This window comes from Podarcis filfolensis (genome assembly GCF_964270895.1).
Source record: "Podarcis filfolensis genome assembly, chromosome: 1".
Taxonomy (NCBI): Eukaryota; Metazoa; Chordata; class Lepidosauria; order Squamata; family Lacertidae; genus Podarcis; species Podarcis filfolensis.
The window spans coordinates 131419306-131563484 of NC_139604.1; the positions used below are offsets into that span (position 1 = coordinate 131419306).

Consider the following 144179-nt stretch of genomic DNA (forward strand, 5'->3'; position numbering starts at 1 on the left):
AGAGACAAGGACCCTGCTTTGCACATAGAACCACAGGTATACAGAGCTGGAAGGGACACAAAGCACCATTTGGTCCAACCCCTTGCAATGTAAGAATCATATGACTGGGGAAGGGTAAGCCATCCCATCTACTTAGGTATGGTCCCAGTAGACCTGAAGGAGCGTCTCCACCTCCATCGTTCTACCCGGACACTGAGGTCCAGCTCCAAGGGCCTTCTGGCGGTTCCCTCCCTGCGAGAAGCCAAGTTACAGGGAACCAGGCAGAGGGCCTTCTCGGTGGTGGCACCCGCCCTGTGGAACACTGTCCCATCCGATGTCAAGGAGATAAAGAACTGCAAAAATTTTAGAAGACATTTGAAGGCAGCCCTGTTTAGGGAAGTTTTTGTGCTTAATGTTTTATTGTTTATTATTATTATTATTATTATTATTATTATTATTATTATTCTATTGGGAGCTGCCCAGAGTGGCTGGGGAAACCCAGCCAGATAGGAGGGGTATAAATAATATATTATTATTATTATTATTATTATTATTATTATTATTATTATTATTACAGACTCCAGAACAAGGGTGTGGTGTTGTGTGTGATTAATCTCTTTTATATTTTCATTCTTAGCAGGTACAGCAAATTCCCACCGCCTCCCCAGACATCTGTATGTGTTGCAAGGCACTAGGATTTGATGCATTTTTTTTTTTAAAAAAACAGGACAATGTTTCGTTTGCAAAAAAATAAAAAATAGCCAGGAAATGGGAACCATTAAAAAAAAAGTATTACTTTTTTAAAAAGAAAAGAAAGCAAGGCAAATGTTTCTTTTTAGAAATGGTGACTTGCTTTTAGAAAGGGTCAAGGACCAGGTGGGAAGAGAACGTCCTGTGTCTCCCGCAAAAATGCTCCCTCTCTGCGTGAACCTCCTGGACGTTGGTTGTTGCTGGCTCTCGGGCGAAGGGGGTGCCGGGCTGGGAAACCGGGTTTCTCTCCCAAATGTCCTTTTGGCAGGCAAGAGGCCCTCCGTCCCAGCCGGCTCCAAGACCACCGCAAGAGACAGCCGTGTGGCCTCAGGTGCCAGCAGGAAGCTCTCAGGGGCCAGATGTTCTTCCGGGGGGGAGAAAGAGCAGGAGGCTGTGGCATCTGGAAGCGTCAGCTGCCAAGAAGGGGCTCCTCATCTGCCGCTCGCAGGTGCTGCCGTTGCTGCTGGCACGCGAGGAGAGCAGAGCGAACCTGACACCCCAAGAGGATGTGTTTTCGGCTTAGCACAGAACAGGCCGCCCTTCGGTCCAGGGTCTGCTGAATGCATTAGGGCTGTGGAAATGCACCAGTCTCTCTCTCTGCGTCTCTCTCTCTCTCTCTCTCTCTCTCTCTCTCTCTCTCTCTCTCTCTCTCGCACAGGGGCTCTCAAGATCTCTTTACCTCTCAGATCTTTTGTAGACAGGGCCAGATTTAGGTTTGATGAGGCCCTAGTCTCCTGAAGGTCATGGGGCCCTTGATATGTCCAGCTGTCCTTTGTCAACAACAAATTGTTGCTGCTTTTTGTGTTGAATATATGCAATATGGTAAAACCTAAAGGTAAAGGTAAAGGAACCCCTGACCATTAGGTCCAGCCTTGGCCGACTTTAGGGTTGCGTTGCTCATCTCGCTTTACTGGCCGAGGGAGCTGACGTACAGCTTCCAGGTCATGTGGCCAGCATGACTAAGCCGCTTCTGGCGAACCAGAGCAGCGCACGGAAACGCCGTTTACCTTCCCGCTGGAGTGGTACCTATTTATCTACTTGCACTCTGATGTGCTTTCAAACTGCTAGGTTGGCAGGAGCAGGGACCGAGCAACGGGAGCTCACCCCGTCGCGGGGATTCGAACCGCCGACCTTCTGATTAGCAAGTCCTACGCTCTGTGGTTTAACCCACAGTGCCACCCGCGTCCCTTTAGATACCTATTAGGTAAAACCTAATAGGTATCTAAAGCCAATTGCACATGTTGCCATGCAACCAGTCGATGCAGAATGTAGGCACCCTATATATAGAAGGCTTCATAGGTCAAAACCAGCACTTTGAATTGGACCTGGGAGCTAACTGGTAGCCAGTGCAATCGGACCAGGATCAGTGTAATATGCTCAAACCGTCCTGCTCCAACGAGCAATCTGGCCACTGATTTCTGCTCTATCTATCATCTGTCTGTCTGTCTGTCTGTCTGTCTGTCTGTCTATCTGACCAGAGTGGCTGAGGCAACCCAGTCAGATAGAATCATAGAATCATAGAATCATAGAATCATAGAATCATAGAGTTGGAAGAGACCACAAGGGCCATCGAGTCCAACCCCCTGCCAAGCAGGAAACACCATCAGAGCACTCCTGACATATGGTTGTCAAGCCTCTGCTTAAAGACCTCCAAAGAAGGAGACTCCACCACACTCCTTGGCAGCAAATTCCACTGTCGAACAGCTCTTACTGTCAGGAAGTTCTTCCTAATGTTTAGGTGGAATCTTCTTTCTTGTAGTTTGGATCCATTGCTCCGTGTCCGCTTCTCTGGAGCAGCAGAAAACAACCTTTCTCCCTCCTCTATGTGACATCCTTTTATATATTTGAACATGGCTATCATATCACCCCTTAACCTCCTCTTCTCCAGGCTAAACATGCCCAGCTCCCTTAGCCGTTCCTCATAAGGCATCGTTTCCAGGCCTTTGACCATTTTGGTTGCCCTCCTCTGGACACGTTCCAGTTTGTCAGTGTCCTTCTTGAACTGTGGTGCCCAGAACTGGACACAGTACTCCAGGTGAGGTCTGACCAGAGCAGAATACAGTGGCACTATTACTTCCCTTGATCTAGATGCTATACTGATGGGAGGGGTATTATTATTATTATTATTATTACCGTATTTTTCGCTCTATAAGACGCACCAGACCACAAGACGCACCTAATTTTTGGAGGAAGAAAACAAGAAAAAAAAAAATCTGAATCTCAGAAGCCAGAACAGCAAGAGGGATCGTTGCGCAGTGAAAGCAGCAATCCCTCTTGCTGTTCTGGCTTCTGGGATAGCTGCACAGCCTGCATTCGCTCCATAAGACGCACGCACATTTCCCCTTACTTTTTAGGAGGGAAAAAGTGAGTCTTATAGAGCAAAAAATACGGTACTTCCCCACCAGTCATCTGGCTGGGTTATCCCAGCCACACGACAGGGACTCAAGGCAACTTGCAGCCAAATTTTAATTTCATTCCGTTTATCTGTGGAAGGCGCTGCGCACGATCCCTTCCCTTGCACGTTTTTCCTTTATAGCCATTCTGTGAGGCAGGATCAGTGGAAAGGTTGCCATTGGCTCAAGGTGACAGGTGTTGACGTGTACATAATGTCAATGTGCTGCGAGATCCAACGAGGGAGAAGCTTCGTGATGTAGAACAGGATGACCCTTTTTAATCAGAGAAATAATGGAGGGTTTGGAATGCTGTCTGCACAGGCCTCGATGCCCATTAGGGCAAAGGGGCTGCAACCTATAGCCCTGGGATGGGCAACCCTCTGGATCTGCCAGGCTTGGTGCAAATGGTAAGCGAATCGCCTCCTTCGGCTCACACAATTCTGGACTCCCAGGGGTGCCCTGATGAACATTCAGAGGGTGCAGCCTTCGAGTCTAGATTACAGTACAGCTGGCACAGCCCTGGCACAGCCTGGCCATGTCATACATGCATGTAAGTGTTTTCTGTGTTTTCTGTGACGTGGACCCAAAATTCTGCCATTCTTCTGCCATCCGGAAAGCAAATTTGCTATGAGTATTGAAAGCCAACAGCTCCCCCTGCTGGCTATTTTCAATATTATTGAATATTACTCTATTTGTGATAGGTAAAGGTAAAGGGACCCCTGACCATTAGGTCCAGTCATGACCGACTCAGGGGTTGCGGCGCTCATCTCGCTTTATTGGTCAAGGGAGCCGGCGTACAGCTTCCGGGTCACCATGACTAAGCCGCTTCTGGCAAACCAGAGCAGCGCATGGAAACTCCGTTTGCCTTCCCGCCGGAGCGGTACCTATTTATCTACTTGCATTTTGATGTGCTTTCGAACTGCTAGGTTGGCAGGAGCAGGGACCGAGGAACAGGAGCTCACCCTGTCGCAGGGATTCGAACCGCCGACCTTCTGATCGGCAAGTCCTAGGCGCTGTGGTTTAACCCACAGCACCACCCGCGTCCCCTATTTGTGATAAGTTGTCTATTTTCAAGTTATGTGTTTATGATGACATGTTCGTATTGGATCAGGTTGTTATAAGGTTTACGGTCTTCATTGTTTCTGCAGCTTGTAAACCGCCCTGTTTATGGTAACATAGAAAGGCAACGTACAAATTAAAAGTGAAATGAAATGAAGAGGAATCACAATTACTCTATGATTCTATCAAAGTTTAGTATTCCTCCCCCGCACAGATTTTTAATGGTCCGCCTTGCACTCACCCAGCTAATTTAGACCAATGGTCCCAGTTTCTTAACAGCATACTTGCATTCCAAAGGGACTGAGCAGATCACCCAGCAAAGAGCGTTTCTTTACGGAATTGCAATATTTGTGGATGAACCCGCTTCCTCCAACATCCTTCGTCCTCTAGCTTACAGGAAGAGGAAAGCGCACGATGCGGGTGATGCAAGACGGGTCGACCGGCCGCTCATCTCCGAAGACCGAGGAAATCCCCATGTCTAAACATGGATCGTTAAACTGTAACATCTGGAAGGCAGGCGAGCTGTCCGCTGCAGAAGATCTCATCAAAGGACCTCGGATAACGTGCAAATGCGTCCCTGAGGGCCCTCTGGCCTTCCAGATCCTGCGCCACGAGACGCGTGATTTGGAGAGACGATAGCGCAGCCTCCCTCCATCTGCGGGGCTGACAAGGAGGCCTAGGGAGAGTATTACCGCAGAATTAACACACAGAGGCAAATGCAAAGTGAAGGGTTTGTCTTGGCCAGTGCGTGTGAGGCCGGTGATGTATCAGTTTGGGAAGTTACGATCCAAGTGGGGCCATGCATCAAATCCTGGGAACAATTTAACACAGTGTTTCTCAAACCCGGGTCTCCAGCTGTTTTTGGACTACAACTCCCATCATCCCTCGCTAGCAAGTCCTGTGGTCAGGGGTGATAGGAATTGTAGTCCCAAAACAGCTGGAGACCCAAGTTTGGGAAAACCCATGCAGTTTCAATGTAATGCATCCATTCTTCCTCCTCTCTAAAGTAGACCCATTCAAATTGATGGCCAGCTTAGGTCCACTAATTTCAGTTTTGATGCTTTTGAATTATGGTGCTGGAGGAGACTCTGAAGAGTCCCATGGACTGCAAGAAGTTGAAACCTATCCATTTTGAAGGAAATCAGCCCTGAGTGCTGACTGGAAGGACAGATCCTGAAGCTGAGGCTCCAAGACTTTGGCCACCTCATGAGAAGAGAAGACTCCCTGGAAAAGACCCCGATGTTGGGAAAGATGGAGGGCACAAGGAGAAGGGGACGACAGAGGACGAGATGGTTGGACACTGTTCTCGAAGCTACCAGCATGAGTTTGACCAAACTGTGGGAGGCAGTGGAAGACAGGAGTGCCTAGTGTGCTCTGGTCCATGGGGTCACGAAGAGTTGGACATGACTAAACGACTAAACAACAACAATTTCAATGGGTCTACCTTAAGGACAAACATAGTACTCTGAATACAACCCACTAAATATGCATTGACAAATAGCAATGACTGATGTCTGACACTGGCATTTTCCGTGGAGGGCACTGACTGTTACAAAATGTGTGGCTACAGAGCAAAATGGTTGTCTGGTTGCTCCTCAATGATAAACATTTGAATTTGGGCTGCAGAAAGGGTGCCTTTCAATAAGTTCAAATCTCCCGCTTCTATTTGAAATCCACATATTGGCATAAACCCTAAGAAATTGTCTTCTGTTTCTGGTGCCTTTGCAAAAGACAATAGAATTCCTCCACTCCCCCCCCCCCCCATTTTTTTTTGTTATAAATCTGTTAAATAAAGAAAATAAAAGCACACAAGGCTGGGTCCCGTTCAATCAGGAATCACATGGTGACTGGTATGATGTCACAATGTGACATGCTGATGTCACAAGAGGTCAGGGAATAGAAGTGTGCGAGTCAACACAAGTGACCAGATACTGGACTCAGCTACGCTAGTGAAGAAAAAGCGTTTTATATGCGTTATAACAATGTGACACCAGAGGGTGCTGTGGAGTTCCATCTTACGCCAACAGGATTTCCCACTGAGGTTTATAACACGTTTTCCTGAAACGCTTTTTTGATGTGTCTGGATCCAGCCTTGACTGAGGATGCTGTCGTCGAAGGCAACCGAGGGCATGTTAAAAGAATAACAATCTTTTTTCCTTGAGTGCACAAAAAGGAACCTACTAAGAGTTTTCCTGGATCAGGCCATTGGCCCATCTAGTCCAACATTCTGTTCTCACAGTGGCCAACCAGATGCCTGGGGGAAAACCACAAGCAGGTTTCGAACACAAGAGCATCTCTCCCCTTCTGTGGTTTCCAGCATTTGGTATTCAGAAGCCAACCGTGGAGGCAGAGGATAGCAGTCGTGGCTGGTAGCCATCAATAGCCCCCTCCTCCATGACTTTTTCTAATCCTTTAAAGACATCTAAGCTGGTGGCTGTCACTGCCATGTCCTCCAACATTTCTCAGTAGAAAAGTGGGATTTGTGTCAGCCTCCTCTGCTGCTGCCCCTTCCTGGAGGCTGCCCACTCTCTTCCAGTGCTGGATTTACGTATAAGCTAAAAAAGCTATATTATTATTATTATTATTATTATTATTATTATTATTATTATTTATTCCCCGCCCACTCTGGGCGGCTTCCAACAAAAATTAAAAACACATTAAAATGTCACACATTAAAAACTTCCCTAATCAGGGCTTCCTTCAGATGTCTTCTAAAAGTCTGGTAGTTGTTTTTCTCTTTGACATCAGTAGCTTAGGGCCCCACTCTCTTGGGGGCCCCCAAAAAAATTAAAGGAAAAAAAACCTGGATGTACATTTCCAAAATATAAGATAAAAAACAAATAAAATAAAACCTACATTCAGCAACAGTGTTTTGTCCTGTGTAGGCTCCTATGATGTCAGTCATGGGCCCCATTTGCTAGCCTGCTCCCTCAAATATCACTGGTTTGCTCCTTTCTATATATAGGGTGCCTATATTCTGCATGGACTGGTCGCATGGCAACATGTGCAAATGGCTTGAGATACCTATTAGGTCCATAAATCACCATATAGCATATATTCAACACAGAAAACTGCAACAATTTGTTGTTGACAGCTGGACATATAAAGGGCCCTATGACCTTCAGGAGCCTTAGGGCCTCATCAAACCTAAATCCGGCCCTGGCTCTCTTCCCTCCTCGCACCCTTCCTTCGCCTACGACACACCTCATGCCGCCAAGACAGCGGTGGCGGCTTTGGTGGCATAGCTGTCAACTTTCAGATTTGAAAATAAGGGATCAGCAGCCTCACCTGTCCCAGGGACAGTCTACGGAATATCTAACAATCCGGGATAGCAGCGGGAAGCAGTGGGAAACGGCGCTGGAATAAGGGAATTTCCCGCAAAAAAAAGGGAAGGTTGATAGCTGTGTTTGGTGGTGGCTGAGAGGGGCGGCAAGAGCGTTACTCATGTCCGCTGCCCTGCTCACAAATGCCTTCCCTGCGCATAAGAGTTCTGCTTTGCGCAAGCGCTGGCTCATCCTCCTCCCGTGTTTGGCGGCGCCGGCACCAGAGGGGGAGAACAGGACATTCCCGGATGAAATCAGAATCCGGGGGAAGCTTGTCTTGCAGTTGTATGTCAGTTTCTCCAATTCTGCATAGTTCATCAATTTCTCTTGCCACTGTTATTTTGTCGCGGTTTCCTCATTCTTCCATCCTTGTGCCATTAAGACTCTTGCCGCCGTTGTCGCATACATAAATAGATTCTTTATTTTCCTTGGCAGGTCTTTTCCTACGATCCCTAACAAAAATGCTTCTGGTTTTTTTTTTAACCAATGTTAATTTAAACATTTTCTTCAACTCATTATATATCATTTCCCAAAATTTTTAATTTCTCTACATTCCCACCACATATGGTAAAAAGTCCCTTCTTTTTCTTTACACTTCCAGCATACATTTGACCCGGTTTTGTACATTCTTGCAATCTGTACTGGTGTTATATATGTTATATACCATCTATACATCATTTTCATATAATTTTCTTGCAAAAGAGAACAGTCTGTAAATTTTAAATCTATTCTCCACAATTTCCCCCAGTCTTCAAATTGTATATTATGTCCTGAATTGGACTCCTTGGCAGGTTTTGAATAGACATACACAAATTTATTGTTTGTTAACATAATAGGCAGATAATTTAAGGATCTGTACAATTTTACAATAGGCAGAGAATAACATGTGTTGGAAAACCAGTGAGAGGAGCTGAAGGAAGTCTTGGAGGAGGGAGGGAGGGGGAGGGGAAAATGGGTGTGTGTGAAGGTGATAGTTTTTGATAATTTTTTATGTTGAAATTCTTAATGTTGTTGTTGTTGTTTAGTCGTTTAGTCGTGTCCGACTCTTCGTGACCTCCTGGACCAGAGCACACCAGGCCCTCCTGTCTTCCACTGCCTCCCACAGTTTGCTCAAACTCATGCTGGTAGCTTCGATGACACTGTCCAACCATCTCATCCTCCGTCATCCCCTTCTCCTTGTGCCCTCCATCTTTCCCAACATCAGGGTCTTTTCCAGGGAGTCTTCTCTTCTCCTGAGGTGGCCAAAGTCTTGGAGCCTCAGCTTCAGGATCTGTCCTTCCAGTGAGCACTCAGGGCTGATTTCTTTAAGAATGGAGAGTTTGGATTTTCTTGCTGTCCATGGGACTCTCATTCTTAATAAAATAATAAAATAATTCTTAATAAAAACTATTTTTTTTAAAAAAAAAGAAGAAGCCAGGGAAAGCTTCTGTAATTCCACAAATGTCCCGGGAAAACAGGGACACTTGACGGCTATGCACTGCCTCCTGGAAGAGCAAGGTGTTTTCAGGCCCTGTCAGAGAAGCTCACAGGAATCATCCCGTTAATTCCGCCTCCCTCCTGGCGCTTAAGAGAACTCCCTACCCTGAAGACGCAACCTCTGCGTCTTATTTGCGTCTCTCCATCTGCTTTCTCTCTCTTTGTGTGTGAGTGCACGTTCAGCGGCCCCCCAACTGCGCTCTTGAACCTTGGCGACCGGCCAGCGCAGGGCCCCCCCGCCCACTTTTTCACGTCTCGCTTCCAATTTCCATCTTATTAAAGACATGTCCTAACTTCAATGTGTGTAACATAAACAGTATCGCAAAGAGGAAGAATTAAAGCAGGCTGTCCCTGAGTGTAGCTGCGAGGGCTGGCGGAGGACGGGGGAGAGAGAGGAATTTCACCGCATGCTTATTTCATCTTGAGGGGGCGAGGGAAGGGGGGCTGCTTGATGCTCAGGCACAAGGTGAACCCCATGTTGCTTTTTCCACAACGCATTTTGGACCCCTTGGCTCGAGCCCCTCAGGAGTTTCCGACCGTGTTGTTCTTCTCGCCGAGTTTGTGATACCGTACCCCACTCCCGTCTATCTCCCGTAATCCTCTATGCCAAGCCCACCGCGTCCATCACGAGAGAAATTTGGAGCACTGCTGTGGCGGACATCTGGAGAAGGTTCGTTTGCTTGAAACCGTGAGCCTCTCTCTCTCCTTAATGCACCCCTGAGAAAGGGCCTGACGGGCCGCATACTTCTGCAAACCGTTCCCAGAAAGACCTAATTTCCTGGCGTCCCATGTGGTGTCAATAACAGAGCCCTGAGATGGAGCAGGCACTTATGAAATATTAAATCTCCGTTCGGGCTTTGCCCAAATTCAGACCACCTGTGAGCAAGTGGCCCGCTGCAAGGAGGACTCCAAACGTCGGAAACTTGGGGCATATGTGACCGATAAGGCATAATCAATATCTTTCGGAGAGTTTGGCACAAGAAAGGTCTTGACAGTAGTGTGTCAGGAATCTGGGGTAGGGGAGTGGCTGTGGAGTCCACGATTTGGTAGGGGGATGTTTCAGACACATTGCTCCATTATTATAAATCTTTTAAGGATTCAAACAGTATCGGGTCACGGAGATTATTAAATTTACTGTCCTTGGCTGCGAAGAGGTCTTTATTATTCATCCATCCGTCAAGGAGGGGACCAGGCATGGCTGACGTTTCGTGACATTTGAATTAGATCATGTTGGCCCACGCCAATGAAAACAGCCTCTCAGTGTTTTAATGTCATGATTTAATTCCTGCATTGATACTGGGAGGCAAAGGCGAGGAACCCAGTGGAAAGGCTTCAGTCAGGGCTGGGGGTGGGTACCTTAAATCACTCAGCTGCACACCCACCCTCACCCCGTCGGAGGGCAATATTACAGGACCGTCACATCTCAAGTAGGGGGGTTCTACATGCAGCAATGCTTTTACGTTGCCAGATCTCCCGTTTTTCTTTCTTTCTTTTAATGAAGTACGATAAATTTGGGAGCCTGCCTAAGCAAACAGAGAAACATCTGGGATCTTTTCTGCCGGCAAATGCTGGTGGACGCTTGACCTCAGAGTGGATTCCAAGATCCGAGTGTTAATTAGCAGCGCTGTTTTACGGCTTGCCAATGTTTGGACATCTGGGGTAGGGCACTTCCTGGAAGGTGGAGGAGTTGATGCCGCAGTTGGGGAAAAGCTTAAGTACCTGAGAAACGTTAGAGTGGAACTCTGCTTAGCTGCAAAGCTCACAAACGATTAAGGGACGTTGTTTCCCAGCCAGCTTTGCCACAAAAGGGATCAGACCAAGCTCAGATCAGCGTTCTGTCTCCGCCAGCATTCCGGTGTGCCTTTCTTTTAATATGCCATATTTTTCGCCCCATAAGACGCACTTTTTTCCTCCTATAAAGTAAGGGGAAATGTCTGTGTGTCTTATGGAGTGAATGCATGGTCCCTGGAGCCAAATTGCCCAGGGGCGAAAAGCAAATAATGCTTTTTTATATTTAGAAAGAGGGAAGGGGGTGTTGATACGAAGCTGCTGAGCAGCTGATTGGCAAGCGATCGGGAGGGAGATAAGGGACGCTAGCGATAAAGGAGGCTGCCTGGGAGGGGGGAGGTAAAGACAGCGAGGAGAGGAGAGGAGACAGGGATACTAAAACAAGCAATGAGGAGAGAAATTAGAAGGAGCAAAAAACTGCTCCAGCGAAGGAAAAGACGCTATTTTTGCAAACATGTTCCCTAACCTAATGCATTTTTCATGTTGTGTTCATGCTGTTGTTGTTTAGTCATTTAGTAGTGTCTGACCCTTCGTGACCCCCTGGACCAGAGCACGCCAGGCACTCCTGTCTTCCACTGCCTCCCGCAGTTGGGTCAAACTCATGCTGGTAGCTTCGAGAACACTGTCCAACCATCTCGTCCTCTGTCGTCCCCTTCTCCTTGTGCCCTCCATCTTTCCCAACATCAGGGTCTTTTCCAGGGAGGCTTCTCCGTGCGAACCAGGAAGTGACCTCTCTGGACAACGGAACAGCTCTTCTTTATCTTATATCTGCTGCTGAGATCTCCTGGGTGTTGTGGATGCCATTAGGCAGTTGAATGCGCATGTGTACTCTGTTTATTTGTTTCCCTCCCACCTCCCCTCTGTTTAGCCCTGGGTGCTGGCAACCCATGCTATGTCACTGGTTCATGCTGCAAAATTACTTTATACTTGTTTTTGCACACATCTTTGAGTTGGAGGAAGTATCATGAAATCTGGGAACGATGTTCCCGCTGTCAACGTGGGGCAAATTTGCGTCAAGCCCACCCTGAACCCCTCCACCAACCCCACTTGAACTGGGAAGACACTCAAGGGGCAAGGGAACCCTGTTTGTCATAATCCCAAATATTCCTGGTTTTGTTTTTGCACAGCTTTGTTGCACTGTAGTGCTGGAGTTCCCCTCCAGGTGGCAGTAACATGGTGGTGTTAGGGAAGAACAGCATCCCCAACATCACCATGCAGCAGAACAACATGTGTGGACTCTCCAGTAGAAATCCATCACCTGTTCATTATTACAGTGGTACCTCGGGTTACATACGCTTCAAGTTACAGACTCCGCTAACCTAGAAATAGTACCTCGGGTTAATAACTTTGCTTCAGGATGAGAACAGAAATCGTGCTCCGGTGGCACGGCAGCAGCAGGAGGCCCCATTAGCTAAAGTGGTGCTTCAGGTTAAGAACAGTTTCAGGTTAAGTACGGACCTCCGGAACGAATTAAGTACTTAACCCGAGGTACCACTGTATTACAGGGACGTGGGTGGCACTGTGGTCTAAACCACAGAGCCTAGGACTTGCTGATCAGAAGGTCGGTGGTTTGACGACGGGGTGAGCTCCCGTTGCTCGGTCCCAGCTCCTGCCAACCTAGCAGTTCCAAAGCATGTCAAAGTGCAAGTAGATAAATAGGTACCACTCCAGCGGGAAGGTAAACGGCATTTCCGTGCGCTGCTCTGGTTTGCCAGAAGTGGCTTAGTCATGCTGGCCACATGACCCAGAAGCTGTACACCGGTTCCCTTGGCCAATAAAGCGAGATGAGCGCCGCAACCCCAGAGTCGTCCGCGACTGGACCTAATGGTCGGCGTCTCTTTACCTTTACCTTTACCACTGTATTGCACTCAGTGACATGTTGCAGAAGATGCCTGCAGAAAAAACCACCCATCTGAAAACTTTTTCTGTTATTCAGTTAACACCATATAATTAACAAATTGTCCGTAAAACAATTACAATCTATAAAACACTGTTACTAAGCCGGCGACAAGAAACAACAACAATCACAGGCTAAACATCTCAGTTGCAGCATAAGGCATGATTAACAAATCATCAATAAAACATTTATAATCTAGAAAACAATATGAACAGAATAGCAGCTGAAAAATAAGCTGAACACTGTTTTGGTGTTCATATACTCTCTCTCTCTCCTCCCTTTTTGTAAAGGGAAATGTGAGGGCATTGGTATAAGCCACGTATGGGGAATCAGTGGCCTTCCGGGTGCTGGTAAACTACAACTCCCATCATCCCAGACCATCGGGAATGCTGGCTAGGGCTGATGGGGTTCAAGATATGGAATGTCAGAACTAATAATAATAATAATAATAATAATAATTTTATTATTTATACCCCACCCATGTGGCTGGGCTTCCCCAGCCACTCTGGGCGGCTTCCAAAAAAATATTAAAATACTGTAATACATCAAACATTAAAAGCTTCCCTAAACAGGGCTGCCTTCAGATGTCTTCTAAAAGTCTGCTAGTTGTTCTCTTTGACCTCTGGTGGGAGGGTGTTCCTCAGGGAGGGCGCCACTACCAAGAAGGCCCTCTGCCTGGTTCCCTGTAACTTGACTTCTCGCAGTGAGGGAACCGCCAGAAGGCCCTCGGAGCTGGACCTCAGCGTCCGGGCAGAACGATGGGGGTGGAGACACTCCTTCAGGAATACTGGGCTGAGGCTGTTTAGGGCTTTAAAGTTCAGCATTAACACCTTGAATTGTGCTCGGAAACATACTGGGAGCCAATGCAGGTCTTTCAAGACCGGTGTTATATGGTCTCGGCAGCCGCTCCCAGTCACCAGTCTAGCTGCCACATTCTGGATTAGTTGTAGTTTCCGGGTCACCTTCAAAGGTAGCCCCACATAGAGCGCATTGTAGTAGTCCAAGCGGGAGATAACCAGAGCATGCACCACTCTGGCGAGACAGTCTGTGGGCAGATAGGGTCTCAGCCTGTGTACCGGATGGAACTGATAAACAGCTGCCCTGGACACAGAATTGACCTGCGCCTGCGGTGGAGACGCTGCTTCAGATATACTGGACCAAGGCCGTTTAGGGCTTTAAAGGTCAACATCAACACTTTACCAGAGCTTGTAAACAGCTGCCCTGGACACAGAATTGACCTGCGCCTCCATGGACAGCTGTGAGTCCAAAATGACTCCCAGGCTGCGCATCTGGTCCTTCAGGGGCACAGTTACCCCATTCAGGACCAGGGAATCCTCCACACCTGCCCGCCTCCTGTCCCCCCAAAACAGTACTTCTGTCTTGTCAGGATTCAACCTCAATCTGTTAGCCGCCATCCATAACTTCGCCATAACTTTCCTGCTAGAGACACTGGTGTGTATATCCAAGGACACAGGGCTGATGTGCAGGTCTGAGGCAATAATCTCCAGGTCTTAATGGTGTCAACAATCCCCCATCGATTCCAGGACCGTCATTGGTCAGGTTGCTTTAGTAAAGTATGACACCATCACCACCCATATCACAATGGAATCCCCAGCTGTGTTTGCTTTCCACTCGGGCTGCAGTCCTGTGCACGTTTACTTGGGAGTAAGCCCCCTTCAACTCAGTGGGACTTACTTCCGAGTAAACATGCACGGGCTTGCCCTGTTACTTGGCTCCGAGTTCCTGGAAAAGCTGTGAGGCAGCCCTTTGGCCTGTGAACTGGTGTGATAGTTGACTGACGGCTTCTGTCATGGATGTATCTGGTGACTTAAAGACAATGAGAGGTAGGTGAGGCAGTCATTCTGAATTGATGTTGTTGTTGTTGTTTAGTCATTTAGTCGTGTCCAACTCTTTGTGACCCCCTGGACCAGAGCATGCCAGGCACTCCTGTCTTCCACTGCCTCCCGCAGTTTGGTCAAACTCATGTTTGTAGCTTCGAGAACACTGTCCCACCATCTCGTCCTCTGCCGTCCCCTTCTCCTTGTGCCCTCCATCTTTCCCAACATCAGGGTCTTTTCCAGGGAGTCTTCTCTTCTCATGAGGTGGCCAAAGTATTGGAGCCTCAGCTTCAGGATCTGTCCTTCCAGTGAGCACTCAGGGCCGATTTCCTTCAGAACAGATAGGTTTGATCTTCTTGCAGTCCATGGGACTCTCCAGAGTCTCCTCCAGCACCAGAATTCAAAAGCATCAATTCTTCTGCGATCCGCCTTCTTTATGGTCCAGCTATCACTTCCATACATCACTACTGGGAAAACCATAGCTTTTACTATACGGACCTTTGTTGGCAAGGTGATGTCTCTACTTTTGAATTAGCCTCCCCCAATTGGCCTACAATTCCCATCATTCCTACTTAGCACATCTTGATCCTTGAGGAATAGCAATATCCATTTTATAATAAATAATAATAATAATAATAATAATAATAATAATATATTATTTGTACCCTGCTCATCTGGCTGGGTTTCCCCAGCCACTCTGGGCGGCTTCCAACAAAGATGAAAAATACACTAAAATGACACTAAAATGTCACATATTAAAAACTTCCCTGAACAGGGCTGCCTTCAGATGTCTTCTGAATGTCAGGTAGTTGTTTATCGCTTTGACATCTGATGGGAGGGCGTTCCACAGGGCGGGCGCCACTACCGAGAAGGCCCTCTGCCTGGTTCCCTGTAACTTGGCCTCTCGCAGTGAGGGAACCGCCAGAAGGCCCTCGGAGCTGGACCTCAGTGTCCGGGCAGAACGATGGGGGAGGAGACGCTCCTTCAGGTATACTGGACCGAGGCCGTTTAGGGCTTTAAAGGTCAGCACCAACACTTTGAATTGTGCTCGGAAGCGTACTGGGAGCCAATGTAGGTCTTTCAAGACCGGTGTTATATGGTCTCGGCGGCCGCTCCCAGTCACCAGTCTAGCTGCCGCATTCTGGATTAGTTGTAGTTTCCGGGTCACCTTCAAAGGTAGCCCCACGTAGAGCGCATTGCAGTAGTCCAAGCGGGAGATAACCAGAGCATGCACCACTCTGGCGAGACAGTCCGCAGGCAGATAGGGTCTCAGCCTACGTACCAGATGGAGCTGGTAAACAGCTGCGCTGGATACAGATTTGACCTGTGCCTCCATGGACAGCTGTGAGTCCAAAATGACTCCCAGGCTGCGCACCTGGTCCTTCAGGGGCACAGTTACCCCATTTAGGACCAGGGAATCCTCCACACCTGCCCGCCTCCTGTCCCCCCAAAACAGTACTTCTGTCTTGTCAGGATTCAACCTCAATCTGTTAGCCGCTATCCATCCTCCAACCGCCTCCAGGCACTCACACAGGACCTTCACCGCCTTCACTGGTTCTGATTTAAAAGAGAGGTTTTGACAATCAGAATTATTTTCTTTTTTTAAAAAAAACACACCACACTTTACTTAATTCTTGCAAGAACAAAACAAGCAAGAACTTGTTATCACCGTAGAGCTTTCACCTGGAGAATGGCCCAGATTGTTACCTACTCACCATTTTACAATCCTTCCCCGACAAGAACTTTTAAACTACAAGTATCTGAGAAGGAAGGAGACATGTGGGGAGAGAGGAGGAATGAGCGAAACTGTCCGTTTCAATTTCACTCAGTTCCTCATTTCCCCTGTCTTCAGTTCTCTGCATTGCTGTCTCAGTTTGCAATTTATAAAGACCTTGTGAAACTGAATAGCTCAGCTGGTTAGAGTGAGGTGCTGAAAATGACAAGGTTGCAAGTTTGACAGCTGCATATCCCTGCATTGCTGGTGGTTGAATGATATGATCCTGAGTATCCCTCCTAACCCTACAATTCTATGATTCTATGAAAGCTCATCGTTTGTTTGTTGTTGTTGCAAATTTCTCCTAACATGCGCATTTTGCGTGCAATTTTGCAAAGCAATTTCCCCTAATATAATGCAATTTTTGATGTTATTTTTTAAAATTATTTTTTAAAAGATATTTATTGAAGTTTTACAAAAACGTAAGTTTACAAAAGATACAAAAAAAAGAACATAGAAAAATACATGAAAAAGAAAAAAGAGGAATAAAAATACAAAATACAAAAGACAAATAGCTAAAAAAGAATTAAAAACAAATCCGTTTTTTGTAACTTTGAACTCATTAGCTTATTTCCTTGGCCTCCTCACACCTCCCCTTTTTGTATTCCCATTTAAATAATCAAATCAGCAAATCCTTACCCTCTTTAGTTTATCTTAACTCTGTATCTTAACATATTATAACTCTATATTTTCATCCATTATCAATTCATTTTTGCATATTCTTATTAACTTTGTTGCTAATGCCACTTATTTTCAATCCAACATCATTTTAACATTCATTAATTTTACAGTATTTCTGAAGATAGTCTTTAAATTTCTTCCAGTCTTCTTCCACCAACTCTTCTCCCAGGTCTCGGATTCTGCCAGTCATTTCCGCCAATTCCATATAATCTGTCACCTTCATCTGCCACTCTTCCAGGGTGGGTAGCTCTTGTGTCTCAATTTTTGATGTTATTTTAAGTCATACTTCTGTGGAGACACTTTACCGTAGAATAATATTACCATACATGTTTCTTGTTTGGAGAACTCCACTGCGGATTTCGGAGAAGTGCAAATTCTGCAGAACGGTTGTGCATTGGTTCACATATAGTTTTGAACAAGTGAAAATTTGGTAGCTTCGTCTTTAAATGCAAAATAAATAGAACATTTCCCCCACTCCCAGGAGAGGACTGAAGACTGGGTATGCAGGATGACGTCAAACTAAATGTAACACTTGCAAACAGCTACATCTTGTTACAGCTTGGAGGGGGCATATTATTGTTTGGAGAGAGAAGAGTTTTTCATTCTCATAATGCTGACAGGCTTATTGGGAAATGATATAGAATGAAATGAAAAGGATGTTTAAAATAACGTTCGTAAAAAAAACCCCCAGAAGCTTTTCTCTTGAGAATTATAGGGACAGAACGACCTAAACTGTATAGAAACTTATTCATGTATGCTCCTACAGTGGCAAGAATGCTACTTGCCCAAAAATGGAAAGAAGCAGAAGTCCCAGCAAAGGAAGAATGGATACAAAAACTTATGGAATATGCAGAAATGGCAAAACTTACCAGAAGAATAAGAAACCAAGATAACAAACTTTTTATACAAGAATGGAAATGGTTTATTGAATATTTACAGATAAATTGTAAACAGATAACAACTTTGGCAGGATTATTGTAATAACCTGCAGTTTCACAAGAGCATATATTTAAAGAAGATGAATAAATGAGCAAATTAAGTTAATTAGGACAAAAAGGAGCAGTGGCGTAGCAAGGTCAGGTGGTACCCCATGAGGAAAATTTCTTGTCCCCCCCCCATTGAATATTTTTATTTTTGCCTGCAAAAATGGTTTGACTTTATTTCATATTTTTGGGGAGGGGAGCCAGAGTTGGTGAGCTTTATTGAGCTTATTTTGCAGTGATTGCATGCCTTGCGACAAGGAGTCTGCCTGCTGCCCTACAGCTAAGGTTGAGCCAACAGGTGGACTGTTTTGGAAGCCTGCGCTGTTAGTTTCTGCTCTTATCACTGTGCAGCTGCGTGGAGTCACAGGAGTCTGTTTACATTCCTGGGATTCCATACCATTGGAGTCTCATGGGAAAGGAGACGGGATGTGACGTTAGTGGTTTCCTGTTTCCTTTGTTCCTTTGTTCAGTTGCTCTCTGCTTTCATAGAGAGAGGATGTCTTTTCTGTTCTGCGTAGTTTAGAAATAAAACTCTTTACAGTGTAGCCAAACCTCTCGTCTCTTCCCTGTGCTGGGAACCCTGCTGGATAGAATGTGCTTGAGGCCTTATGAAAGGCTCAGGCCATTAAAAATGTTGGAGGCGATTTCAAAGGATCAGCTCAGAGGACGATGAGGCCTTATCGGCTTGGCCGAGCAGAGATTCCAAAGCATCTCTCACAGGCGTTGAGTGCCACACAGCATTTTGTCACCCCCCTCAGAGGTGACACCTGGGGCGAACCACACCCACCTTGCTTTGCCCTCAAAGCTTGAGGAAGAGGCACTTGTTGCATTCGTGGTTCTTCATAACCAGCAGATCAGATACGCACACCCATCAGTGACAACCAGTACAATGACCCGTGTTGCCTTTCAGAAATTTACAACTACATCTGCTGCAGTGCTGAGCAAAATGCTGACCTGACTGCCCAAAGTCTCATCCAATGGGCCGGACCACCGAACATTGATGCCGCCATTCATGTGTTGGTGGAGATGCTGAAGGAGGTAGGAATAGAATTGACATCATGTTTGGGTTGTATCAAAGCACTACTCAGAGCAGATGGACCAAAGGTAGCAGGGCGTGTCGAATTTTTAAACTTTCAAATTCCAAAAATGAGTGGTGCTTATAACACGGCATGGGAATTCAAAATATATTTTTGGTTGCATTAATATAATTTAGTTTTGCTTGGTAAGTAAAAGGTGTAAAATTGCATAGCATCATTTAAATGATTGCCAAGTACTTGCAGTTATTATTGATATTATTGTTTAGCATAACCTGACATTATTATTTAGCATATTATTATTTAGCATAACCTTCCAGTAGGCAAAATTAAAATTCTTTGGTTTTCCAAAAGCAGTTTTTTCTTCTTCATCAAAGTAGACGCACCAAGCTAAATATTGTCCAGGCACAAAAATAACAGCAGATTTGAATTCCTCACGCACACAAAATTATTTTTAAGGCCCCTCACTTTGCAAAAATTATGTTTCGCCGCCTTAAATGACATGCTCTACTAATGCAGTCAATTCCATTTATGTCAATGAGAACATTTGGAGTAGGATGAATGTTGACTGTAACTCTTTAATCTGAATATCCCCACAAGAATTTTCAGGGACCTTTCTGGTTAGTTAAGAGTGACTGTTGTACAAAATCCTGTTTCTTAGAGTAGGACTGCACATCTCAAAGAAGAGAAAATGGCAGCCTTGTGTCTGACTCCCTATCCCATCTAGTTAGGGCTACATTTGAGACCTTTTAGATTCTTCTTCTTCTTCTTTGGCGATCCCTCATAGCCAAGTAAGATTGTCTTCCATGAACACGGTCTTAGCAGTGTGTCCGTAAGTGACTGTAGAGGCCAATTCTGGATCCACACGTCCTTCCACAGTGGGGACATTGGTTTCCGGGCAGGAGTTGATCATGGTGTGGATTTCCCAGGCATGCCTTCCACTTAGCACATTTCTCCCTTGCGTCCTGAGTTCGAGTGTCTTCAAAGCCCATGACACCTTTCATAAAGGCTGTTCTCCAACTGGAGCGCTCGCAGGCCAGTGTTTCCCAATTGTCGGCGTTTATACTACATGAGAGAGCCTTTGAACCTCTTTGGTTGACCACCAGCACTACACTTTCCATTCTTAAGTTTGCAATAGAGTAGTTGCTTTGGAAGACGATCATCAGGCATCCACAAAACATGACCAGTCCAACGAAGTTGATGTTGAAGAATCCTTGCTTCAACACTGGTGATCTTTGCTTCTTCCAGTACACTGGTATTAGTTCGCCTGTCTTCCCAAGTGATGTGTAAAAATTTTCAGGGACACCGTTGATGGAATCTTTCAAGAAAAGGCGACTAAGGCGGGGTAGGAAAGGCCAGTCATGACTTAGTTGCAGTTCTTCAAACCTAGATTGTTCTTTGGGGATGTTGAAGAAAAAAATTAAGTGGCCAGCTCAGGTCATTGTCTTACACAGAAGCTTGTCTGAGAAGTTCAACAAGCTCCCCCATTAGATCCCAACCCTCACTGGGACAGAAGGCCAAGAACTGGGCAGCATAATCTAGACAGACCACCACAACCCACAAGACTTTCTGCTTCCTTAGAAAGATGCGTCTGGGAGAATCGTCCAGCAAGCCAATGATGTCCTCCTATCTCTGGCAAGCTCTCTTTTCAATGATGTGATGTACAGACTTCAAAAGAATGTCAAGACTGGGATCCTCCCTCACCACATGGTCTTCAGGACCCTGGGGAACCTGGCCTCCCGCTACGGTAGGGCTCCCTCCAGTTCTTCACTGTTGCATGTTCTCCCATTGAAGGGGAAAAGGGCTTGAATCCCATCTGAGATAGGATGCAAATTACATATGGGGTGTGGGGGGAAACACTGAGGACTAGTGATTTATTTATTTTTTTGTAATAATATTACAATACAATATAATATTGTAATAATCTTCTTTCCGTATAGTAAATTGCATTTGTTACTCAACAATTATATTTCAATTCAACAGAACTAGTGACTTCCCACTTGCCTGTCATCGCTGTTTATAACTCAAAATACATACAATTGCATTTTAGGGTTCCGTCTTAATTTTTTTCTTCTGTTTTCTTACACTTTAAACTCTGCTGCGGTCTTCGCATATGGGAAATAACTTTTTATACAGACAAGAAAAGAGTTTCCAGTCTTCTTTAAAAAGATTCTAAATTTGATAATACAAAAACCAAAAAATATAACCCAGAAACAATGGAAATGTTTAAATGATTATTTATGTAGACAAAGATTAAATGTGAGGTATTGGTTGTGTTTAGAATAAATTTATGAAAGATTTAGAAAACTTATTGATTAGAATATTTGTGTGAGATAGTATGGGAAAAATACGGAATAACAGATACAATCTTGTATATAGGAAGTGCAGTGTAAGCGATGGAAGTGAATCAATAAATTTTATTATTATTTTCATATTGAGATATTTGTAGAATAAATTTGGAAGAAATTCTTCCAACTTTACTTCTTCTTTTCTCTTTATTTTTTCTTCTTCTTTTTTCTTTTCTTCTTTTCTTCTTTTGTTCTTTTCTTCTTTTTTATATATGTGTGTGCTTATCCGAAATATGTATGTATGTATTTGCAATATTTTGAGTATATTTTGTAATAATTATGTTAAATAAATTAAATTAAAAAATAATAAATAAATTTGTATCTTCTATCAGCGCCGTCTATTTCACCCTCTCTGCATCTTCCAAGATTTCCATCAACCATTCTTCCTTTGGAAAGAGGGTTTTTCTCTCCCCCTTCCATAGGTGCTGGTTTCCTGGGCCCCCAGGTTCCCGAGCACCCACAAAATTCCCCATTAAGGAGCCAGGCACCTTCAAATTTCAGCGTAAAGACCGTTGAGGAAAAGTCACTTTAAATATGTTCTAAATTTTCTAAATTGTCAAAAGGATTTTTTTTTTTACTGAGGACTAGTGACTTGACAAAGCTGGTTCTGTTTAATTTCACCCAGGCCACGCTAGGGGATCTAACCTCAGGAAGGGCCACACTGCAACAGAAGATTGTGTGTTTGCATACCAAAACCAGCTGAAGTTCAGTCCCATATAGAAGCATCTGCCCAGAGTTCGTGATCCTAAATTGTAATAAATCATTACCACCCTCTAATGAAAGGTTGCTTGTGTCTCTTCACTCAGCACTCAGGTGTATCCCGTTTTTGTCACTGACCTGTGTGTATTTAAGGGTGATGATTAAGTGGCCCATGACTAGTCACATGAAAGAAGCAATATGTTACGGTGAGTTTCTTTTTCTTTTTTGGGCGGGGGGGGGAATGGAATATCATCATCTTCCTTCCATTCCAGTATAGCCCCTACAACTGCTAACTGTTCCTTAAAGACCATCATCTGTGCCATTCTCTGTGCGCCCCTTCCAAGAGAAGTTTGGAAGGCAATGAGACAACAGGGCCTATTTGGTGGTGGCCCCCTGATTGTAGAATGCTCTTTACAGGGCGGTTCGCCTGGCACCATTGTTGTGCTCCTTCCAGTGCCAGACTGTGGGGAAAATTCCCCTTCGTTCAAGACAGAAGCACTGTTTTTTGGGGAAAGGAGGCGAGTGGGTGTGGAGGACTCCCTGGTCCTGAATGGGGTAGCTGTGCCCCTGAAGGACCAGGTGCGTAGCCTGGGAGTCATTTTGGACTCACAGCTGTCCATGGAGGCGCAGGTCAATTCTGTGTCCAGGGCAGCTGTTTATCAGTTCCATCCGGTACACAGGCTGAGGCCCTATCTGCCCACAGACTGTCTCGCCAGAGTGGTGCATGCTCTGGTTATCTCCCGCTTGGACTACTACAATGCACTCTACGTGGGGCTACCTTTGAAGGTGACCCGGAAACTGCAACTAATCCAGAATGCGGCAGCTAGACTGGTGACTGGGAGCGGCCGCCGGGACCACATAACACCGGTCTTGAAAGACCTGCATTGGCTCCCAGTACGTTTCCGAGCACAATTCAAAGTGTTGGTGCTGACCTTTAAAGCCCTAAACGGCCTCGGTCCAGTATATCTGAAGGAGCGTCTCCACCCCCATCGTTCAGCCCAGACACTGAGGTCCAGCACTGAGGGCCTTCTGGCAGTTCCCTCACTGCAAGAAGCCAAGTTACCAGGCAGAGGGCCTTCTCAGTGGTGGCGCCCGCCCTGTGGAACGCCCTCCCACCAGATGTCAAAGAGAACAACAACTACCAGACTTTTAGAAGACATCTGAAGGCAGCCCTGTTCAGGGAAGCTTTTAATGTTTGATGCATTACTGTATTTTAATATTTGTTGGTATCTGCCCAGAGTGGGCGGGGTATAGATAATAAATTGTTGTTGTTCTTGTTTGCCCTCTCCCCAACCACCTTTGGCCAGCCCAGCACGTCACCATTTTTCATCCAACTACAGCCCATGAAATACAACTGACTCAACACCTTTTTCTTTTTGCTGTACATGTCAGAGTTGCTTTTCACTGTAACTGAAATATACTCAGAGTCGCACAGTGATTTCATGCTCTTTATTCAGCTCATAGTGGTGAGGAGGAATGAATGAAAGTCCCCTCAAAGTATCTGCTTTATATACATTATTTACACAATGGGCTGCACATGATTGGCTAATTCCGGAATTCTACTGTAAGCCAATCAAGTTGTGGATTCACTTCTATCTGGAGCATGATTGGGTGGTTCCTGCCAACCAATCATACTGCTGCATTGTTCTAGGACCAATCAGACTGCTGCATTCTGAATCCTATTGTTCTAGGGCCAATCAGACTGCTGCAGTTTGGATCCTATTCAACTCAGTACATAACAGTAACAGTCAGCCATTAGTTTCCCATTTGACTGGTTCTTGCCAATCTTGTGATCAGGTCCCATTGTTATGCCGGTGACACGGGTCTGCGTAATAACAGGCCTAACAGTATTTCCGCCTCAAGACAAATACAGTGGTACCTCAGGTTACATACGCTTCAGGTTACATACGCTTCAGGTTACAGACTCCGCTAACCCAGAAATAGTGCTTCAGGTTAAGAACTTTGCTTCAGGATAAGAACAGAAATTGTGCTCCAGCAGTGTGGCAGCAGCAGGAGGCCCCCATTAGCTAAAGTGGTGCTTCAGGTTAAGAACAGTTTCAGGTTAAGAACGGACCTCCGGAACGAATTAAGTACTTAACCCGAGGCACCACTGTATTTTTTTAACCCCACTCCTAGGAATTGGGATAGAGCGAAGGGTCAGTCTTCCATTGTGGCCAAGTGCGGACCCACAACCTCCGACTTTCGATTGTTTCAGTGCCAAGCAATCGCTTCTCAGACGCTTTCTCTCTCTTTCTCACTCATTCAGTTATGGAACATTTCTGTGCGGCAATAAACTATTACTACAAAAACTGGAGAGTGTGTTCATTCCCAAGAGAGACAGAAGCTCAGCTTTGCAGCCCCGTCATTCCCATCTATCAACGCTTGGCTGGCGATTGGCTGAATGACGAGGAACCGAAGGTGAGAACCAGGAAAGTTTCATCTTATCACAGCCGCGCCCAAAGCAGGGAGTAGCTCCCCTTCCGGGCCGATGGGATTAGCTTGGGGGGGGGGGCGCTAAGCAGCTAGGGGGCAGCAGGGGGCGCTGGAGGTATAAATGAACTGTCAGACTTTGCAAAGCTGGTACCCCTGGCTCAAGTTCATCAATTCTGTTGAATTAATTGTTTTTAATACTCGATTGGGAGCCGCCCAGAGTGGCTGTGGAAACTCAGCCAGATGGGCACAGTATAAATAATAAAAAAGGTAAAGGGAAAGGGACCCCTACCATTAGGTCCAGTCGTGACCGACTCTGGGGTTGCGGCGCTCATCTCGCTTTATTGGCCGAGGGAGCCGGCGTACAGCTTCCGGGTCATGTGGCCAGCATGACTAGTCACTTCTGGCGAACCAGAGCAGCGCACGGAAATGCCGTTTACCTTCCCGCCAGAGTGGTACCTATTTATCTACTTACACTTTGACGTGCTTTCGAACTGCTAGGTTGGCAGGAGCAGGGACCGAGCAACAGGAGCTCACCCCATCGCAGGGATTCAAACCGCCGACCTTCTGATCAGCAAGTCCTAGGCTCTGTGGTTTAACCCACAGCGCCACCCGTGTCCCGCATACATAAATTATTATTATTAATTAAACTAAATCGTCGCCATTGGGTTTTGAATAAATGTGTACATCGCCCTTCATGCATGGATCTCAGGGCGGTTCGCAACATTGCAATACAAGACAGCTGCTCCAGACAGACCCTGTGGTCAATGGTTATCAAAAGCCACTGAGAAGTCAAGGAGAATTAACAGGGACACATTGCCCCTATGTCTCTCCTGGAAAAGGTTGTCATACACAGTGAAAGCAGTTTCTGTGCCAAAAATCGGGCCCAAACCCCCACATGATATGGATCTAGAAAATCAGTTTCCTCCAAGAGCACCTTGATCTGGTCTGTGACCACCCACTGGAGAACCTTTGCACTGGTTTGAAAGCAACACTCAGGTCCACGGAAAACCTTTCCATGTGTGTCTTTTTGCAGGTGAAGGAAGCCTTGATGAAAGCTCAGTGGCCCATGCTAGGAGCTCTGGTCCGCTGCAGAACGAAGCAAGATGAGATCATCAGGAAGATCCCACAAGTCCTCCGAGATAGCAAGATTTTGGATTCTTTCCTCATTGCCAAAGTAAAGGGATATTTATATATATAAAGAAAACACAACCAATTTTATAAGTTGTGCGTCTTTGCTTTTCAATTTGTGTTATTTTATGCACTGTGACTTACTGTTATTTTTATCAGTTACATTTTAGGAATTATTTATTGTAATCGCTAAGAGTGAATTTCTGTTTAAGTATTATTATTTGCTGATATGTAATTTTATTGCGCACTATTGTATCCTAATGGATTATTGAGTATTACATTATTTGATATAAGTCGTTTTTTAAAAAGTTATGTTTTTATTATGACATGTTTGAATTGGATCAGATTGTTATAAAGTGTGTGATCTTTTTTGTTTCTTCAGCTTGTATTTTTTTTAAATAATTGTTTTCCGGTTTTACATAAAGGTTGTACACAACAAACATAACAATTCTAAAAATGAATAAGGTTCCTTCGAATCTTCAGACCTCCTTCCCTCCCTCCATGGATTCCATTTCTTAAAAAAAATAAAATCTGCATCTTATACGGTAATCTATCTATTATATAATCATAGTATCCAAAATTCATGTTACGTTGTGTCCTTGTATTCCTGCCAATGATTTCAACAGTGGTCTCTCAAATATGTTAAAAATTTATTCCAGTCTTTTAAAAAATACTTTTTCCCCCAAAATTTTTTATTAGTTTTCACAATACTATAAACAAACAAACAAACAAACAAGACAAACAAACATAAATCATAGCCTTCTTGAAAATTACAGTTATTAGCTTTGTTAGGTGACTTCCTCGCTTCCCTTCGGTTGAATTTAATTGCATGTCCTTTTAACGGTTTTCCAAATCCCAATTTTTATAAAATTTAACTTAAGCATTAACATCCTTAGATCTTCACCTTATGGAATTAAACATATTAATTCATCACTTAACATAAATAAAATCCTTAGCCCATTAGATATCTGCAAGCTATTTTCAGTCAGTTTAACTTAACAAATTTAACTAAATAATCATTCAATTTATTCCACTCTTCCTGACACTCCTCCTCCTCCTGGTAGTGGACTCTTCCGGTCAGGTCGGCTAGCTCCGAAAAATCCATCGTCTTCATCTGTCATTCTTCTATTGTTGGTAATTCTTGGATTTTCCACTTTTTAGCTAACAAAATACGAGCAGCAGTTGTGGCATACAAAAATAATTTAACATCTTTCTTGGGCAATTCCAAACCTAGTCTTTTAAAAAAATACTTGGTGTTCCTGGTTTCTGATCTTTCCCGTCAATCTCGCCATTTCTGCATATTCCACCAGCTTGGTCTGCCCCTCTTCTCTTTCGTACTTCTTTTTCCCATCTCTGAGCTAGAAGCATCCTTGCTGCTGCAATTGCATACATAAGCAGTCTTTTGTTTTCTTTTGGTAGTTCAGCGCCTATAATACCTAACAAAAAAGCCTCTGGGGTTTTTTTTTAAAACAAAAGCTATCTTAAACATTGTTTTCCTAACCCACTTTAATAATAATAATAATAATAATAATAATAATAATAATAATAATAATACATTTTTATTTATACCCCGCCCTCCCTGGCCAGAGCCGGGCCCAGGGTGGCTATCACCAGTAAAATTACAATAAAAACATAATGGGGGGGTGTGTGGAACAAATTTAAAACACAGGTTAAAATGCAATTTAAAATGCAGCTTCATTTTAATAATAGCCCATAGATCAAAACCATAAGGGGAGGGAAACATAAGGGTCAGACTGAGTCCAAACCAAAGGCCAGGTGGAACAGCTCTGTCTTGCAGGCCCTGCGGAAAGATGTCAAGTCCCGCAGGACCCTGGTCTCTTGTGACAGAGCGTTCCACCAATTTTACTGGTGTTAGCCGCCCTGAAGATGGCTGCGTGACTCGGCTCTTTTATGGGGTGAGCCAGAGTCATGCCCATCTTCCTGGTCACAAGCAGGAGGAGGATGCTCCAGACCAGTGGAAGAGGAAGTTATACTGGCTGGAGTAACATCTCCCTGCCTGTGTCCAATTTAAGAAAACAAGGAATGTTGTATTTGACTGCGCCAATGGATAGGTAAAGGTAAAGGGACCCCTGACCATTATGTCCAGTAGTGACCGACTCTGGGGTTGCGGCACTCATCTCGCTTTATTGGCCGAGGGAGCCGGCGTACAGCTTCTGGGTCATGTGGCCATCATGACTGAGCCGCTTCTGGCAAACCAGAGCAGCACACGGAAACGCCGTTTACCTTCCCGCTGGAGAGGTACCTATTTATCTACTTGCAATTTGACGTGCTTTCGAACTGCTAGGTTGGCAGGAGCAGGGACCGAGCAACGGGAGCTCACTCCGTTGTGGGGATTCGAACCGCCAACCTTTGATCGGCAAGCCCTAGGCACTGAGGTTTAACCCACAACGCCACCCACTTCCGCGCCACAATTACAAATGTGGCCATGCCACAGATGTTTATAAGGGCATGAACTGATTCTTTTTCTTTTTCTTTTTTAGAGGCTTAATATTTTTTTGGATGTCTGCGAGGAGTACAAACCCCCAATCCCAAAGAAGATATCCCAGGCAGTTTGTGACTTTGTATTCAAGCAGGTAAGACATCAGGGAAGCTGGTGGTTTTTCGGATCCAAGTGACCTTTGTAAACGTTAGCGCCGCAGGCCCAGGTCAAGGGAGACGTCGTCAATCGTGTCACCTTTGGAAATGACCTGGGTGCGCTGTACACTTGTCGTTTGTGCAAAGGGCAGCTCCTGGGTGGTGTGAGCCAATTTTACCCCTACCAGAGAGACCTCAGAAGAGTCAACATGGCCTCCAGTTCCATGGGTTGACAGCCCAAGAACTGCCTCTACTGGGAACCTCTCAGCCAACATGGTAAAATTAGCACCAGAGTCCAATAAAGCGAGATGAGCGCCGCAACCCCAGAGTCAGCCACGACTGGACCTAATGGTTAGGGGTCCCTTTACCTTTACCTTTACCTTTAGGGACGCGGGTGACGCTGCGAGTTAAACCACAGAGCCTAGGACTTGCCAATCAGAAGGTTGGCGGTTCGAATCCCCGCAATGGAGTGAGCTCCTGTTGCTCAGTCCCTGCTCCTGCCAACCTAGCAGTTCGAAAGCACGTCAAAGTGCAAGTAGATCAATAGGTACCACTCCGGCGGGAAGGTAAACGGCGTTTCCGTGCGCTGCTCTGGTTTGCCAGAAGCGGCTTAGTCCTGCTGGCCACATGACCCGGAAGCTGTACGCAGGCTCCCTTGGCCAATAAAGCGAGATGAGCGCCACAACCACAGAGTCGGCCATGACTGGACCTAATGGTCAGGGGTCCCTTTACCTTTACCGTGCTGGCAATGCGAGCTGGGGATGGTTTCAAAGCAACCTAGGTACCGACGTTTCTTGATCTCTTCCAGGTTGTCCCTCGCAGTACTTCAGGGCAACAAAAGATAATGGAAAGGTTCAAGCACCAACGGTTCACAGTGGAAAGACAGAGCCAAGAAGGGGAATCATTCCCGTGTCATCTGGTAGCTTTCATAAGAATCTGCTTTATCCTGAGTTAGCTCACTGGTCCATCTAGCTCAGTATTAGCTGATGGCAGGTCTCCAGGGTTTCAGATAGGGCTCCCCCAATTTGTCTTTACTTTCTTTGCTTTTCTTCAATTCTACCTGAAGGTGCTGAGGACTGCAGTGGAGCTGTCCTTGAAACTGACCTAGAAAGTCCAGCGGGTGCAGAATGCCGCAGCGAGACTCCTTACTGGGTCTTCGCTGCAAGATCACATTCATCCGGTGCTATACCAACTGCACTGGCTCCCAGTAGAGTACAGGATCAGGTTCAAGGTGCTGGTTTTAACCTTTAAAGCCCTATACGGCCTAGGACCCTCGTACCTACGGGACCGCCTCTCCTGGTATGCCCCGCAGAGGACCTTACAGTCTTCAAATAAAAACATCTTGGAGGTCCCGGGCCACAGGGAGGTTAGGCTGGCCTCAACCAGAGCCAGGACTTTTTCGGCTGTGGCCCCGACTTGGTGGAATGCTCTGTCACAAGAGATTAGGGCCCTGCGGGAATTGACATCTTTCCACAGGGCCTGCAAGACGGAGCTGTTCCACCAGGCCTTTGGCCAAGGCACAGTCTGACTCCCTCTCTTCTTCTGTAATCCTCATAGAACTCTAGCCCAATGGTTGCCATTAATTTGACTCTGAATTGATTTTAGAATGAATTGATTTTAGACTGTATTTCAATTAATTGATTGTGATTTTATGTAAACTGTGTTATTTTTACTGTTGTTAGCCGCTGTGAGCTCAGCTTTGGCTGGGAGGGCGGCATATAAATAAATAATAATAATAATAATAATAATAATAATAATAATAATAATTATTATTATTATTATTATTATTATGATGTGAGGGCCTTCCTTTGTATGCACAGCAGATGCTCTGCCACTGAATTTTGGCCCTCCCCCTATTTTGTTGCTATTTATTTATTTTATTAATTAATGGGCTTTTAGACCTTTTTTTAAAAAAAAGTCATGCATATTGAAAGGAGCTTTTGCAGGAGATACAAAAGCGATTCAACACTGTAAGAACACACACACACACACAACACATTTAAATAAAACAGCAACAGCGCAGTAACCAAAGGTAACAGGAACTAATGCTAGTGATCAGCTTGAATGATAAGTTTTTAGAAGCACCCCATTGTTGGTGCCTGTCTGATTTCAACATCCCACGTGGCAGGTGCCACAGCCAAGAAGGCCCTGCTCCATATCTCCACCAAACAGAGCTCTGCACAAATTCTTATTCTTATTATTTTTATACCCCACCCATCTGGGTGGCTTTGCCCAGCTACTCTGGGCAGCTTACAGCACATTAAAAAACATAGTAAAAGGTCAAACATTGAAAAAACTTCCTGATGCAGGGCTGCCTTCTGATGTCTTCTAGATAGTGATAGTAACAATAGCTGCAGCTGCCAAACCAAACCTAAGGGCATGGGTAGGCAAACTAAGGCCCGGGGGCCAGATCCGGCCCAATTGCCTTCTAAATCCGGCCAGCGGACGGTCCGGGAATCAGCGTATTTTTACATGAGTAGAATGTGTCTAATAATAATAATAATCATAATCATAATAATTTATTATTTATACCCTGCCCATCTGGCTGGGTTTCCTCAGCCACTCTGGGCGGCTTCCAACAGAAAACTAAAATACAATAACCTATTAAACATTAACAGCTTCCCTAAAGAGGGCTGCCTTCAGATGTCTTCTAAAAGTATGGTAGTTGTTGTTCTCTTTGACATCTGAAGGGAGGGTGTTCCACAGGGCGGGCACCACTACCAAGAAGGCCCTCTGCCTGGTTCCCTGTAACTTGGCTTCTCACAGCGAGGGAACTGCCAGAAGGCCCTCAGAGATGGACCTCAGTGTCCGGGCAGAACGATGGGGGAGGAGACGCTCCTTCAGGTATACTGGACCGAGGCCATTTAGGGCTTTCAAGGTCAGCACCAGCACTTTGAATTGTGCTCAGAAACATACTGGGAGCCAATGCAGATCTCTCAGGACCAGTGTTATGTGATCTCTGCGGCCGCTCCCAGTCACCAGTCTAGCTGCCGCATTCTGGATTACTTGTAGTTTCCGGGTCACCTTCAAAGGTAGCCCCACATAGAGCGCATTGCAGTAGTCCAAGCGGGAGATAACCACAGCATGCACCACACTGGCGAGACAATTTGCTGGCAGGGAGGATCTCATCCTGCGTACCAGATGGAGCTGGTAGACAGCTGCCCTGGACACAGATTTGACCTGCGCCTCCATTGACAGCTGTGAGTCCAAAATGACTCCCAGGCTGCGCACCTGGTCCTTCAGGGGCACAATTACCCCATTCAGGATCAGGGAGTCCTCCACCCCCGCCCACCCCCTATCCCCCAAGAACAGTACTTCTATCTTGTCAGGATTCAACCTCAATCCATTAGCCGCCATCCATCCTCCAACCAGGCTGGGGGCCTTCTTCCATGGCTGGCCCTTTCCTGATCTGAAAAGATGGTTTCTTCAAGCCAGCAGCCTTTTTCTTCTTTCTTCTTACAGTCTTCTTCTGAACACCGGGAGCTCTGCATGGATCACCGGAATGTCCTTATGGAAGCCTTTGCACACCTGGGTAAGAGCCGGAGCAGGAATAGAGAACCTGTGCCCAGCCCCCACAAATGCACCCACCAAGTGTTGCCTGACTCCAGCTCCCATCACCCCTAAATATCTTTCCTTCCTTCCTTCCTTCCTTCCTTCCTTTCATTTGTATGCCTTTGTTTCACAGTTGAAGCCATGTTCAACGAAGCTTGCAGCATGGGGAAAAAATACATTGCAACAAAACAATAAATAAAACATTAAAAAATACACAACCAAACTGAGCGATTTCCACATGAAGCACACAAGGTGTAAAATAAAGATACAAAAAGACAACAGCAAACCCAGATATTCACTAGGTCAATAGACAACAAGAGAGGGTGCCGGCTGCTCCATCCCCAGACCAGAGACCTCAAAATATCATTTCCTTCTTGGTTTTCATCAGAAATGTCAGGTCTTAGGTCTTGGATGAATCTGTCAGTTGTAGTTTCTGTCAGTTTCTCATTTTCCAGTCTTCATTTCTCCACATTTCCACATCAGACCTATCTATCATCTATCTATCTATCTATCTATCTATCTATCTATCTATCTATCTATCTATCCATCTATTCTAGTGCTCACAAAAATCCACCATTTCAGTTCAAATTTCTCCTAATGGACACATTTTTGCATTCACAATTTGACCTAATAACGCACCTTGACAAAGCTATGTCCCCAAATACATTTGTGTATCCAATTTTCATCAAAATAATAATAATAATAATAATAATAATAATAATAATAATAATTTATTTCTACCCTGCCCATCTGGCTGGGTTTCCCCAGCCACTCTGGGCAGCTTCCAACAAAATATTAAAATGCACAAATGTGTGCGTTTTGAAGCACACTTCCCTGCGGTAGATGCATTTTTGTACACACTGCTTGGCCAGAGAACTGCATCGCAAAATTCAGAGAAGGGCGAAGGGCAAAAGATTGCTATGTGTTGGTGTTCTCATCTTGTTTTGGAAACGGTGAATTAGGTTGGCTAGCTTTTAAACGTGAGCTGACTCAAACACACACATTTGCAAAATCATGATAATGATGGTCTGTAAGATGATGGGATGATGGGAAATCTGACTTGCCCAAATTTGCTATTCCTTTCCTTGCAGTCGGCTGCTGTCCCGTCGATGCTTTGGACTTTTTGCAGGCTCAGATGAAGGAGGACTCTGAATATATCCGTGTGGGGTTCTTAATGCATCTGAAAATGATTGTTGGCAACGACGGCCGTAAGTAGCAGCGTCCATGATCCATATAACCGGCTTAGGTGCATAGAAGAGTAACATGAGCATTTATACTCGGCCCAGTATACCTGAAGGAGCGTCTCCACCCCCATCGTTCTGCCTGGACACTGAGATCCAGCACCGAGGGTCTTCTGGTGGTTCCCTCATTGCGAGAAGCAAAGCTACAGGGAACCAGGCAGAGGGCCTTCTCGGTAGTGGCGCCCTCCCTGTGGAACGCCCTCCCACCAGATGTCAAAGAGATAAACAACTATCTGACATTTAGAAGACATCTGAAGGCAGCCCTGTTCAGGGAAGTTTTAAATGTGTGACATTTTAATGTTTTTTTAATCTTTGTTGGAAGCCGCCCAGAGTGGCTGGGGAAACCCAGCCAGATGGGTGGGGTACAAATAAATTATTATTATTATTATTATTATTATTATTAATTTATTTATTATTATTAAGCGTTTTCAGGTAGGGTTGGTCAGGCTTCAGTTTTGTGTGATTTGCTTTGTGGTTTTTTAACCAGAACCCCGAAAGTCCCCCTGTCAGTGCAAAAACGTGGCTGAGAAAGGCACATATAGCTCATGTTCATCCACAACTTAACACTTTCACTAGGCATTTTCTAGGCAGAACCCACAACCCCACCTAGCAAGGATACTGTAAGTAGTCCATAGCCTGAACCAGGAAGAGGTCGGGTACCCCTTGAGATGCCTTCAAACTTGATGATCCAATGCTCCTAGCTCCAGTTCAGCATGTGGTTTGGGACCATTGGGATGGGCAGATAGAGCTGGGAATGGGCTGGGCGGGTTTTGCAAGGAAGGGCGCATCATTTTTTACAACATTTTTTGCAAGGAAAGGCGCATCTTGAAAGACCTACATTGGCTCCCAGTACGTTTCCAAGCACAACTCAAAGTGTTGGTGCTGACTTTGAAAGCCCTAAACGGCCTCAAAGGTCCAGTATATCTGAAGGAGCATCTCCACCCCCATCGTTCAGCGCAGACATTGAGGTCCAGCGCAGTGGGCCTTCTGGCGGTTCCCTCACTGCGAGAAGCCAAGTTACAGGGAACCAGGCAGAGGGCCTTCTCGGTAGTGGCACCCACCCTGTGGAACACCCTCCCACCAGATATCAAAGAGAACAACTACCAGACTTTTAGAAGACATCTGAAGGCATCTCTGTTTAGGGAAGCTTTTAATGTTTGACGCATTACTATATTTTAATATTTTGTTGAAAACAAGCCAGAGTGGCTGAGGAAGCCTAGCCAGATGGGCGGGGTATAAATAATTATTATTATTATTAATAATAATAATAATAATAATAATAATAATAATAATAATAATTATTTCACGGATGCTTGTATGAGATGCAGATGACAAATGTCCATGTTGGAGCCCCACTGAAATCCGCTCTGCATCTCCTGCCTCTTCTAGCGTGTGAAAGCAGAAATAAGAAACAGCCAATTGTGGAAGCCGTGAAATGTCTTCTGGACGACCACCGTGAAGGGGTAAGACCAGGGATGGGGCTCTTTTTGAGTTGTTGAAATGCTGGAAGATTCGGGACAGATAAATTCTACAGCTTTCTTCTCCCTTCACTGCTTGAGGTAGAATTTATCTGAATACCAGTTGCTGTGGTTTCCAGCAACTGGTGTTCAGGAGTATTGCTGCCTCCAACTGTGGAAGCAAAGCCTAGTCATGATGGCTGTTGTTGTTGTTGTTTAGTCCTTTAGTCATATCCAACTCTTTGTGACCCCCTGGACCAGAGCACACCAGGCACTTCTGTCTTCCACTGCCTCCCGCAGTTTGGTCAAACTCATGCTGGTAGCTTCGAGAACACTGTCCCACCATCTTGTCCTCTGTCGTCCCCTTCTCCTTGGGCCCTCCATCTTTCCCAACATCAGGGTCTTTTCCAGGGAGTCTTCTCTTCTCATGAGGTGGCCAAAGTCTTGGAGCCTCAGCTTCAGGATCTGTCCTTCCAGTGAGCACTCGGGGCTGATTTCCTTCAGAATGGATAGGTTTGTTCTTCTTGCAGTCCATGGGACTCTCAAGAGTCTCCTCCAGCACCAGAATTCAAAAGCATCAATTCTTCGGCGATCAGCCTTCTTTATGGTCCAGCTCTCACTTCCATACATCACTACTGGGAAAGCCAGAGCTTTAACTATACGGACCTTTGTTGGCTAGTAGCCATCAATAGCACCCTCCTCCATAAAACTACATGGACCACTCTGTTGCGCCCCTTTGGGAGAGGATAAACTTAAACATGATGCAGAGTTCCCCAAAAATAGACCAGAAGCAATTGTACTTCACCCAGCACAGCTTTACTACTGCTACCGAAGGCAAATGAGCTTAATGGTCACAAATCCAACACACTCAGGATCGGCACATGCCACACCCAGTTGCGACACTGACAATAAAACTTACAAGTCTTATAATAAGACTTAAACCTCACACTAGGCATACAGAACACCACACCAGAACAAAGGAGATAGAAAGAGAAAGTAAGTAAGAGTCAGGCTCCTCCTGGACTTACGATTATAGCCAGCAGGATGTTAAAAGAATCATAGAATAGAATCATAGAATCATAGAATCATAGAGTTGGAAGAGACCACAAGGGCCATCGAGTCCAACCCCCTGCCAAGCAGGAAACACCATCAGAGCACTCCTGACATATGGTTGTCAAGCCTCTGCTTAAAGACCTCCAAAGAAGGAGACTCCACCACACTCCTTGCAGCAAATTCCACTGTCGAACAGCTCTTACTGTCAGGAAGTTCTTCCTAATGTTTAGGTGGAATCTTCTTTCTTGTAGTTTGGATCCATTGCTCCGTGTCCGCTTCTTTGGAGCAGCAGAAAACAACCTTTCTCTCTCCTGTATGTGACATCCTTTTATATATTTGAACATGGCTATCATATCACCCCTTAACCTCCTCTTCTCCAGGCTAAACATGCCCAGCTCCCTTAGCCGTTCCTCATAAGGCATCGTTTCCAGGCCTTTGACCATTTTGGTTGCCCTCCTCTGGACATGTTCCAGTTTGTCAGTGTCCTTCTTGAACTGTGGTGCCCAGAACTGGACACAGTACTCCAGGTGAGGTCTGACCAGAGCAGAATACAGTGGCACTATTACTTCCCTTGATCTAGATGCTATACTCCTATTGATGCAGCCCAGAATTGCATTGGCTTTTTTAGCTGCCGCGTCACACTGTTGGCTCATGTCAAGTTTGTGGTCAACCAAGACTCCTAGATCCTTTTCACATGTACTGCTCTCAAGCCAGGTGTCACCCATCTTGTATTGAGAAGGCTGGAAGGAAAAAGGGCTCGAGAATGCGGCTGAGAGCCCCAGCCCCTCACCTGGCCAGGCTGGTCAAGAGGGACGCATGACACTTCCGTCGCCCAGCTTATGCAGAGGGGTGAAACGCAAGGAGGGGAGGAGGAGGGGAGGGGTGTTGAAGTTCTTATGTTGGGGGAGAAGCCGGAAGGGGCCACTCCCGGATTCTGCAAGTGACTAAGACGGACATGAACTTTGTGTACCTGCACTGTAAATAGTTTGCACAATAAAACCTGTAAAAGACAGGTCGGAGTCCTGCCTGGTTACTCACGAGCAACCACCACCCAGCATCTGACCGAACGAGTTTAAATCAGCTGTACTCAGCTTCCCAGAAGGACTAACCCAAACAAGAACCTTCTGCCTGTTTCTTTCACATAGAAAGAAAACTGTCTAGAACGCTCAGGGCCGGATTTAGGTTTGATGAGGCCCTCAGCTACTGAAAGGTAACGGGGCCCTTTCTATGTCCAGCTGTCCTTTGCCAACAACAAATTGTCGCTGTCTTTTGCGTTGAATATATGCTATATGGTAATTTATGGACTTTATAGGTATCTAAAGCCATTTGCATACTGTATAACAAAATATGTATTTTATCAAAGTAATTGTTGGACTGAAATACAATAATAGTGAAATACAATTAAGAAGTATATTAATAGTGAAATAATAAGCTCTAACTTAAATTAATTGCTGTATGTAGGTTTTATTTTATTTGCTTTTTATCTTATATTTTGGAAATGTACATCCCCTTTAAATTTGGGGGGGGGGGGCAAGAGATTGGGGCCCTAAGCTGTAGCTTGTTTAGCTTATATGTAAATCTGGCACTGAGAACACTCCTGAACCGAGTAGAATAGGGAATATCTCTACACATCAGATCAATACAGTGGTACCTCGGGTTTAGTACTTAATTCGTTCTGGAGGTCCGTTCTTAACCTGAAACTGTTCTTAACCTGAAGCACCACTTTAGCTAATGGGGCCTCCTGCTGCCGCTGCGCTGCCGGAGCACGATTTCTGTTCTCATCCTGAAGCAAAGTTCTTAACCTGAAGCACTATTTCTGGGTTAGCGGAGTGTGTAACCTGAAGCGTATGTAACCTAAAGCATATGTAACCCGAGGTACAACTGTACTTTCTGTACTTAGAAATGCAAACTGACACACTCAACCTGTCAACCAACCAACTAATGAGTCATCTAGATGACCAACAAGGCCATCAATGCCTCATGAGGAAGTGAGTTCCATAAGTTAACTCTCTGCTGCTTGAAGAAGCTCTTTCTATTACCTTTCCTGAATTTTCGATCATTCCATTTCATTGCATGTCCACAAAGAGAGAGGAAGAAAAACTTTCCTCTACCCTCATTCTCCATGCGTAATCTTACAAACTTCCCTCATGTCTCCTTTTACATGCCTTTTCACTAAAACATCCCAAACACTGCAATCTTTCGTCCCCTTGATCATTTTGGCGGCCGTTTTCTTAACCTTTTCCAACTCCTTTGGGAGCTCAGGCGACCAGAACCATACACACAGGATTCCAAATGCCATCGCGCCCTAGATTTGTAGAATGGTATTGCGGTATCGCCTTTCGAAAGGTGAGATGACTTTGCTTTCTCCACTGCCACAGGTGAGAAAAGCACTCCTGCATTTCATCAAAGAGCTTCTTTGCTCTCAAAACGTCGAGGGCTGTCCCGTGTGGGAGATGGTTGTCTACATCTTCAGCCAGTTCACTGTGCACATCAGCCATCAAGTAAGTCAGGAAACATGCCGCTAAAATGCTCTGACAATATAGGAGACTAAGGATGTCAGATTATCCTCCACCAGGGCCAGGGCCTTTTCAGTGATGGCTCCGACCTGGTGGAATGCTCTGTCCCAGGAGACCAGGGCCCTGCAGGATTTAATTTCCTTCCGCAGCGCCTGTAAGAAAGAGCAATTCAACCTGGCTTTCAATTTGAACTTAGCCTGATCTTTTATTCCCCTTCCTTCCTTCCCTCCCCCTCCCCTTTTTATGAAGATTACCTGCTCTGGGATCCCACAGCTAATTCTCCCCTGGTCTCCTCGCTGGCCCAAATAGGACTAACTTAGCCAGCTAGCCCTGGGGATCATCAAATGTTTATTGGACGGATTTCCCCCCTAAATTGATTTTTTAATTCTGAATTTATTGTTATTCACGTTTTATACTGTATTTTATACTGTTTTTTGTTGTATCAATTAAGTGTTTTAAATTTGTTGTTAGCCGCCCTGAGCCCAGTTTTCTGAACTGGGAAGGGCGGGGTATAAATAAAAATTTATTATGTGCCAAGGCAAAGTTCACAAACCAACACACCTCCTTCCAGGTTTGCAGCGTTCTTAATCCAAGTTGTTCATAAACTAAGCTGTTCTTAAACCAAGGTACCACTGTATTTGCCTCTCTTGCCAAAGCACGGGAAAGACCCCGCAGTCGAGCAGAAGGAGAAAGAAGAATGGATTCAGGAACTCTGCATCGACGTATTGGAGAATTTGAACACCTCTGCGGAAGGGATGAGCAAAGTGAGTGATTCGTATGAGTTTTTCATGGGAGAAGAGTCCTCCTTGGTCACAGCACCGGTCTGTGAGAGCTCCTTGCCACATACCGCAGAGGAGAGATTCAGTTCAGTTTGCATGTAAAGGCTAACCTATGGGTAGGCAAACTAAGGCCCGGTGGCTGGATCCGGCCCAATTGCCTTCTAAATCCAGCCCGCGGACGGTCTGGGAATCAGCGTGTTTTTACATGAGTAGCATGTGTCCTTTTATTTAAAATGCATCTCTGGGTTATTTGGGGGCACAGGAATTTGTTCATTTTTCCCTCCAAAATATAGTCCGGCCCCCACAAGGTCTGGGGGACAGTTGACCGGCCCACTGCTGAAAAAGTTTGCTGACCCCTGGGCTAACCGATCAAATTAGCTCTTTCTGTTGCAATGTGCAAACCGAAACTCACATATCCTTTGAAAACACTCGTGTTAGGGGGAAGTTTGCCAAAGGACAGTTAGGTGGTAGTGAAAATAACATTTAAAAATGCATTGTGTTCAGGGAAATTGCTTGCAAAGATGAGCACGTTTGTCAAAACTGCATACGAAATGTGTTCATTAGGAGAAATTCGCACCCAAACGCTGATGAATTTTCATGAGGTCTTTAAAAGAAATTGCAAAATATGGAGAACTGAATTCAAGACTGGAAAAAACGGGAAACCCCTCCGGTGTTTCTATTTAGATTAGTTTCTTTTATCTTTGATTTTAAAAATGGTATTGGATACTTAAAATCAACCTTTGCATATTTTCTTTCAAACTTAAATAAAATCTATTGAAAAAATAAGGGAACAATGAGAAATGGAGAAAAAAGAAATTGACAGATGCAGTCTGAGAGCCAGATGCCCTTACGAGGATCCTACGGGGGGCCGCACGTCAGTGGTGGGCGGGGCCCAAGGCATAAGTGGGTGGAGCATTGCACAGAGGCATCTATGAACCCCCAACACATCTCTCCATCCTCTTTCGTTGCGAGCAAGAGGCAAAAATCACTCCAGGAGGCTGTGGCTTCTGGGAAGCTGTGGGGTTTGAGCCCCAAGGCCTGAACTTCTTCACCCCAACAGAGGCAGACTTTGGTAATATGATGTCCTGAGCAAGGACAAAATTTGCCCTCGCCCGCCAAAAAATATTTCTTATTTTCACAATAATTCATTTTGGTACTCACTGGGCCTAATTTTGAGTAGCTACCCGCATAAATATCGGTACAGTGGAACCTCAGTTTTCAAGCATCTCGGAAGCCAAATGATTCGGAACCCGAACGCCGAAAACCTGGAAGTAATTGTTTCCATTTGTGAACAGTCGAACAGCTTCCAAGGTGCGTTTTTCTCCCCCCCTCCTCCCCATTGACTTTGCAGCCAGCCTGTCAGGGAACTGCCATCAGTGCCGGAGGGAGAGCAAAAGCCAGAGCGATTCCAGAGAGCGTCCTGGGATTGGGAGAGGCAGCCCATCTTCTGGGGAAGAGAATCAGCGTAGCACCAGTGGAGAAGGGGGGCAGATGGGGGAAGCGGCAAGGCGGTCCCATGACTCCTTGCCGGGGACCAGCGGGGAGAGTAGGGCTCCTCCGCTGCCTACGCCCTCCTTGCGCGGAAGGCTTTTGCGCAGAGAGAGTAGGAGGAGACTAGGCGTCAAAGAGCTTCTTTGCTGGAAGAAGTTTAAGAAACGCCCACTGACGGATTCTGCCAACGATTGTTGTTTTTTTTATAGAATATTTATTGAAGTTTTCAAAAAATTTAAAGAAAAACAAAACACAAAGAAAAAAAGAAAAGAACCAAAAACAAACATATACCTTTCAATGACATTTTTCCTTGACTTCCCCTTCTTGTATTCCAATTCAGTTTTTAATTCAACAAGTTCCTATCCCCAAATTTTACCTTATTATATTTAAATCCTTTTTGTTTAACCAATTTTAACATAAATCTCAATCTTCATACATCAAATCTTATTCTTAATACCTTTTTCTAAAGTCAACCCCAATTCCATTTCACGATTTCCCCATTTTAATCTAGAATAGCAGAACAAATTATTTACAGGGGGAAAAAAGAATATATTTGTACCGCCTTTGGATACCCAAAACCCCACTCCCCGCTTTTCCCGGTCTCAATCTCCAACCAATGTCCATCAATCCATCTGGTATCAGCCTGGTGACCTCACATCCGAGGCCCTTAAGTCTCTCTCCTTTCCTCTCTGCCGGTTTTTTTGATAGTCCTTTATGTTAAACGCCAAATCTCGGAGAAGCTCTGTCCCCATAAGATCCATACTTCTTCCTGCCAGGCCTCCATATTTAAAATTGTAATCCAAATCTTGTTTTTTACTTCTTTTAAGTCCAAATGTCCCAAAGACTCCTGCTTCCACTTTAATCAGATTTGTCTTTTCCTTTATATCCATCTTTACAGGCCTTTGGCCTGCCAGGTCTCCATATTTATGATTGTAATCCAAATCTTGTTTTTTGCTTCTTTCTTTAATCCTCTGCTGCATTATAGCTCCTCCTTCCTTTCCCTCTAAATTGTCATGTGTAGCTTCTTCAAATTTCTCAAATTTCTTTTCTTGTTCAACTGCAAGAGTTTTTAGTTCAAAAGCACAGTCTTTTTGTTCTGGTACAAAGACTTGAGTCAAGTCCCTTCCAATTTCCGCAGGTTTGTTTGCTTTTTCATTCAATATTGTAACATTTCTAGCCAAAACAATGCTTTGTTCTTGAAGTTTTCCCAGGCTACAAAAGATCTTCTCAAGTGCAGTCTGTATTTTTCCACTTACAGCCATTCTGTAATGTCCCAGAGCCCCCTCTAGGGGAGTACTGGTTACTTAGTGTTCCTTCCAGTTGTAAATCCAAAAGTCCTTTGTTTTCCTTAATTTTCGACAATTTGTTACCTAAATGTAACAAATATGACCAGCCGAGGCAATAGAAACAAAGTTCTCTCTCTTTTTTTTCCCTCTCAGCTTTGACAGCTAGTTTGACAGCTGTCAAAGTCTTTTAAATCTCTCCAACAGGCTCCCTCGCGGATCGCTCCCGGGTCCTGGGGGAGGGGTAGCAATTCCACTTTCAAAATTAACTCTTATCCTCCATCACATTCACTTATACTGCCAAAACGTGAAATTAGTTACTTTTAACTTCTCACAAAAAAGATGTTCTTTTCAACCTTAGTTATCTAGTCCTTGCTTTAAAATGTTTACAAGAGGGGGAGACGGACTTCCTCTTTGCGCCTTCCCCGCTCGTGCCGAATCAAAAAAGGGGATTTTTAATATCCAATTTCCGTAATACTCACGGGTTGTTACTTTTAGTCCAAATTTCAAAGGAAGAAGTCAGCGCTCTCCAACCATGGCATGCGGCTTCGCTTCGCGGAGACGGGTAAACAGCTCTCAGCTCCGCGCCACTCACCTCCGGTATGTTCCGGAGCCTTTAAAAAGGCTCCTTTGCAGCGGGGGGGGGGACGCAAATGGAGCCCGCCGAGCCTTCAGTTCACAGGCTTCCCCGCCTGTGATTTTTTTCGGGTCCCCGCTTCGCCGTAGCGGTAGAACCCTAGCTCCACGAAGCAGATTTCCTCAGGAGATCGGAGGAAATCCGCCATTACCGTTGCTGGCGCTGACCGGAAGTTGGATTCTGCCAGCGATTGAGGCAGCCACGGGTGAGTGGCTGTCCGGACAGAAAAGGTTCACTCAGGCAACCCAGCCAGGTGTTTGCTTACGCATGAGCAACCCCTAGAACCATTACACAGCCCACTGATACTCGGTTTTTGAACATTTCGGAAGTCGAACGGTCTTCTGAGACAGATTACTTTTGAAAACCAAGGTTCCACTGTATTATTGTTGTTGTTGTTGTGTTGTTGTTGTTTAGTCGTGTCCGACTCTTCGTGACCCCACGGACCAGAGCACGCCAGGCACTCCTGTCTTCCACTGCCACCCGCAGTTTGGTCAGACTCATGCTGGTAGCTTCGGAAACACTATCCAACCATCTCGTCCTGTTGTCCCCTTCTCCTTGTGCCCTCCATCTTTCCCAACATCAGGGTCTTTCCCAGGGAGTCTTCTCTTCCCATGAGGTGGCCAAAGGATTGGAGCCTCAGCTTCAGGATCTGTCCTTCCAGTGAGCACTCAGGGCTGATTTCCTTAAGAATGGATAGGTTTGAACTTCTTGCAATCCATGGGACTCTCAAGAGTCTCCCCCAGCACCACAATTCAAAAGCATCCATTCTTTGGCCATCAGCCTTCTTTATGGCCCAGCTCTCACTTCCATACATAACTACTGGGAAAACCATAGCTTTAACTATACGGACCTTTGTTGGCAAGGTGATGTCTCTGCTTTTTAAGATGATCCCTTCATGGATCACTGCCTTGCCATGGCGAAGTGGCTTGAATAACTCAGAGAAGCTATGAGCTATGCCATGCAGGGCCACCCAAGTTGGACAGGTCATAGTGGAGAGTTTTGACCAAACGTGATCCACCTGGAGCAGGAACCGGCAAGCCGCTCCAGTATCCCTGCCAAGAAAACTCCATGGACAAAGACAACAGGCATATTATTATTATTATTATTATTATTATTATTATTATTATGTGCCTCCTCTGCCTGGCACCCTGTGTAGGGGAACCACCCGAAATCTGCCGTTGACCCCAGCTGCTGAATATTGATCTCAGCCCTAGCTAAGCCTATCATCACAGTGGTTCCAGTAAAACAGAACCCAGCGCCAATTGGAGCAAAAAATCAAATTGCATCTCCCTCCTCTTTGCAGGCTCTGTGGCCACGGCTCCTTTTCTTCGTTGTACCAGCTCCATACACCCCGACGCTGACCCCGCTCTGTAGATGCCTGAAAGAAATGGCCCTTGGCCGAGAGGACGACATGACACTATTCCTTGGCTCTTGCAAAGGAGGTTTGTGGAAGGAGGTTGTCAATGTTAGGATATTTTCGTTCTACCTTAAAAGGGAACAGGCTGCTGCGTGTCACATGCCTGTTTACTTCCTGCTCACTGGGAGTTTCTGTTTTGCATATAGCTTTTGTTCCTGCTGTTTTTCCTGGACATGGATGCAAGCAGTCATGTTTTTCCTTTGTTCTGATCTATGTTGAATAAAGCTGTAAATATGCTCTCCTAGCTGAATCTTCCGTTGTGGAAACTCTGCAGAAAGGGTGTGCACGAGTCTTGGAATGTGTCTGAGGCTTGTGTCGCTAATTGACTGATGCTGTTCTACGGGAGACCGGAGATCGTCCGGAGACGTCATTGAGGTCTGCCTGATGCCTCCGTCTCCCTGGCAGCATCCCAACAGTCAAAGTCCGGTCCATGTGCTTGAATGAGAGCAATGCGCTGAGACGCACCCTCCACTTTCTTCCCACCAGTGGGCCAGTGTGGGAACTATATATGAAGCCAACAGCAGAAAACCACACCGGCCTTCCAAGCCCGGCGTACTGAATTTTCTTCTTGTTTTTCTTTTTAGTTGGCCTTCCAAGCGCCCACGGATTGGTAGCGAGGCTTCTGGTGAGGAATGAGTAAAAAAATCAGGGTCTTTTCCCCTTGAAAAATGAAATAAGCAAGTGTGATGCATTTCAATATATCAGATCCCCTTCCCCTGGGTATTTATTGACCACCAATATAGAAACTTCAATTTAAGTATACTGCCAGGGCCGGATTTAGGTTTGATGAGGCCCTAAGCTACTGGGACGCGGGTGGCGCTGTCGGTTAAACCACAGAGCCTAGGACTTGCTGATCAGAAGGTCAGCGGTTCGAATCCCCACGACGGGGTGAGCTCCCGTTGCTCGGTCCCTGCTCCTGCCAACCTAGCAGTTCAAAAGCATGTCAAAGTGCAAGTAGATAAATAGATACTGCTCTGGCGGGAAGGTAAACGGCATTTCCGTGCACTGCTCTGGTTTGCCAGAAGCGGATTAGTCATGCTGGCCACATGACCCGGAAGCTGTACGCCGGCTCCCTCAGCCAGTAAAGCGAGATGAGCGCCACAACCCCAGAGTCGGCCACGACTGGACCTAATGGTCAAGGGTCCCTTTACCTTTAAGCTACAAATAAACCAGTGATAGGCAACCTAAGGCCCATGGGCCACAAGCGGCCCACGGGGGTCGTTTAACTGACCTACGAGCTACCCTCGAACCGAGCCGCCCGCTTGGCAAGTCCCCACGCGGGCTGCGCTAAACCAGTGTTGCACGGCACTGGGACTCGCTTCCGTGGTGCCAGAAATCACGTCTGCACAGACGCAGATGCTGGAATTTGCAGCCCAAGGAGGGATCTCTGCTGGAGTGAACTGGCCCAGGAGAGGTAAAGCTTGCCGACCCTGAAATAAAACCATATTCCAGCAGCAACCTACCTTATTTTCGGGCATTCTAGCCACAAGCTTGTTCTAGCCCGGAGCACAAGCAAGTCTGGGCTGCCTGGAGTTGTCTAGCAGTTGCAGCATTGTGGGAAAAACAACATCCTCATTCCTCACGCTCTCCTGCCGACAGGTTTTGGCATCCAATCCGAACCAAAGAGGGAGCTGGGCGCTGCAACTCTTACACGCCCTGCACTGCAACATCCACACGGCCATCACCAAGCTGTGGGCCAAACAAATCCCATTCCTTTGGGAATCCTTCCTAAGCAAGGCGATGATGCAAACAGGTAAGACTCCTTTGCGCATGGCCACCCAGAAACACTTTCGCCCTGGCCAGATAGACAGAACCACAACCACCAGTGGTGGAGCTTCATGCTCCGGCACCGGGGGGCAGAGGGGGCAGAGAGCAGGTGGGGGCAGGGCTGGCGCATGTCCTGGGGGCACAGCCAGGGGACCAGCCATGGTGGCACCCCACTGGGACCGTACTGCCGGGGGCGGTGAACTTCCCCTGCCCTCCTCTTCCTCCGCCAGTAACAACCACCCTTTTCTTTTTTACCTGGGAGTAAAATTGAATATCTGGCTGTCAGGTGGCCATATTTGACTGTCTAATGTGATTATAGAGACGCGGGTGGCAGTGTGGTCTAAATCACTGAGCCTAGGGCTTGCTGATCAGAAGGTCGGCGGTTCGAATCCCCACGACGGGGTGAGCTCCCGTTGTTCGGTCCCTGCTCCTGCCAACCTAGCAGTTTGAAAGCACATCAAAGTGCAAGTAGATAAATAGGTACCGCTCTGCCAGGAAGGTAAACGACGTTTCCATGTGCTGCCCTGGTTCGCCAGAAGCGGCTTAGTCTTGCTGGCCACATGACCTGGAAGCTGTCTGCGGACAAATGCCGGCTCCCTCTGCCTGTAGAGTGAGATGAGCGTGCAACCCCAGAGTCGTCCGTGACTGGACCTAAAGGTCAGGGGTACCCTTACCTTTACTTTAGTGTGTTTATATACCACCTTCTTCTCAAGGTGGTGTACATGGTTCTCTGCTCCCCATTTTACCCTCTCAACAGCCCTGTGAGGTAGGTTTGGCTGAGAGGCAGTGACTGGCCCAAGGTCACCCAGTGACTTGTAACATCAAGTCCTTACAATAGCGGAATGCGTATTACTTGGCACTTGCAACAGATGCTGGTATTAACCTTTGAAGCCTGAAATGGCCTGGAATGTTGAGACCCAAAGGACGTTTTAGAAAACAGATTGCCATGTTCTTATTATGATGTTATTTTGCTATTAATTAGGTGGTTTCATGTTTCAGCTAAAGTGGCACACTTTCCTCCCCTTTTTCTCATAGAAAGCACTGAGATCAGGAGCCAGGAATGGGAGAAACAGCTGCTGCAGGTAAGGAAGTGCTGAGATTTCACCTGCAACAGGTGGGGATGTGGTAGGGCAGGTCTGAAGATTTAACAGGCCTGGATACTAGCTGGTTATCCCTTCATTTAAGCCAGTGATGGCCAGACTTGGCCCTCCAGCTGTTGTTGGACTACAGTTCCCATCATCCCTGACCACTGGTCCTGTTAGCTAGGGATCATGGGAGTTGTAGTCCCAAAACAGCTGGAGGGACAAGTTTGGCCATCATTGATTTAAGCTCTTGAGTCAAAGCATTGGTCCAATGAGCTCAGTTTGTTGCTGGGCTCCCAGCTCCCAGCAGTTCGAGCAAGCGTGGCCAATGTTAGGTAATGATGGGATGTATAGTCCTAAAGACTTGGAAGGTGAGGTAGAAATTCTGCAGAATCCATTTGCAAGGACACAGCCTTCACTACAAAACCTATATAATTTGGGTTGAGTAACTGTAACTCTCCTAAGGCTCCAATACTTTGGCCACCTCATGAGAAGAGAAGACTCCCTGGAAAAGACCCTGATGTTGGGAAAGATGGAGGGCACAAGGAGAAGGGGACGACAGAGGACGAGATGGTGGGACAGTGTTCTCGAAGCTACCAGCATGAGTTTAACCAAACTGCGGGAGGCAGTGGAAGACAGGAGTGCCTGGCGTGCTCTGGTCCATGGGGTCACGAAGAGTCGGACATGACTAAACGACTAAACAATAACAACAACATGTAAAGAAAAGAGGGAACATTTTATCACATGTGGTGGGAATGTAAAAAGGTGAAATGCTTCTGGGAGATGATATATAATGAGTTGAAAAAAAATGTTGAAATATACATTTATAAAGAAACCAGAAGCATTTCTATTGGGCATTGTTGGGAGTGATATAAATAGAAAGGAATGTAAGCTCTTTTTATATGCAATAACAGCAGCAAGAATATTATTGGCCCAAAAATGGAAGCAAGAAGAGTTACCGACGATTGAAGAATGGAGGATGAAGTTAATGGACTATGCAGAATTAGATAAACTAACAGGAAGGATTCGAAACCAGCGGGACCAGAAATTCGCGGAAGACTGGAGTAAATTTACAGACTATTTGAAAAGTAATTGTGAAGAACAGACGACGTTTGTAGGGTAGCAAGAAGTTTTGTGAGGAGAATTATTAGAAGTATTGTAAAAATGGAGAAGGGGGAGGATGATTTGTTACGAGATGTAAAGGCAATATAAAGTTAAGAAATGCATAAGAAGTGGTTAAAACGGTGGATCATCAGAAGGGCTGATGGAAGTCTAAAAAGATTGTATAAGTGATAAGTTTTGTGGTACATTTTATAATTTATATGTTAAAATTAATAAAAAATATTATGAAGAGAGGGTCAAAAAAAACAAAACAACAACAACTGTTTTCAAGGACTATGGTTGGAGGAAGAGAAGGTGAAGTGCTGGAGAGGCAGAAGGTGGTTGTTTGGAGAATAAACAGACAAATGATGTGTTTTTCCTACATAAGGTGGTTTGCATTCCTGAATTAAAAGCCTGACTAATCTGGTGTGCACCCCCAAATATTGAACCCCCAAAGGGAATTTTCTCCCACAAGGGTCTGGGGTCCCTCATCCCTGTTTTTCAAAAGGGCATCTCCCTTCTTTGCAAATGTACGGTTACCATTCCGGACAGGAAAAGGTTGTTGAGCTTTTTTTGCAAAAAGAAAATGGATGTTTTAGAGCTATTTTTGAGTAAAATGGGCCAAAACGGCACTGCCTACATCAGTTGCCATACATTCAGATTTCCCTGGACATTTGGGAAGTGATGGTAGACAACATATTTTGTTCCTGCTTTTGTTTTTTGTCCATAGTTCCTGAGAAGGACCTTGGAAACCATTGATGACAACACTTGGACCCAGAATCTGAGCAGAGAACTGGAAAGTCAGATGACGAGCTACGCCCAGCAGTCTCCCGAAAGGGTGTGTATCTCTCCAAAGGCATTTGTCCTCGTTCCTTTGCAAATTACGGGTAATTAACAAAAGGCATGAAGTCTGGATAGGGTGGGGCAATATCCGGTTTTCAGCATCATGATATATCACCAACTAAACATCATTATATATCATAACGTCTGAAATATGGATGGAGTTATTTAGAGACATTGACAGGCTTCACAATTTCCCCCAAATTGTGACTTTTGATGGCACCAGGCTGGAGGATTGCTGAGCCAGCAGAATTAGCAGGGGCTGCATGAATCGAGAGAAACATTGACTGGTTTCACTGGCTTCACATCATGATTTGTGATGTATTATCAGGTCAAAAATTAGGAAACTGATATCACAATATGGACTTCAAACCGGTTTTGGAAGATAGATTGATATATCGCCCAACTTTAGGAGAGTCCTCCTTAGCCAGGACAAAGCTGCATACAAAATATATATTAGGACAAATTCACACTAAAATATTGAGAAATTTTCACGAGGATTTCTTTTTTTTTTAATGCAAACTGATGTGGAAATGCCAAGAGCTGAAGCTAAGATTGGAAACATGTCATCCCTAGTGGGGAAGATAAGGGTTCTCATATGGTCCTCTCTCTACCTCCACTTCACAGCATCTCCAGTTAGGACTGAGAGAGCACCCACTCTGACACCTTGGAGAGCCTCTGCCAGTCAGTGTAGCATAGGCACCAACTCCCCAGGGCCCTGGGTACCTGAGCACCCACAAAATTCCCCATGAAGGGGCCAAGCACTCACAAATTTCAGTGCGAGGGCCATGCACACTGCATGGCACCGACGGTCCCGGGCACCCACAGTCACTGGGCCAAGTTGGCACTCCTGCAATGCAGACAATACTAAGCTAGATGGACTCCAACAGAGATCCCTCTGTGGGCCGGATCGCATGTGCTCCCATGATTTCTGGCGTCTGCACATGTGCAGCTGCTATTTCCAGCACTGCAGAAGTGAGTCCCCGCACCATGCTGTGCTGGTTTAGCACAGCGCGCAGGGACTCGCTGAGCGGGTGTGTGATGGCCTGGGATTCAGACACGGAGGCTGAACCTGAGGGATCCCAGCCTGCACAGGAGTCCCTGTTTCCAGAACCACCTGAGCCGAGGCTGGGGCTTGAACCTGAAGGGCCCTCACCTGTGCTGGATCCTCAGGTGCAGGCACCAGCTGAGTCTGCTCTGGCTCCTGAGGTGATGGAGGACCCCTTGCCTGCAGGTGCTCCACTCTCAGCCCCGTCAGAGGAAGCTGAGGTTGCCTCTGGGTCCGGTAACCCTCCAGCCTCTCCTGAGCTGCAGAGGCTCAGGGCAGAGAGGCGGAGGGGACTAAGTTCCCGCAGGAGGAGTGCTCGCCTCCAGGCCAGGAGAGGCGAGTCACCTGTGGATCAGGGCCACCCTATGCCTCGGGGCAGATAAATGCCAACCAGCCCCAGTCCCAAATTGCAGGAGCAACTTTTGTTGGTAGCCAGTTCCTGCCTGCACCCTGCCCTGCTCTTCTGCCAGAGTTCCTGACCTCACCCGACTCCCTGCCTTGGACCCAGCTTCAGCTTTGATGGACTGCCTCCATACTGCACCCTCGACCACGGACTGGACTCGGACCTCGCCTCACGGTTAACCCATGGGACCAGCACAGAGTGGCTCAGTTGGGGGCGGCTCGTGGGCCAGTTTAACGACCCCCGTGGGCCACTTCTGGCCCATGGGCCCTAGGTTGCCGACCCCTGACCTAGCCTGTCCTTTCCTTATTCTTCCTTTCCAGAGGTTCCTCTATAAATCTCTGGGAATTGCCCTGACCTGTTGTGAAGACCCAGCCTTTGTTCAGAGTCGGATGAAGCACTTGATAGAAAACGCGAACTATATGGAACAGCTTGAGAGAGAGGTGCGATGCTGGTGGGACCACTTCTGAACCCTTGAAATGTGATTTCTTTGCTTTGTCTCTTTGCTACATTCCCTGCTTCTCAGACCAGAATGGGCTCCTTAAACCGTCTGCCATTAACATCCACACAAAAGTACAATATTACTAGTGGCAGTTTCTTCCAACGCCCCCTCCCACCAAAAATGCCATGGGTGGTATAATACAAGGTCCAGGCTGTCCGTTTGCATTTCTTAGTGCAGAAAGTATTGCTCTAATATGTGTAGAGATCTTTCCTATTCGAATTCATTCAAGAGGGTTCTGGAAGCTTCTCTGTGTGAAAGAAACAAGCAGAAGGTTCGCGATGTTTGGGTTATTTCTTACGAGAAGCTGAGTACAGCTGGCTTAAACTGGTTCTCTTATTTCTTCTTTCAAGGCCATGAAAGTAAGGCTAGAAGGAGCCTGGGTTTCACTTTCTGTCTCTCTTTCTTTCTGGTGTGGTGTTCTGTATATAGTGTTAAGGTTTATAGACTTACTATAAGTTATTGTAAGTTTAAATTAAGTCTGCTGCAACTGGATTTCTTATGGACAGCGCCAACCCTGAATGTATTGGATTTGTGACCATTATGCTCATTTGCCTTCGGTAGCAGTAGCAAACTCTGCTGGATGAAATACAATTGCCTCTGGTCTATTTTTTGGGAATCCTGCAACATTTTTAATCACTGAGTTGAATTTCATGACCCAGGCAACTCCCATTTTTGGCGCAACCGACATGTGCGTGATCATGCACAGACACACAGCGTCAAACCAGGAAGTGATCTGGAAAAGCCATAAAGACATCATCAAAATGTTTGACCTCAAACTCATGGCATCCATTTTTGTCTCTGGGATTAGTATGTATTTCTTTTTTTAAAAATTTCAGATATTTCTGTATTCTCTTCCTCACCCAAGCTCCTCAGCAGGATACATAACAATTGCAAAAAATAAAATAAAAATTACAGTGTATAAAAATCACGTAAAACATAAAGGTAAAGGTAAAGGGACCCCTGACCATTAGGTCCAGTCATGACTGACTCTGGGGTTGCGGTGCTCATCTCGCTTTACTGGCCAAGGGAGCCAGCGTACAGCTTCCGGGTCATGTGCCCAGCATGACTAAGCCGCTTCTGGCGAACCAGAGCAGCGCACGGAAATGCTGTTTACCTTCCCGCCAGAGCAGTACCTACTTATCTACTTGCACTTTGACGTGCTTTCAAACTGCTAGGTTGGCAGGAGCAGGGACCAAGCAACGGGAGCTCACCCCACTGCGGGGATTCGAACCGCTGACCTTCTGATTGGCAGTCCTAGGCTCTGTGGTTTAACCCACAGCGCCACTCGCGTCCCAAACATAACTAAACAGAAAAACAGAAAGCACTGAGACCTGACAAGGCTGGCCAGCTGATTCTTTTCTATTTCTATTCCACTTTACAGAAGATCATCCAGATCCTTTCTTTCTCAGCCGTGGGACATTTAGATCTGACCTTAGCCACGTTGCAGGAATTTGGAGCTGGGATGGGTCTGAAAATTAAGATGTCCTCTATCATCAGCCGCTACAAGGTAATGGAAGAGAGACTCCTCTTCTGGGTTAAACGTTGTGGGTTTAAGAACTGCCTTACAAGAAAGGAGATTCCGGTTAAACACCAGGAAGAACTTTCTGATAGTAATTGCGGTTCAGTAGGGGAACGGTCTCCCTTGGGAGATGGTGGACTCCCCTTCCTTGGAGGTTTTTAAGCACAGGTTGGATGGCCATCTGTCAGGGATGCTTTCGCTGAGATTCCTGCATTGCAAGGGGTTCAACTAGATTAGGCAAACTCGGCCCTCCAGATGTTTTGGGACTACAACTCCCATCATCCTTGACCACTGGTCCTGTTAGCTAGGGATAATACAGTGGTACCTCGGGTTAAGTACTTAATTTGTTCCAGAGGTCTGTTCTAAACCTGAAACTGTTCTTAACCTGAAGCACCACTTTAGCTAATGGAGCCTCCTGCTGCCGCTGCGCCACCGGAGCACGATTTCTGTTCTTATCCTGAAGCAAAGTTCTTAACTCGAGGTACTATTTCTGGGTTAGCGGAGTCTGTAACCTGAGGCGTATGTAACCCGAGGTACCACTGTAATAATAAAATTTTATTTATATCCTGCCCTCCCCAGCCGAAGCCGGGCTCAGAGCGGCTGACAACAAGAAAAGTAACACAGTTTACATAAAATCACAATCAATTGAAATGCATTCTAAAATCAATTCATTCTAAAATCAATTCAAAATCAAATTAATGGCAACCATTGGACTAGAGTTCTATGAGGATTGCCAAAGGAGAGGGTCAGACTGTGCCTTGGCCAAAGGCCTGGTGGAACAGCTCCATCTTGCAAGCCCTGCGGAAAGATGTCAAGTCCCCTAGGGCCCTAGTCTCTTGGGACAGCGCGTTCCACCGGATCGGGGCCGCAGCCGAAAAAGCCCTGGCTCTGGTTGAGGCCAGCCTAACCTCCCTGTGGCCTGGGACCTCCAAGATGTTTTTGTCTGAAGACCATAAGGTTCTCCGTGGGACATACCAGGAGAGGTGGTCCCGTAGGTACGAGGGTCCTAGGCCGTATAGGGCTTTAAAGGTTAAAACCAGCACCTTAAACTTGACCCTGTACTCCACCGGGAGCCAGTGCAGCTGGTATAGCACCGTTGCGAATGTGATCCCGCAACGACGACCGCCTAAGGAGCCTTGCCGCGGCATTCTGCACCTGCTGGAGTTTCTGGGTCAGTCTCAAGGGCAGCTCCACGAAGTTGTAGTCCCAAAACATCTGGAGGGCCGAGTTTGCCTATGCCTGGACTAGATGAGCCTTGGTTGTCCCTTCTCTTCTATGATTCTGACTCCAATCTCTCTATTTCTTGTTCCTTTACTATTATTCTAGGTTTGAGGGCTTTCCCTGCTCTCCAAATCCATTTTCTCATCTGACATTTCTTTCCGGGCTGCCTTAGAAGGCACCACCTTTCTATCTCTGTTCCCTTAAACTGCTTACTCTGCAAGCAGAGTGGAACGCCTCCCAAGAACTCCTCTCTCCCCTGCTGCTTCTTTCAGCTTTCCTCCTTTTAATTCCTCCTCAAGCCCATGGCCTCCCTGTCAGCGTTTCTGCTTTATCTCTGCACAGCGCCAGGAGAGACATGAGCTCCCGCTAGCCCAGACCTGGTTTGCTGCCAGTGGAGCATCCAGCATGGACTTACAGCGGCACAACACCCTCTCTGTTTCCTCCACACACTTGCTCCTTAAAAAAACTCCTTTGGGGTGTCATTTGGGACTTGCTGAGGGAGAGGATAAAGTTGCTGCGATGTGTTTACATTTTTTTAAAAAAGATATTTATTGAAGTTTTACAAAAACATAAATTTACAAAATGAAAAAAGGTCATATAAAAAGAAAAAGATACAAAAAAACATAGAAAAATACATGAAAAAGAGAAAAGAAGAATAAAAATACAAAATACAAAAAACAAATAGCTGAAAAATAATTAAAAACAAATCCATTTTTTGTAACTTTAAACTCATTATCTTATTTCCTTGGCCTCCTCACACCTCCCCTTTTTGTATTCCCATTTAAATAATCAAATCAGCAAATCCTTACCCTCTTTCGTTTATCTTAACTCTGTATCTTAACATATTATAACTATATTTTCATCCATTATCAATTCATTTTTGCATATTCTTGTTAACTTTGTTGCTAATGCCACTTATTTTCAATCCAACATCATTTTAACATTCATTAATTTTACAGTATTTCTGAAGATAGTCTTTAAATTTCTTCCAGTCTTCTTCCGTGATGTGTTTACAAGCTCATTTTAGTGAAGGACGTTGCAGGTTTTGCAGAGATTCATGAGGTCCTTTACCCCTCCCAAATTCAGATGAGTGAGCTTGTGGAAATAATCCTTAAAATAAATTTGTGGGGTTTTTTTAAGAAAAGAGGAGATCAGTTATTGTGTGTGTGAGAGAGAGAGAGAGAGAGAGAGAGAGAGAGAGAGAGAGAGAGAACAGGCAATAAGCAATTAAAGGGTAATTAAAGGATAAAGTGGCTCTTTGTCAGTATTGCTGCTGCTGTGCCGAACAGGAAGCAATAGGATCTGTAAGGAGCAAGCTACTAATTAAAGGTACGATAGCACTGGAAAGGGACGCAGGTGGCGCTGTGGGTTAAACCACAGAGCTAGGACTTGCTAATCAGAAGGTTGGCGGTTCGAATCCCCGCGACGGGGTGAGCTCCCGTTGCTCAGTCCCTGCTCCTGCCAACCTAGCAGTTCAAAAGCACGTCAAAGTGCAAGTAGATAAATAGGTACCGCTCCGGCGGGAAGGTAAACGGTGTTTCCGTGCACTGCTCTGGTTCGCCAGAGGCGGCTTAGCCATGCTGGCCACATGACCCGGAAGCTATACGCCGGCTCCCTCGGCCAATAAAGCGAGATGAGCGCCGCAACCCCAGAGTCGGCCACGACTGGACCTAATGGTCAGGGGTCCCTTTACCTTTACCTAGCACTGAAAAACCATAAAAAGCATTTGCCAGTTTGCATTGAGCAAGCTGGTGCTTCAGCTCTTTGTCGGCCGGAAAAACAATAGCCTCAAATCAGGTTGGCAAAAAAATAAAGGAGGACAAGGTTGAAAACACTGGGTAGCAAGAATCTGGCAACGGTGTGGTCTAGATTCTCTGCAAAAAGTGAAAACAAGGCTGGTGGTTTCAGATTTAAAGTTAAACAGCTCATGCAGAGGCTGCCAAAATGGAACAAGAAGCACCCATGCCCAGTAACTTTTTCTGTTGCTCAGGACTACCAGCAGGGCAGACGGGGTCACGTCCACCAAACGCTGATGCTCACCTACGGCAAGGTCGCTCTCCAAGCCCCCAAGGAGCTCCTCCTGCCCAGGGTGGAGGCCGACATAATGAAGAATGTCCTCTGCTATTACCGGAAGAGCTGCCAGGCAAGTGCTTTAAAGGAGAGGGTGGTCTTTGCCACAAAGCTGGTTCCAGAGGGTGGCAAAGTTCAATGGGCCTTAGTCATAGAATCATAAATCATAGAATCAAAGATTTGGAAGAGACCACAAGGGCCATCGAGTCCAACCCCCTGCCAAGCAGGAAACACCATCAGAGCACTCCTGACATATGGTTGTCAAGCCTCTGCTTAAAGACCTCCAAAGAAGGAGACTCCACCACACTCCTTGGCAGCAAACTCCACTGTCGAACAGCTCTTACTGTCAGGAAGTTTTTCCTAATGTTTAGGTGGAATCTTCTTTCTTGTAGTTTGGATCCATTGCTCCGTGTCCGCTTCTCTGGAGCAGCAGAAAGCAACCTTTCTCCCTCCTCTATGTGACATCCTTTTATATATTTGAACATGGCTATCATATCACCCCTTAACCTCCTCTTCTCCAGGCTAAACATGCCCAGCTCCCTTAGCCGTTCCTCATAAGGCATCGTTTCCAGGCCTTTGACCATTTTGGTTGCCCTCCTCTGGACACGTTCCAGTTTGTCAAGGACCCATCATCCCTGCCAGCACTAAGAGGTCCTTTGAAAACCTTCGTTGTAGGTCCTTGTGGAGGGAAGGATGGAAAGCTCACCCAAAAACCTATGTCCTTTTAAATGTGTTTGTGAGAAGGGGTTTATTGGTTTATTTGTGTATATTATTGTTTTCGTTGTGTATTTTGGCTTCTCATTTTGTATGTTTATGTTGTGAACTGCCCTGTGAACTTCAGGTGAAGGACGGTATACACATTTTAATAATAGTAATAGTAACAGTGATAATAGAAGAAGATGATAATGGGCTTACTGTTGTGCTGTGTTTGTTATTTGGCAATTTGTCCATTTCATTTGTCCAGGTTTTGGGCGTCAGCATTGAGAACAAGGTGAGCAAGGAATTATCTGACTTGGAGTCTTGAACAGGTAAAGGGCCCCGGACAGTTAAGTCCAGTCAAAGGCGACTATGGGGTTGCGGCGCTCATCTCGCTTTCAGGCCGAGGGAGCTGGCATTTGTCCATAGACAGCTTTCCGGGTCATGTGGCCAGCAGGACTAAACTGCTTCTGGTGCAATGGAACACCATGACGGAAACCAGAACGCATGGAAGCACTGTTTCCCTTCCCACCACATTGGTACCTATTTATCTACTTGCACTGGCGTGCTTTCGAACTGCTAGGTTGGCAAGAGCTGGGACAGAGCAACGGGAGCTCAGCCTGTCACAGGGATTCGAACTGCCAACCTTCTGATCAGCAAGCCCAAGAGGCGTAATGTATTTTTGTCGGTGTTAGTCCTTTGGTGCTATGGCTTGTCGGCTACGCAAATAAAGTCTATTCATTCATTCAAGCCCAAGAGGCTCGGTGCTTTAGACCACAGCGCCGCCCACGCCATCTAGCCCAACACCCCGTTCTCACTGTGGCCAACCAGCTGCCCCCAATGGAAAACTTAAAAGCAGCACTAGAGCTCTCTCCCCTTTGTGCAAATTCACCCAAATTTTATTGAGAATTCCTCCATATATAAACATTTTTGCATACTATATCCGTTTCTGCGGACCAATGTTTCCTAATATAATAGTTTGAGGGGGGGGTTGCATGTTTTCTTTTGGCAACGCAGGACTCCAATCTCAAGCTGGCCTTTGTTGAGAGCACCACAGATATCTGCCAGGCTATATGCGAGACCCAGGACTTCCAGAACTTCACCTTAACTTGCAAAAAGGAGCTCTTGGACATCTTGCTGGTGAGGAACCTGACATTCTGCCTGAGGCTATGGCAGCCCCGATCACTCAGAGAGGCCTTTGCGTGAAACTTTTTAACAAAGGTGCAGAACCTCTCCTAGGATTGTAAGGGGGTAGGTTTCCTGATGACATCATGGGCTCCCAGCCAATCGGCACTGTGCAGAGCCAGCTCCTGCTCCATATTTGCAGAACGGTGTTATTTTCCCAGAGGTCAGCCCTGTAGTGCAAATGTACTTTTGTGGCTAAATGCAGCGGCGGCCATTCAAGATCCACCTTGGTGCTCCTAAAATGTCGCCTCTGTATCCTTCCCTCATGGATTGATTGTCCCTTAGCCTTTCAGGTAAGTTACCGTATTTTTCGCTCCGTAAGACACACTTTTTTCCTCCTAAAAAGTAAGGGGAAATGTCTGTGTCTCTTATGGAGCGAATGCGTGGTCCCTGGAGCTGAATTGCCCAGGGGCAAAAAGCAGATCGTGCAATTTTTTTTTTTAGAAAGAGGGAAGGGGGTGTTGAAACAAAGCAGCTGATCAGCGAGCGATCAGGAGGAAGACAAGGGACGCTAACGATAAAGGAGGCTGCCTGGGAGGGAGGAGGTAAAGACAGCAAACTTGCAAGGAGAGGAGACAGGAATACTAAAACAAGAAATGAGGAGAGAAATTAGAAGAAAAGGAGAAGAAAAGGGAGGGAGATCATGGAACTTTGAAGTGTCAGGCATAGCTCTAATGGCTTTAGCCCAAACGTAGCAGAGTTTTCCTGCACAGCGAAGAAGCTAGTTGAGGTGGAAATGACTAGTCAGCTAGACTCAGAATAACTATTTACAGGATTTATTAAAAGGAAAAAATAAAACCAGCAGAATTTCTGCATACAAAACAAAGCAAAATAAATCCTTTCTTTCTCTCTCTCTCTTAACCATACACAGCACTTCTACTCCTAACACACCCAACACCAAACTGTGCTAGCATTCCTAGATAACAGAGTTGAGTGCTGGTCGTTAACCAATCAGAGTAAGTAGTTTCTAGGTCAAGCAGACCTTGGCTTTCTGCCAAGAGTAAATTGACACTGCCTTGATTTAATTGTGTGAAGCCAGAATCTGTAAGTTTTCATGAGAATCAATTAACAGAAACTGAACACCCCCTCACAGATTCTGCTGGACAATTAACATCAAATAACACCTATGTAGGAGATTATTTTTCCAGCAAACCTAAACCCTTGCACATTTGCTTGTTCTTTATCTTTGCCAATGGTTTAGTTAATACATCTGCTACATTTTCTTCACTTGATACATAAGTACATGTGATTATATTGTCTTGTACACAGCAACGTACATTTTGGTATTTTACAGAGATATGTTTGGAACGTGATTTGAAACCCTCTGTTTTACTTAAGGTTATACAAGCCTGATTATCAATGTAAACTCGTACTGGTTCTCCACAATTTACATTTAAATCTGCTAACAAATGCTTGAAATAAATCACCTCATTGCACAATTCACTCAATGCGGCGTACTCGGATTCCGTTGATGACACACTTACAACGTCTTGCTTGCGTGACCGCCAGCTGATTAAAGCTCCACCGACCATTATGACTAGTCCTGTGACAGATTTTCTATCTGGCAAATTTCCCCAGTCACTATCACAGTAGCAACTCAACATTTCATCCTCTGAAGAATTTAATTGTAACATATAGCCAATTGTCTGTTTGAGGTATCTCAGAACTTGTTTTACTCCTTTCCAGGCATTTAGTGTGGGTTTTGAGACCAATCTACTTAATATGCCTACTGCGTAGCTAATATCAGGTCTGGACCACTGTGCTAGATACAATAAACTTCCAATTACAGAATGATATACATCAGGATGTTCAAATTCAGGACTCTCATCTATATGAAGTGTTTTTATGAAACCTGGATCCATAGGCACCACTGTCCCTTTGCAATCCTGCATCCCGTATGCAGTTAGTAGTTGTTTAACTTTGTTCTGCTGACTAATTAGGCAGCTGCCATCTTGGGCCCAGCACACTTCCAACCCTAGATATGTCCTAACCGGGCCTAAGTCCTTCATTTTGAACTTACTGGACAATTGCTTGGCAAACCTTTTAGTTTGTTTATCTGTTTTGCAAGCATACAATACATCATCTACATAAATCAGACAAAACTCTTGATCACTGCCTGTACCACGTACATAAACACAATTGTCAGCTGTACTCTGCTTGAAACCAAATGACACTAAGGCCTCATGGAAACATTTGTTCCAAGATCTTGCAGCCTGTTTGAGACCATATAGAGCTTTGTTTAATTTCAACACTCTATTGGAACCTGTCTCATAACCAGGCGGTTCGGTTAGATACAGGTCTTCTGATATTGATGCATGTAAATATGCAGTCTGGATATCAAAATGGTTTAACAGGAGTTTTCTCTTTGCTCCAAGCGTTAGAATCAGCCTTACACTGTCCCCCTTAGCAGTAGGGGAAAAAATCTCGTCATAATCTTTTCCAGGCCTCTGAGAGTATCCTTGAGCCACTAAACAAGCTTTGTATTTGTACTTTCCTGTCACCAGAGGTTTAAGTTTGTACACCCACCTGCAGCCTACAATCTTTGCCCCCTCAGGCGCTGCTACTGGTGTAAAGACCTTGTGCTCATTCAGAGAGGACATCTCTTCCTCCATTGCCTGTTTCCAGAGCTCTGCCTCCTCTTTTGGTAACTTTAACACCTCCTGAAAACTCTTGGGCTCTGCAATTACACTAAACACATTTGCAGTATCTGGAGAAAAACGCACCGGAGGCACTCCTTTGTTTTGTCTTTTAGATCTTCTGGGAGAAAATTTTTCTTCTGACCCACTTTCCTCCTCAGAACTACGACCTCTCTTTTGTTGCTTAGCAACTGGTCTCTGGCTAATTCCACTTTCTTGAGAGCTCTTATCTGAACTTTCCTCCCCCTCAGACTCTGATTCTCTATGTTTACCTTCAGAGTCATGAAGCTCCTGGGAAGGTTCAAATCAAACCTCAGTATTGGCATGTAGTCTCTCCCAGCCACTATGTTCACAAAAACTGGCATTCCTGGAGATCACAATGCCATTTCTCCCTTCAGCAAAACGGAAACCTTTTCCCAGCTCCTGGTAACCCACAAACACTAACTGTTTGGTCTTAGGATCTCCCTTCTTTCTCATTTGTTTTGGAATTAATACCCAGGCTTTTGATCCAAACACATGCAAATGGTCAATTTTGGGTTTTTTCTGAAACAATTTAAAGTACGGAGTTGTACCTATTGTTTGATGAAAGAGCCTATTTTGGAGATAACACGCGGTGAGCATGCTCTCCCCCCAATAAGACATGGGCAAATCAGCATCATCAAGCATGGCAAACATCATATTTTGTAAAGATCTGTGTTTTTGCTCTGCAACGCCATTCTCCTCTGGGGAAAAAGCGTTCGTTTTTCTATGCCCAATGCCATGCTTTTGTAACCAATCTCTAAAAGCATTTGACATAAATTCGCCACCTCTGTCCGTCTGAATCCTTCTGAGTTTAATGGACAGAAATCTTTCCACAGATGCCACCCAGCTTTTAAACTTAGTGAACACGTCACCCTTATTCTTCATGGGATAAACCCAAGAGTAACGCGTGGCGTCATCCACAATTGTTAATGAAAAACGCGATCCACCCCTGCTTACAGCAAATGGACCAATTACGTCCATGTGAACCAGCTGTAGCGGTGACTCACTAACTCTGTCACTTCTGGGGTAAGAGACTCTGTGGGTTTTAACCTTTTTACAAACATTACAATCAAGGTACTTGTTACAACTCTTTAAATTACCCCCATCGGCCAATTCAGACATTTTTAGTACACTTTTCCAGCAAGCATGCCCCATTTTCCTATGCAATAAGTGCACACAGTTGTCATGTATAGCTTTGTTATTCACTGCAGGCTGAGATTTACTGACTACTGCTGCAACTTGAGATCCTGCTTTAAGCCAAAACAAGCCTCCCTCTGACTTAGCAGTGCCTAAAGTCTCACCAGCCTTCTTAATAATGCAACTGTCTCCTTCAAAATATACTTTAAACCCAGCTTTTAGCAAACAATCTACAGACATCAGATTGCTCCTTAATGAAGGCACACAAAGTACATTTTGCAGGCATTCACGAAGACAAGGAACAAAAACTGCACCCCCCGAAATCACTTCGGAAGTACTTCCGTCTGCTAGAGCCACCTGGCTGCACTGTGCTGAGTTCTTGGAAACAAACAATTCATCTGAATTTACGATGTGCCTGAGAAGCTCCCGAATCGACCACCCAGACAGCTTGTTTCTCATCAGCAATCTTGACCTCGGCGGTCACCAGCTGAGCCGACTGTTTTCGTTTGAAGAATTTCCTTTTACACTGCTGCTGCTGCTGATCTCGTCTCTGCTCCTGCACCGGCCACTGAGACTTGACCAACTCCGGACATTGTCGTTTTAGATGCGCTGAAGACCCACATCGGAAACAACGCCTAACAGCAAACACTGACTCCTCATCGGTATGCTGCTTTTGCTTCACCTCTGGCACGGCATGAGAACTCCTTCCAAACCGCCCGCCTGTAGAAGCCTCTGCAGCAAACGACCTTTCTTGCCTCTTCTGCCATTCTTCAATCAAACGCCCAGTAACTTAACTGACTGATAAATCACACTCCTGTATGCCTTCTAGAGACAAAACTAAATTATCCCAGCTTTCCAGGAGAGAACTCAAAATAATAGCCACCTTCTCCTGCTGGTCTAACGCACAGTCTCTTTCCTGTAGCGCAGCAAACTTTAACTGTAAACTGTGTAGGTGTTCCTGCATTGTAACCCCAGGCTGTAACATTGCCTTGTACAATGCCTTGTGAATGAACAGCTTGGAAACCGCTGTCTCACGCACATGGAGTTCTTTAAGTGCTTGCCACACACCTCTAGCTGTCTTGATTCCCCTCACATACGGCAACTGGGAATCTTCCAGCCCCAAGACAATTGTGGCCCTTGCTCTTTGGTCTTTATCGAGGTCTTCATCATCAGGCTTCGCAGGAAACTTACTCACCACTTGCCAGAGACGATCCCTCTGCAGCACTGCCTGCATGCGTTCCGACCACAGCAAGTAATTGGAGTCATTCAGACGCTCAAAAGCCATCTGAACTGGTTGTGAGGCCATCTTGAGAGCGATGTCCCTGGAACCCGGAACCAGCTACTCACGACCACCGAGAGAGGAAACAGGAACCACAGCACCCAGCACTCACACGCTGCAGCTGTTGTCCTTGTGTCCACTGCGTCACCAGCTCACAACAGTCAGGAACCAGCCAATGTCCATCTGCTGCACCAAACGGGAACAACAACTTCTGGAACTACTGGAACCAACACCGTTGATGCTGACACCACCACAACTCAGGCTTGCAGCACAATACCCATAACCTCATGGAACTTTGAAGTGTCAGGCATAGCTCTAATGGCTTTAGCCCAAACGTAGCAGAGTTTTCCTGCACAGCGAAGAAGCTAGTTGAGGTGGAAATGACTAGTCAGCTAGACTCAGAATAACTATTTACAGGATTTATTAAAAGGAAAAAATAAAACCAGCAGAATTTCTGCATACAAAACAAAGCAAAATAAATCCTTTCTTTCTCTCTCTCTCTTAACCATACACAGCACTTCTACTCCTAACACACCCAACACCAAACTGTGCTAGCATTCCTAGATAACAGAGTTGAGTGCTGGTCGTTAACCAATCAGAGTAAGTAGTTTCTAGGTCAAGCAGACCTTGGCTTTCTGCCAAGAGTAAATTGACACTGCCTTGAGTTAATTGTGTGAAGCCAGAATCTGTAAGTTTTCATGAGAATCAATTAACAGAAACTGAACAGGAGATAAGGGAATATAGCAATAAAGGAGGCTGTGGCCACAGCATGAACCACAAAAATCATACATCCACTGTTTCATTCAGAATATTTTTTTTCTTGTTTTCCTCCTCTAAAAACTAGGTGCGTCTTATGGTCAGGTGCATCTTATGGAGCGAAAAATACGGTAATCACTGGCTTAGCAAAGAGTGCTTGATCCCTTCTTGGTATCCTTTGGAAATCATAGAGGCCATGGCATGTCAATGGAGGAAGTTTCTCTGCCCCTCAAGGGTTTTCCCCCACCCTCAATTCCTTTTGCCCTTTGCCCGTCTTGTGTTCACAGGATTTTATCAAGGAGGAACCACTGGACACTCTGAATACTGCACTTCGTCCCCATGCCATCACTGCCCTGGCATTCCTGAGGTAGGTGTGTTTCTTAGCAGTTTTCCACATAATTTCTTTTCACAGAATCATAAAGGGACCACAAGGGTCCTCTAGTCCAACCCCTTGCAATGCAGGAATCTTTTGCTCAGTGTGAGACTCGAACCCATGACCCATGAGATTAAAGAGTCTCACGTTCTATCAGATGAGCTATTCCTCTTTGGATTCTGTCTGGGTCGTTTAAGAGACTTTGGCAACAGCCATCGCTACCTCTTGTGGGAGCAAATGTTCCACAACCAACCTGAGGTCCAGCCTACTATTCTTCAGATGTCCACAAGTCTCTCCACCTTCCTCCTGCCAGCAAACTGAAGCCATGTTTGGCCATGGAGGAAATTCGCAATCTCCTCGATCAGAGCATCAAAAGTTTGTTTCCTCTTCCTTCCCTGGAGCAGCTGAAAGAGACGGCGGGGGATGCTCTAAAGATCGAGGTAGGTGGCAAAAGTTTATTTCCAGATCCTCTTTTCTCATCCACATGGGGGTTTCCTGGATGCATCTGATTGGCCACTGCCCGGATCATACCAAAGAGCGGGACCAGGGCCAGATTTAGGTTTGATGAGGCCCTAAGCTACTGAAAAGGGACATGGGTGGTGCTGTGGGTTAAACCACAGAGCCTAGGGCTTGCCGATCAGAAGGTCGGTGGTTCGAATCCCTGCGACGGGGTGAGCTCCCGTTGCTCGGTCCCTGCTCCTGCCAACCTAGCAGTTCGAAAGCACGCCAGTGCAAGTAGATAAATAGGTACTGCTCCGGCGGGAAGGTAAACAGTGTTTCTGTGCGCAGCTCTGGTTCGCCAGAAGCGGCTTAGTCATGCTGGCCACATGACCCGGAAGCTGTACGCTGGCTCTCTTGGCCAATAAAGCGAGATGAGTGCCACAACCCCAGAGTTGGCCACGACTGGACCTAATGGTCAGGGGTCCCTTTACCTACTGAAGGTAATGGGGCCCTTGATATGTCCGGCTGTCCTTTGTCCGCAACAAATTGTTGCTGTTTTTTGTGTTGAATATATGCTATATGGTAGTTGATGGACCTAATAGATATCTAAAGCCACTTGCCCATGTTGCCATGCAACCAGTCCATGCAGAATGTAGGCACACTTTATATAAAAAGGAGCAAACCAGTTATATTTTAGGGAGCAGGTTAGCAGGCGGAGCCCATGACTTACATCATAGGAGCCTACACAACACAAAACACTGTTGCTGTATGTAGGTTTTATTTTATTTGTTGTTTTTTTATCTTATGGAAATGTACATCCAGTGTTTTTTCCTTTAATTTTTTTGGGGGGGCCCAAAAGACTGGGGCTTTGAGCTATGGCTTGTTTAGCTTATATGTAAATCCGGCACTGGGTGGGAGTTCAATTTAGCTCACCTTTTAATACAAGCTTCCCCCAGAGAGAGAGAGAAAGAGTCATTTTCACCTCTCCAAATTTCATGGTGCAGTTATTCAACCGAGAATTCACACAAAAATTCGCATACTGTGTATACTGAATGTGGGAAAATGCATTAGTTGCTGGAAGCCACAGGATACGGAAAATGTTAGGATATTTCCGTTCCACCTTAAAAAGGGAGCAGGCAGTTGTGTGTCACAAGCCTGCGTACTTCCGGCTCACAGGAAGTTTGTTTTGTATATAGCTTTTGTTTTCGCTCTGTTGCCTCGACACTAAGTCAGGCAGTCATGTTTTTCCTTTGTTCTGACCACCGCTGAATAAAGCTGTAAATATGCTGCTCTCCTGGGTGAATCTTCCGTTGTGGAAGCTCTGCGAAAAGGGCGTGCATGAGTCCTGGAATGTGGACAGCTATTTCTGAGGCTCGTGTTGCTAATTGACTGATACTGTTCTACGGGAGACCAGGAGACGACGTGGAGGCATGACGGCCTTTGTCTCCCTGGCAGTATCCCAACAGAAAATCCTCTTCTGCTCGTGTCCTGCTTGCAGACTTCCAAGAGGCATCTAGCTGGCCACTATGAGAACAGAATGCTGGACTAAATCAGCTCCCTTTGGCCTGATCCAGCAGCCACATGATCCAGTTTCAATCTCTAGCACCTCCAAGTAGGAATGCAGACCTAGGCTGGATCTACACTGATTGTACAAACGCTGTAAAAACACACACATAATAATAGCTGACAATGCAATTTCCCATTGACGACGGATCGCTGCCCTACAACACCCTCTGGTGTCACATTTTTATAACGCATTACTAACGTTAGAACTGACCAGTGTAGACCTACCTCTACTTGAGATCGCACAACTTTGGGACATGATGTTGATGGGCAACTGACAACCCCTGTCCACAACAGCCAAACAGACAAGAAAATCACTGCTTTTCAATCAACCTGGCATAGTTATATTACGTATGTAACATTGCTAGAACATGGTTATAGGCAGTGATCTTTTCCTGGCCCACAGCACAATTTGGAGCACATGAAGCACATATTTTAAATATTATTATTTCCTCCTCCCCAGTTCTGCTTTTGTATAAACCTTGCAGACCAGCACTGCTGCAGATATAATACATCTTTTGAGCTGTGGACAACAGTTCAAGCAATGGAGATTGTTATGTCTTATTTTTGTGTTTGTTAAGTTTGTGATGATATTAGCATATCCACTTTGAGTATTCGGAGATGATTCTTTGACTGTGTGCAATCGTTTTATCTTTGATAGTTTTTTTAATTAAAAATTAAAAAATAAAAGTGTGCCACTTACTGTACCAACTTCATGGTGAGTACCGGCAACATTTTTCCCTTTAACAAACCCCCAAAAAACACTGGTTATAGGCCTCCAAGGACTTATGGAATGATAAAACTGAAATGACTTAAACGTTAAACGAAATTATATAGCCATTTGGCGCTTCTGCTGGGGTGGGTGGGATTGTTGAAGACTGATGGTTGCTTCTTGCAGAAATAAGTGAAAACAATAAAATATTTCGGGGAAAAGAATGGCTCCTGTCTGAAACCTTGGGGAGCTGCTATCAGTTGAACAATACTGAGATAAATGGACCCAGTATCTGAGGCAGTGCAAGGCAGTGTCCTATGTCCCGACTGGACCTCTGCAGCTGCTTATTAGAGCATTTTTAAAAAACCGCTGCCAATCCAGCATGGATCTCCAGGCGTCCCATCTAGCTTGGCCCTCCAAGCTCCCTACTTGCATTGTAGGGATGGATGGCGGCTAACAGATTGAGGTTGAATCCTGACAAGACTAAAGTACTGTTTTGGGGGGACAGAGGGCAGGCGGGTGTGGGGGACTCCCTGGTCCTGAATGGGGTAACTGTGCCCCTGAAGGACCAGGTGCGCAGCCTGGGAGTCCTTTTGGACTCACAGCTCTCCATGGGGGCGCAGGTTAATTCTGTGTCCAGGGCAGCTGTCTACCAGCTCCATCTGGTACGCAGGATGAGACCTTCCCTGCCCGCAGTCTGTCTCACCAGAGTGGTGCATGCTCTGGTTATCTCTCGCTTGGACTACTGCAATGCGCTCTACATGGGGCTACCTTTGAAGGTGACCCGGAAACTGCAATTAATCCAGAATGCAGCGGCTAGACTGGTGACTGGGAGCGGCCACCGGGACCACATTAACACCGGTCTTGAAAGACCTACATTGTCTCCCAGTACGTTTCCGAGCACAATTCAAAGTGTTGGTGCTGACCTTGAAAGCCCTAAACGGCCTCGGTCCAGTATACCTGAAGGAGTGTCTCCACCCCCATCGTTCTGCCCGGGCGCTGAGATCCAGCGCTGAGGGCCTTCTGGCGGTTCCCTCATTGCAAGAAGTAAGGTTACAGGGAACCAGGCAGAGGGCCTTCTCAGTAGTGGTGCCCGCCCTGTGGAACACCCTCCCTTCAGATGTGAAGGAAATAAGCAGCTATCTTCTTTTTAAAAGACATCTGAAGGCAGCCCTGTTTAGGGAAGTTTTTAATATTTAATGCTGTATTGTTTTTAACACTTGATTGGAAGCCGCCCAGAGTGGCTGGGGAGACTCAGCCAGATGGGCGGGGTATAAATAAATTATTATTATTATTATTATTATTATTATTATTATTATTATTATTATGCTTCCAGTCCCTGTACTCTTGCTCCATGGACGCCCTCAGGAAACTCGTGACGAGCATCGTAGAGGACCACCCAACACCTGAGCTGATGGTTGAGATGTTCCAGGTGAGCAGCAGGAGAAACTCTCTCTCTTTTTTTTATAATAATTTTTATTAATTTTAACCTATAAATTATGATACTGTCAGAGCTACCCTAGGTCCCAGCTCACAAAGGACCAACGCTGCTTCGTTGTTAAGTACAAAAGTCTTTATTGAAGTTCAGTTTCACTTCCAGAGTCGCAGCGCGCAGCTCTACGTCTCAACTGTCAGACCGCTGATGCTCCGTCTGAGTCTCCTCCCCCTTGACACCAATTTAAGATTCTAGCCTTGCTCCACCTTTTCCGCTGCTCTTTCCTCCTCTGGGTCCGCCTGCCCGCCGGGGTCTCGCCCTTTCTAGCCTCCTCTGACGCTGAGTCCCCTGAGCCTTCTCCCTCCCTCCGGCGGGCTTTAGGAGCTGGTTCCCCATCCGGGTCTCCTGCTGTCCCCCGCGCCTGCACATTTGAACTTGGCGCGCGCGCCCAGCCAGCAGCTTTCCTCCTGACCGTTCCACTGCTGCTGTCACTGCTTCCCCTTTCGGGGGGGCTAGCTGCAACTGACCTTCCCTCCGTTCCCCCACTCTCCGATGGAGGCGTGGTCAGCCCTGACTCATCTTCTCTCCCCGCTGGAGGAGATGCTGGTCCTGACACATGTGACTCTTCCCCCCCACTACGCTCTGGTGGGGAAACTGGTCCTGATCCTCCACTGCTGTTTTGGGGTTCCCCTCTGGCTCCTTGTTTCTGGTGCGTCCCCCCTGGGACCCCCCTTGCCCTGACCATCGGCGCCCCCTTCTGGGAATCTTCTGATTCGCTGGAGAAGCTCATGGAATCTCTCGGGTCACTGTCATACTCCCCTACGCTGCCCTCGGATTCTTCCCCTTCGCTCTCCAATTCCTCTCTCCCCATTGCTCCTGCTCCTGATTCCCTGACAGATACATACCACACAACTTCATCATTTATACAATCTTTTTTTGGACTTCCCTCGGCACCTCTGATGATCCGCCGTTTTAACCACTTCTTATGCATTTCTTAAATTCTTATTACCTTTAATTGTCATAGCTAATCCTCCTCCCCCTTATCCATTTTTGCAATAATTCCAATAATACTCCTCACAAAACACGCCTACAAACGTAGTCTGGTTGTCACAAATACTTTTCAAATAATCTGTAAATTTACTCCAGTCTTCTGTGAATTTCTGGTCCCGCCGATTTCAAATCCTTCCTGTTAGTTTGTCCAGTTCTGCATATTCCATTAATTTCATCCTCCATTCTTCTTTCGTCGGTAGTTCTTCTTGCTTCCATTTTTGGGCCAATAACATTCTTGCTGCCATTGTTGCATATAAGAACAGCTTACATTCCTTTCTATTTATATCACTCCCAACAATGCCCAATAAGAATGCTTCTGGTTTCTTTATAAATGTATATTTCAACATTTTTTCATCTCATTATAAACAGGAGAAACTCTCTTTATTGGCGTTCAATAGTTTCGATTAGGCAACCAATTTAGAGACCTTTTCAGGCAGCTGGAGGTGCTTCAAATGCCTCCCCCACGATTGGGATCACTGCCTTCAGAGGTGCCCCTGCTCTGCTAAATCACTCAGGAATGAATTGCCTTTTTTATTTTAGCTTCCAGACTGTCTTCCAGGGGAGACTCACACAGAGAACATTGCAGTCGTCTTTCTGCTAGGTTACCAACGCATACATCTGTCAGTTTGCATTTCTTAGTGCAGAAAGTCTTGATCTGATGTGTAGAGATCTTTCCTATTCTGCTTAATTCAAGAGGGTTCTGGAAGCTTCTCTGTGTGAAAGAAACGTCATGATGTTTGGGTTATTTCTTCAGAGAAGCTGAGTACAGCTGGTTTAAACTGGTTCACTTATCTCTTTCTGTCAAGGTCATGCTGACTATAAAAGTCAGGCCAGAAGGAGCCTGGGTTTCACTTTCACTTTCTATCTCTTTTCCTTCTAGTGTGGTGTTCTGTACATACTATGTTTAGCGTTAAGGTTTTAGACTTACAGTGGTACGTCGTGTTACGGACGCGATCTGTTCCAGAGGCCCGTCCGTCATGTGAAATGCCCACAACTTAAAACACTGCATCTGCGCAGGCGTGCGGTGCGATTCGGTGCTCCTGTGCATGCGGGAAGCGCGATTTAGCACTTCTGCGCATGCGCGAGTGGCAAAACCTGGAAGTAACCCGTTCCAGTAGTTCCAGGTTGCCACGGGAAGTAACGCGAAAAGACGCAACATGAAGCGGACACAACACGAGGTATGACTGTATTATACATTATTGTAAGTTTAAATTAAGTCTGCTGCAACTGGATTTCTTATGGACAGCACCAATCCTGGATGTACTGGATTTGTGACCTTTAGGCTCATTTGCCTTCAGTAGCAGTAAAGCTCTGCTGGTAAAGGTAAAGGTAAAGGGACCCCTGACCATTAGGTCCAGTCATGGCCGACTCTGGGGTTGCGGCGCTCATCTCGCTTTATTGGCCAAGGGAGCCGGCGTACAGCTTCCGAGTCATGTGGCCAGCATGACTAAGCCGCTTCTGGCGAACCAGAGCAGCGCACGGAAACGCCGTTTACCTTCCCGCCAGAGCGGTACCTATTTATCTACTTGCACTGGTGTGCTTTCGAACTGCTAGGTTGGCAGGAGCAGGGACCGAGCAATGGGAGCTCACCTCGTCACGGGGATTCGAACCGCCAACCTTGTGATCAGCAAGTCCCAGGCTCTGTGGTTTAACCCACAGCACCACCCGTGTCCCAGTAGCAGTAAAGCTCTGCTGGATGAAATACAATTGCTTCTGATCTATTTTGGGGGGAACCCTGCAACTTGTTTAAGTTTTTACTCTGCTAACTAACTATATGTTGGAATCTGCTCTGGATCAATATTGAGTAGAATTCCAATGACAACATCACGGTAGCAAGGCCCTGTGTGAGAATAGCCATAGCTAATGTGGTGGACAAAATTGGCACTGTGTTTTTATATTGCAAACTGCCCTGTGAATGTCAGAAGAAGGGCAGCATAGGAATTTAACAAAAATAGATTTTCTAACATCAGTTGCATTTGCCTTCCTGCTCCGCCAACAGCTCATAGACCCCTGGTTCACCGTATCGGACTGTAGCAGGGAGAGGGCGCTGCAGGCAAGCTCCCAGACCCTCGCTGCCTTCCAGGAGAACTATCAGCTCCCCGTGAGTTTCCTTCTCGTCACCTGCTTGCCAGCTGCTCAGTCTGCACATCTCTGCCCACTATCCCAAAGACTCCAGCGGGTGCAGAATGCTGCAGTGAGGCTCCTCACGGGGTCCCTGCCATGGGAGCATATTCACCCAGTGCTTTTCCAGCTGCACTGGCTCCCAGTGGAGTACAGGGTCAGATTTAAGGTGCTTGTTTTGACCTTTAAAGCCCTTCACAGCCTAGGACCCTAGTACCTACGGGACCGCCGCTCCCGGTATGCCCCACGGAGAGCCTCAAGGTCCATATATAGCAACCCCCTAGTGGTCCCGGGCCCTAAGGAAGTCAGATTAGCCTCAACCAGAGGCAGGGCCTTTTCAACACTGGCTCCGGCCTGGTGGAACGCTCTGCCACATGAGACCAGGGCCCTGCGGGATCTGATTTCTTTCTGCAGGGCCTGTAAGACAGAGTTGTTCCGCCTGGCCTTTGGCTTGGAGCCAATTTGATTCCCTCCCCCTCTTTCTTTTTTCTTTTTCCTTTCTCCTCCTGTGATGAGGCTGCATTTTAATATTTTAATGTTTCAATATTTTAATTGTTGTATTTTAATCTTGTTTTTAAGTTGTACTCATTCAACTTGTTTTTATTATTACTTGTTAGCCGCCCTGAGCCCGGCCTTGGCTGGGTAGGGTGGGGTATAAATAAAAAATATTATTATTATTATTATTATTATTATTATTATTATTATTATCTGTAAGCAACACCATTAAAATTCAGTCTTAAAAATGACTTTAAACAACTCACGCTCGCAGAAATGAATTGTGAACGGCTCTGAATGTTCACATTTTTGCAAGGATTTCTACCCCTCCCCCCAAAAATATAATACATTTTCCCTGTTACTTTCACTGATATGTCCATGTTTGTACACACTCCCCCCTAATGTTTCCACGCTTGTACACGTTATTTGGGCAGATAATTTCAGTGTAAAATTCAGAGAAGTGTGACTTATGAAAGTTCACGCATTCGTTCGAGAGGGGCAAATCAGGTAGCTTCTCGTTGAAAGTCAATCAGAATCAGATTTCTCCGCAGCCCTGGTCACCATCCATCTCACAAGTGGTGTGGAGGGGGGACCCCCTGTCAAGAGGTCCTACACATGAGTAGGCGTCCGGCAGAGACACATGCTCGACTAGAATGTTCTCTCCCATCTGGTCTGTCGGGAGCTTCAAAAGCTTTTTCCAGCCCAAAATCACAGCAACTGATACCAAGAGTATCAACACACTTCGGATCAGCAGAGTATAGGCAGTCAGCGTTCAGACTCAGTAGCGCAGCTTTTCGGCTAAACTACGTTTATTTACATATACCGTATGTTTCGCTCTATAAGACACATTTTTCCCCTCCTAAAAAGTAAGGGGAAATGTGTGTGCATGTTATGGAGTGAATGCAGGCTTCGTGGGCTATCCCAGAAGCTAGAACAGCAAGAGGGAGCGCTGTGCAATGCTCCCTCTCACTGTTCTAGCTTTTGGCTTAGCCGTGTGAAGCCTCCACAGGGCAGTGGGGAGCCTTCATCCTGCTGCCCTGCGGAGGCTTTGCGCAGCTATCCCTGGCTTTTGCGGGAGGTGGGTGAAGGGACACAGCACGTGGCTCTGTCCCTTCCCCCACCTCCCAGAAAAGCCCCCAAGATCCGTGCTCCCTCTAAAGAGCGCACAGCTTTTGCGGGAGGTGGGGGGAAAGCCAGGAGGCTTGCTTTTGTTGAAGCCAGGAGGGCAAGAGGTATCGGTGCGCACCGATCCCACTTGCTCTCCTGGCTTCAGGGATAGCCCTGCAAAGCTTCCTGAGCGAAGATGGAGGAGCGCTCCCTCTTACCTCAGGAGGCTTCTTATTTCTTGTTTTCCTCCCCTTCGTCTTATGGTTGGGTGCGTCTTATAGAACGAAAAGTACGGTACACACTCGGAGCATCTTGACTCAGCTCCTTCCTCTTCAGCATCAGACAGCAAAGAGGGAGAACAAAGGGACAAATGTCCTACAACCCAGTAATAAAAACATCCTGTCTCCTTCACTTCCCACAATGTGGAATGAAAACATACACCGTCATGTGATATAAACAATCCCATGACTGCAACACGGGAAAAGAATCCTAACACACACACCAAAACCCCCTGCCTCTGTTGCAGGTCATAAAGATCAGGCAAGCTCAAATGAACAGATTTTTAAAAGTTACAGATAGGTAGCCGTGTTGGTCTGCCATAGTCAAAACAAAAAAAAAAAATTTCCTTCCAGTAGCACCTTAAAGACCAACTAAGTTAGTTCTTGGTATGAGCTTTCGTGTGCATGCACACTTCTTCAGATGTATCTTCAGATGTATCTGAAGAAGTGTGCATGCACACGAAAGCTCATACCAAGAACTAACTTAGTTGGTCTTTAAGGTGCTACTGGAAGGAAAAAGATTTTTAAAAAACTTTCTTTTTCTGTAGGATGGAGAAAATTTCCAGCAATTTGGGTCGCTGGTGGCATTCCTTGCCCCCTACACCTGTGATGGCTCCATCAGATGCCGGCAGTGGGCTGCCCAGTGCATTAGTTGCCTTTTGCACATACAAGGTGAGGATGTTTTGAATGGGGGCAGTGTGAACCCCCAACCTTCACTCCCCTTTCTGATTGGTTGGTTGGTTAGATGACTGGTTGAGTGATCAATTTAGTTTTATGGAGGAGAGGGCTATCGATAACTACTAGCAATGCTTTGGGGGGGGGGACGCAGGGGACACATACCCCTAAATATTTTGTGAATCTTTGTACTTTTGTCCATTTACTGTATTTATTTTTCCCAATTTGAACTACCGGTATAAAATGGTGATTTTCTTGAGTCAAAATGAGGGTACCCCTGTAGCCTTTCAGACCTTTCCCATGAGTAGGATGAGGGAGCAAGGAGTCAATGGACACCGAGGGTTGGTACAGAGAAAGAGTTTATTTCTGCTTCCTAGGATAACAGAAAGGTACTGCGTGATCAGTCACAGCAAGCACACCTAAAGAGCAGTTACATACAGCCTATATTCCCTTTAGGTCCCCTTTCCCCCTCCCCAGGAATCCAGCCTCATGAGTTTGTACACGTAAGTTTGCATCCTTGAGCATGAGTAGAAATTGTTTCTGTACTCTTATCTGGCACTCCTGGCGCCATTCCCAGGGTCTGTGCGTCAGCGTGGTCAGGATAGTTACAACCGGTAAGATAAGTTGGATGCGCCATCCCGTCTCCACTTGGAACTGACAAGGCCATCTATTACGCCTTCATGGACTGATAAAGGAGAAGGCTTTGTTTATTCAGCTGGTTTGTGTTATACAGCTCAAGCTAATGGATTTTAGCTAATGGATCCTCAAAGAAAGAATTTGGGAAGTTTGGGGCCTAGTTGGGGTAACTACACAGTCAGGTTTGGGTAACTTGTCCCTTCAACCCAAAACATTTTTTAAGAAAAAAAAACATTGGCTGCTAGGCATGACAGCTGTGCTCTTTTTGGACAGCTGGAGGCAGCAATGCTTCTGTAGACCTGTTGCTGGAAACCAGAGGAGGGGACCTGCTTCTGAGTTAATAATAACAACAACAACAACATGTTATTCTTTGAAAGAGAACTACTTGAAAATTATTTACGGATGGTATTTAACTCCAAGTAGGCTTGCTAAGACGTATAAGACTGAATCAGATAAGTGCTGGAGATGCAAAGAGGTTGAGGGAACATTCTTTCACATGTGGTGGACTTTTAAAAGGGTAAAAGAGTATTGGGAAATGATCCATAATGAATTGAAAAAAATGTTTAAAAATACTTTCAGTCCACCGTGGTAAGGCAGCAGGGATTTATGATATGTAAAATGAACCATGGAAAGAGAAGAAGGGAAGTCATTGATATCTTAAGGATGTAAAAATGAGTACTTTAAATAGTAAAACAGAAAGATTAAATTAATATTATATAATCTTTTTATATGCAACAGCGGTCGCCTGTCTATTAATAGCATCCAATTGGAAGGCGGGAAGATACCAACACTAACGGAATGGCAAAATAAATTATTAGACTTTGTGGAAATGGCTCAATTAACAAATAGTTTGAGGTAACACAAAACAATTATTTTCTCAGAAATGGGAAACATTTAAGAGATACTTACCAAAAAAAATAACAGTGACATATTATCTATGGCAGTGTTTGAATGACCCTTGTGTACGTAAAATATCAAGAAATAAAGAAAAATTGGTGTGATATGTTGTAAGAAAGTATTAGAAAGTATATTAAATGCATATTCAAGTATATTAAAAGTATATTCAAAATCATAAAGGTCAAAAATATCGGGAAATGATGGGAAGTCTACATTTATTTTATTTTACTTTATTTTGTTATATGTTACTTTATTTTAAATAATATTATTTGATCTTAGCTTAGTTGAAATCTAAGCGGAACTAGAAGTTTAAATTAAAACCTTATGGTAAATTAATTTAAGAATATGTGTCTTTCTTTGTATGTATGTATATGTGTGAAGTTAGATCTGTAATGATATTAATGAGTTTCAATAAAGAATTTTTTCTAATAATAATAATAATAATAATAATAATAATAATAATAATATACCGAAGAAACAGAAGCCAACTATTCGGGACTCTTAACCCATAATTGGTCAGACTAAAACCATAGAATCATAGCCATGCCTCTTTTCAGCAAAATCTATCCAGCCAGAAATGCACTGGTCAGGAAATAGATCCATCACTATTCTCTCTCCCCCTTGCCAGCTCAGTCAAAAGTCACAGCAGAGGAGGAAGAAGAAATGCTGTCTGCCTGTCATGACCTGAAGGCTGAGGTCCCCAGCGCTCTATTCGAAGCTTCATGCAGAATGGCCAAGGTGAATTTCCCAATCATTTGGGTAACTTCTGTGGACCAGATTTCATTAAATCACAGAACTACAGAGTTGGAAGGGACCCCAAGGGTCATCTAGGAGTCTTGGTGGACCACAAACTTGACATGAGCCAACAGTGTGACGTGGCAGCTAAAAAAGCCAATGCAATTCTGGGCTGCATCAATAGGAGTATAGCATCTAGATCAAGGGAAGTAATAGTGCCACTGTATTCTGCTCTGGTCAGACCTCACCTGGAGTACTCTGTCCAGTTCTGGGCACCACAGTTCAAGAAGGACACTGACAAACTGGAACGTGTCCAGAGGAGGGCAACCAAAATGGTCAAAGGCCTGGAAACGATGCCTTATGAGGAACGGCTAAGGGAGCTGGGCATGTTTAGCCTGGAGAAGAGGAGGTTAAGGGGTGATATGATAGCCATGTTCAAATATATAAAAGGATGTCACATAGAGGAGGGAGAAAGGTTGTTTTCTGCTGCTCCAGAGAAGCGGACACGGAGCAATGGATCCAAACTACAAGAAAGAAGATTCCACCTAAACATTAGGAAGAACTTCCTGACAGTAAGAGCTGTTCGACAGTGGAATTTGCTGCCAAGGAGTGTGGTGGAGTCTCCTTCTTTGGAGGTCTTTAAGCAGAGGCTTGACAACCATATGTCAGGAGTGCTCTGATGGTGTTTCCTGCTTGGCAGGGGGTGGACTCAATGGCCCTTGTGGTCACTTCCAACTCTATGATTCTGTGATTCTATGATTCTATGATCTTAAGGTCCATAAATAGCAACACCCTAGAGGTCCCGGGCCCTAAGGAAGTCAGATAAGCCTCAACCAGAGCCAGGGCCTTTTCAACACTGGCCCCAGCCTGGTGGAACGCTCTTCCTCATGAGACCAGGGCCCTGCAGGATCTGATTTCTTTCTGCAGGGCGTGTAAGACAGAGTTGTTCCGCCTAGCCTTTGGCCTGAAATCAACTTGATTCCCTCACCCTCTTTCCTTTTTCCTCCTGTGATGGAACTCTTATTTGGGGACTTCCCTGGCTTTTTTCTGGCCCATGTAGGACCAGTCTGGATAGTTAGCCTTGGTGAAGACTTGACGTTTTCATCCCCCCCAAAAGTTTTTGATTTGAGTTTCTACTGAAATTGAGGCTGCATTTTAATGTTTTAATGTTGTATTTTAATCTTGTTTTAAAGTTGTATTTTAATCAATTGTTTTTATACCTGGTGTTAGCTGCCCTGAGCCCGGTCTTGGCTGGGGAGGGCGGGGTATAAATAATAATAATAATTATTATTATTTTAATTATTATTATTTAGTCCAACCCCCAGAAATGCAGGAATCAGAGATGAAGAATCCGCAACACGTGTCCGTCCAAGCTCTGTTTTAAAATCTCCAGCAAAAGAAAACCCACCACCTTCGAGGGAGTACATGCCACTTCCATTTGTTTGACGATTTCCCCCTCTATGGTCAGAATGAACTGCAGTTGCATTTCAGTGCAATTGTTATTGTGATCATAGATTCACAATCCTTTACTTCTGGCGTTTTCACAGGTGGTCAGCGTGCATTTCCCACCAGATCAAGCCCTGGATTTCATCGAGGTCATCCTGGAAGACCTGGTGTCCGGAAATGAAATGTGCGCCACTTCTGCTGGCCACTGGCTGCTAACCATCCTTTGGGACTCCGGAGATGCTATGGGAGCTCAGGTGACCACTTGCCACAATGGGGCGGGCGGCTTTTATAAGCTTTGTTTGACATGTGTCAGACAGGTCTCCAAAGGCACCAATCTACAGTTGGTTGTTGGAGCAGGCTTTGGCTGGTGTGGAAGGTTGGCTTTAGCTTTTGAGCAGAGGCAGGGATCGTGTTTCATAGTCTTCCTTGGCTGAGGGGCACATGCCAGTTGTGGGTGGGGCTGGATGGGCATATTGGCTGAGTGGTGGATGCTACTCTCACCTTCACACATTCTGCCCATGCAAAAGGATGCTGTTCCTACAGGTACCCATCACTCCAAAAGATCCAGCCAGGTAAAAACTCTTGCAGAGGACACACAGCAGGGCCAGGGAGGGGTGTGGCCCTGTAGAAGGGGGTGTGGCCAAAGAGAGCCCTGGGGGCCAGGTAGAGAGGCTTAAGGGTGCATGTGGCCCCCATGGCTGAAGTTCCTCACCCTTGTTTTTGAGCAACCAATGAACATAAACCAAAATTAAATTTTGACCTAACCAGCTTAGCACAGCAGAGCACCACTGGGTCCTGAATGAAGTACAGTCGTACCTTGGTTTTCAAACAGAATCCGTTCCGGAAGTCCGTTCGACTTCCAAAACATTCAGAAACCAAAACGTGGCTCCTGCAGCCAATTGGAAGCCGCAAAAGCCACGCCGGATGTTTGTCTTCCAAAAATCATTCAAAAACACTCACTTCTGGTTTTTGATTGTTTGGGAGCCGAAACGTACGAGTTACAAAGCGTTCGGCAACCAAGGTACGACTGAACTTGGTTTTACTTCTGCAAAAAGAAAGCAGATACTCTTCCATTGAGCTACAGCCTTTCCCCCAAATAAGATTACAATGTTAATGTGTTCGTGGTGTGCACATTCCTTGGACCAACCCACTCCCTTAGGCTGTATAAGACCGTATAGAAATATAGGGCTGGGGAAATGCCTCTCTCTGAAACCCTGGAGAGCCTGATAGAGAGCCAGCAGGCCTAGTGGCCTGGCTCAGGACAAAGCAGGTTCTTATGCTCCTTTGTTCAGAGAAAGCAGAGTAGCGTTAAATTTCTAAGAAGGTATTTGGAATTTCTAGAATGCAATTGACTCATACGAGTGGGACTGCTGATAGCAATGCATGCACCTGAATTGCCCCTTTTAGGTTTCAGAGATCCTGGACATTTTCTACAGCCGCTTGCCCACCATCAAACAGGAAGATCTGCGGCAGGTCCTTGTGGAAGCTGTGGCTGCTGTCTCCCATTTTCACCTGGACATCGTGATCGAGAGCCTATTCTGCCGCCGCCTCCCGATGGACAGGTGCATGCCAGCATTAAGCTGAGGCTTTAGTACATTTGGGGGGAGATTGCATCTGCATTTCAGCCCACAAATTGGACCCACTGGGTTTAAGTGAACGGTGCTTGTGGGGAAACAAATCCTCTTCAACTTATGTGTTGTTGCATTGCAGTGAAACAGGTGAACTCTGGAGGTCTCTAGGCAAAGACCCTTCCCAGGCCTTACTGATTTTATGCAAGTTAGCGGCCAGGGTGGCAGAGCCTTCAAGTCTGGAAGCCCCTTTCTCCTCAGGCAGCAATGAGAGCATGGAATTTGCAGATGAAGGACCTCTCAAGGTGAGCAAGAAGAAGGGAGGAGCCGTTGAGAAACAGGGAGGGATTTTTAGAGCAGAGAGATTTCAGCTCAGTTAATGTAGACTGAAAAACATAAGAGCATCAGGAGAGCCTGATTATTGGGGTAGCCTCACACGCACCAGAAATCTGATGGGTGGTTTTTTGTTCTTGGTTGAAGAGGAAAATATAGGTATATATGAAAAAGAGAATTCCAGGATGCCTAAGATCCAGGTTTGGGGCAAGTACTCTTTGGTGAGAAAACTCCAGCACAAAATTTTCCCTCCTAAGTTGTTTCCAAAGTCCCTCTCTTCTCTCTTAGCATAGAAAGAGACCACACATTTTGTGAGTTAAAAATGCTTTACTTACAAACTCTTCCAAGGTCACCTTCATGTGCTTTTCCATACAGCAGTCAGAAAATCAGGCAGTCTTGGAAGGTGGACTCTCCTTCATCAGAGGTTTTTCAGCAGAGGCTGGATAGCTGCCTGTCAGCGATTCTTTAGCTATGATTCCTGCATTGCAAGAATTCGGGCTAGATGTCAGGGACTGGGCAAAGGAGGAATGGTGGAGACCGCCTCCCCGGCCTGACCCTTCCAGAGAAGAAGAACAGTTCAGAACAGGGGGAAAGCTGGGAAATAAAGGGAGAGGAGGAAGAGGAACCACCAGGAGGACAACAGCTGATGGACAGAGTGTCCTTAGAAAGCATTCTAGACCTGACCCTCCCAGAACCCGGCGAGCCTTGAAAGTAGGAGAGCAAAGAGCTCAGAAGCAAAGGGCCCTCAGCACCACCCATAGAGGAGATGGTGAATGAGGAAGTGGGAGAAAAAGGGGGTGGAGAGTCACTCGGGACAACGCCATTACTCCAAGAGGCTGAGTTCCAAGCTTCTCTCTGTAAATATTGAATAAAAAGCAGATGGTAAGGACTTTTCCTTGCCTTATCCATTCCTGCCAACCTGCTGTGGGGTTGTTTCCTCTGCCGTTTGATACTAGATGTTGTTATTGTTGTTGTTGTTGTTGTTGTTGTTGTTGTTGTTGTTGTTGTTGTTTTATACCCCGTTCATCTGGCTGCGTTTCCCCAGCCACTCTGGGCGGCTTCCAACAGAACACTAAAATACAATAACCTATTAAACATTAAAAGCTTCCCTAAACAGGGCTGCCTTCAGATGTCTTCTAAAAGTTTGGTAGTTATTTTTCTCTTTGACATCTGGTGGGAGAGCGTTCCACAGGGCGGGTGCCACTACCGAGAAGGCCCTCTGCCTGGTTCCCTGTAACTTGGCTTCTTGCAGTGAGGGAACCGCCAGAAGGCCCTCGGAGCTGGACCTCAGCATCTGGGCAGAACAATGGGGGTGGAGACGCTCCTTCAGGTATACTGGGCCAAGGCCGTTTAGAGCTTTCAAGGTCAGCACCAACACTTTGGATTGTGCTCGGAAACGTACTGGGAGCCAATGCAGGTCTTTCAAGACCGGTGTTATGTGGTCCCGGCGGCCGCTCCCAGTCACCAGTCTAGCTGCCGCATTCTGGATTAGTTGTAGTTTCCAGGTCACCTTCAAAGGTAGCCCCACATAGAGCGCATTGCAGTAGTCCAGGCGAGAGATAACTAGAGCATGCACCACTCTGGTGAGGCAGTCTGCGGGCAGGGAGGGTCTCAGCCTGCGTACCAGATGGAGCTGGTAAACAGCCGCCCTGGACACAGAATTGACCTGCGCCTCCATGGACAGCTGTGAGTCCAGAATGACTCCCAGTCTGCGCACCTGGCCCATTCAGGACCAGGGAGTCCTCCACACCCGCCCGTCTCCTGTCCCCCAAAAACAGTACTTCTGTCTTGTCAGGTTTCAACCTCAATCTGACCACTGGAACTCCTTCTGACCCTACAGTTCCATGATTCAGTTCTATGACGGCCGTTTTACTGGAAGACGTCCTCTCACACACCCAGGTGTCCTTTCATTCTCTTGCTGTTTCTCTGTTCAGGCCACTTGCGCCATCTACGAAGTCCTGTCTGTGCTGCACACCGAAGAGGGCATCCAGGAGCTGTTCCCAGAGCTGTTCTGCACTCTCCTAAAGCAGGTCAGCAAAACCCTGGAGAAGAGGATGCCCTTTTACGAGGGTCGCCGGAGGCTGTTTCTGAGAGAGCAGCATTTGTCTGAAGGCAACCCTTGCAGGTCAGTCTCCCACTTTGCCCACCTCTTTTTGCACGGGCCTCCTCTGGAAAATTATAGATCTTGGGTCTGGGCTTTGAGTTAGAAAAAGTGTTAAGAATCTCATTTATTAGGAAACCAGAGGCATATCTGTTAGGCATTACCGATTCAGATATTCCTTAAAAATTTAAAGATCTTTCTTCGTATGCAGTATGGCAGTGAGAGTTCTTATAGTTATAAGGTGGAAGAGTGACAGAATTCTTTCTAGACGAGAGTGGATACAAAAATTGACTGAATATGCTGAATCAGGTAGTCTATCTGAAAAAGTAAACAAATAAACCGAGAATTGAATTTGTATAAAAATGGGAACCCTTCAGAACATACCTTAAACAGAATTATACCATGTTAAAATCTGTAGCAGCTTTTGAGTCATCCCAGCAGCTTTTATTAATTGGTTATATAAATATAAACATTTATAAATTGTGAAAATATTAGTCTAAGAAATAGTATTTTGATACAGCAGTAAATTTATGTAAACAGAATTAAGGAATAAATGGGAGGTCGGGTATAAAAGGTAATGAGATTTCAATTTTTATTGTAACGTGAAATTGCAACCACAAATTTATGTCATAATTTTTATCTTATTAACAGATGGTGTACATTTTATTTTCTTTCCTTTTCCCTCCCCTCTTAAGTTGTATCCCTTTTTGGTATTGGGTTTTTTTTTGTATGTAATAAGCATGGAAATAAGCATGGGAAAAAATAAAACAATAAAATAAATAAATAAAAGATCTTGGGTATGGGCACCAAGCCTTATGAGGAACAGTTGAGGCAATTGGGTATGTGAAGCCCGGAGAAGAGGAGACTGAAAGGTGATATGATACCTGTCTTCAAATAACTGAACGGCTGTGTCACATGGAAGGTGTGATGTCCTGGGACTTGGGCTCGGACTCAGAACCAGAGGAGTCTCAGTCTGCACCGGATCCTTTGCCTCAGGCATCATCTGAACCAAGTCTGGGGCCTGATCCTGAAGAGTCCCAGTCTGCACAGGTTCCCCTGCAACAAACACCAGCTGGGCCGAGTCAGGGGCCTGAGCCTGCCCTGGCTCCAGATGCGGGGATGACCTCATTGCTTTCAGCTGGGCCATCACTTACAGCTGCTCCACTACCGGTTGGGTCAGGGGAGGCTGCGGCGGCCTCTGGGTCTAGTGACCCACCGATGTCTCCCGAGCTGCAGAGACTCAGGTCTGAGAGAAGGAGAGACCTGAGGACTCGCAGGAGGAGTGCTCGCCTTTAGGCGAAACAAGGAGGTGAGTCGCCAGGGGATCAGGACCGGCCGTTACCCCAACAAAGATAAAAGGCTGTCGGACCCCGCCCCAGGTTGCGGGAGCAACATTGCTGTATGCCAGATCCTGCCTGAGATCCTGTACCTGTCCTTGCCTGGTTTCCTGCCTCGTGTCCTGCCTTGGCCCTGTCGGACTGACTCCTAGCGGATCCCTTGGATTCTGGACCGGTCCTGGACCGCGTTTCACGGGTTACCCCTGGGCCTAGCACAGAAGATGGAGCAAGATTGCTTTCTCTTGCTGTGGAAGGTAGGACCCTAACTGATGAATTCAAGCTACAAGCAAGAAGATTCCGAAGAGAGAATGGACTCCCTTGGGATGTTGTGGATGCTCCTTCCTTGGAGGCTTGTAAGCAGGGATTGGGTGGCCATTTGTCTTTTTTTTTTTTATAAATTTTTATTGATTTTCCAACATAAATTAAAACACATTACAACTAACAAAACATAGACAAACAAACATATAAACACGTATAATTTCATAACCTCTTTTTCTTAAGCCTTATTTCAACGACTTCCCCATACCTCCCTTTTCTGCATCCCTGTTTTAAACTTTTTCAGCAACCCCTAATTTCAATTACTTATAATTCACTTTCTTTAATCCTTTTTCTCTTACCCAATCATTTATCGCTGCAATTCTGTTTTACATTACCCATGACATTTTAGCACTCATTAATTTTACAACAGTTCTTAAGATAAACTTTAAATTTCTTCCAATCTTCTTCCACCGTCTCTTTTCCTTGGTCACGGATTCTGCCAGTCATCTCAGCCAGTCCCATATAGTCTATCACCTTCGTCTGCCACTCTTCCAGCGTGGGTAGTTCTTGTGTCTTCCAATACTTTGCTAAAAGAACTCTTGCTGCTGTTGTAGCATACATAAAAAACGTCCTATCTTTCCTTGACACCAATTGGCCTACCATGCCCAGGAGAAAGGCCTCTGGTTTCTTATGAAAGGTACACTTAAGGACCTTCTTAATTTCATTATAGATCATTTCCCAGAAGACCTTGATCCTTGGGCACGTCCACCAAAGGTGGTAGAAAGTACCTTCAGTTTCATTACATTTCCAGCATTTATTATTGGGCGTATGATAGATTTTTGCAAGCTTGACTGGGGTCATGTACCACCTATAAATCATTTTCATAATATTCTCTCTTAAGGCATTACATGCCGTAAACTTTATACCGGTGGTCCATAACTGTTCCCAGTCAGCAAACATGATGTCATGACCAATATCTTGTGCCCATTTAATCATAGCTGATTTAACCGTCTCATTCCATTTCAACAGCAAGTTGTACATTCTTGATGGGTGGCCATTTGTCAGGGATTTTTTAGCTGAGACCCCAGCATTGCAGAGGGTTGGACTAGATGACCCTTGGGGTCCATTCCAGCTCTACAGTTCTATCTATGGTTTCCTGTGACAGCAGCCCTTCTGAACAAGTAAATTTGCATATACAGAGGCCTCACTTGTCTGCCTGCAAGAACTGAACTAACAACTAACAACAACATAGCATACAGATGTGCAAACCTTGGGCTTCCTCTTAGACAGCTGCACATGCAGAGTTCCCTCTTTATGACTTCTTTCCATGCAAAACAGTCTTTTTTATTTCTATTTTTTATTTGTGTAATTTCTATCCTGCCCTTCTTCCCAATGGGAGCCCAAGACAGCAAAAAGCTAGGAAAGCAAAATGCTATAAAATAAAATAAAGACATTTAGTACATCAAGAAAAAGTTAAAACATCAAGTACATCAACAAACATTTAAAAACAGTCCCATAGCCCTCACAGCTATTAATTTCCAGGTTGCCAGGAGCCATAGCTTTCGGCCATCAAATCTCTCAAATGAATAGAATTGTGTGTTGTTTTTTAATTGCTCCTGAATGTTAATAATGAGAGAGGCAGACACATCTCACCAGGAAGAGGGTTCCACAAATGGGGAGCCGCCACCAAGAAGACACTGTTGCAGAGGGTGGCACAATCAAAAAGGCCTCCCGTGCCCAAAATAGTTGATATTGGGAAAGGCAGGTTTAGGTAGTTGGCTCTCAAGCCATTTATGGCTTTGGATGTTAATCCTAACCCCTTGAAATATGCCCAGCTAGGTCACCCGCAGCTGCTGGCTCAGTGCTTTTAGGGCCAGAGGTGACCAGAGGTGGCAGACCATTTTCAGTTTGTGTTGGCCTGTTCTTCTTCAAGTATTCGACTTTGACCTTCTTCCGATTCAGATGTCCTTTCTGTGCCCTTTTCCTCCACAGACTTTCTGTGGCAAGTCTGAAGGCTCTTGTGTTGAAGCTTACCACTGATCCCTCACTGGCAGAGTTTGGAGAGGTGAACATCTGGACTTCACTTGGTGATCCTAGAACCCACCAGGAGGGGGCCTCTCTGCTGGCCAGGTAAGGGTAAAGGTAAAGGTAAAGGTAAAGGTAAAGGTAAAGGTAAAGGGAACCCTGACCATTAGGTCCAGTCGTGGCCGACTCTGGTGTTGTAGCGCTCATCTCGCTTTATAGGCCGAGGGAGCCGGTGTACAGTTCTGGCGAACCAGAGCAGCGCACGGAAACTGCGCTGGGGTGAGCTCCCGTTGCTCAGTCCCTGCTCCTGCCAACCTAGCAGTTCGAAATAAATAGGTACCGCTCCGGCGGGAAGGTAAACGGTGTTTCCGTGCGCTGGCTCGCTCGGCCAATAAAGCGAGATGAGCGCCGCAACCCCAGAGTCGGCCACGACTGGACCTAATGTTCAGGGGTCCCTTTACCTTTTAAGGTAGTATCTATGGGAGTATATTATATTTAATTATGGGGTGTTGGAGTTTTTAGGGGGCTAACCTGGTTGGGATAGCAGGGATAGCAGGCTTGTTGGTTTCTGAATATCTGATGTAGATTTTCAATTTCTTTGTTCTGTATGGGACAATGACAATAAAGATTATCGTATCGTATCATATTGGAATGAAGCTGCTCTGAAATAGGGGAGCTCGTATTTTGAATTACCCCAATTCAGAGTCCCTCACTCACCCACACAGCTGTGGAGGTGAGTATTGTTAAATTGTGGGTGAACATATCAGACGACACAGCCATTTTTCAAACAGCTCTTGTTTATTCACAGGCCAGAACAGAACTGAACTGAAGGGTTCAGCCAGCCTGCTTATATAGAGCTCCAGTACAACGCAACAGTAACCATTTTCTGTAACTATCCAATCACTGAACGTCACTTTCAATCCCTTGTTTGCATATGTGGACCTGAGTGAAAACTATCTACAGTATCCCCCTGCTGGCCCAGGGTGAGAACTTCAGTACATAACAAGTATCTTGTAATGTTTCTTTTCTCTTCTAGACATCTGTTTCAGAATCGACTTCTGGACCACAAGATCATTGAGAATGCCCTCCCCTGGATGACTTCCGAGTCCGAAAAGCTTCGGCTGACAGGAACTGCCTTCTTTTCAGAGGTAAGACCTGGGCATCTCAGGTGTTGCTTTCAAAAAGTGCTGTGGTATTTGAGCATAAGAACGGAGGGCTCTGGCTTGGGTCCAGTTCTAGTCCTAATCAGTGTAGCCCCGTTGAAATTAATGAACTTAAGCTGAAGGTACATTCTTTCACCTTTGGTGGACGTGCCCAAGGATTAAGGCTTTCTGGGAGATGATATATAATGAAATGAAAAAGGTATTTAAATATACCTTTCTGAAGAAACCAGAGGCCTTTCTCCTGGGCATGGTCGGCCAATTGGTGCCAAAGAAGGGCAGAACATTTTTTATGTATGCTACAACAGCAGTAAGAATACTCATCGCAAAGTATTGGAAGACACAAGATCTACCCACCCTGGAAGAATGGCAGATGAAGGTGATGGACTATATGGGACTGGCAGAAATGACCGGCAGAATTCGAGACCAGGGAAAAGAGATGGCGGAAGAAGATTGGAAGAAATTTAAGGACTATCTTAAGAAACATTGCAAAATTATTGAAGGCTAGAACGATGTTGATTCAGAAATTAAGGGGTTAAAAGCTGTAATGATTATGTGATTAAGAAAAGAAAGGCTAAAAATTATATAGAAATTAGGGAAAGGATTTGCTGAATTGACTTAATTAGAGAATGGAATACAGAAAGGGGAGGTATGAGGAGGTCGGGAAAGTAAGTTTTATGAATATAAGGGATGGAAATTATACTTGCTTTGTATATGTTCTGTTTGGATTGTATGTATTTTTATTGTTTTTGTTTTTTATTGTTCTGTTTTTTCTGTTTTATATAAATTCCTAAACCTTAATAAATATATTATTAAAAAAAAGAAAAGAAAAAGAAATTAATGAACTTAAGTATGCAATTCCCATGAATTTCAGGGGTTCTACTCTGAGTAGGACAAGCACTGGCTGTGGTCCAGTGTTTCCAGGAATGGCTCTGTGTTGTCATTGCGTAGGGCAGTAGCAGAGAGAAAACAATAGCAATGAACATTTCTGGTTTGGCAAGAGGAATTGCAAGGACTTCCATAATCGAAAGTATATCTCTCTTCCTGAGAATGAAGAAATCCCAACGAAAGAACAATGGCAAGAAAAACTATGCAGAATTGGCCAAGTTGTCATATAAACTGCGTGACAAGGACAATCATGGCTTCAGGGAAGAATGGGAACTTTTTACAAATGATCTAAAAAGACAACAAAATGATTTGGACTCCTTGGCAGCTTTTGAATAAACATCCGCAAATTTATTAGTTGAATATATGATAGATAAGGCAATGATATGTACAATTTAACAACATGCAGAGAACAATATGTGCAGAGAGGGGAGCTGAGGGAAGTTATTGGGAGGAGGGGGGGTGGGAATAAAAAAGGGGGGCAAATGTAAATGGATATATTGATTGAAAATATGTTTGTTAAAATTGTTTACACACACACACACACACACACACACACACACACTGGTATCTCAGGTTAAGAACTTAATTTGTTCTTGAGGTCCATTCTTAACCTGAAACCGTTCTTAACCTGAGGTACCACTTTAGCTAATTGGGCTTCCCGCTGCCGCCATCACCGCACAATTTCTGTTCTCATCCTGAAGCAAAGTTCTTAACCCAAGGTACTATTCCTGGGTTAGCCGAGTCTGTAACCAGAAGCGTCTGTAACCCAAGGTACCACTCTCTCTCTCTCTATAATAATAATAATAATAAATAATAATAAATAATAGGTATATAAATGCAACTAAATACGGTAAATAACTAAATGAAATTGTCTGTTTATTTGCAGGCGATTCGGGACCCCATGCTAGGAGAAAGGGTGCGTTTGAAATCCATTCTGCCCCTCCTGATGAAGAGAGCAGGAGACCAGCACCTGGGCACCCGCCAGATGGCAATCAAGGGCCTGGCAAATGTTCTCCTCGTGGCTGCAGACAAGGTGAGGCTTTGCTCTTTAAAGGTGGCGTTATTGCAGGGCGCCCGTGCGTCAAAGGCATCAGCTGAGGGTGGCAACATGAGACGGGGCCTTTTCTGCAGTGGCTTCCTGCTCATGGAATGCTTTCCCCAGGGAAGCTCCCCTGGTGCCTAAAGACAGACAACGAAGACGCCAGATGAAAATGTTCCTCTCTAGCTAGGCATTCGGCTGATTAACATCCTATGGCTTTTTTTTAATGTGCTTGTAGAAGGGGGGTTATTGGTTTGCTTTTTGTTTTGCTGTGTATTTTGTGGAATTCAACATCCTGGTCTTCTGATCGTTCTATCTGTGCAAGCTGGATAGTTCCGTTGGTTAGATTGTGGTGCTGATTTCACCAAGGTCGCAGGTTCAAGCGTATGTGTCAGGGACTCAGGAGCAGGAGCACTGGGGAGAGAGGAAATGGAGAGCGAAGGGGAAGAATCCGAGGGCAGCGTAGGGGAGTATGACAGTGGCCCGAGAGATTCCATGAGCTTCTCCAGCGAATCAGAAGATTCCCAGAAGGGGGCGTCTATGGTCAGGGCAAGGGGGGTCCCAGGGGGGGCGCACCAGAAACAAGGAGCCAGAGGGGAACCCCAAAGCAGCAGTGGGGGATTGGGACCAGTTTCCCCACCAGAGCGTAGTGGGGGGGAAGAGTCACATGTGTCAGGGCCAGCGTCTCCTCCAGCGGGGAGAGAGAGTGAGGCAGGGCTGACCACGCCTCCAACGGAGGGGAGGTCAGTTGCAGCTAGCCCCCCCAGAGGGGGAAGCAGTGACAGCAGCAGCAGTGAAACGGTCAGGAGAAAAGTTACCGGCTGGGCGCGCACGCCAAGTTCAAATGTACAGGCGCGGGGAACAGCAGGAGACCCGGATGGGGAACCAGCTCCTAAAGCCCGCCGGAGGGAGGGGGAAGGCTCAGGGGAATCAGCGTCAGAAGAGTCTAGAAAGGGCGAGACCCCAACGGCCAGGCGGAACCAGAGGCGGAAGGAACTGAGGAAGAGGTGGAGCAAGGCTAGAATCTTAAATTGGTGTCAGGGGGGAGGAGACTCAGACGGAGCATCAGCGGTCTGACAGTTGAGACGTAGAGCTGCGCGCTGCGGCTCTGGAAGTGAAACTGAACTTCAAAAAAGACTTTTGTACTTAACAACGAAGCAGCGTTGGTCCTTTGTGAGCTGGGACCTTGGGCAGCTCTGACAGTATGGAACATATTTCTGCATTGCAAGGGGTTGTACTAGACCAGGGGCAGGCAACCTAAGGCCCGGGGGCCGGATGTGGCCCAATCGCCTTCTCAATCCGGCCCGCGGATGGTCCAGGAATCGGCATATTTTTACATGAGTAGAATGTGTCCTTTTATTTAAAATGCATCTCTGGGTTATTTGTGGGGCCTGCCTGGTGTTTTGACATGAGTAGAATTTGTGCTTTTGTTTAAAACACATCTCTGGGTTATTTGTGGGGCAGAGGAATGCGTTCATTTCCCCCCCCCCCAAAAAAAAAATATAGTCCGGGCCACCACATGGACTGAGGGATGGTGGTGTTGGGATACTGCATCAGTCAGGCCCCCAGCTGGCTCCAGCCACCGGCCGGCTGCTGGGCAATCACCAGTCTCCTTTGGAACAGCATCAAACAACAACACGAGCCTCAGATACATTTAGAGACTCGGCACGCTCTATCAGCAAGAGTTAATAAATCTTCTCGCAGCAGAAGTGGCGGACAGAGCCATGTGTAAGCACATTTACAGCATTTATTCAGCATAGTTCAGGGACAAAGGAAAAAACATGTCTGCTTCCCTTCGTCTCCAGCAAGCAGCTAAAAGCAAAAGCAATATACAAACAGAAGTTCCCAGCAAGTACGACACACAGTGGCGTAGCGTGGGTTGTCAGCACCCGGGGCAAGGCAGGTAATTTGCGCCCCCTAACCCGTGGATTTGCGCCCCCTAACCCGTGGATTTGCGCCCCCTTACCCTAACCCCCAGATGTTGCGCCCGGTGCGACCGGCCCCCCCTGCACCCCCCACGCTACGCCACTGACGACACACAACAGTCATGCCTGTTCCCTTTTAAGGTGGAATGGAACTAAATCCTAACAGGTGGACCAGCCCACAGCTGAAAAATGTTGCTGAACCCCTTGCAATGCAGTACAATGCAGTACAATGCAGTACAACCCCTTGCAATGCAGAAATATGTTCCATACTGTCCAGTTATACAGTTCTATGATTCTAATATTTCAGCTTGCCAGACAGAACAATCCTCTTTCTCCCCCTGCTCCTAGCACTATACTGGGGTTTCTCCAGACACGCCCCCAAGCCAATTTGTGGGAAGAAGGGGGGGGGAAGTCCCGTTATGCAAATGGAAGTCCTTGCTGAGGGCTTGAGCTGACGTGGGGAACCCTGCCCTGTATTTCAAACTCTTTATGGAAGGACCAAACGATTCATTAGAGCAGTGGGAGAATTTTATTCAATACAGTGGTACCTCGGGTTAAGAACTTAATTTGTTCCGGAGGTCTGTTCTTAACCTGAAACTGTTCTTAACCTGAAGCACCACTTTAGCTAATGGGGCCTCCCACTGCCGCCACACAATTTCTGTTCTCATCCTGAAGCAAAGTTCTTAACCCGAGGTACTACTTCTGGGTTAGCGGAGTCTGTAACCTGAAGCGTATGTAACCCGAGGTACCACTGTATAAGCTAAGCAAGCTATAGCTTAGGGGTCCCACTCTCTTGGGGGCCCAAAAAAAATTTAAAGGAAAAAAACCTGGATGTACATTTCCAAAATATAAAATAAAAAACAAATAAAATAAAACCTACATACGGTAACAGTGTTTGGTGTTGTGTAGGCTCCTGTGAAATAAGTCATGGCCTGCTAGCCTACTCCCTAAAATATCACTGGTTTGCTCATTTCTATATACAGTGGTACCTCGGGTTAAAAACTTAATTCGTTCTGGAGGTCCGTTCTTAAACTGAAACTGTTCTTAACCTGAAGCACCACTTTAGCTAAAGGGGCCTCCCGCTGCCGCCACGCCACCGGAGCACAATTTCTGTTCTCATCCTGAAGCAAAGTTCTTAACCTGAGGTACTATTTCTGGTTTAGCAGAGTCTGTAATCTGCAGCGTATATAACCTGAAGCGTCTGTAACCCGAGGTACCACTGTACTGCAGGCAAAATCACAGCCGCTCTAAACTAAGCCAAGAGGCAGTTGAGGTTATTGGAGAAGCCACATATGTATTGACTTAGACTTAATTAGACTTCATTTTTTCCCCCAGGCGTATTTACTAAGAATAAATGCTAAAGTGTATCTGTGTGCTTGCTGGTCGATATATTTAATTTGGCCTCGTAAATTATTTCACATAACGGATTATGGATTTTATAGTCCCCCCTCCCCGTTTTTGTTCTGTATAGCATTGCATCCATCATGAAGATAAAATGAGTATTTTGAAAAAGGACTCTTGCCTCTCTGCCATATCATGGGTGCTCATCTAATGTCCTCCCTTCCAGGTGAAACAGCAGAAGAGGACCATTGTGGCTATTTTCCTGGGAACGTTGTACGACGTGAATGTGGTGCTGGAGGGCCTCAAAGCCCTTGCCCTGGTCTTTCCTCACCTGAAAAGGCAGGATGTGGGCTTCATGTTCAAAGACATCTCTACAAAGACCATCACCTACCTGAGTGATGTAAGCCAGTGATAGAACCCCAACCCCACCCTTCAAATTTTCCTGAGATCCGACTTTGTGTTTCAAGTTACCTTCCCATGATGAACATAGGAAACTGCCTTGCAATGAATGCGTCATACTATGGTTCCATCTACTTCAGTGTCGTCTGCACTGACTGGCAGCGACTCTCCGGGGCTTTCAAGCCAAAAGGCTCTCCTAGCCCTGCCTGGAGACACCAATGGGGAATGAACCTAGGACCTTTTGCTTGCGAAGCAGATGTTCTGCCAGTGAGCTACAGCCCTTGCCATTGCTTGCTGCCAGCTCATCTCTGCTATAGGGAAGGGATGCTCTTCAGTGATGTTGTGCAATGGACCCTCCAGGAAGCTGTGGATTGGTCTTGGGTGGTAGTTAAGGGACGCAGGTGGCGATGTGGTCTAAACCACTGAGCCTCTTGGGCGTGCCGATCAGAAGGTCGGCGGTTCGGATCCCCACAACGGGGTGAGCTCCCGTTGCTCTGTCCCAGCTCCTGCCAACCTAGCAGTTCGAAAGTACACCAGTGCAAGTAGATAAATAGGTACCGCTGTGGCAGGAAGGTAAACGGTGTTCCATTGCACCAGAAGCCGTTTAGTCCTGCTGGCCACATGACCCGGAAAGCTGTCGGAGGACAAACGCCGGCTCCCTCGGCCTGAAAGCAAGATGAGCGCCGCAACCCCAGAGTCACCTTTGACTGGACTTAACCGCCCAGGGGTCCTTTACCTTTAAGCATGTGAGCAAATTCACTCAATGCTCTTAAGCCCGTGGTGGCCCAACTCGGCCCTCCAGATGTTTTGGGACTACAATTCCCATCATCCCTGGCCACTGGTTCTATTAGCTAGGGATGATGGGAGTTGTAGTCCCAAAAACATCTGGAGGGCTGAGTTTGGCCACCACCGTCTTAAGCAAACCAGTCTCTCACCCTCCTCTCTCTCACCATCTGCAATATAGGGGAAAGAATAACACTAGCCTGCTTTACAGGGTTGTCGTAAAGGTTACTGAGAACTTTTAAAAAGTGCTTTGAACCGTCAAAAAGTTTGTTTCAGAAATACGAAGGTCTCTGGAGGATTTTTGTCTTTCTTTTCCAAACTTTCCCACTACACCACGGATAGCTAATTTTCTGCAAGCTACTGGAATTAAGAGGTTGAGGATCCTGTCTCCCCAACCATCACTTTCAGATTAAGAGTTTCACATTCTTCCGACTGAGATATGGCTGCCAGTTTGCTAGGGTTACCCCCTAGTTGCCTACTCAACCACTTTGATTGGAAAAATTAGCACTGATACAGGTGACACGTAACACCTATTCCACATTTGTAAGAACTCGATAGTTTAGCACCCACACTTTGGAACTCCCTGCCTCTTGATATAAAGTAGGCATCTTCAGTACAGTTTGCAATTTTTGTTCACAAGCATGAAAATTCACCAGTGGTTTAGTGTACATTTCTCCATTATGCACATTTTTGTATGCATTTCCTCCCCCGTACGTATCCCCTGCCCTTATATTCTTATAGGTACACTTTTTTGTGCCTGGCTGCTAAAAACATTATTATTTAGACAAGCCTACCCAGATGCTTGGATGCAGGTGGCGCTGTGGTCTAAATCACAGAGCCTAGGACTTGCCGATCAGAAGGTCGGCGGTTCAAATCCCTGCGATGGGGTGAGCTCCCGTTGCTCGGTCCCAGCTCCTGCCAACCTATCAGTTCGAAAGCACGTCAAAGTGCAAGTAGATAAATAGGTACCACTCCGGCGGGGAAGGTAAACGGTGTTTCCATGTGCTGCTCTGGTTCGCCAGAAGCAGCTTAGTCATGCTATCCACATGACCCGGAAGCTGTACGCCGGCTCCCTTGGCCAATAAAACGAGATGAGCGCCGCAACCCCAGAGTCGGCTTTGACTGGACCTAACGGTCAGGGGTCCCTTTACCTTTACCTTTTACCCAGATGCTTAAGAAGAGTTTGGATTTGATATCCCGCTTTATCACTACCCGAAGGAGTCTCAAAGCGGCTAACATTCTCCTTTCCCTTCCTCCCCCACAACACACACTCTGTGAGGTGAGTGGGGCTGAGAGACTTCAGAGAAGTGTGACTGGTCCAAGGTCACCCAGCAGTTGCATGTGGAGGAGCGGAGACGCGAACCCGGTTCACCAGATTATGAATCTACCGCTCTTAACCACTACAGCACACTGGCATGAATTTTAACCTGTTTCAGCAGTTTATTTTTGTCTTGATTTTATTGTTTCATCGTTTTGTGAATTGCTTTGCAGTTGCTGATTTCTTTTACAATCATGCAGTGTATACATTTTATGAAATTATAAATAAAGAATGATAATCGGTTGCGGGTTGTTTCTTTTCCTGCCTACAGGTTGAGGCGGAGATTCGCGAGGCATCATTCCATCTCTTTGGCATCCTGGCTGACTTGCCCAAATTCAGATACAGAACTTTCTTTGCCGAGCAAGCGAGGAAGAGTTTGGTGCCGCTTCTGATTCACCAGTGGGACCCCAACCCCAAGGTGTCTGAGGTAAGACCCAGAGCCCCGTCCATCTCATCTGGGTCACTGAATACCAAAGGAATTTGGTATTTGGCTGTTGCCTCCTGGCAAAGTCACATTACAATGGCACATGGTGAGGCCCAAACTAGAGGTGCCTGCATAATTTGATCCCTGAGAGATCTCTCATAATAACTCTCCAGACTGGCACCTCCCAGATCAGTGCAATCCTAAATGTGTCTACGCAGAAGTAAATTTGTCATGCCCAATGTTTATGTTATAGTAATTCTGAGGTCTCATATATAGACCGTATTTTTCGCTCTATAAGACGCGCCAGACCACAAGACGCACCTAGTTTTTGGAGGAGAAAAACAAGAAAAAAAATATTCTGAATCTCAGAAACCAGAACAGCAAAAGGGATCACTGTGCAGTGAAAGCAGCAATGCCTCTTGCTGTTCTGGCTTCTGGGATAGCTGCGCGGCCTGCATTCACTCCATAACACACACACACACATTTCCCCTTACTTTTTAGGAGGGAAAAAGTGAGTCTTATAGAGCAAAAAATACGGTAAATCATATGTCCATAAATTTACAAGGCAAACACATACATAAGTGTGTCTGAAATAGTACAGGAGAGCAATCGTGAAACCATTTTGACTCTCCCAAATTGACCTCAAATATTTCTCTGCAAGGAGGAAGGAAATGGGAAAAGCCTCCGCGTTGTCTCTTTGCTCACAAATCCTGTCTTAAGGGCGTATCTGTGTATGAATAAGGTGAGCCTGTGACCCGGATTCAGAAACTGAGTATTTACCATCACAAAAGAATGGCCAGGATGCCCAAGGTAAAAGCAATCAGTGACCGTTATCGGGTATCCTGGCAGACAGGTTTTCTGCTGTAGGCTGCATGTATGATGTTTTGGGGGGTGGTCTTGAGCTACAGGGGAGGCAATTTTCAAATGTCTATATAAATGCTTGCACACCATTGTTCTAGGTTCCTCTCCTCCCTCCCTGCATGGGGTGAGCGGGGGACCCTGTTGCAACAGTTTAATAAAGATCAGGCTTACTAGCTGCTTTGCTTCTCAATATTCTCTGGTTGGCCTCTGTTCACAGCTGTCAACCGTCCCTTATTTGGCAGGAAACTCCCTTATCCCAGCGCCATTTCCCCCTGCTGTCCCTTACTGATGATGTCCCTTAAATTTCCCGGGTTTCAAAGGAAGCAGCTCCTCTCCCTCCCTTCCTGCCAGCCAGGAAGGGGGGAGGCTCCAACTGTGTTGCTTGGCTGCGTTGCTCACCCAATAAGGAGTCTAAGAACGACTGGGGGGTGGAGCTGGCATGCCTTGTGCCGATCAAATCGGCCACATTGCTGGGGACTCGCCTTTGCTCAGCGCTTCCCAGCGGAGAGGTGACGGTGGTTTTCCTTGCTGCATCCCCTTTGCCAGGTTGCTGCACTGTGGGAACCACCGCTTGAGGCTTTGTTTGGCTGCTGGCTGGGCTTTCTGCCTTTGGCTCGGAGGAGCTCAGAAGTCGAACATACCTGTGCCCGGAAAATCCCTTATTTTGGCTGCTGGTCCCTTATTTTCGAGGCTGCTGGTCCCTTATTTTCAAATCTGTAAGTTGACAGCTATGCCTCTGCTATTTTTCTCCTTCCGATTGAGAACCTACTTAAGGACTCTATATGGGCTCTTAGATACCCCATAAGGGAAAGAGAGCAGTATTTTCCTTCCAACAGTTGGTTTCTGTAAATTATTATTATTTTCCTGCAGTGCATTCACGTCTTTGAAGGAGCCTACTGATAATTCTGGAACTGCACAGTTCTGCTTTCCCCCCGCACCCTCTCTCTTCTTTCTTTCAGGCCTGCAGAGCTGCATTTCTAAATTCGGTGCCATTTTTGGCCAAAGGGAAGTTGAGAGTCCATCTGGAAGAACTGTACACCACCAGCAGTTTGGGGCTCCCAAATTTACGCATGCACATATGCAAGCAGCTGGTGAGAGACAAAGAGATCCCTGAATGAGGAGGCTATCAGTCAGGCACAGGCAAACTTGGCCCTCCAGATGTTTAGGGACTACAACTCCCATCAGTGGTCAGGGATGATGGGAGTTGTAGTCCCAAAACATCTGGAGGGCCGAGTTTTCCTAGGCCTGCTATAAGTGCAGTGTCCTTGTGGCAGGAAGGCGGCAGTGAAGGAGAAATCATAGAAGAGTTGCTGAGTTGGAAGGGACCCCGCGGGGTCATCTAGCTCAACCCCCCTGCGATGCATGAATCCTGCCCACAGCTGTCCCTGGGTGGGCTCGAACCCCCAACCGTATGGTTAAAAGCCTTAGCGCTGAATTGTCACAGCTTTATTCTGCAACAGAGCTGCCCGCGAGGGGACATGCTTCTCTGGTCCCTAAGAGTAGAGGAGGCCTCAAGAGTTCAGAAACTGGCCACTCCACACCCAATATTACGGAGGGGTGGGGACAGGGAAGAGATGGGAAATGCCTGTTGATTTTGTTTGTATATTTAATTTCTATAAAACGCACAGCACGGTGTTTGGTCAAAAGGAAAATTTGTCACAAAAGGCACTACAGTGTGATCTATCAGCTTTTAAAATTAAAATTAAAATTATTCATACCCTGCCCAGCTGGCTGGGCTTCCCCAGCCACTCTGGGCGGCTTCCAACAAAATATTAAAATACCATAATACATCAAACATTAAAAGCTTCCCTAAACAGGAAATTAAAATCAAAATCAAAATCAAAAAAAGAGAGAGTCATTTTTTGGTATCACTATTGCCTCTTTTTATTTTATTTATCTTTTTTTTTGGCAGCCAAGGAAGCTAATGAGCATGTTGTGTTTGGTCAATGTCAGGTAAACAGCCACCCAGCGATGAGGAGGGAGCTCTTGAAAAAGACCAAAGCCTATTTCCAAAGCAGGTGGGAAGAGATCCAGATCAGAGCCCTTGAGTTGTCAGGTGAGAGGCCAGGCCGCCAGGGGCTGATGGGAGACGTAGTTTTCTCTGTCCGCCTGTGAACATGAGTTGTAGATCTTTGCATGAGAACGTCAGTGTTTCATGTGAATGGTCCATGGTGTAATGTAATTATGTTTAAGTTTTTAAATGCAAATCACTTGGAGACCTTTCAGATAGCCAGCTACTAATAAGTCTAATAATTGATTGCTTGATTGATTGATTGATTTGATTGATTGATTAATAATAATAATAATAAATTTTATTTATATCCCGCCCTCCCCAGCCGAAGCCGGGCTCAGGGCAGCTAACAACAATCAAGTAATCAAACAATCAAATAAACCATCATTCTAAAAATATTTCATTATAAAAATTAAATTAAAATCAAGTTGAAGGCAACCATTAAGCAAAACTCTGTGCAGGTTGCCAGAGGAGGGAGTCAGGCTGCGCCCTGACCAAAGGCCTGGTGGAACAACTCTGTCTTGCAGGCCCTGCGGAAAGATGTCAGGTCCCGCAGGGCCCTAGTCTCTTGTGACAGAGCATTCCACCAGACTGGAGCCGCAGCCGAGAAGGCCCTGGCTCTAGTTGAGGCCAGCCTAACCTCTCTGAGGCCTGGGACCTTCAGGATGTTTTTATTTGCAGACCGTAGGTTTCTTTGTGGGGCATACCAGGAGAGGCGGTCCCGTAGGTACGAGGGTCCTAAGCCGTATAGGGCTTTAAAGGTTAAAACCAGCACCTTAAACCTGATCCTGTACTCCACCGGGAGCCAGTGCAGCTGGTATAGTACCGGATGAATGTGGTCTCGCAGCGAAGACCCCATAAGGAGTCTCGCCGCGGCATTCTGCACCCGCTGGAGTTTCTGGGTCAGTCTCAAGGGCAGCCCCACGTAGAGCGAGTTACAATAATCCAGTCTGGAGGTGACCGTTGTGTGGATCACAGTGGCTAGGTCAGGGCGAGAGAGATAAGGGGCCAACTGCTTAGCTTGGCGGAGATGAAAAAATGCCGCCTTTGTTATAGCTGTAATCTGCACCTCCATAAAACATCTGCAAGGCACCAGGTTAGATATTATTGTTCTAGTCATATTGATGTATGCACACAGAGACACACACACATGGGAGAGAGAGGAAATAAGTTTCAGCAGACATAAAATCTTCATGAAAATTGGTGGTTATTGTTAAATATTTAAAGTATTTCATTTGCACCTTCCCCCTTAGACGGAGTTTACAGGAGGGTCTTCATCAGATTTACAGTATGACAAGTCCAGGAATTTCACACTCATGTTACACTATTATACCACTTTGCGTTTTTTTAAGAATATTTTATGATTTTCAGTTTTATACATTTCAATCACTTTACAATCATTTTAACAGTTCAAAACTTCATTTCCTTCCCCCTCTTTCTGCAGTTCCTTAAATTTATTTTTAATATTTTCTGCATTTGCAAATTAAATCAATTTGCTCGTATATTCATCTCCTTTAAATACATACTCTTATAAAACTGCAGGTTATTGCAATTATGCTGCCAATGTTCTTATCTGTCTACAGTTTGTAAATATTCAGTCAATCATTTCCATTCTTTTATGAAAAAGTTTGTTATCTTGATTTCTTATTTTCCGGTAAGTTTCACTATTATACCACTTTGGGCCCCCCAACCACAAAGAATTCTGGGAAGTGTAGTTTGGGACCCCTGCTCCCCTTCTGGAACTACAATTCCCATAGTTCCATGGAAAGGGCTATTGAATGTTAAACCACTCTCAATTTTACCCATGGACTGCCATCTGTCCAGATTTTAATTTGCTCTGAACTAATTTTAAGATGTATTTTAATTAACTGACTGCCTGTTTTCATGTTCTTATGTTCTTTGTACAGCGGACGCTTGGGTTGCGAACGTGATCCGTGCGGGAGGCACGTTCGCAACCCGCAGCATCCGCAACCTGTAGCGCCGCGTCTGCGCATGCGCAGGTTGCGATTTGACACTTCTGCGCATGCGCAAAGCGCGGTTTAGTGCTTCTGCGCATGCACAAGCGCTGAAACCCAGAAGTAACCCGTTCCGGTACTTCCGGGTTTCGGCGCGTCCGTAACCCAAAAACATACAACCTGAAGCATCTGTAACCCGAGGTATGACTGTATACTGTGTTAGTTTTATGATGTTAGCGCCTTGAGCCCGGCTCTGACCAGGGAGGGCAGGGTACAAATAAAAAAATATTATTGTTTTTATTATTATTAAACCGCTCGGGGGATTTTATAGCTAAGATGGCATCAGATACCTGACCTATACTTGTTTGACTTCTTTCCTCCAGGAGTTATTCTGGACTGCATGCTGCTCACAGAGCTAGACGAAACTTTGCGGCTGCTGCTGCTGGCCTGTAAGTCATTCAAACGTCACCTCCATAGGGTTTCCAAGGAGGGCAGCCCAGCTCGGCTTGTGAGACCTGCTCAAGGATGCTTCTCCTGTTTCTCCCTTCCATTGTAGGGGTTTTCTAACAATGCAAGTAGCGAATTGCACAGAAAATATGCCGGAATGCTAAGGATGGTAGGAGAGGATATATTGATTCAAAATTATCCTTCCTTCACTCACGCTAGAGAATCATGTAGCAGAGCACATCCCCCCCTCTCTCTTTTGATAACATTTTATTAATTTTCCAAAAATAACAAAATAAAAAACAATAATAATATTCACATCCAGAATATAGAAGCAAGAGTCTTTCAAATCATCGTATGATCCCTGAAGGCAGGCTTCAGCTTATAGTTACATAGTGTGAGTTTATCCCATATGGGGACTGAGCCCACGTGCTGCTGGCTGAGAGCCAGCAGACAGCAAAATACATTAAGAGAACAGCATCAAGAGAACAAAATGGTGATTGGTTGCAGCCGCGAGCAGGAGCTTTTCAGCGGCGATTGGGTGGGTGATTGGTGGCTGCGGCAAGGGCTGCTTAGGATTGGCTGCTGTTGACATTTCCATTCCATCTTAAGAAACAGGCACGTGGAATTGTTGCATGTCACATGTCTGTTTACATTCCAGCACAGTATGCTGGGAACTTCCGTTTGTGTATAGCTTTTGCTTTTGCTGTTCTCTCTGAGATGACATGAGAGAGAGACGACATGTCTCTTTTTTCTGATTTATGATTAATAAATCTGTAGGTATAGTATGACTTCACAAGCCTCACGCCTATTCTGTGTGTGCAGTACCGCCGACCTTCTGATCGGCAAGTCCTAGGCTCTGTGGTTTAACCCACAGCGCCACCTGCGTCCCTTACAGTAGTGGTAGTCAGGTTCTATTGGCATATCTGCTCTTGTAACTTGAAGAGTTGGTTCCCTGACACATCTGCCCCTCCTGTTTCAGCGCTCGATAAGCTTGAGGAGGCGCCCAGCCATGGCGTTCAAGTGGCAGCTTCTGAGGTGACTGCCTGCCTGCTCAAGAAGTGGGGCGGAGATCTGCTGAGGAGGAAAGTTGCCAGCCGAAGCAGGAGCAGCATCACCCAAAGGTCTGCCCCCATGTGGGTGCAACCCAGCACCATCATGGAAGTCGCTTCCGTCCAAGAACTCTACGAGTGAGGTTGGTGCCGTAAGTACCTCTCGCAGCGTGTAGAGAACCACCTTTCAATTCACGCACGGGAAGTTTGCATTGGGATTCGGAATTTGCAGAGATCAAATTCCTTGAGCATCCGTCTTTGTTTTTTTTTAAAAGATATTTATTAAAGTTTTACAAAAACATAAGTTTACAAAATGAAAAAAGGTCATATAAAAAGGAAAAGATACAAAAAAAAGAACATAGAAAAATACATGAAAAAGAAAAAAAAGAATAAAAGTACAAAATACAAAAGACAAATAGCTAAAAAAGAATTAAAAACAAATCCGTTTTTTGAAACTTTGAACTCATTAACTTATTTCTTTGGCCTCCTCACACCTCCCCTTTTTGTATTCCCATTTAAATAATCAAATCAGCAAATCCTTACCCTCTTTCGTTTATCTTAACTCTGTATCTTAACATATTATAACTCTATATTTTCATCCATTATCAATTCATTTTTGCATATTCTTATTAACTTTGTTGCTAATGCCACTTATTTTCAATCCAACATCATTTTAACATTCATTAATTTTACAGTATTTCTGAAGATAGTCTTTAAATTTCTTCCAGTCTTCTTCCACCAACTCTTCTCCCAGGTCTCGGATTCTGCCAGTCATTTCCGCCAATTCCATATAATCCGTCACCTTCATCTGCCACTCTTCCAGGGTGGGTAGCTCTTGTGTCTTCCAATACTTTGCAATCAGTATTCTTGCTGCTGTTGTTGCATACATAAAAAAAGTTCTATCCTTCTTTGGCACCAATTGGCCGACTATACCCAGGAGAAAGGCCTCTGGTTTCTTCAGGAAGGTATATTTAAATACCTTTTTCATTTCATTATAGATCATCTCCCAGAAAGCCTTAATCTTTGGGCACGTCCACCAAAGGTGAAAGAATGTACCTTCATTTTCTTTACATTTCCAACATTTATTATCGGGCAAATGATATATTTTTACAAGCTTGACTGGTGTCATGTACCACCTGTATATCATTTTCATAATATTCTCTCTTAAGGCGTTACATGCCGTAAATTTCATACCGGTGGTCCACAACTGTTCCCAGTCAGCAAACATAATGTTATAACCAATATCTTGTGCCCATTTAATCATAGCAGATTTAACCGTTTCATCCTGCGTATTCCATTTTAGCAGCAAGTTATACATTCTTGAAAGTATCTTAGTTTTGGGATCTAACAGTTCTGTTTCCAATTTTGATTTTTCCACCTGGAAGCTGTCCGTCTTTGGAAGCAAGAAAGCAGGGGAGAGAGGAAGGGGCAATGCAATTGTTGTTTCAAGATTAGTTTGATAGTTTTAAAAATCGTCTAGAATCATCCTCTAGATACCATTAAGTTGTTCTTGTTGATGATGATTTATTTATACCCCACCCATCTGGCTGTGTTTTCCCAGCCGCTGTAGGGATGCGGGTGGCGCTGTGGTCTAAACCACTGAGCCTCTTGGGCTTGCAGATCAGAAGGTCGGCGGTTCAAATCCTTGCGACAGGGTGAGCTCCCGTTGCTCTGTCCCAGCTCCTGCCAACCTAGCAGTTCTAAGCACACCAGTGCAAGTAGATAAATAGGTACTACTGTGGCGGGAAGGTAAATGGTGTTTCCGTGCACTCTGGTTTCCATCACGGTGTTCCGTGGCGCCAGAAGTGGCTTAGTCCTGCTGGCCACATGACCCGGAAAGCTGTCTGTGGACAAACACCAGCTCCCTCGGCTTGAATAGCGAGATGAGCACTGCAACCCCATAGTTGCCTTTGACTGGACTTAACCAGGGGTCCTTTACCTTTACCCCAGCCACTCTTGATCCAGAAGGGATAGGCTATACCAAGCATCTTCAACATCTCTCCAATGAAAATAGGGACGTCCTGTTTATTATTAATAATAATAACAATAACAATACCCTGCTCATCTTATTGGGTTGCCCCAGCCACTCCGGGCAGCTTTCAACATACAGTGGTGCCTCGCAAGACGAAATTAATTCATTCCGCGAATTTTTCCGTCTAGCGAATTTTTCGCCTTGTGAAGCACGAAATCCCATAGGAATGCATTGAAAATTAATTAATGCGTTCCTATGGTCAGAAAAAGTCCAAACAAAGCCAAATTTGGTACAACAAGAGTTTATTAAGTGCTCTTTAAAGTCACACATACTGTAAAGAGCATTTCAAAATTCAAACCCAGAAATTTTTTTTAAAAACAGCAGAGTGGCCCAATGGTCACAGAAAATCATAAAAATGCAGGGGGGGGGGGAAAGCAAGCTTCCAGATTCTTGCAAACCCCTCCCCAACTGTTCCCCCAGCCACCCAGCACACAGAAATTCAAATCCAGAATTTTTTTAAAAAACAGCAGAGTGCCACAATGGTCACAGAAAATCATAAAAATGCAGAAAAAAACACACAAGCTTCCAGATTCTTGCAAACCCCTCCCCAACTGTTCCCCCAGCCACCCAGCACACAGAAATTCAAATCCAGAATTTTTTTAAAAAACAGCAGAGTGCCACAATGGTCACAGAAAATCATAAAAATGCAGAAAAAAACACACAAGCTTCCAGATTCTTGCAAACCCCTCCCCAACACCAAGTCCTTGAATTCCAAACACCCCAACCCAAAATCCAAAACCCCCCAAAAAAGTTTTAAAAGCTTAACTTACCAAATGGCTGCAAAAGAAGTTTTGGAAAAGCTTCAAAAATCAAACCTCAAAAAATTAAAAACCTCAAAAAAGGCTACTATGTACACTGCGTTCTATGAGTTGCTCCTCAAAGTCAAGTCGCAACTGTATTAATGGTGTTAAGAAAAAGGAAACAAACTTGCAAGACGTTTTTGTCTTGCGAAGCAAGCCCATAGGGAAATTCGTCTTGCGAAGCAGCTCATAAAACGGAAAACCCTTTCGTCTAGCGAGTTTTCCGTCTTGTGAGGCATTCGTCTTGCGGGGCACCACTGTATTTAAAAACATAGCAAAACATTAGACATTAGAAAAACTATACAAGGCTGCCTTCAGATGTTTCGGGGGTCAGTTAACTCCATACCCTCCAACTTTTCTCCAATGAAAACAGGGACGTCCTAAGGAAAAGTGGGACATTCCGGGTTCAAATCAGAAACCGGGACAGTAAATCCAAAACTGTCGCTGAAAAATAGGGAACCCTGGAGGATCTGAATGTGGTGCCATCCATTTATAGAGCTCCCTTTGCCCCTGACTGTTTGCCATGCTGTCTGAGACTGACGGAGTCTTATCATTTGGCATCGGATGTGGGAGAGGGAAAGAGAGATTGGGGTGGTAGGTAGAGAGGACTTTTAAGGGAGAATCAGTGGGTTTGTGGGAGGGTGCACAACCTTGCCATCTGAACATATAATTATATATATATATATATATATATATATATATATATATATATATAATATACCCCACCCATCTGGCTGAGTTTCCCCAGCCACTCTGGGCAGCTCCCAATCAAATGTTAAAAACAGTACAGCATTAAATATTAAAAACTTCCCTAAACAGGGCTGCCTTCAGATGTCTTTTAAAGATAGGATAGCTGCTTATTTCCTTCACATCTGAAGGGAGGGCATTCCACAGGGCGGGCGCCACTACCGAGAAGGCCCTCTGTCTGGTTCCCTGTAACCTCACTTCTCGCAATGAGGGAACTGCCAGAAGGCTCTTGGCGCTGGATCTCAGTGTCCGGGCTGAACGATGGGGGTGGAGACGCTCCTTCAGGTATACTGGACCGAGGCCATTTAGGGCTTTAAAGGTCAGCACCAACACTTGAATTGTGCTCGGAAACGTACTGGGAGCCAGTGTAGGTCTTTCAAGACTGGTGTTATGTGGTCCCGGCAGCCGCTCCCAGTCACCAGTCTAGCTGCCACATTCTGGATTAATTGTAGTTTCCGGGTCACCTTCAAAGGTAGCCCCACGTAGAGCACATTGCAGTAGTCCAAGCAGGAGATAACCAGAGCATGCACCACTCTGGCGAGACAGTCTGTGGGCAGGGAGGGTCTTAGCCTGCGTACCAGATGGAGCTGATAGACAGCCGCCCTGGGCACAGAATTAACCTGTGCCTCCATGGACAGCTGTGAGTCCAAAATGACTCGCAGGCTACACACCTGGTCCTTCATAAATGATAAGTTGCATGTTCTCCTTTTCCATTCTGTGTCAATACATGAGCTTTGTATCAAATCAAAGTGTCTCATAAACACGAAGGAAATGTTGTTTTAAAGCTGGTGCATGATTTTATTTATTTATTTTTTTGTCACATAACATGCTGTTCTGCCCTAAGAAGGCCTGGGCAAAATGAAGCTGTAGACTGAAATAAGAATGGGGAAGAAAAGCAATTTGATTCACAATGAAAGGCAAATATTCCCAATTTGCACTTTCTGAAACAAGACGCTGTCAGGGCTACCCTAGGTCCCAGCTCACAAAGGACCAACGCTGCTTCGTTGTTAAGTATAAAAGCCTTTATTGAAGTTCAGTTTCACTTCCAGAGCCGCAGCGCGCAGCCCCACGTCTAAAGTGTCAGACCACTGATGCTCCGTCTGAGTCTCCTCCCCCTTTACACCAATTTAAGAGTCTAGCCTTGCTCCACCTTCTCCGCTGCTCCTTCCTCCTCTGGGTCCGCCTGCCCGCCGGGGTTCCGCCCTTTCTAGCCTCTTCTCCCGCTGATTCCCCTGAGCCTTCTCCCTCCCTCCGGCGGGCTTTAGGAGCTGGTTCCCCATCCGGGTCTCCTGCTGTTCCGCCCGCCTGCACATTTGAACTTGGCGCGCGCGCCCAGCCAGCAACTTTCCTCCTGACCGTTCCACTGCTGCTGTCACTGCTTCCCCCATCGGGGGGGCTAGCTGCAACTGACCTCCCCTCCGTTGGAGGCGTGGTCAGCCCTGACTCCCTCTCTGGAGGAGACACTGCTCCTGACACATGTGACTCCTCCCCCCCACTACGCTCTGGTGGGGAAACTGGTCCTGATCCTCCACTGCTGCTTTGGGGTTCCCCTCTGGCTCCTTGTTTCTGGTGCGTCCCCCCTGGGACCCCCCTTGCCCTGACCATCGGCGCCCCCTTCTGGGAATCTTCTGATTCGCTGGAGAAGCTCATGGAATCTCTCGGGCCACTGTCATACTCCCCTACGCTGCCCTCGGATTCTTCCCCTTCGCTCTCCCAATCCTCTCTCCCCAGTGCTCCTGCTCCTGATTCCCTGACAGACGCGAACCAAAATCTCAGCCATCTTTTGAAATTCAAACCTCCATGGATTTTGCTATGTGGTTCTCCTGCCAAGTGATGTGCACCAAAATGTTCATAAGAGTGCGCAGGGGGGGGATGCATTTCATGCTCGCAGAAAGTTTTTGAATCATAGCTTCTCGGTGGATTAGTGATGGCTGACCTGTAGACAGGTGGCGCTGTGCCTTAAACCACAGAGCCTAGGGCTTGCCGATCAGAAGGTCAGCGGTTCGGATCCCTGTGACGGGGTGAGCTCCCATTCCTTGGTCCCTGCTCCTGCCAACCTAGCAGTTCGAAAGCACATAAAAGTGCAAGTAGATAAATAGGTACCGCTCCAGCGGGAAGGTAAACGGCGTTTCTGTGCGCTGCTCTGGTTTGCCAGAAGCGGCTTAGTCATGCTGGCCACATGACCCGGAAGCTGTACGCCGGCTCCCTCGGCCAGTAAAGCGAGATGAGCGCCGCAGCCCCAGAGTCGGTCACGACTGGACCTAATGGTCAGGGGTTCCTTTACCTTTATCTAACCTGCAGACACGATTGGCTTGTCATCTTGAGATTTTAAGAAAATGACAACCTGTTGGTCTCTGTGCAATAGTATTTTCTCTCTGTTCCCAGGCCATCTGGAGTGACAAAAGTCCCTGCCACTCACAAGAGAAGGACCAGATTTGGCCCACAGCAGGAGAAGAGACCTCATCACCCCTCCAAGAGCGAATGGCTCTCAGCATTATTTGGATCAATATATTCCTCACTGTTGTAGTTCTGTTGCCTCTCTGCCTTACTCCTTTCTCAAAATAAACAAGCAAAAGTACTTCTAGAAATCTCCCACTCTGCGTGTCGGCAAATGAGCTGTGGACAGGTTCGAAGACATGAGCGTCAAGATATGCCAGTAGCAATATCTGTGGAGAGGTGAGTTTTGCTGAAGAGTCTGTTCAAAAAGTGAGTGCTGTGTTGAAAGGGCAAACCACCCTTTCAGGCCAGAAATTGCCATCCAATCTTCTTTCGGAGGTGATGGGAGATGGAGGGGCTGAAGATGATATTGTAGAGCAGACATGAAAAACCTCTTCCAGTCCACAGGTCACATGCGAGTCCCAATTTAGCCCTTGTGGCTGTTTCCCCCAAGCCACCTGCCCCACACCTGACACCATATGTTCCCCCTTTGGCTGGGATCATATGACGTTAGGTGTGGTACAAATGAAAGCACAGCTACTGTAGCCTTATTGGAGCTCACCGGTTGGGTCTGCATTGCTCCCAGGAGGGAGGGAGGAAGTCAAATGACACCGAGGTTGATTCAAAGAAAGAGTTTATTCTGCTCTCCGGATAGCAGAAGGCACTTGTGTGGTCAGTCCACAGCAAGTCCAAAGAAATGAGAAATTTCATGCAGTATATATATCCTCCAGGCACCCTCTCCCCCTTCCCCAGAAATCCAAGCACGTCAGCTTGTGCACGCAGGTTGACATCACAGATGTTCCTGCTCCGGCACTCTTAACCATAAAAGGGTTTTCCTTCCTGTACTCCTGACCATAAAAGGGTATTCCTGTTCCTATATTCTTATCTTGGAGTAAGACGGTCTCCTGGCGCTGTTCCCGGACTAGGTCTGTGCGTCAGAGTGTGGTCAGGATGCAAGATACGACCTAGACGTGTCATCCCTGTTCTACTGGAACAGCCAAGGTCATCCTTGCCGTCACGAACTGATAAAGGAGAGGGCTCTGAGCACTTGTTTATACAGCCGGGTTTTTGTTTATACATTGACTCAGAGCTCAAGTTAATGGATTTTAGGTAAGGAAAAATAGGGATTTTGGTGCCCGTTTCAAACTGCCTGCACAGTCAGTTTGGGGTTTGGGAAACCCATTCCTTCACTACAGAGTAAAAATTGGCAGGCAGAAAGTACACTCCTGGTTTTTCCTTGACAATCGAAGCTTGTGTTTGGTGCCTTTTAAATTTGTAGGCTCTGCTGGGACTGCATCCATTCTGGAGGTTCTCCATGTCGGATCCAGTCTCTGCAGAACGTGGGGTTTTCTGACAGGCCCTCATTCCACACAAGCCTTCTGAGAAGGGCAAAGCACCCACAAGACGTAACACAATAAGAATATTATCTATAATACAATTTAGAATGTTATCAGGATCATACTGTGATCCCTGATTGGCTGGGAAAGAGGAAGGAGATCCACCCAGGAAATAAAAGTGGGGCAAAAAGCTGCAGGTGAAACAATAGTTGACAGCAACACATAGCCTTGAAGGAATGTGGTTGTTAAGGGATTCCCTTCCACGCACACCAGGAAATATCCCCCTGCCTCTTCTCAAAAGCTCTAATTGCTACTCTAATTAAACTAGGCAAACGTTAGTAGACTACTGCCTATTAATGGTCTTCTTCTGCATGCAAAGACAGGCTCCTGTGGATTGAAGATACAAGACCAATAGGGACGTCAGTGATCAATAAGGTGGTTTCTGCATTGAAATATACTCAGAGTCGAGAGTAGATTTCATGCTCTTTATTCAGCTCATAGTGGTGAGGAGGAATGGAAGTTCTCCCAGAATGTCTGCTTTATATACATTATTTACACAATGGGCCCCACGTGATTGGCTAATTCTGGGATTCTCCTGTAGGCCAATCAGGTTGCGGATTCACTTCCACCTGGAGCTGGATTGGGTGGCTCCTGTGGACCAATCAGAATGCTGCATTCTGGATCCTATTGTTCTAGGACCAATCAGACTGCTGCATTCTGGATCCGATTGTTCTAGGACCAATCAGACTGCTGCATTTTGGATCCTATTGTTCTAGGACCAATCAGACTGCTGCATTCTGAATCCTATTGTTCTAGGACCAATCAGACGGCTGCATTCTGGATCCTATTGTTTTAGGACCAATCAGACGGCTGCATTCTGGATCCTATTGCTCTAGGACTAGTCAGACTGCTGCATTCTGGATCCTATTGTTCTAGGACCAATCAGACTGCTGCATTCTGGATCCTATTGCTCTAGGACCAGTCAGACTGCTGCATTCTGGATCCTATTGCTCTAGGACCAGTCAGACTGCTGCATTCTGGATCCTATTGTTCTAGGACCAATCAGACTGCTGCATTTTGGATCCTATTCAACTCAGTACATAACATGCATGTTTTGTAGACGGAAGTGAGGGGCAGATGGGGCTTGTCAACCTGGGAAGGGAGCCGACTTAGGAGAAGGAAAAATCTGATCCTAAACATCCGCTGCCTTGAAGCATATCTTCAGGAGAAGGAAAGGTTTTGGAGTAAACCATACCAAAATCCAGAGTGGAGTTCCAAAGACCGTTGGATGGCTCCTTGTACGCCTCCTTCCGGCAACTCCTGAAGCCCAGCTAGTGTCAAACGTCTTGCCCTGCTTTCGTTTGGACCCCATCAGCGAGGCCGAGAGGGGGGTCTTGTCATCTGGGCAGCCCTGAGGTTTGTGCCCCGAGGAGGTCACTTCAGTGCTGCTAAACACAGCAGTTTGACTTCACCCCTGGAAGCAAACTCCATTGCCTCTTGTGGCAGGCGGTTGCCAGCCTATTAATGTGTCACAAGAGCCAGGAGAGGGCAGCAGTGCTCTTACTAACCTGGAACGAATCCCTTCCCTGCCTTCTGTTCCCCTGAAAGGGGCCTATCTGAGCCAAGAAGTTTTCACAGAGCTGCCATTTAAAAATTTTTGCAATTAGTGAGTGGAATGTGGCCTGCACAGCATTAGCAAAAGTTGCTAAGGGGCTAAGCACCATTAAACTCCAAAGGTCTTACCTTTGAGTAGATTGTACAGCATTGCGCTGTTAGACCTTTGCCTCCAAGTAAGTCCAGGAGGGACGCGGGTGGCGCTGTGGGTTAAACCACAGAGCCTAGGACTTGCCGATCAGAAGGTCAGCGGTTCGAATCCCCACGACGGGGTGAGCTCCCGTTGCTCAGTCCCTGCTCCTGCCAACCTAGCAGTTCGAAAGCACGTCAAAGTGCAAGTAGATAAAGAGGTACCGCTCCGGCGGGAAGGTAAATGGCGTTTCCATGCGCTGCTCTGGTTCACCAGAAGTGGCTTAGTCATGCTGGCCACATGACCCAGAAGCTGTACGCCAGCTCCCTCGGCCAGTAAAGCAAGATGAGCGCCGCAACCCCAGAGTCGGTCACGACTGGACCTTATGGTCAGGGGTCCCTTTACCTTTAAGTCCAGGAGTGCAGGGAATCCATTATCCTAAATATGTCACTAGTCACTTCCCTTCTCCAAGGGCCGAAGCTTGTGTGGTCAAAACTGCACCATTCACCCGCAAGAGAGAAATGATAGAAAACTCAGAGAAACCCAGCCATTCGCAGTAGTACATAAAATATTCAGGAGCCGGGGAAATCCACCAAAGAGCAAGCAAACCCCCAACAGCCCAACCAGGAATGAGCATGCTCAGTGGCCAACGATTGCTGAAAAGATAGTCGGAAAACCACAGAGGAGAGGGAACGGAATGGAGTCGCCTGGAAATGGGCATAGCTGAGTGGCTGGCTGGAACCAGAGCCCTCCATGCTGTATTCATTTGAGTTCAGGTCCCACTTTTCTGTCTATGAATCCATTTTTCAGGCAGAGAATGTCATTGCTTATGAAACCAAGACACCAACTCTCAGTCGGGCTGATGAAACTTCAATGTTTGTACTGATTGACAGTTCAGTGGGGAACAAAAAACCAGGGGAGAGGGGGAATGGAATGGAGTGCCCTGGAAGGGTAACAGGGTGCCAGCCAGCCACACAATATTGTTGCGCACTTGTACAAAATTAACCTTTTACTGAGGCAGCGCCTACCCTCAGAACTCCCTGCCAATTGACATAAGGAAGGTGCCTTTGCTATATTCTTTTCAGCACCTGCTTAAAACACTTTTGTTTAGGCAAGGCTATCCAGGCATGCAAGCTGCGGGTGGCGCTGTGGTCTAAACCACAGAGCCTAGGGCTTGCCGATCAGAAGGTCGGCAGTTCAAATCCCCGGGACGAGGTGAGCTCCCATTGTACGGTCCCTACTCCTGCCAACCTAGCAGTTCGAAAGCACACCTGTGCAAGTAGATAAATAGGTACCACTCTGGCGGGAAGGTAAAATATTTCCGTGTGCTGCTGTGGTTCGCCAGAAGTGGCTTAGTCATGCTGGCCACATGACCCAGAAAAACTGTCTGCAGACAAACGCCGGCTCCCTCAGCCAGTAAAGTGAGATGAGCGCCACAACCCCAGAGTCGTCCGCGACTGGACTTAACGGTCAGGGGACCCTTTACCTTTACCTTTGTCCAGGCATGCAGATGTTGGCGTGTTTTAATCTCTCTTTAGTTTTAATTGTTTTTACTTGGGTGTGTTTTTAATTATTTATTAAATATTTCTTGGTTTACAAAAGTATGTGCAATGTCTCTTTTTTCGAGTTGCATTTTCTACAGACCAGTTTCATTTGTTGAGACATGAGGGTTACATTAGGAAGAAAAGGGGGGAAGAGGTGGAGGGGGGCATGGTGGGTGGGGGTGGAGTTGGGGGACAATGTTTCAATTTCACTTAATGTGTGTGGGGGGTTTTGTGTCAGCGTCGCTTGTGCAGGTTCTCTGCTATTCGCTTGTGTTCCTTTGGTGGTGAGAGAGGTTGGGGTTGGCCTAGGGTGTGGCTGTTCATTTGTGGCTGGCTGTGGTGGTCTTTGTTTTCATGTGTGAGTGGGGTGGGTGGGTGTTTTGGATCAGGTTAGCCATATTGATCCATATGCTGTTGGTGGATTCTTGTCGTTGTCCTGTTGCGCTGTGTATGTGATAAAAGGGAGCCATACCAGGGTGAAGACGTCTTCTTCTATTTGTCCCCGTGTCAGTTTCAGTTTATTGGTTAATTTTTCTAGTAGGGCTGTTTCCCATACTATTTGGTACCATTGGTCCATGCTTACTCCTGACAGGTCTCTCCAGTGTCTGGTTATGGTGTTTCTGGCTGCTGAAAGTAGGTGGGTTATGAGTTCTTTGTTGATGTGAGTGGGCATTATTGTTTTGGAAGATGTTTAGTAGGGCCAGTTCTGGGGTGATTTCTAATACTTGGACGTTCTTAACCGTTTTTATTGGCCGCTGTAAATCACGTAGAGGTATGTGCATTTTGTTCAACCAACCAACCAACCAGTAAACAGGGCAACTCAGCAATACAAGGTCTTGAGACAGACCCACTTATAAGAAGAAGAGAAAGAATCATCATAATAATTTATTATTTATACCCTGCCCATCTGGCTAGGTTTCCCCAGCCACTCTGGGCAACTCCCAACAGTATATTAAAACCATGATAAAACACCAAACATTATTAACTTCCCATTAAAAACTTGAACGTAAGAGGTGGGTCTTCTCTGTGGTGGCCCCAAAGTCACGGAACTCCTTCCCCATAGATATGTGTCTGCCACCCTCATTGCACAGCTTTTGGAGAATGTTGAAGATGCCCCTCTTTCCCTGGCTTTTGACACTTGAGGGGGATATCTTTGGGACCCAACTTTTTAAAGAAAATAAATAAATTGCTGTTTTATTTAAAATTGCCTTGGAGAAGTTTTAAAAAATAGCAGCTGAATGGGAGCCCTGCTGGATCAGGCCCAGGGTCTGTCTTATCCGGAGTCCTTCCCACGGAGTGGTCAGCCAAATGTTTCAGGGAAGTTAACGTGCAGGCCATGGAAGACAACAGCTCTTTTCGCTCAGAAACTAAGCGGCTCCTCCGGGCTGACATTGTTCAAAATATTGCACCATCCCTGTATGTAAATGGTCTTGTAATAAGTCTTGTCGAACACCGTCGTCGATGACTCGGTTAACAGAAGCGATATATTTCCGTTCCAGCTGGCAGTGTCTGCCGCAAGCTTCAAAACAGGCAAATGAAATACAGATTTGCAAAACGGAGGGGAAACTTTGGGGATTGTTTGGAGGGAAGAATGGAAATCTCTCCAATTCATGTATCTTATACAAGTTCATAAATTTGGGTTTCCAGTGCCAAAAGCTGATAGCTCTGCTCAAACCTACACATTTGTCTGTACAGTGGGCTTGCATTTTACATGATGGTTCAGTTCCGGGGGTCCGCGTGCAAATCGTGCAACGTCAGGAACCTCCGGGAACCCCCAGCCCACCTCGTGCCATGAGACAGAGGGCTGCTTACCAGGGTCTGGGAAGGTCAGGCTAACCAGAGATGCTTCCAAAGTCCTTGGCCCCAGTAAGTGAGTAAAAGCTCCTGAATGAGGTGAGATGGGATTTATTTATTTCCCCCCACCCCCGTATAAACTGTCTTCTCTTTGGCGATCCCTTGTAACCGAGTAAGATTGTTGTTATGTACTGAGTTGAATAGGATCCAAACTGCAGCAGTCTGATTGGTCCGAGAACAATAGGATCCAAATTGCAGCAGTCTGATTGGTCCTAGAACAATAGGATTCAGAATGCAGCAGTCTGATTGGTCCTAGAACAATGCAGCAGTATGATTGGTTGGCAGGAACCACCCAATCATGCTCCAGATATAAGTGAATCCACAACCTGATTGGCTTACAGTAGAATTCCAGAATTAGCCAATCATGTGCAGTCCATTGTGTAAATAATGTATATAAAGCAGATACTTTGAGGGGACTTTCATTCATTCCTCCTCACCACTATGAGCTGAATAAAGAGCATGAAATCACTTTGCGACTCTGAGTATATTTCAATTGTCTTCCATAAACACGGTTTTAACAACGAGTCCATAAGTGACTGTGGAGGCCGATTCTGGATCCACACGTCCTTCCACAGTGGGGACATTGGTTCCCGGGCGGGAGTTGATCACGGTGTGGATTTGCCAAGCGTGCCTTCCTCTTAGCACGTTTCACCCTTGCATCCTGAGTTCGAGTGTCTTCAAAATCCATGACACGTTTGGAAAAGGCTGTTCTCCAACTGGAGCACTCGCAGGCCAGTGTTTCCCAGTTGTCGGTGTTTATACTACTTTTTTTAGATTTGAGATTCTTTAAACCTCTTTTGTTGACCACCAGCACTACACTTTCCATTCTTAAGTTCGGAATAGAGTAGTTTCTTTGGAAGACAATCATCAGGCATCCGCACAACATGACCAGTCCAATGAAGTTGATGTTGAAGAATCATCGCTTCGACACTGGTGATCTTTGCTTCTACCAGTACACTGGTATTTGTTCGCCTGTCTTCCCAAGTGATGTGTAAAAATTTTCGGAGACACCGTTAATGGAATTTTTTGAGGAGTTGGAAAGGGCGTTTATCAGTGGTCCACGTTTCACAAGCATACAGTAAGGTTTGTAGTACAATAGTTTTGCAAACAAGCATTTTGGTTTGGTCCCGGTCCTCGAACACTCTCCACTTCAGTCAGGAGAAAGCTGCACTCGCAGAGCTCAGGATTTCACATAAATTGTGACCAGTAAGTGAAAGTGGTAGGAGAGGGAATGTTTCATTGCACATGTAGAAGTCCTCACGTCAATGAGATGATTTTGTTAGCTGCAACTCAAAGGGAATTATTTTCTTTTTAGGTTTTATTTTAAAGATTTGTTTACTGGTTTTATGTAATGCAACAGACATCAACAAGACTGAGTCCCCACCTCTTCCTTTCCCTTCCTGACCCAACCCAAACATAACCCATCAAAATAAATGCATTCATTAGAAAAGGAAAATCACTTCCAAACGATATTTATGGAGGGAAAGAAAAATGGTGGAATGTTTGAAAAATTATTGTAAGCAGCTCAGAACATTAGCAGGATTAGAATAAATTTAGCAGTAGAATTATAAACTGAGAAAAAAACTGGAAAAGAAATAATAAGGAATAATCAGAATAGGCCCTAGTAAAAGAAAACTGAAAAGAACCATGGAAGGGGGGAATTCAGTGTTAAGCAAAGGGTTTGCTTTCTTTGATTTGTGTGAATGTTGTAAAATTGAAAATTATAAATAAAATTAATTTTTTTAAAAAAAAATCATTCCTTGCATTCCTAAGAATTATTTTCTAAAACTTCATTTCAGTCCCAGAACACAACTTAATGCCAGGCAACCTTCTATAACCGTGACCAGAAGTGACTGGTCCCATCTGACACTTTTTCACATGTGGTGGGATTGTAAAATTATAAAGAAATATTGGGAAATGATCTATAATGAAATGCAGAAGATGTTTAAAATAACCTTTGTTTTAAAAAAAACCAGAAGCTTTCCTACTAGGTATTACAAGAGTGGACTTACCAAGATCCAAAAAAGAACTTATTTATATATGCAACTATGGCCGCACGCTGATAGCACAACACTGGAAAGAAGAAACTGTCGCAACTAAAGAAGATTGGCAAGTCAAATTAATGGAATATGCTGAAATGGCAAAAATGACAATGAAACTAAGAGGAAGAGATGACAGTGAATTTAAGGAAGAATGGAAGATGTTTTGTTGTGCACCATATTTTTCGCTCTATAAGACACACCAGACCATAAGACGCACCTAGTTTTTGGAGGAAAACAAGAAAAAAAGTATTCTGAAGCTCAGAAGCCAGAACAGCACGAGGGATTGCTGCGCAGTGAAAGCAGCGATCCCTCTTCCTGTTCTGGCTTCTGGGATAGCTGCGCAGCCTGCATTCTCTCCATAAGACGCACACACATTTCCCCTTACTTTTTAGGAGGGAAAAAGTGAGTCTTATAGAACAAAAAATACGGTATATACAGAAACAACGTACAGAGGTTAACACATTAGCAGGATTTTAGGACTACTTTTAATTTTGTTATAAAGAGGTAATTTAAATGGTTTTCAAACTTAACAATGGACATGCGGTATGTTGATAAATAATTAAACCAAGGAAGGGACTAGGGGGAGGTCAATTTGTTTTGTTTTGAATTTGTATTTTTGTTGTCTTTAGGAAAATTAATAAAATGTTATCAAAAAAACCGAAACAGAAGTGACGGATCCCATCAATCCGTGCTCCCTTTATAGCCTCATCTCAACATCTTTGTGTGATCGTGGCTTTGCTGCTGGTCACGATAATCCGCCCTTTGCTTTAATTCATCCGGGATCTATCTGAACTTGATCGACTGCCCTGTCACTTCCTTGCCTGTGCACTTTTCACACCTCCACTCCCTCCATCTGTCTGAATCGAAGCTCTTATCTCCTTGAGGAAACAATGAGAATCTGCAGTGGGACTTGTCAGCAGGCGCCAAAGTACAGCTACAATTGCCATTAGCAGACCTGGGCAGAGATCCAGGGGGCTATTCGGGTAAGCCCAGTGGGGTTTCCTGCTCCATCCTCTTAAATTAAGATGACGGAGATTGAACTCCAAATCTCCTGCATGCAAAATGATTGCTCTATCATGGAGCTGTGCTTGGGGAGAACCTCTTAGCTTCAAAACTGATTTGCCACGTAGCATAAAGGACCAGCAGCTCTCCACTACCTGTTGCTCTCCGAGTATTTTTAAATATACAGTGGTGTCTTGGTTCTCAGACTTAATCTGTTCTGGAAGTCTGTTCCAAAACCAAAGCATTCCAAAACCAAAGGCGCACTTTCCCATAGAAAGTCAAGCAAAACGGATGAATCCGTTCCAGACTTTTAAAAACAACCCCTAAACAGCAATTTAACATGAATTCTACTATCTAACGAGGCCACCGATCCATAAAACGAAAGCAATAAAGAATGTACTGCCGTCACACAATTAATCAGTAGCTGAACTGGGTTCCACACAGTCACAAAAACCAAACAAAAAAGCCACAAAAACAAAAACGCAAAAGAAATAGCAAAAACAGACAGACCTCAGCATAACACTCAAATCGGAAGCGTGGCACTCAAAACGGATCGTGTTCAGCTTCCGAAAAAAGTTCTCAAACCGGAGCACTTACTTCCGGGTTTGCAGCATTCTGGTTCCAAGTTGTTCAAGTACCAAGGCGTTTGAGAACCAAGGTACCACTGTATACTACAAGTCCCATCATCCCTGACTATTGGCAATGCTGGCTGGGGCTGATGGGAGCTGTGGTTCAAAACATCTAGAAGACAACAGATTGGGCAAGACTGAGCTAAAGCGTGAAGTGACCACGTGTCAAATTCTACAGAGGACAGCTCTCTGTTTGGAAGGCTGTGCACCAATCCAAATCTGGTTTAAAGATGAAGAACTCTAAGAAGGAAGATAAGTTAGGAGGGCTTGAAGTTCCTCAGAAACAGGAAATAGCTGGTCACCATTTTGCTCCGCACTATGGTGAGATAAAGACTTAAACCATGTCAATTTTTAAAAGAAGCTTTTAAATATTCTCCTATGTTAACTCAACTGAACGGCCCACTAAACCCCCTGTTCTACAGATAAGCACGTGGAGAGGCTCTATTGAGAGATGAATTGACTTGCCTATTTTTCTTTTTAAAAATATATGTGATAGTTAAATGCTGTATTGTATTCTCAGTTATTTCCAATTTTTCCTCCCCATTTTTTCCCATTTCTGCATGCATTTGCATTGGTTACGCTTATCACTTTTGCTGTATTTTGTATGTGATTGATATATATATATCACTATTGTGGGATGCCATGTACTTCTCTAAAAATTATAGCACCCCCCCCTAAACTGTAAACTGCTTTAAGGTTTTATTATATTCAACCGGGGCTATCGGTGGCTACTGGAGGGACGCGGGTGGCGCTGTGGTCTAAACCACTGAGCCTAGGGTTTCCCGATCGGAAGGTCGGCGGTTCAAATCCCCGCGACGGGTTGAGCTCCCATTGCTCTGTCCCTGCTCCTGCCAACCTAGCAGTTTGAAAGCACATCAAAGTACAAGTAGATAAATAGGTACCGCTCCGGTGGGAAGGTAAATGGTGTTTCCGTGTGCTGTTCTGGTTTCGCCAGAAGCAGCTTGGTCATGCTGGCCACATGACGTGGAAAAACTGTCTGCAGACAAATGCCGGCTCCCTTGGCCTTGGCCAATAAAGCGAGATGAGCACCGCAACCCCAGAGTCGTTCATGACTGGACTTAACTGTGAGGGGTCCTTTAAAGGTAAAGAGTAAAGGGACCCCTGACCATTAGGTCCAGTCGTGGCCGACTCTGGGGTTGCGGCGCTCATCTCACTTTATTGGCCCAGGGAGCCGGTGTACAGCTTCCAGGTCATGTGGCCAGCATGACTAAGCCACTTCTGGTGAACCAGAGCAGCGCACGTAAACGCTGTTTAGCTTCCCGCCGGAGCGGTACCTATTTATCTACTTGCACTTTGACGTGCTTTCGAACTGCTAGGTTGGCAGGAGCAGAGACCGAGCAACGGGAGCTCACCCCGTCGCGGGATTCGAACCGCCGACCTTCTGATTGGCAAGTCCTAGGCTCTGTGGTTTAACCCACAGTGCCACCCGCTACCTTTTTATCAGTGGCTACTAGCCAGAATGGTTCTGCTCTTCTTCCAAAGTTGGAGGCAGTGGTGCTTCTGAATGCCAGTTCCTGGAAACCACAGAAGGAGACAGGACTCTCGGGCTCAAGGCCTCCTTTGCAGGCTTCCAGCAGGCATCTGGTTGGCAACACTGACAACAACATGCTGGACTATGTGGGCTACTGGCCTGCTCCAGCAAGCGCTTAGGTTCTTCGGTGTTGTATACAAAGGGGTGAGAGGAGCCGCTCCGGTTGGAAACAGCGGTTTCAGCTCTCTGCAAACTTCTGGAGAGGTTTGCAGTTCATCGCCTGCAGTCAAGAACGCCTTCGTTGCAAAGGCAGGAAGAGAGCAGATCCCCATATGTTTGCCTTGATGAATTGGCATGGTAATTTGCTCGGTGTAGCAGAAAACGCCGCACTTTCCCATTCCTGTCTCCCTTTACGACTTGCACATCCTCCGAGGACGTGGCCAAGGTCAGGTGTGCAATGGTGAGAGACTAGGAGGCTTTGCACGTACTGCACCATGCAGAAATTGGATGGGAAATAAACTGCTTGCAGTCAAGGATGCCACAGATCTTTTAGGAACACAGTGCAGAAGCTGACCTCTTAATTCAAGGACCAAGTAATCTTCAGATCAGAATATGGAACATTTAGCATTTTGGATTGCACCACACATTTCTAGGGATTCTTCATAGAATTGTAGAGTTGGAAGGGATGCCTAAGTGTTATTTACTCCAACCCCTTGCAATCTAATTGTGCTGGGCCTGGGGGTAACCCATGAAACATGGTCCAGGACCAGTCCAGAATCTAAACGTTCTACTAGGAGTCAGTCCAACAGGGTCAAGGCAGGACACGAGGCAGGAAACCAGGCAAGGACAGGTACAGGATCTCAGGAAGGATCTGGCATACAGCAATGTTGCTCCCGCAACCTGGGGCAGGGTCCGACAGCCTTTTATCTTTGTCGGGGTAACAGCCGGTCCTGATCCCCCAGCAACTCACCTCCCTGTGAGTCCCGAAGGCGAGCACTCCTCCTGCGAGTACTCAGGTCTCTCCTTCTCTCAGGCCTTAGTCTCTGCAGCTCGGGAGACGTCAGGGGGTTACTAGACCCAGAGGCCGCCTCAGCCTCCCTGACCCAACTGGTAGTGGAGCAGCTGTAAGTGATGGCCCAGCTGAAGGCAACGAGGTCATCCCCGCATCTGGAGCCAGGGCAGGCTCAGGCCCCTGACTCAGCCCAGCTGGTGTTTGTTGCAGGGGAACCTGTCCAGACTGGGACTCTTCAGGATCAGGCCCCAGACTTGGTTCAGATGATGCCTTAGCCAAAGGATCCGGTGCAGACTGAAACTCCTCTGGTTCCGAGTCTGAGCCCCAGTCCCAGGCCATCACACTAATAAATATTTGTTTAAAAACCTCCAATGAAAGAGAGTCCACCACCTTCCAAGGAGTCCCATTCCACTGTCAAACAGCTTTTACCATCAGAAAGTTCTTCCTAACGTTTAGCTGGACTCTCCTTTCTTGTCATTTGAGTCCATGGGATCCTACCCTCCAGAGCAGCTGAAAACACGCCTGCACCCTCCATCCATGAGACAGTCCTTTGGATATTTGAAGGTGACCATCATAGCATCTCTCAGTCTTCTCCAGGCTCATCCCCAACTCCCTCAACCATTCCTCATAAGGCTTGGTCTCCAGACCATTTACCATCTTGGTCGCCTTCCTCTGCATACGTTCACGTTAGGATGTTGTTGTTGCTTAGTCGTTTAGTCATGTCCAACTCTTCTTGACCCCCTGGACCAGAGCATGCCAGGCACTCCTGTCTTCCACTGCCTCCCGCAGTTTGGTCAAACTCATGCTGGTAGCTTCGAGAACACTGTCCAACCACCTCGTCCTCTGTCGTCCCCTTCTCCTTGTGCCCTCCATCTTTCCCACCATCAGGGTCTTTTCCAGGGAGTCTTCTCTTCCCATGAGGTGGCCAAAGTATTGGAGCCTCAGCTTCACGGTCTGTCCTTCCAGTGAGCACTCACACTTTGGGATACAGTCAAGTAAACCTACTATATCAAGGGGTTACCTCTATAGAATGCTTTGTGTGGCTTAATCAAGCCCTGAATGCCCAGGTGCACCAAGAACGGGCGATGCTGGCAGATGGCAGGAAAATGTCTTGGGTAACCGCCTCCAGAGCTCATCCTTTGTCTTTGCCAGGTGACTGGGTCAAGACAGACAGGTTTGGACTTCGCAAGAGTGCGTGAGTCATGTTGTGTCATCTTCTAACCAGGTGAATGAATGCCTCTTTTTTTAGGATCACTAAGGCAAGACAGAACCTGCTCTCTAGCAGACAAAACTGACAGTGTGCAGGGTGGTTTTATTGCCCTGGGTTGTAAACTGGCTTGGCTCTCTGAGGATGCTCTTGCAATGGAACCCAACCCATGCAGTCAAGTCCTAGTTGCTATCAGCAGATGTCTCCGGTGACAGCCGTGGCTTTCATCAAGATGACATCTAGCCCAGTATCCTGTTCTCACAGGGGCCAAGCAGATACCCCTGGGAAGCCTTCAAGTAGGACCAAGTGTCAGAGACTGGACTGAGGAGGAATGGTATTGGTTTAGAACAGTGGTTTGCAGAAGGGCATAGTCCGGAGGAGAAAAGCTGGGAAATACTGAGGGACAGCTAGAAAAGGAAACGGCAGTAGAGAGACAGCTGGCAGATTCGGTGTCCTTGGCCCACACTCCTGAACCCCCCTCCCTTCGCCGAATACTAGATGGGCTTGGAAAGTGATAGAACAGAAACTGAAACGGCAACAAGCTCAGATTACCCGATGTAGGAGTGACATAGATTAATGGGGACAGAGGAGGTAAACCTTTATTAGGAGCGACGCCGTTTTTAGAGAGAAATATGCATTCCTTTGTCTCTCGCCGTGATTATTAAAGAACTCATCTGGTAAGAAGGCTCCTTTCGTTTGATCTGCTTATTTACTGCCACCGGGGGAGGGATCTGATCCCCCGAAGCGTGACACCAAGTCATGCAAGGATCTTTGCAGAACTCCAAGCCATATTGGATTGTGTGATGACTATCAGCTTGAAGGAGAATTAGACAAATTCACAAAGATTAAGGCTCTCGATGGCTATTGACCATGATGTCTATGCTGTACCTCATAGGAGCCAACTCCTAGGGGCCGAGGTTGGGGGCTGGGGGGCCACAAAGTTGACGACCGTTGCCATTCAAATGGGGGGGGGGTGCTGCATCCTGTGATTGATTATGTGGCTTGGGGCTTACCTGGGGCTCCCAATGTTTTATTCAAGTTGGCACCCCTGCTGTACCTACACAGTTGGAGGCAGAAATGCTTCTGAATACCACTTGCCAGAAACTGCAAGAGAGGAACGGGTTCACGTGCTCAAATTCTGCTTGCATGCCTCCCGCAGGTATCTGGCTGGCCACTGTGAGAAGGCCTCTCCTCCTCCCAGAGGGGAGGGGTTGTGAGCGGGAGCAGCTTCCAGCAGCAGCAGGGAGGCATATTCGACTCCCTGCTCCTGATTGCTTCTGCTGCCATAGCCAAGCTGTGGTAAACCTTCCGTCTCCAGCCGCCTGCCCCTCCCTCACCTGTCTTTGCTCTCCGGCCAGACCAGGCTTCTTGAGCAGGGCTGGTAGGCGTGTTTACGTTTTTCAGAACCAAAAACCAAATAAACCCGGTAGGGCTGCCACCACTCCCTCTGTTCCCGGGGACCCAGAACCACAACCCAGGGAATAGGCTGTGACCCGTTATCACTGGCTATCCCCACTCTACAAGTTGTATCCACAGACTTGCAGACAGAAATTCTACGGTAGAGCGTAACCAAGCGTAAGGCTAGGATTTAGCTATTCCCTTGGAAAGGCACATAAACCAAACAGTTTCATCTTTAAAAATTTATTTTAAAAATACAACAGAAAACATGCTAAAATAGCAGGCACTTCTTTGGCAAGTTACAAGCAAGAAAAATAAAGACATTGTAAAATCTAGCTGACTTACATACTCACAACTAAGAGATAGATAGAGTAGTTAGAGTCCTTCCAGAGTCCGCATTCAAAGTCTTTTCCGATTCTCCATCACAAAGGATGAAAGGACGGCTACTAGGTGGAACATCAGCAGCCGGGCGGTTTGCGGATTGCAGAGCGCGCTTTCTCAGCCATTTCTAAGATCTTTTATCCCCCATTTCCAAGTAGCGTCGGAACCCCACGACCAATCATAATTCCTGATTATTTTTTGAATTCGCCAATGACGAGCTTGTGGACTAATCAATCTAACTCCTGGCAGCTGGACTCATTAAGAACCCAGAGCCTAAATCAAAGGGTTCCTCCCTTTCCGTGAAACTTATGGAGATTCACATTCTCAGGCAATCAAGGCCAGATAACATCACTGAGGGAATGCACTTAACTTCGGACCCAGGTGTCAAAGCTTTCATTAAATCAAGGGGTTTCCTTTCCCATAGTAAATTTCTCACACTCTGGGAGCCTGCTAGTCTGAGGTTAAAGGGACAGAACTTATATCCCATGATCCTTGTGGCTAGCTGGTTACCCACAAGGCCTCACTCTTGTGGCTTGACCAGGGAATAGTTTCTAACTGAACCTAACTTTACTACACAAGCCTTTCAGCCGACCAATAGGGCCGGCTGGTGGGCAGGGCTAGCCGCATTTAAACAGCTGTGGCAGCGCTCAGTTCCCAGTCAGTTCCTCTTTGCATCGGATCTCCCGCCCTCCCGCCCTCTTAGGTCAGCTTCTTTTGCATATTGACCTTGCTATGGACTTCGGTTGGTTACCTTGGTTGCCCAAGGGGCCTGGGAGGACTTATTTATCCATTTGGCAAATTGGCACCAGCCTCTTGGTTTTTTCGCCTACCTCGTAGCAATTCGTCACAACTTTCTGGTATTGGCGGTTAGGCATTGGAATAGATGTGCTGTGTTGGGGGATTGGGTATGGCCATCATCTACCCCTCCTCTTTTAGGTATTCCATTAAAGGAATCCAGCTGTCGTGGATCATGTCCAATGCCCTGCTGGTGGCTAGGGCTATGGCACGACCCCCGGTGACGTCGTGGGGGAGCTTCCAGTTGTATTGCATCAACAAGCTCCTCCCACTGGTTGTTTACCCTGATATCATAGAATCATAGAATCATAGAGTTGGAAGAGACCACAAGGGCCATCGAGTCCAACCCCCTGCCAAGCAGGAAACACCATCAGAGCACTCCTGACATATGGTTGTCAAGCTCTGCTTAAAGACCTCCAAAGAAGGAGACTCCACCACACTCCTTGGCAGCAAATTCCACTGTCGAACAGCTCTTACTGTCAGGAAGTTCTTCCTAATGTTTAGGTGGAATCTTCTTTCTTGTAGTTTAGATCTATTGCTCCGTGTCCGCTTCTCTGGAGCAGCAGAAAACAGCCTTTCTCCCTCCTCTATGTGACATCCTTTTATATATTTGAACATGGCTATCATATCACCCCTTAACCTCCTCTTCTCCAGGCTAAACATGCCCAGCTCCCTTAGCCGTTCCTCATAAGGCATCGTTTCTAGGCCTTTGACCATTTTGGTTGCCCTCCTCTGGAAAACGTTCCAGTTTGTCAGTGTCCTTCTTGAACTGTGGTGCCCAGAACTGGACACAGTACTCCAGGTGAGGTCTGACCAGAGCAGAATACAGTGGCACTATTACTTCCCTTGATCTAGATGCTATACTCCTATTGATGCAGCCCAGAATTGCATTGGCTTTTTTAGCTGCCGCATCACACTGTTGGCTCATGTCAAGTTTGTGGTCAACCAAGACTCCTAGATCTTTTTCACATGTACTGCTCTCAAGCCAGGTGTCACCCATCTTGTATTTGTGCCTCTCATTTTTTTTGCCCAAGTGCAATACTTTACATTTCTCCCTGTTAAAATTCATCTTGTTTGTTTTGGCCCTTGTTTGTTTTGATATGACTCCCGGATGTGCAGGGTGGAGTCTGGTACTGCTGTTTCATCCAATGCCTAAGCCAATACTACTCACATGCTGTAACCAATAAAGGTTGTGGCCTAATTTTGCCCATTAACCTAAAATAATGTGTCTTTGTGTCTTATTTATAATCCTATGCAGGTGTCGGGTCCTCGACTCACAACAGGACACTGGTCTAGATGGGTCAGTGTCCTGGTCCAGCAGGCTTGTCTTATGTTCTTATGCTCCCCTTGTACACAATGCTATATTCAAGGCCGTATGCTTACAAATCCCAGCTGCCCAGAATTGCAAGTGAAGGGAATGCTCTTGCGCTCAGGTCCTGCTTCCAAGTTCCCCATCTGGTTGGCCACTGTGAAATCAGGATGCTGGACTAGGTGGGCCCTTGGCCTGATTCAGCAGCCGGGGTTTCTTAAGTTCTCAAATCACCTCCTCACTCATTGCTCCACTTCAAGATAAACACCCAAGGCAACATCCACGAGCAAACAAGGCTTTCGGGCCTTGCATCAATTTCCAGGCAAACCATGTAATCTCGCAAGTAACTGCTAGTCATACCGTATATCTATCATTGGGCTCTCAATGAATGGTTGTATTTCTCAAAATTATGCTCTGGTGGAGAGTTTTCGGCTATCAACAAACCAGCTGTGTTTACTGATTTCACCACAATGATGCCATTGCAGGTCCCACCCACCCCACCCTCAATGCTGTGATAAGGATGCCCTGCTGGGTGTTGACTTTAGGACATGTGCTCTTCAATGGGGGCAGGGAATGAGGGCTTCTCCCCCTTTGAAAAGGACTTTGACAAACCACCTCAATTATCTTTCTTGGATGAGCAGCTGCAGCACCCAAGCTGAGCATTTCATCATCATCATCATCATCATCATCATCATCATAATTTATCCTTTATACCCCGCCCATCTGGCCGGGCCTCCCCAGCCACTCTGGGCGGCTTCCAACAAAATATTAAAATACTGTAAAGCATCAATCATTAAAAGTTTCCCTAAATAGGGCTGCCTTCAGATCTCTTCTAAAAGTTAGATAGTTGTTTATTTCCTTGACATCTGATGGGAGAGCATTCCACAGGGCGGGTGCCACTACCGAGAAGGCCCTCTGGCTGGTTCCCTGTAACTTGGCTTCTCACAGTGAGGGAACCACCAGAAGGCCCTCGGCACTGGACCTCAGGGTAGAATGATGGGGGTGGAGATGCTCCTTCAGTACCTTTCCATTGCAAACCATTTCTTTCTTTTAAAAGGATTGGATTTCTGGTACATAATGACAAATATATAACATCCTCCAACCCTCAAACCATACAAGAAGAAGAAGAGTTTGGACTTGATATTATTGTAAACAAAATCTGCCCTTCTTTCCTTATGGGGTATCCAAGAGCCCATATAGAGTCCTTAAGCGGGTTCTCTATCGGTGGGAGAAAATAACAGGCCAACCAGAGAATATTGAGAAGCAAAGCAGCTAGTAAGCCTGATCTTTATTGATCTGTTGCAACAGGGTGCTCCCCTCACCCGCAGGAGGAGGGAGGAGGACCCAGAACCAAGGTGTGCCTGCCCTTATATAAACATTTTAAATTCCTTGCCCTGGAGCTCAAGACCACCCCCCTCCATACATCATACCTACACCACATAAAAGGTGGTCTACAACAGAAATTTGAATGTTGTTGTTTCTCCTGTCTGCCAGGTTATCTGATCATGCCTTATCTGATTGCCTTTCCTGGTAGTCTGCCCATTCCTTTGAAATGGTGATTACCCAATTCCTGAGAAAATGGGAAGGTTCCCTCACCCCCTCCCTCTTTGCAGAGAAAACATTTGGTCAGCTTGGGAGTTGAAATGGTTTCAGGACTGTCTTCCTGTGCTGCTTCAGACATATGGTTTATATATTTAGGTACATGTCTGCTTAGTACATTTATGAACATTTATTATATATCTAAGACCTTAAAATTCTTATTACACCTCAAACCATACAAGAAGAAAAAGAAGAGTTTGGACTTGATATCCCGCCTTTCACTCCCTTTAAGGAGTCTCAAAGTGACTAACAATCTCCTTTCCCTTTCTCCCCCACAACAAACACTCTGTGAGGTGAGTGAGGCTGAGAGACTTCAGAGAAGTGTGACTGGCCCAACGTCACCCAGCAGCTGCATGTGGAGGAGTGGGGAAGCGAACCCAGTTCACCAGATTACGAGTCCACTGCTCTTAAACACTACACCATGCTGCAAACTGCCCAAATGCCCAGCATAGAGGTTCTTGGGGAACAGTACAAAAGTTGCTCTATCCATCACAGGCAGAAATTCCCAGAGAAGAACATATAAGAAAAGCCTGCTGGATGAGGCCAATCTAGCCCAAGATCCTGTTCTCACAGTGGTCTATTCTGCCTTGGCCAGAACTCACCTGGAGTCCTGTGCCTGGTTCTGTGCACCACAATTTAGGAAGGATATCGACAAGCTGGAACGTCTGCAGAGGAGGGCAACCAAGACGATCAGGGTTCTGGAAACCAAACCTTATGAGGAATGGTTGAAGGAGCTGGGTATGCTGTACGGAAGTGAGAGCTGGACCATAAAGAAGGCTGATCGTCGAAGAATTGATGCCTTTGAATTCTGGTGCTGGAGGAGACTCTTGAGAGTCCCATGGACTCCAAGAAGATCCAGCCTCTCCATTCTGAAGGAAATCAGCCCTGAGTGCTCACTGGAAGGACAGATCCTGAAGCTGAGGCTCCAATACTTTGGCCACCTCATGAGAAGAGAAGACTCCCTGGAAAAGACCCTGATGTTGGGAAAGATGGAGGGCACAAGGAGAAGGGGACGACAGAGGACGAGATGGTTGGACAGTGTTCTCGAAGCTACAAACATGAGTCTGACCAAACTGCGGGAGGCAGTGGAAGACAGGAGTGCCTGGTGTGATCTGGTCCATGGGGTCACGAAGAGTTGGACACGACTAAACGACTGAACAACAGCAACAGAGAAGACTGAGGGGTGATATGAGAGCCATCTTCAAATATCTGACAGTATGAGTTGTTCAGCAGGGGAATGTTGAACAAGCTGGCTTGACACTCCCATCAGAGACTCCACAGCCACAAATGCAAGACAACACAATACAAACAGGACTTCCAGCCAGGGATCACCTCCAGAAGAAGGTGCCTGTGAGACACAGGGGTTTTATCGGAGAGGAAATGTTCTGTCTACTCGCTTCCGATGAGGAAGAGGGCACTTCGGAAGTGTGGGTCCTTCTCTGCAACACAGGGTGCTTCTCTCCTGAAATATCCAAACCAACTTAATTGTGATGGCCTGGGATTCGGACTCGGAGGCTGAACCTGAGGAATCCCAGCCTGCACAGGATTCCCCGCCTCCAGAACCAGCTGAACTGAGGCTGGGTCATGAGCCTGAAGGGTCCTCACCTGTGCTGGATCCTCAGGTGCAGGCATCAGCTGAGTCTGCTCTGGCTCCTGAGGTGATGGAGGACCCATTGCCTGCAGGTGCTCCACTCTCAGCCCCGTCAGAGGAAGCGGAGGTTGCCTCTGGGTCCGGTCACCCTCCAGCCTCTCCTGAGCTGCAGAGGCTCAGGGCAGAGAGGGGGAGGGAACTAAGTTCCTGCAGGAGGAGTGCTCGCCTCCAGGCCAGGAGAGGCAAGTCACCAGAGTATTGGGCTGCCCTATGCCTCGGGGCAGATAAAAGCCGGCCAGCCCCAGTCCCAAGGTGCGGGAGCAACATTGTTGGTAGCCAGTTCCTGCCTGAACCCTGTCCTGCTTTCCTGCCTGAGCTCCTGACCCGCCCTGGCTCCCTGCTTGCATGCCTGTTCCTGACTTCACCCGACTCCCTGCCCTGCACCCAGCTTCAGCTACTACGGACTGCCTCCACATTGCACCTTTGACCATGGACCGGACTTGGACCTCACCTCTCGGGTAACCCACGGGACCAGCACATTAATGCATCTGGGCACCCTTTGGAGGTCAAAATATCAGTGCTCCAGTCCTTATCACCCAGAGTGATGATTCAGGTTCTGCATCACACATACTAAAACGTTATTCACACTCGCCTGCCATGTCTGGACTTAGCAGCAGTCAGGCATGCAAGTTCTTATCAGGCAGATGCTTCCAGACCCTTCCTCTCAAACGATCCTGTCTGCATCTTCTTTGGGACTGGAGAGCAGGATGAAATCCCCCTCTGGGACTCCTGCTATCAGCCAGGTGGAGGGCAGAGGTTGCCATGAGGCTGAAAGCCCCTCTGCCTTCCAGAATGAATATCAAGGCAAGGGGAGACCAGCCTGGTCAGATCCATCAGTCAGAGATCTCACTAGATTCCCCTCGCCAGATTCCCTCCTTGCATTGTGTTCCGTTAGGAATGTGTCACTGGAATTGTGTGGCGAGTTCCTGCCCCCCCCCATGTAGAAATAATGACACATGACACAATTATTAAGGTTAATGGGCTAAATAAGGCCACAACTTCATTGGTTACAGGTGATGAGTGGTATTGGCTTAGGCAATTGGTCCTAACCAACTATATCCGACTCCAGCCCGTCTGCTTGAAGTCCGGGAAGGGTTAACCACCAGTAGGGGGAGTCCTGCTGATGCACATCAACTAGGAACTCCCCCGGGGTCACCGCTTGGGGGCGTGCCTTAGGCCCTCACCTCCCCAGGCTTCGGACAGGGCCACGCCCCCCGGAATCCTTTATGGGACTACCCTTCAAAATGTGGGGCAGGTGATGGTGCTACCTCCCCTTTCTCCATCTATAGAACTATTCCAGTGCCTAACCGCCAATACCCAGAAAGTTGTGACGATTTGCTATGAGGTAGGCGAAAACCAAGTGGCTGGTGCCAATTTGCCAAGTGGAAAAATTCCTACCAGGCCCCTCAACGGCGACCAACCAAGGTCCATGGCAAGGTCAAAGGAAGCAAATCTTTTTTAAAAAATCATATAATTTTTAATTTTATTTTCAATGCAAAATTGCAACAAAAATTACAAATATTGAATCCAAAATAAAACTATACAAACAAGAAAAACAAAAGACAAAAAAGGAGGAAAAAAGCACCCATCTACAAATAAAACCATATCTTCATTCTAATCTAGTCATTACATACGCGCATGCACAGATGCAGCGAATCGTGACCTGCGCACACGCAGACGCGGGTTGCGTTCTGCTCATGATGCGAACGGGGCTCCAGAATGGATTGCATTGCAAAGTATGAGCTGACTACAATTAAATCCAGAGCCCCCTAGTGGCTAAACTGTGTTGATGATGTTATCCAGTGGGGTTGACAGTGGGGTAGGTGTTTATTTTTATCTCCAACAAAGCTTTCCCCCTTTCTTTCTTTCTTTCTTTCTTTCCTTCCTTCCTTCCTTTCTTTTTGTTTTTTTGTTTTTTGTTTTTTGCTCTGGTCATGTTCAGAAACATTTGCAAACAAGAAGGGACAAGTCGGACAAAGGGGAAATGAATTGCAACATGCTTTTATAAAGAATTTACAGCTCTGGTTTGAGCGTGGAAAAAAGAGAGAAGCACAATGTGGAAACTTTCGTCCCTTGAACGATTCCCCTCCTTTTCAAAAGCCACTTGTGTTTGCAAATGCTGAAAGCTTCTTATCGGCATGGAAGGTTTAAACATTAATAAGAAACACAGAGACTGCTTTACAGTTTCCTAACCTTTTGAACTTTCCCCAAAAGCCGCAGGAGCACTCGCTGGTGTGCTCAGTCATTATTTCTCTCTTAAAATGTAACATTTCTATGCTGTGGCTTTGTTGAATTTCATAGAATCGAAGAATTGTGCAAGATGTAGGAATCTTTTTTGGCCTATGTGGGACTCGAACCCAGAGCCCTGAAATAAAGAGTCTTATGCTCTGCTGACTGAACCATTGATCATTTTGATGAATGCTTTCTGAAATTTTATGACGTTTTTCTGATATTCTGAATTCTGATGACTGTATTGAATCCTGGTGAATTCATCATTTTGAATGAATTTGCTGTTATTTGCTTTATTTATGCGCTGTTGTGCTTGACAGTTGTAGCGATTGTACTGTCTGTTCTTTTTTTTAATGCTACTGCAATCGTTGTGAGCCGCTTTGAGTTTGGCATTTGTCACTGGAAAAGTGGGGTGCAAACATTCAATCAAATCAAGTCCATTTCCACTGAATCAATTTCCATTGAACTGCCTCAATGGTCTGTCATGGATTACATATGTAGAACTTGGGCAGTGCCGGATTTACATATAAGCTAAACAAGCTGTACCTTAGGGCTCCACTCTCTTGGGGGGCCCCCAAAAAAATTAAAGGAAAACAACAACCTGGATGTACATTTCCAAAATATAATATAAAAAAATAAAATAAAACCTACATACAGCAACAGTGTTTTGTGTTGTGTAGGCTCCTGTGATGTAAGTCATGGATCCCGCCTGCTAGCCTGCTCCCTAAAATATCACTGGTTTGCTCCTTTCTATATATAGGGTGCCTACATTCTGCATGGACTGGTTGCATGCCAACATGGGCAAATGGATTTAGATACCTATTAGGTCCATAAATTACCATATAGCATATATTCAACACAAAAAACAGCGACAATTTGTTGTTGACAGCTGGACATATAAAGGACCCCATTACCTTCAGTAGCTTAGGGCCTCATCAAACCTAAATCCGGCCCTGGCTCTCCTGCTTTTGAATTATGGTGCTGGAGGAGACTCTTGAGAGTCCCATGGCCTGCGAGAACATCCAACCTCTCCATTCTAAAGGAAATCAGCCCTGAGTGCTCACTGCAAGGACAGATCCTGTAGCTGAGGCTCCAAGACTTTGGCCACCTCATGAGAAGAGAAGACTCACTGGAAAAGATCCTGATGTTGGTAAAGATGGAGGGCACAAGGAGAAGGGGAGGACAGAGGACGAGATGGTTGGATAGTGTTCTCGAAGCTACCAGCATGAGTTTGACCAAACTGCGGGAGATAGTGGAAGACAGGAGTGCCTGGCGTGCTCTGGTCCAGGGGGTCACGAAGAGTCGGAGACAACTAAACGACTAAACAACAACAACATTCTGCATGGACTGGTTGCATGCCAACATGTGCAAATAGGCTTTAGATACCTATTAGGTCCATAAATTACCATATAGCATATATTCAACACAAAAAACAGAGACAATTTGTTGTTGACAAAGGACAGCTGGACTAATAATAGTAATAATAAATTTTATTTATACCCCACCCTTCCTGGCCAGAGCCGGGCTCAGGGCGGCTAACACCAGTAAAATTACAATAAAAACATAATAGGGGGGAAAGCCACCAATTTAAATTACAGGTTAAAATGCAATTTAAAATGCAGCCTCATTTTAATAATAGCCCATAGATCAAAACCATAAGGGGAGGGAAATATAAGGGTCAGACTGAGTCCAAACCAAAGGCCAGGCGGAACAGCTCTGTCTTGCAGGCCCTGCGGAAAGATGTCAAGTCCCGCAGGGCCCTGGTCTCTTGTGGGAGAGCGTTCCACCAAGTCGGGGCCAGTGCTGAAAAGGCCCTGGCCCTAGTTGAGACCAATCTAACCACCTTGCGACTTGGGACCTCCAAAGTGTTGTCATTTGTGGATCTTAAGGTCCTCCGCGGAGCATACCAGGAGAGGCAGTACCGTAGGTACGTGGGTGATAGGCCTACGTTACCTTCAGTAGCTTAGGGCCTCATCAAACCTGAATCCGGCCCTGAAGTTTGGGAAGATAAAATAATAAACATTGCCTCTGAGAACCTGGAGATGATGAAGGATGGGGCCAGTGGATGGCTACTGTGCACTGTCTATGCTCTACCTGAGCTGTCAGATACATTGTTTTTCCAAAACAAAGCGCAGGCAGAGAGGGAGAGGGTTGGACTCGGATGCCGCCGGTCTTTGAAATACCACTTTTCTATTTATAACAGCCACATTGCAGGCTGCGCTTGTGTGTGAGCTGACATATCTTTCTCTCGGCCTCACCAGGGAGCCCGCTGGGAGTCTATGCCATCAAGCCAAGTCTCCCGGGAACCGCAAGGAAGTTTCGTCCTCAGCTCTGTGCGTCAGGACAGCCAGTGCCTGTTTTGAGCCTCAAATGCACTTTGGGTTCAACGTGGAAGTGCAATTTATTTCATGCGCCTGCTATTCCCAGAACGTGAGCGGCGACGCCAGCCGTGACTCCTTTAGGACCAGTTACAGATAGGTAGCCGTGTTGGTCTGCCATAGTCAAAACAAAAAAATTTTTTTCCTGCCAGTAGCACCTTAAAGACCTTAAAGACAGTAGCACCTTAAAGACCAGCTAAGTTAGTTCTTGGTATGAGCTTTCGTGTGCATGCATCTGAAGATATCTGAAGGTATCTGAAGGTATCTGAAGATATCTGAAGATATCTGAAGGTATCTGAAGAAGTGTGCATGCACACGAAAGCTCATACCAAGAACTAACTTAGTTGGTCTTTAAGGTGCTACTGGCAGGAAAAAATTTTTTTTGTCCTTTAGGACCATGAGGCAATAAAGAAATTTGGATGGATCACAAAATGCTATTTCTTTTTTTAGATATATAATTTTTTATTGGTTTTACATAATTTTATACATTTTAACTTTAACCATTTCAAACATTAAAATACAAGGTTCTTTTGAACCTTCGGACCTCCTAACTTCCCTCTATGGGTTCCATATTTAAGATAAAGTTTTCTACATCTTTTACCCATCTGTTAAGGTAAAGGGACTCCCAACCATTAGGTCCAGTCGTGACCGACTCTGGGGTTGCGGCGCTCATCTTGCTTTATTGGCCGAGGAAGCCAGCGTACAGCTTCTGGGTCATGTGGCCAGCGTGACTAAGCCGCTTCTGGCGAACCAGAGCAGTGCACGGAAACGCCGTTTACCTTCCCACTGCAGTGGTACCTATTTATCTACTTGCACTGGTGTGCTTTCGAACTGCTAGGTTGGCAGGAGCAGGGACCGAGCAACAGGAGCTTACCGCATCGCAGGGATTCGAACCGCCGACCTTCTGATCGGCAAGTCCTAGTCTCTGTGGTTTAACCGATATCTGTAATTACCATAATTAATTCCACATTACAAGTGTCATTGTGTAACGACACGAAATGCTATTTCTTTTACTACACTGGAAAGGTAACTAGTTTGAACTTGGAGAGTGTTATTCAGCACAGCTCTGGTTATTTCTTCGTCTGTGCAGCACAAGCGGCCAGCATGGTGTAGTGGTTAGAGCGTCGGACTAGGAACTAAGAGACCAGGGTTCGAATCCCCACTCGGCCATGAAACTCGCTGGGTGTGGCTTTAGGCCAGGCACTGCCTCTCAACCTAACCCACCTTGCAAGGTTGTTGGGGGGGGAGAGAGAGGAGAACCACAGATGGCACCTTGGGAATACATGCAAGAAAATAAATAAATACACTGGTACCTCGGGATGAGAACGGGATCCGTTCCGGAGCCCCGTTCGCATCCAGAAGCAAATGTAACTAGCGACTGCACGTCTGCGCACACGCGTGTCGCTTTTCGCCGCTTCTGCGCATGTGTGTGAGCGTCTGCGCATGCATGAGCGGCGAAACCTGGAAGTAATGCGCAAACCCGGAGCGCAACTCGAACACGCTCAACATGAAGCATATTCAACCCGAGGTATGACTGTAGAGCTTTACAGAGCAAAATAAACAAACAAACAACAGAAGCTCTCTGCCCCAAGCATCTTACAATCAAGGAACACAGGAAAGATGCCTTATACCAAGTCAAACCATTGGTCCATTTAGCTCAGTATTGTCTACACTGACTGCCCGCAGCTCTCTGGGTCTCAGGCAGAAAGTGCTTCCCAGCCTTACCTCGAGGGCAGCCCTTGAAATAGAGGGCTGGCCTCTGTAAAATAGCACACATGACCCCCTTATGAAGATGCTTTTCAAAGTGTCAGGTGCTTTCCCTTGCATCCAGGAAGGAAGCAGTTAATTCCAAAGACATGTATTTATTGCAGAAGAAGAAGAAGAAGAGTTTGGATTTGATATCCCACTTTATCACTACCCGAAGGAGTCTCAAAGCGGCTAACATTCTCCTTTCCCTTCCTCCCCCACAACAAACACTCCGTGGGGTGAGTGAGGCTGAGAGACTTCAGAGAAGTGTGACAAGCCCAAGGTCACCCAGCAGCTGCATGTAGAGGAGCGGGGAATCGAACCCAGTTCACCAGATTACGAGTCCACTGCCCTTAACCACTACACCACACTGGCTCTCCAGTGTGAATTGAGGGGATACTCATCAAATTTGAGGATGACACCGAACTGGGAGGGGTAGCGAATGCCGCAGAAGAGAGAATCGAGATTCAAGATGACCTTAACAGATTGCAGAACTGGGCACAAGGTAACAAAATTAATTTCAATCGGGACAAATGTCAGGTTCTGCCCTTAGGCAGGAAGAACCGGATGCACAAATATAAGATGGGGGACAGTGCCGGGTTTATGTATAAGCTAAACAAGCTATAGCTTAGGGCCCCACTCTCTTGGGGCCCCCAAAAAAATTTAAAGGGAAAAAAACCTGGATGTACATTTCCAAAGTACAGTATTAAAAAAACCAAATAAAATAAAACCTACTGTCAGGGAACTGCCATCGGAACTAGAGGAGGAGGCGAGGCTCCACAGCAATGCTGGAGAGGGGCCAAGCAGGGAGAGAGGCAGGTCTCCGGCTGGGGAAGAAAATGAGCGCAACACCAGGGATAGAGGGGGGCCGATGGGGGAAGCAGAGAGGAGGCTCCAGGACTCTTCGCAGGAGACCAGCGAGGAGAGCACAGGTCCTCCGCTGCCCACACCCACCCTGCGCAGAAGACTTCCGCGCAGGGAAAGTAGGCGGCGACTTGGCGTCAAAGAACTTCTTTGCTGGAAGAGGTTCAAGAAACGCCCACTGACGGATTCTGCTAGCGACTGAACAGCCACGGAGTGGATGGCTGTCCAGACAGAAACGGTTTAACCAGGCAACCTAGCCCAGAGCGGCGGTAACTTATGCACAAGCAACCCCTAAAGCCATTACACCTACATACAGCAACAGTGTTTTGTGTTGTGTACGCTCCTATGATGTAAGTAATGGACCCAGCCTGCTAGCCTGCTCCCTAAAATATCACATATAAGGGGCCCCATTACCTTCAGTAGCTTAGGGCCTCATCAAACCTAAATCTGGCCCTGGGCTTGACAGTAGTATATGTGGAAAGGATCTAGGGCAGGGGTCCCCAAACTAAGATCCGCAGGCCGGATAAGGCCCTAGGGACTCGTTTATCCGGCCAGCGGTGCCCCCTGCTGCCCACTGCCGCCGCCCACTCTTACAGCGCTGCACTGCGCAGCTGCCCACTTCCGGGTCGGAGGAGCACTGGAAATAGCTTGCGCGCATGCGCAAGCATTATTTGCGCATGCACAGGCGTTATTTCCGGTGCACATCCAGGTCGGAGAAGGTCTGTGCACATGCGCACAAGCGATTTCTGGTGCTCCTCCGACCTGGAAGTGCACTGGAAATAGCACATGCGCACGCGTATGGGCACATGCTCCCCCGCCCTCCGGTCCGCCATGCGATCGGCACTGGAGACACCGGCCTGAGGCGCGGTAAGTTTGCTGATCCCTGATCTAGGGGTCTTGGTGGAACACCACCTTGACATGAGTTCACAGTGTGATGCAGCAGCAAAATAACACAAATGCTATTCTGTTGTTGTTTAGTCATTTAGTCATGCCCGTCTCTTTGTGACCCCTGGACCAGAGCACGCCAGGCACTCCTGTCTTCCACTGCCTCCCGCAGTTTGGTCAAACTCATGCTGGTAGCTTCGAGAAGGTCACCCAGCAGCTGCATGTGAAGGAGTGGGGAAGTGAACCCGCTTCCCCAGATTACGAGTCTATCGCTCTTAACCACTACACCACACTGGGAGCAACAAGGCAGAGATATTAAAGTCTCGGCGCAAAATGCACACTTTGATTCACAGCTGAAGAAGCTGGAAGCTGACATTTTGCATCGAGACTTTAATATCTCTGTTTTGTTTTATGTGTATATACCCATGCACACAACACTGGCCTAGCTTCCATGGGTGCTGTAATGTTGCCAATTGTCACATAATTATCGTACAATTATGAGCCTCGGAACGTGTGTATGATGTTTCGAGTGCTCAAACGCAGGCATAGGCAAACTTGGTCCTCCAGATGTTTTGGGACTACACTTCCCATCATCCCTGACCACTGGTCCTGTTAGCTAGGGATGATGGGAGTTGTAGTCCCAAAACATCTGGAGGGCCGAGTTTGCCTAAGCCTGCTCTAAGGGCGTCACAGACATCTGTTTTCCCCAACCTTGAGGGTCCCAGATGTTGTTGGACTACAACCCCGTCATTCCTGACCACTGGCCCTACTATCTAGCATGGTTGATGGGAATTGTGTTGGACTATAATCAGAATAGGGACGCGGGTGGTGCTGTGGTGCAAACCACAGAGCCTAGGGCTTGCCGATCAGAAGGTCGGCGGTTTGAATCCCTGCGACGGGGTGAGCTCCCATTGCTCAGTCACAGCTCCTGCCAACCTAGCAGTTCGAAATCACGGCAAAAAGTGCAAGTAGATAAATAGGTACCACTCCGGTGGGAAGGTAAACGGCGTTTCCGTGCACTGCTCTGGTTCGCCAGAAGCGGCTTAGTCATGCTGGCCACATGATGTATTTTTAATCTTTGTTGGAAGCCGCCCAGAGTGGCTGGGAAACCCAGCCAGATGGACAGGGTACAAATAATAAATTATTATTATTATTATTATTATTATTATTATTATTATTATTATTATTAATTATTATTATCATACCTGGAAGGTGTCTTCGGACAAACGCCGGCTATCTTGACCTATAGAGCAAGATGAGCGCCACAACCCCAGAGTCGTCCCCAACTGGACCTAATGGTCAGGGGTACCTTTACCTTTACCTATAGTCAGAATGGCTCGTCTTCTGTTCTTACACTCTTTGAGCATCCTTTCCCTCAGTCTAGATTGGGAGACTTTATCTGGCTCCCGAGTCGTCTTGTGGCTCAGCGCTGAGCCTAATGACAGGCTGGAGAGTCTGCCTTAACGGAAGCTTCCCTGGAGGGATGGCGGAGAGTAGACGGACCACTTTAAAAATGAAAGGGACTCATTCATAATGGAGGAGCCAGATGGGACCCTCCCTTCCTTCTGCTCTCTATTATTCATGCGGTAATGACATCGGACTGCAGGATCTCGGGGAGGTGATCAAAGCCGAAAGGTTCAAGTGTCTATGTTTGCAGACACGCGGCAAGGAATCCCCCATCAGGGTGACCCACCGTTTTCCCCACATCTTAGTTCATGAGTCCATTCTGTCCCGTTTATGGATCTACGATTTTTTTTACCCCCAAAAAAATTCCAAATAAAAATGCATATTTTAATATGTATTTTGAACCTGCTTTCTCATAATAACAATAACAACATCAACAACAATAATAATTTTTTATACCCCACCCTCCCCAGCCAGAGCCAGGCTCAGGGCGGCTAACACCAGTAAAATTACAGTAAAAACATAAGGGGGGGGGCAATTTAAAATACAGGTTAAAATGCAATTTAAAATGCAGCCTCTTTTTAAAAGTAGCCCATAGATCAAAACCATAAGGGGAGGGAAAACATAAGGGTCAGACTGAGTCCAAACCAAAGGCCAGGCGGAATAGCTCTGTCTTGCAGGCCCTGCGGAAAGATGTCAAGTCCCGCAGGGCCCTGGTCTCTTGTGACAGAGCGTTCCACCAAGTCGGGGCCAGTGCTAAAAAGGCCCTGGCCCTAGTTGAGACCAATCTAACCACCTTGCGACTTCGGACCTCCAAAATGTTGTCATTTGTGGACCTTAAGGTCCTCTGCGGGGCATACCAGGAGAGGCGGTCCCAATACATTTCTAAATGTATCCCCCCCCCCCCCAAGTACAGGTTTCTAAATGGATTACCGCCGTAAAATGTGCACATTTTATATGCATTTTGGTGCAGGGTTTTTGAGCGAAAAAACTTCATTGCAAAACCACACTAGCTAGAACTCAGACTGATCATCCAACGAAGCCGAATGTTGTTTCGTTCCTTTAACAAGGAATGGTGGAAATTCATAATTTATCTTAAAAACCACTGTAAACAGTTAAAATCGTTAGCAGGATTGCAATACCACTTGTAACGAAGAACTATGAATAGAATGGAGATTTAAAAATTTGGATTAAGGGGTGTTTAGAAGCAGCTTGGGCTCCATGATCACTGCAGATGGTGACACTGCAGATGGTGATGTGCTGCACCACCCATTACTTCACACTGCCTTTCCCCTGCATCTCCAGGCTTCGTGCACGGCCAGGCTTTGTATTCCAGAGGCTGTTGCGTAAGTTCCTCCTCCTTGCCATAATTTAAATCCACACCCCCCCCCCCAAACCATGGGAACGGCCTGTGTCAGCCAAACCGAGAAAAGTATCCACAACTCTCTCTGTGCAACATAAAACTGTAGTTGTCTTGAAGCTGTGTGTGTTTTGGCTCAACCTCCTTGGCCTGGGCCTGAAACCAAATGGTTTGAATTACTGAGCGCAAGTTGCATTGCATATGTGCCTGGATTGCAAGCAACTGGCTCTTGTTTCAAAGGACAGAGCAAAAAATGTCCTCTTCTTTGCACGCCTGGGCTGGCCCCGCTGCAGGGCAGAATAAGCCAGCTGGGTGTTGGAGAGGTGGGCAGCAGCAGGGAGGTCCAGGAGCTGTGTGTTTTCCCTGCAACCTCCTGCAACGTAAGTTCCTCCCCTTCACCCCCTAAATTAGCTGACAGCCTCCAGGTACAGAGGAGGACACTCCGGACTCAGCTTGTTGTTGTTTAGTTGTTTAGTCATGTTCGACTCTTCGTGACCCCCTGGACCAGAGCACGCCAGGCACTCCTGTCTTCCACTGCCTCCCGCAGTTTGTCAAACTCATGTTTGTAGCTTTGAGAACACTGTCCCACCATCTCGTCCTCTGTCGTCCCCTTCTCCTTGCACCCTCCATCTTTCCCAACATCAGGGTCTTTTCCAGGGAGTCTTCTCTTCTCATGAGGTGGCCAAAGTCTTGGAGCCTCAGCTTCAGGATCTGTCCTTCCAGTGAGCACTCAGGGCTGATTTCCTTCAGAATGGAGGGGTTTGATCTTCTTGCAGTCCATGGGACTCTCTAGAGTCTCCTCCAGCTCCATAATTCAAAAGCATCAATTCTTCGGCAATCAGCCTTCTTTATGGTCCAGCTCTCACTTCCATACATCACTACTGGGAAAACCATAGCTTTAACTATATGGACCTTTGTTGGCACTCAGGGCTGATTTCCTTCAGAATGGAGGGGTTTGATCTTCTTGCAGTCCATGGGACTCTCCAGAGTCTCCCCCAGCACCAGAATTCAATGCCTTGCCGTGGCGAAGGGGCTTGAGTAACTCAGAGAAGCTGGACTCAGCTATACAGCTACAAATAAAATGTTTTTAGTGTGTTGTAAAGTGCAATATACAAATGTGACACTAGATGGCGACGGTGAGCTATGGGAAATTCAATGTATTTTTCAAAACATGTTTTTCATAAAGCATTTTCACAGCTTTTTTTAATATGTGTGTAAATTCCACCTGTCTTGTCCCATCCCATCGACAGAGGTGAATTAAGACCCCATCCATACCATATATTTTAAACACATGGATCCTCCAAAGAACCCAGGTAGATGCGGTTCATTAAGCATGTTGGCAATTGTAGCTCTGGGAGAACGACTGTTTACTCTCATAAACACCATCTCCAACTCCTTGAAAGATTCCATCAACGGTTTCTCTGAAAAAAAATTACACATCACTTGGGAAGACAAGCGAACAAATGCCAGTGTACTGGAAGAAGCAAAGATCACCAGTGTCGAAGCAAGGATTCTTCAACTTCATTGGACTGGTCATGCTGTGCGGATACCTGGTTATTGTCTTCCAAAGCAACTACTCTACTCTGAACTTTAAAATGAAAAGCGTAATGCTGGTGGTCAATAAAAGAGGTTTAAAGACTCTCTCAAGGCAAATCTTTTAAAATGTAGTACAGTAGTACCTCAGGTTACAGACTCTGCTAACCCAGAAATAGTACCTCGGGTTAAGAACTTTGCTTCAGGATGAGAACAGAAATCGTGTGGTGGCAGCGGGAAGCCCCATTAGCTAAAGTGGTGCCTCAGGTTAAGAACGGTTTCAGGTTAAGAACGGACCTCCAGAACGAATTAAGTTCTTCACACGAGGTACCACTGTATAAACACTGACAACTGGGAAACACTGGCCTGTGAGCGCTCCAGTTGGAGAACACCGTTTACCAAAAGTGTCATGGGCTTGGAAGACGCTCAAACTCAGGACGCAAGGGAGAAACGTGCTAAGAGGAAGGCACACTTGTCAAATGCACACCATGATCAACTCCTGCCTGGAAACCAATGTCCCCACTGTGGAAGGACATGTGGATCCAGAACTGACCTCCACAATCACCTTACAATCACCATCTTACTCGGCTACGGTGGGTGGGGTATTATAATTATTTTCATCAGACAAATGATGCATGGAATGGAACCAACCCCTCCTGCCAAACAGTGGCGCAGGAAGGGGGTGCGGGGGGTGCAGTTTGTCCTGGGTGTCATCACTGAGGGGGGTGACAAATTGGCAAAAATATGAGTTTTCAAAATAATGGGGGGGGGCTCACGAAACGTTTTAGTTCAGTCAACAAACACAATGAAACGCGGCTGGCACTGGGTACCACACCACGGGGGCTGGCACTTACCATGGAGCCTGCAGCGTGCCCGAGCCACGCAGCTCTCCTGGGAGTGACGTGGTGGTTTGGGTGCCTGCAGGCTCCACAGTGCCTGAACCGGCGCGTGGGGCTTGCGTCTGCCCATCACCTCTCCCTTAGCTGCCCTACAGCTGAGGGGGGGGGGCAGTGGCACCCTGCCCTGGCTTGCTCCGCCCCCAGGTACAGGGCACCCGAGCGGCTAGCTACGCCGTTGCTGCCAAGGCCTTTCAATTCAACCTTCCTAAACAGAAGGCAGGGACCAATTAATAATAATAATAATTTATTATTTGTACCCTGCCCATCTGGCTGGGTTTCCCCAGCCACTCTGGGCAGCTTCCAACAAAGATCAAAAGTACATGTCACACATTAAAAAGCTCCCTGAACAGGGCTGCCTTCAGATGTCTTCTAAATGTCAGGTAGTTGTTTATCTCCTTGACATCTGGTGGGAGGGTGTTCCACAGGGCGGGCGCCACCACCGAGAAGGCCCTCTGCCTGGTTCCCTGTAACTTGGCTTCTCGTAGTGAGGGAACTGCCAGAAGGCACTCGGCGCTGGATCTCAGTGTCCGGGCAGAACGATGGGGGTGGAGATGCTCCTTCAGGTATACTGGGCCGAGGCCGTTTAGGGCTTTAAAGGTCAACACCAACAATTAAGACTTGGGGGGGAGGTAGAGGGTGATGGAAACAAACATTTTAGTAACGGTGCCCTTTGCCAAAATGCCAGGGAGAGGCCTTGGACAGCTCTTTCTCCTCCAAAAGGTGAGGAAAACAGTTTGGTGGCAAGTCAGTTTTGTTTATTTGGCTGTACATGATTTTTATTGTGACACTCCCAAAGGGTATCTCCCAAAGGGTCAGGGTGTGGGGTGCTTTTGAAAGGCACCATCAAAACACCATCGTCTCCTGATCGTTCCCAGAGGCGGAATCGCATCTGTGAAGCGGAGCGTCGCAGAAATACTCATAACATCTCTCAAAGTACAGCTGTACAGTGGTACCTCTAGATGTGAACGGGATCCGTTCCGGAGCCCCGTTCGCATCTAGAAGCAAACGTAACCCGTGCCTGCGTGTGCGCGGGTCACGTTTTGCCACTTCTGCGCATGCGCGTGACGTCATTTTGAGTGTCTGTGCATGCGCAAGCGGCGAAAACTGGAAGCAACGCGCTCCATTACTTCCGGGTTGCCACGGAGTGCAACTCAAACACGCTCATCCCGAAGCACATTCAACCCGAGGTATGACTGTACTTTGGTATTTGAACAGCTTGGCTCCCAAACAAATCAGCTCCCAAACGCCGGAAACCTGAAAGTGAGTGTTCCGGTTTGCAAATGTTTTTCGGAAGCCGAACATCTGGTGTGGCTTCCGCGGCTTCCGATTGAGTGCAGGAAGCTCCTGCAGCCAATCGGAAGCTGCGCCTTGGTTTTCGAACGGTTTCGGGAGTCGAACGGACTCCCGGAATGGATTAAGTTCAAGAACCAAGGCTCCACTGTACAGCACTTTTCAGTTTAGTGCAAGGATGGGGAAGCAGGTACTTTCCAAGCATCATTCAACTCCAAATCCCACCAGCCCCACTCAGCCTGGCCAAGAGCCAAGGATGATGGGAGTTGTAGTACATCAATGTCTAGAGGGGGGGCACCAACACTCCTTTGGAGTGTTCAAGTCCTGTTCAGTCCAGAAAGAAAAAACATGCAGCAGCAGAATGCGGAGGAAGCATCTTTTTTCTGATTTCTCCTCCCTCACACTTCTCCAGGGTCCCAAGCCCACCAAAGCAGATTTTTTGGGAGGGAGGGGGCGTGCTGGATGCAGTGAGGGGGCGAGAAGAGGAACCGGCAAGGATTACCTCCCTTCCCTTCTAGCGACAGGAGCCTCCCCTGGATCAAAGGAGTCGTCGCAAAGGAAGGACGTGCTGTTGGATATGATCCAAGGCGTTTCGTCACGTACATTATTTCGCAACAAACCTGTAAGGTAGGCCAAGGTACTTACCCCACATTTCACAGTTCGGGAGAATGAGGTTAGGAAAGAGCAGCCTGACTCAGGACTGATCCTGCTCTTAAGCAAAACGCAGGATTTCCTCTCGGCGCAAACAGAGCCTTCAAAGAAGCTATTCCCTTTTCACCCGGAGCGCAGCAGGGAAGCAAGGGGTTAAACTGCCCCTCCCCGCTCTTGCTGCATTCCTGATATTAGTTGGACACCCTCCCCCCAAGGGATGCAATTTGCATTTGGCAAAGATGCATTTAACCTCACCATTTCGGAGGCCTTACCTCCATGGCTTTAAAAAAAAAAGGAAAAACATTTCTAATTTCCAGTGCGTTTTATCATCTTAACTTTTGCACCTTTGAAGGGACAATTGCTCCCATTTTACAGTAATTAGAGAGGCAAATAGTGACTAGTTCATGGGAAAGCTCTCCCCACTGTGCACAGGTGAGGAAAAACCAGCTAGGTTTTTTAAAAAAAAGAAAAAAGAAAAAAGAAGAGCATGCTATAAACTTGACATGCTTCTGCAAAACTTTTCCTTGAAACTTCCTTCCCTGGTTTTGGAAGCTCTACAAGGAGGTCTCCAGAGGCAGATGTTAAGTCGGTGGCTCTGGAAATCTAATTGCTTAATGCTAGAGAAATTAGCAAGCAAATGACTGCTTAGGGTGACTTTTGCGGTTCTCGGTCTCCTTGCAAGCGGGGTTCGGATTGAGCACGCGATCCCGGGGTATTAGACATGAAGGGGCTGCGATTATCCATCTGTCATCGTGCGACTCTGCCTCCGTACAGTATGAGGCTCATCAGCACCAAGCAAACCACATTCCTCCTCGGCTCCTTAATCCCAGCTGCTCCTTAACGTCTCTGGGGAAAACGAGTCGCAGCTTGATTTGAGGCCCATCTGCGCTGCGGGAAGCCAAGCCCGTAACAGGCTCCCCGCATCCCTGTGCTCATGTTGGGTCAGGTATGCAGCCCATGTTAACATATTGGCTCTGTTCCCCCCTATATAAATACACACACTCCCCATTTCAAATAGGGAAGCATCCTGGCTCCCTTGCCTTGAGCCTCACCTCCAAAACCAACCAACTTCAAATTCCTCCCCATCCCCCATTTTCTATGCTTCAGAGCTGCCTCCTTCACAGCAGGTAAGGACATGTCTAGCGAGGGTTTGGAAGCCAACCAAATCAGGGTAGGTCTCTTAATAGTACAGTAATTCCCAGTGAGTAACACCCTTGCCTTTGCTAGCAGCAGAGACTGGAGTGGGCGTCTTCTGACACCTCCATCCTCTCAGCCGTTTCTGTCCTACCAACCACCTCTCAGGCGACCGAGTCGAGAGGACGTTGTCCCCTGAGGGACATCTGAAGAGCTTCTCTTGGTGGCCATGGCTCTCCATCTCGCTCGACTGGCGGTCTGGGATTAAGCATGGAGCGGCAGCGAGGACCCGGCACCTAAACTGCTCTGGCGCCAGGTAGGGAACGATTTCAGGGCTTTGTTTTGGAAAGCAAGCAGGCCGGAGGTCTTCGCGCACAGTGCCTTGTTCGCATCCCGTAAAGATGAGAGATGCATTTCCTTCAAATCTGATGACATAAACACTAGGCAGAACTTTCTGGTGGTTAGAGCTGTTTGACAGTGGAGCAAACTCCCCTCGGAAGGTGGTGGGGTCTCCTTCCTTGGAGGCTGGGTAGACTCTGTCATGGATGCTGTATCTGAGATCCGTGCCTTTCAGGGGGTTGGCCTAGATGACCCTCGGGTGTCTCAACTCTACAATTCTCTGATAACCCAGGAATCCAAATCGAGCAACTTCACTGACAGCAGGGGACAAAGCTGGCATGAAGGGTCAGTTAGGGAAATGTAAAATTTATTTCATAACTCAATTTGGTGTGCCCGTTCAGATTTT

The 144179-nt window shown here is 46.3% G+C and overlaps 2 protein-coding genes across 6 annotated transcripts in view; both read left to right on the plus strand.

Moving 5' to 3' along the window:
• The first annotated feature begins 14281 nt into the window (after nt 1-14281).
• LOC310760735 (maestro heat-like repeat-containing protein family member 2B) lies at nt 14282-106159 on the plus strand. Of its 5 annotated transcripts, none has more exons than XM_083609832.1 (43): nt 14282-14509; nt 18852-18979; nt 20557-20722; nt 22130-22228; nt 24289-24440; nt 25489-25629; nt 28085-28177; nt 28987-29097; nt 31641-31710; nt 32822-32938; nt 34361-34434; nt 37860-37982; nt 38624-38761; nt 43491-43629; nt 44189-44229; nt 45204-45357; nt 46407-46453; nt 48285-48392; nt 50166-50285; nt 51726-51851; nt 55075-55227; nt 56119-56145; nt 56868-56990; nt 63152-63231; nt 63551-63677; nt 67290-67385; nt 70438-70539; nt 72988-73111; nt 75276-75385; nt 76930-77082; nt 78236-78390; nt 78539-78701; nt 80664-80854; nt 84418-84555; nt 85487-85598; nt 87385-87531; nt 91030-91203; nt 93575-93730; nt 95548-95679; nt 96542-96644; nt 98938-99003; nt 99981-100202; nt 106015-106159. In XM_083609832.1, the coding sequence occupies exons 1-42, from the start codon at nt 14476-14478 to the stop codon at nt 100190-100192; spliced, it is 5025 nt and encodes a 1674-aa protein (XP_083465958.1). In that variant the 5' UTR covers nt 14282-14475; the 3' UTR covers nt 100193-100202; nt 106015-106159. The 5 variants fall into 5 exon arrangements, with proteins under 5 accessions (XP_083465958.1, XP_083465957.1, XP_083465959.1 ...); XM_083609831.1 differs by having other exon boundaries at nt 99981-100193; XM_083609833.1 differs by having other exon boundaries at nt 38654-38761; nt 99981-100193.
• A 37328-nt stretch (nt 106160-143487) lies between these two features.
• Nucleotides 143488-144179, plus strand: part of FRMD6 (FERM domain containing 6) — a 157162-nt gene continuing 156470 nt past the window's right edge. The window contains exon 1 of the mRNA XM_083614711.1: nt 143488-143750. The gene's annotated coding sequence lies outside the window, so the exon portion shown is untranslated. The remainder of the gene's footprint in view (nt 143751-144179) is intronic.

What these genes read in the sequence shown, in the direction of transcription:
- LOC310760735 (XM_083609832.1), top strand. Translation starts at nt 14,476, where the DNA reads ATGGATGTATCTGGTGACTTAAAGACAATGAGAG. An exon ending in CCTTGGCTCTTGCAAAGGAG is followed by an intron (nt 43,630 to 44,188) that starts GTTTGTGGAAGG and finishes TTTTCTTTTTAG; the next exon opens with TTGGCCTTCCAAGCGCCCAC. An exon ending in GGGAGAAACAGCTGCTGCAG is followed by an intron (nt 46,454 to 48,284) that starts GTAAGGAAGTGC and finishes TTTTGTCCATAG; the next exon opens with TTCCTGAGAAGGACCTTGGA.